Source organism: Macaca nemestrina, chromosome 7 (genome assembly GCF_043159975.1).
Source record: "Macaca nemestrina isolate mMacNem1 chromosome 7, mMacNem.hap1, whole genome shotgun sequence".
Lineage (NCBI taxonomy): Eukaryota > Metazoa > Chordata > Mammalia > Primates > Cercopithecidae > Macaca > Macaca nemestrina.
Genome location: NC_092131.1, coordinates 78,744,833 through 78,889,011, shown reverse-complemented (window position 1 = coordinate 78,889,011; position 144,179 = coordinate 78,744,833). Strand labels below are relative to the sequence as shown.

Below are 144,179 nucleotides of genomic sequence, written 5' to 3'. Positions count from 1 at the left end.
AATTTCTGCAGTCATTTTTTGCTCAAGGCTGGACTTAAAATTGGCAGCCTTCCCTGTCACTCACTATTGCACCAAAGCAACAGTTCTAGATGTGGAATGTGCTGCATCCAGAACTCAGAAATGACTTACTAGGTGCAGTGTTTCCATTTTTGTTACAGGGGATGGAAAATTCAGCAATTCATTTTACTTTGGAGGAGATACCTCAGCGCACCTCTGACAACTCCATCCTTAAATTTCACAGAAGTAGCAGGTCCCTGACACTTCCTAGGGTTTAATCTCCCATCCTCAGAGTAGAAGTGTCTTACCAAAGCCTTAAGCATACTAGTTCACCTCTTGCTCATCCTCTCCAATCAATATAATGTCATTGCTGTAATAGATCTGTGTCATATTCTGTAGAATGTTCATGCTGTTCAATTCTCTTTGGACTATATTATGACAGAAGCAGGAGAAACAATATATCACAGCTACAAAACTGTAAATAAATACTGTTATTTGTTTACATAAATGAAAATTGTTCTGATCTACTTTTCTAAGTAAAATGGAGAAGAATGCATTTGCCAAATCACTGATCACATACTATGTACCTATGACCTTAATAATGTGCTCTAGCAATGATACCACATAAGCTAGTGCACCTGTGACCTAGATTACTACTTGGCTAAATCTGCAGTAGTCTTCAGTCATTATTCAGCATGGTGTTTCTGCAGAGACCAAACTAGTAAAACAAGTAGAGAAATTATAATGACTACTGCAACTACATCTTTTATGTTTTTAATAATGGCACTAAACTCCCTCCAGCCCCTACCATGAGTGCTCTTATCCAAATGACCAAGGACCCAATGTGGGTTGTTCCCACTGCCAAGTATATTAATTCCAATTATATACATTCAGCAATTAGGAAAATGACCACTGAGTGAGTCCTTTGACCCAGTGGCCACATTGTGACCTGGACCTTATCCAGGATTCCATGAAGGTCTGCTTTCTAAACAAGGTGCCAGGACACTTTGGTTGTTTAAGCTCCACCACCTTGCCTCTATATATTTGGGGTTCCATTATTCCATAGATGTTGATGAGCCCAGCTCTTTGACTATCTCTCCTATAGTGAGTCTGGGATAAGTAGGCCAGCCACCACTGAACGTCTTAGTGATCTTGTGCCCAGTTTACTAATTTATTCCATATGACCTGGGTAAATAAGGTATCCTCTGAGCTTTTCTGTGGAACATATTGCTCTGATGGATCCCTTGCTTTAGATAATATAATATATCCATTTCAGCAAGCCCAATTCCCTCACATCCTTTATTCCTTCTTTCACCATCTTCCAGGGAAATGGGATTTCCACTTTGCTGAGTGTTGGACCTAACCTTTTTCAGATTTCTTTTTTTTTTTTTTTTGAGACGGAGTCTCTCTCTGTCGCCCAGGCTGGAGTGCAGTGGCGCGATCTCGGCTCACTGCAAGCTCCGCCTCCCGGGTTTAAGCCATTCTCCTGCCTCAGCCTCCGGAGTAGCTGGGACTACAGGCGCCTACCACCTCGCCTGGCTACTTTTTTGTACTTTTTAGTAGAGAGGGGGTTTCACCATGTTAGCCAGGATGGTCTCGATCTCCTGACCTCGTGATCCGCCCGTCTCGGCCTCCCAAAGTGCTGGGATTACAGGCTTGAGCCACCGCGCCTGGCCCCTTTTCCAGATTTCTAATGGCCACTGTAGGAGGGAGTTTCCCTATTCCCATTGGCTTCCTACTACTCTTAATCCAATATCCCAATAAAGAGTCCCCAAATGAGTGAATTATTCTTCATCCAGTCTTGTATTCTTGCCTCGTTGATCAAGCCTCCTCAAAATCCATTTCCTAATGTACTCTACTGGCTTCTGTTGGCACATGTTAGCAAATTCTTGAAATTCTCTTGGTGTATAGTCTTTTCCCTTCCTTATTAGGCCCAGCACATCTTCTATTGTGCTATGCAGGGATTTAACCCTAGTTAGCATCTTTTCAGTCAAGATGAAAGCAGCTTCCAAGGGCAGTACTTGTTAATTTATGGAAGAAGAGTTTCTCCAGCATTATTCAGCATAGGGAAGTGCTGGCTGTTACTAGTGAAGGGTAACTAGGGAAGGGAAAACCCAGAGGGTAAGTGGATCCTATAGAGTTAACATTATCAAGGGTAGTCAACCAGATACTATCCCATGTTTTTAGATGTTAGATTTTCCCCACAATGGAGCTTGTCTTCAGTCCATGCTCCTAGACCTTTGCGTAACAGATGTGCCTTGGCTGAGTATTCAAATTTTTCTGGACCTCTACAACTCTAACAAATGATATCTTCAGGCTGCTGCTCAGATATATCTGCTTTTCCACTATGGAACATAAAAGCCTGTCTAAAGGGTACCTCAGAGGCCCTTTGGCTTCCACCCTTAGCCATTAACTGTTTGTTTGCTGTCCCCAATCTGTAATTATCTATCTGCAGGGCATCTATAAAACTTAGCAATAACCAGCCAACTCTGTCTTTATAGGCACTGCTTCCAAGTGACCTAAATAATTGCACTTGCTAAAGCATTCCCCTCCAGGAATATTTTCCTGGGGTACCACTAGTGAAACCTTTAGCAGATGAACTGCCACCTTGCACCAGGGACAATTCATGCCCCTCTACTAGCCAGAATAGCATCCTCTTCAACCCAGCTGGTGATGGGTAGCCAGTCTCAAATTTCCATCCCACCACAGCCAATTTTCTCAAACTACTCTCAGAACTGTATGTGCTGGTTCAAGTCCTCCAAGAAGCCAGTGACAAGGCAAAATTAGATACTCAAGAAATACCTTAAAGGAACATGGGAAAGGAACTAGAGGAGGAGGAGTCAGAAAGCTATCAAGCTGTGATGCAGATCTGAGGCTTTTTAAAGAGAATGGGAAGGAAAGACTTGTGGGTGGAAGAGCCTTAGATCACAGGGCAATTGTAAGGAAGTTCAGCAATAGATCATGGGAGTCCTGGAGACAAAGTCATAGTGCTCTCATATCTCCTGAGAATGGGACTGTCTTAGTATCTCTGCCACATTCATCACTGGCTGGGAGCAGCCTATGAGAGATACAGCAACAGAGGTGAATTTCAGAGCTCAGCAGCTGACGCTATGGATCAAAGATACTCCACAATCTGAGATCTAAGATGTTCATTTTCATGGCTGCCCCAGACACTCCATAGTCTGAGGTCTATGATGTGCATTTTCATCGCTGCCACAAATTAGCACTTACTGAGAGCTTAAACATGCCAGTCACCACTCTAAGCATATTTCAGGAATTACCACCTTGATTCTTCACAACGTGGTGAGATTTGTTCTTTAATTATTCTGTTTTCATAGATGAGACAACTGAAGCTAAGTGGCTTGCCCAGCTAGAAAGTGGTAACAATGGATTCAAACCCAGGTTTTCCTGATTGCACAGCTAGATATGTTTAACTACATGGTCCCTGTCCTCAAAGGGCTTAGGACCCACTAGAGAAAAAGACATAGGAACAGAAAATGTAATAAAACATCGTTTTCTTTCATGCTAACAGTTCCAAAGTGTCAGTAAAAAAGATTGTTACAGTTACAAAGTGTCAGTAAGAAAGATTACTTCAATCTGGGGGGTATGAGAAAGTTTTAGCTTATACTAATAAGGAAGACTACACATTTGTGTGGAGAGTAAAGGGATTCCAGGGAAACAGGGAATAATAACACTGAATAAGAAGAAGACATGGAAGAGTATCACAATGCTAGTTCTGGCGTGGACCTTAGCATTTTCGTGTTAAGTCCCAAGCTCCTAGGAGCAGGTCGCTTTTTTCTCCAGAATAGATTTAAACAAATACTGTTAATGTCAAAACAAACAGAAAGGATGTTGATCACAGCATAAAAATGCAGACAAGGAGTAGTCAATGGAAGAGAGAGTGACATCGGAAGCAGCAGCAATAACAGCAGTAGATAGCCCATTGCCATCCTTGGAGGCAAAAGTGAAGCCAGCATTTGTAGAGAATGTTGAAAGAAGGCAAAGTCTTCTGGAGAAACTAACTGAATAATTAATTGTTGGTATTAAAAGACCATGGTGGGAGCCACAAAGACAAATAACTGTCCACAATGTGAAATACACACCCTGTTGCTAAAAGTAAACACCTCATTGAATGTGTTAGGAAGGAGCAGCCCTGAAAAAAGGATTTGGGTGGAACAAAATGGGAATTTTTTATCTTATATTTACAGTCAACCTAATGAGTGCTGAGATTCTGATTCTTAGGTATGAGAATCTTAAATGGCATATGACATGATCCAGCAATCCCACTTCAACAAATTCTTTTTACAGAAATTATATTATGAATACATGAAAATAAACATGTAAAATATGCTGTGAAGTATTGCTTGCAATAGAAAAAAACTGGAGATAACTGAAATACTCATAGATAGTGAATCATTATGCTATTGTATATCAAAATACATCTACCTGGGATAAGTTAATTATGTGCCCAATAAATACTTACTGAGAAATTAACATGGGCCAGCATTGTGCCAAGAGCTAGGGACACAGGAGCAAAGAAGACTGATATGGCCTCTGACCTTGGAAAGCTTGTAGTCTGGAAAACTAGACAACCAAGTAAATGATGACCCATAAAGATAAAGAGGAAAATAGGATATTATATAATATAGAAATAACTGAGATGGAAGGTAAGAGGAGGGGAACTTTAATATTTAATAAAATAGGGTGGTAGAGAATATCCCTTTGAGGTAATATTTTAAGTGAAGCTGAAGGAATAATGTAAAACAGGTATTGGAAAAAGAGCAGAGGAACAATGTTCTAAGCAGAGGAATTTATGAGTAAGAGCCGGGGCAAGATATAAGAGAGAGGGGGCTACCCATAAAGGTCACACCCCAGAGTAGATGAGAGAGCACAGTATCTTGGCTTACAAGGAGGGAGACGGTCCTTTAATAGGAGAGACTTCCTGCATTTTAATATAAGAAGTAAATAAGATAGGTAACAATGGAAATAGGCATAAGTTTATTTGCTGATAAGAACATGAGGAAATTAGTTCCCATCTACCATTTTCTGTTTTTCTTTGTTAATTATAACATGAGTGGATGATGAACGAGTGTAAGTATATGAATAAGGTAGAAAGAAGAAAAACAAGGTATAAAATAATTTTCCTAGAAGTGGGAAAGAGGGCCTATTAAAAAATATATAGCAGCATTTTCAAGGAAGCGTTAAAAAAATATAGATAATTACACACAGCACAAATATACATACTAATTACTCTTTTTGTAATTGATATACTTCATTCTCTTTATTTGGTTTTGCATTTGGCAAAACCTCCAGATTTAACACATGCAGAAAAAAACTGTGGAAATGGCAAAGATAAAACAATTAAAAACATAATGAGGTTTAAACAAGGATATATACATTATGAGCAGCCATGTAAATATAAATACATTAAAATTATTAAAATAAAGTTGCAAATGGAACGACTCATTTTAACATTATTTACTAAATGAAATGAACTAAAATGAATCTTTTCTTAAAATAATTTTTTGGGCCGGGCGCAGTGGCTCACGCCTGTAATCCCTGCACTTTGGGAGGCCGAGGCGGGCGGATCACGAGGTCAGTAGATCGAGACCATCCTGGCTAACACGGTGAAACCCCGTCTCTACTAAAATACAAAAAATTAGCCGGGCGCTGTGGCGGGCGCCTGTAGTCCCAGCTACTCGGGAGGCTGAGGCAGGGGAATGGCGCGAACCCGGGAGGCGGAACTTGCAGTGAGCCGAGATGGTGCCACTGCACTCCAGCCTGGGCGACAGAGTGAAGACTCCGCCTCAAAAAAAAAAAAAAAAAAAAAAAAAAAAAAAAAAATTTGAAAAATTTTACCTTTTAAAGTGTCTTGGGTTTCAGGGAAAAAAACCATATGGGCAGGTAGGAAATTTAAAATAAATGCAAAAGTCTTTGTACAGACTAAATATAGATATACTAGTGTGCCAGGCTTTCGTTGAAATTTCTCTCTGTATAACCTGTAATGCATCCAGTATTTACCTTTTAAAATGTTTATTTCTAAAGAACATATAACTAATTAAAATGCCAATCAACGAGGCATTTGTATTTCTTTTGTCTTCATTTCTGCACACATGTATGACTGAGAACTCAAGAGAAAAGGCCACTTGACTGATGGTTTGGCCATGTCCCCACCCAAAGCTCGTCTTGAATTGTAACTCTTACCATTCCCAGGTATCATGGGAGGGACCTGGTAGGAGATAATTGAATCATGGGGTTAGTTTCCCCCATACTGTTCTCAAGGTAGTGAATAAGTCTCATGAGATATCTGATGGTTTGATAAGGGGAAATCCCTTCCACTTGATTCTTCATTCTCTCTTGCCTGTGGCCATGTAAGTGATCCTTTGCTCTTCTGCCATGATCGTGAGGCATCCCCGGCCACATGGAACTGTGATTCCATTAAACCACTTTCACTTTATATACCCCAGTCTCAGATTTGTCTTTATCAGCAAGAAAATGAACTAATATACTGACTATAAAATAAAGAGAAAAGTCATGAAGTGGACATCAGCATAACACTTTGAACCAAATAAAAACAGAAATTTGAACCAGTGTTAAAATTCTAAAATTCTAAAAACTCTTTTACAGTTTCAAATAGCTTCTCTGGGAGTCATTTTCAAGTGTTAAAGAAGGGCATTAAAATCATCTTAATGCTGGTAGTTTGAAACACTAGTATATATCAGAATTATGTGGATATTTACTGAAAAGGTGAATATGTAGGCTCCACTCTATGACTAAGGAATCAGAATCTCTGGGTAGCCCAGAAATCTGCCTTTTTGTAAAGCTCCCCAGATGGTTTTGAAGTAGGTGACTTCTGACCGTATGTTGAAAAAATATTTCTGGATAAACTTCAAATTATATTTTAGATAGATGATCATAGTGCAAAAATTAAAAAAAAAAAAACCTTTTATTACCCAATCAAAACTTTTGATTCTAGATAATTCTAAGAATTGGTTGTCCAATCAAAGTTTGGTGATATTAATATGTTGTAGAATCATATACATGTCTTGGAAACAAAAATCCTAACCCTTAATCTACATATATAAACGTCCATTTTCAATTAGAGAGTGTCTGTCTTTATACATTGCTATGGTGTGGTAAATCTAAAGATGTTGATTTGTTCATTCCATGGATAGTTTAATATTTAGAATTGTGAAGGACCCAGAAAGAAATGGATTCTTTTGGCACCACGGCAAGTAGCAATGTGGATTGTGAGATTTTAACGGAGATTATTTAACACTCATATGTGATTGTCTTGATTAGTAAACTATGAAAGAAAATATTTTTTTAAAAAATCTACCTGAATGGCTAAAGCTGACATCAGATAAAGTAGCTGATAAAGTAATTGAACCTCCATAGCCAAGAAACACAACTCACCCAGAGATAAGCTGAAAAGAAATTTATTTATGGAGAAGCTGAATCTGTCAGATCTTTATGCCAAAGTGTTTACAGGTTCCAAGGGAACAACTGGAAACACGAGCAAATGACACTATGAGTGACCTGATTTCTGAGGAGAGGTGGGAAGCTTGGAAGATTGTAATCGCCAATCTTTGAGACGTGAAGTGTCTAATAGCCACAAGCCATATGTGGATGCTACACGTGAAATGGGGGCAGTGCAAATGAGACTTTGAACCTTTAATTTTATTTAATTTTCATTAATTTAAATTTAAACAAAAATCTGATATTCTATTCAGCTATTCTAACATTTTTAAGTATGTTTTGGATAACTCAGACATAAGTGTCTTCATTTTGTTCAAGTGTATATATAAATACAGGTCAAGTATACCCAATGACCCAATGAAAATTTAATATCCTAATTGAGAGCCACAGTAAGCAGAAAATATACATTGGATTTTGAAAGCTTGATATAAAAAAGTAAACTATCTCAATAATTTTTTAATATTGATTACACGTTGAAATGCTAATATTTTGAAAAACTTGCCTAAGAATATATTTTATTAAAAATAATTTCACTTGTTTGTTTCCACTTTTTAAAATGTACCTACTAGAATATTTAAATTTACATAGTGTATTAATCCGTTCTCACATTGCTATAAGGAAATATCTGACACAGGGTAATCTATAAAGAAAAGAGGTTTAATCGACTCACAGTTCCACATAACTGGGGAGGCCTCAGGAAACTTACAATGATGGCAGAAGGCAGCACTTCACAGGGCGGCAGGAGAGAGAATGCGTTTCAAGCAAATAAGGAAGCCCCTTATAAAACCATCAGATCTCATGAGAACTCACTCATTATCAGGAGGACAGCATGGGGGAAACTGCCCCCATAATTCAATTATCTCCACCTAGTCCTGCCCTTGACATGTGGGGGTTATTGCAATTCAAAGTGAGATTTGGATGAGGACACAGAGCCAAACCAAGTTACATAGGTAGCATGCATTATATTTTGATTGGATAGGGTTGCTTAGACAACACTGAACAAGTTGTTGCATAGTAAGTTTATATCCAACTTGCCATGTATTTTTGCCATTACGTTGTACATTGAACCAGGACAAACAGAAAATCTTGTGTTTAATAATTATTAATAAATTACACAAGGAAACTGAGGATTTTTATTTGCACACAGAGAGACCTAGAGCAACGGGTACTCTTTCAGAGTCACAGCAAGAGTATATGGGCTTGCTAGCTTTCAGGAACATGGTCTCAAAGAAACGAAGCTACTGTGTTTACCAGCATCTGCTAGTTTGCACCTGTCCCCAGAACATGAAGAGGGAAAACAAAGACAGAAGCAGAAAGAATAAAATAATGGTTCACTTAAAGGGACCTAATAATGTGAGGAGAAATATCAAGATGGACCTCCTGAAAATTGGCCTTCTTTATGATAAGATGCAAATAATTAAATTTCTGACACTAAAGATATTTTAGAAATAAAGCAGATGAATATGATCTTTCAGAAAGCTATGCAAAAAAATACAGAACTCTTTTGTACCCCAAATTTTTATTACTCAACAATTTCAAAATTTCTCTGTAAAATAGAGATATAGTGGCTGGGGTTTTCCATCAAAAATATAGTTCTCACCTGTAATCCCAGCACTTTGCAAGGCCAAAGCGGCAGATCACATGAAGTCAGCCATGGCCAGCATGGTGAAACCCCCTCTCTACCAAAAATACAAAAATTACCCGGACAGGCTGTCAGGCACCTGTAATCCCACCTACTTGGGAGGCTGAGTCAGGAGAATTGCTTGAACCCAGGAGGTGGAAGTTGCAATGAGCCAAAATCACACCACTGCACTCCAACCTGGGTGACAGAGCTAGACTCTGTCTCAAGAACAAGAACAACAACAACAACAACAAACATAGTTCTAAGTTAAGTATCACTTTGTTATCCATGAAAACCAATAAAAGCTTGAAATTTAGACCAGTTAGAAATTTAAGAAAAGTTATGCTTTGGTAGAAAACAATGTGACTTTGTATGATATAAACATTAATTCAAAACATTCAATGCCTTCAATGAAAAAAGTGCTGTGCCAAATACTTTGGAGAATGCAAATATGAGCTACATGGAAGTACTTTCATCTGATAACAAGCTAATGTCTCTTCTCAGGAAATATTCTCTCTAGATTTCATCCACACTCTTCTAACTTTCCTGTCTTCACAACTGTTTCTTGTTCTCATCTTTCCAGGTTCTCATCTTGAAGTGTGTCACTTCTGAAACTCATGTTGAAATTTGATTCTCAATATGGCCGTATTGAGTAGCTGTTTGCATCATGGGGACGTCTTACTGGAGTGAGTGAGTTATCGATCTTCCTGGAATGAATTAGTTCCCATGAGAGTGAGTTGTTATAAAGTGAGCCCAGACTTTCAGGTGTCCCTCATTTCACACATCTGCTTCCCCTTCTACTTTCTGCCCTGAGTTGAAGCAGCACAAAGCTCTCACCAGATGGGCTGCCTGATCTTGGGCTGCTCAGCCTCCGGAATTGTAAGCCAAGTAAATTTCTTATCTTTATTAAGTCACCCAGTCTCAGGTATTCTGCTATAGCAACACAAAATGACTAAGACACTCAAATTTCTAGACCTTCATAAAATACATAAGAAAATAACAGAAGTGTTAAGAAAATGATCCACCAGGGACCCAAATAGAAATGTATATACTAGAAAAATTATAACAAATCTAAGAAACACTTTTATTGTAATAGCTGAAATTATTATGGTAATCATCCTCTCCCTCCTGACCCTTTTCATACTTGCTTCAAATTATTTCATACTTGCTTCATATTCTTGCTTCAAAAAGAAAAGAAGACTCACCTGTCAGAAAGAACTAAAAACATGGATTTAGTACAGCGTCTGGCAGATATTTATTAATTATGGCAACTAAAACAGATGAGCAGTAAAGCTTCAAAATCTGTTTTTTCTATGGCCTAGAATGACAATGAATAGGTCAAATATTACCCTGGTGATTGATCTTTACTGAAGAAGATTAAAGTGGGCATCTTAAAATTTTCTTTGTTTGAATGGTTATCTTCTCTTCAAAAGATTTCAGATTAGTTTACCTACTTCCTTATTTACATGATAAGGTATCATTTTGAAAAGTTGACTGTGATATTTTCATTCATCTTTCTAAAAAAGATAGAAACTAAGGAAAAATATTATACCTTATGACTTATATCCCATAACCATAATCCCAATACTATCTACAGATCAAAAGGAGTATAGAATAAACATGGAATTTCTTAGTATAATATGAGCAAGGGAAGTATATACATGTTACACACACACACACACACACACACACACAATAGGATCTGTTTATATGACATATCATACTCAGAAATCTTAATTTATCACAAGAATTTGGGCTTTAATTCTTCAGTGCCATTGCTGTTCCTGGACTTCTATTCCTGTGGCTCAGCTTCTGACTCAGACCACACTAACTCCTGGGAAATCCAAATGTCATTGAAATTCATCGTCATCTTTGTAATCTTTAATGACACGATTCCTTGTTTTTTATAAGTTTAAATAGATTTAGCATCAATGTACAATGATCCTTCATTCTCTTCTACCTCCAAAATGTAGTAAAATATATGTGGAAATGTAGTAAAATACATCCACAGTGATATAATATATATATACCAGTGACTTTTGGGGTAGTTAAACAAAGGTTAGGATACTTAGTTCAGAAAATCTCAAAGCCTTACATTTGCTAGATTTTCATAATGCAATCTTTGACAATAGTGACTAAAGGATTTTTTTGAAAACTATCAATAGGAAAATTCTGTAGATTAGTAAAATCTCTGGGTTCAATGGTTCTCACTTACTCTATAAAATTTTCCACTTGATGTTTGTAAATGTACTCATAATTTTACTTCTAATAAATTTAATTCAGTACTTATTTTACATCTCCAATTTGCAGAGTATTGTGCTAGGTACTTTGATGAACAGGGAAAACAGAAGCCTTTCCTCTGAGGACTTGTCATCCAAATTGAAAGGCAGGATAGAAATATGTAGTGAGGTTTCCAAGACAAACGCAAGTGGCAATTTTATGGGATGGATTCCCACTCCCTCCTTTCCTCCACATGTTTCATCTTTATTTATATTAGTTAATTTACATGAGGGCTTTCAGTAGTTTTGTCTAAGAAGAAAGGGCAAAGAAAACAGAAAAGTTGTTTTGTGCATAAAGCTTATAGGGAAGATATAATAGGAAGAGAAATTGAAGATACAGCATAGATTTCTAAAAGAAACCATTTTTGAGCCTTTAAAGCAAGTGATATTAAAAATAAAAAACTGAGATAATTTTTCTAAGCTAGATTATATGACACTTGCAACATAAAATAATGGCATAGGCAAGGGAATGCAAATAATATAATTTGACATGGATATGGAGAAATAAGACCATTTTTAACTTCTTTTCTAGAAATCGCAGAAGTTTTGACTTACTAAGAGCTCAAATAATCCATCAGAGGAAACTCCGATGCTTAAAAGAACTGGAGGGAAAAGTACAACACCCATTAAGAGGCCTTCTCATAGCAGTAGTGTCTGTATTGAGGCATCACTCTCAAATGGCTACTGCAGAGAAACCTGAAGAATTTTGGTCATCACTATGCTGCTTGGCATCCCCAAAATAACAAAGTTGCAGGAATGTGCACCAAAGTCCTACAGTGTTATATGCAACGTTGAACTAATGGGCTATTGAAGTCTGCAGATGAAGTCCTGGGATACTCAGACTACAAAGTTCTGAAACAATGATAAACAACTTAGAATGGAATATAGTTAAGTACAGCTAAGTACAAAACTGTGTGGCAGGAAATTCATATATTATAAAATTTCAGAGACAATTGAAGGCTGGAGGAGTCAGTAAAAGTTTTTGAAAGTGTTGAGAATAACATGGGGCATTGAAGAATGATAGCATTTGCTTATATAGTAAAACAGGAGATGTTTCAGATAAGTTAAATATAATTGTTTTAAATTGCAGCTGTGATGCAGTGGTAACAACTTGACCAGATCTGTTAGCCCTTTACTTTTCAAAGAAAACCAATCCAGTAGAACATGTCTTGTCTTTCATTTACTAATTGGTTTGTTTATTCAGCAAATCATTGAGCTCTAACCACAGCACTAAATAAGGAATCTGTATATGTACAAACACATCTGTGCTGTCAAAGAGCTCACAGTCTAGTGGGAGAAGACAAACATAAGAAAAATTACAAGACAAAGGGCTAAATGCAGTGAGAGAGGTCTGTACACAATGCTATGGACCAATTTCCACTATCAATTCCTGTGAAGGACAGAACAAGATAGACATGCTTTAATCATGTGATATTGACAACCCATGCCTTAAGGCGAATGGATTTGGAGAGAGAAGAAATTATGACAAAAAACTGGCAATAATTTATAGCCTGTTGCAAAAAGGTTAACTAGGACAAATGTCCATCTCAGGATTTGGGGAGGGACTCACTGGGAGAGTAAATCAATTAGCAGCAGGAGTCAAAGCCAAAGAGCCTTCATTGGAGGAAAGACCAGATAGGGCATAGGGGGCACTCATAATAAGCCTTGTATATTTTGTAACTCAAGAAAAGGAAGACATAGAAGATGGAGCAGATACAAGTAGAGAAACAAAGATGCCAATAGCACTGAAAAGAAGAAAAACCCTGCCTCAGTTTTCCATAGCCTCATATCCCACTTCTAGTTCGTCTGAGGACCAGCTGTAAATCTGTTTCTGCCCTTGAACCATGCATTTGAATATGGCCCCACAGTAATTTCTCCATTGACTTAAGATTTATATCAAAACTCTTTCGGAGTTACCCAACTTTTGAGAATTTTTAACTGGCTCCATCACCCACACGTAGTGTCCTGACTTTCTGATTTCTCTTTAGATTCCTAATTCCATCCCATTTACCCCACCATTGTCATCTTTTTTTCTTTTTTTTTTTTTTTGTATTTCTTCTCAGTGGCCAATTTTCTTTCCCATTCTAATGCCTGGAAATTTAGCAGATTCTCTTGTTGACTTAATTTCTATTGATCCTTGGGGTTTAAGCTTTCTACTAAGCAGCTTTCCAAGTCATTTCCCAAACAAAGATAGTTTCTCCTCTAAAAGGACTAGTATCAATGACTAACATAAAAATTGTTTGGTGTGCATGTGTGTTCATGTATGTGTGTGTGTTTGTACATTTGAACAAAAAGAAATCAGTAATAATGCATATCAAAGTATTAATGGTTATATCTAAGAAGAAGTTGAGGGCAAATTCTACTTTTTCAAACACAAATATTTTGTTCAAAATATGAATTCTTCATGTAATAAAAATATTTTCAGACACAAATATCTTGTTTAAAATATGAATTCTTCATGTAATAAAAATTATTTTCCAAAATTATTTGTGTAATTGTTATTCTTTATGCGGTGTGTAATAAATTTAACTTTTTTATTGTAATAAAAGATTATATAAATAGAAAGCATAAATACAGAAAAAGACACAGCTTTTGGCCAAAAAAGGAAAGAAAACTTATACAATTATGACAGAGACAAAAAGATATTTTATGTAGTAGTGAAAAACAGCTTTTGAGAAACAAAAAGAAAACTAATAGAATAAAACAGAAAGTTCAGAATCAGACATGTGCACATATGGAAACAGTCCATGATAAAGTTGTACCATGAATCAATAGAGAAACAGATTGTTTAATAGATGTCTTAGCCCATTTTTGCAGAATATCTGAGACCAGATCATTTACAATGAACAGATATTTATTAGCTCATGTTTCTGGAGGCTGTGAAGTCCAACATCAAGTGCAGGCATCTGGCAAGGGTCTTTGTGATATGTCATCCCATGGTAAAGGTAAAACGTCAAGAAAGAACAAGAGTGAGCCGGGCATGGTGGCTCATGCCTGTAATCCCGGCACTTTAGGAGGCCGAGGCAGGCAGATCACCTGAGGTTGGGAGTTCAAGACCAGCCTGGTGAAACCCCGTCTCTACTAAAAATACAAAAATTAGCTGGGTGTGGTGGTGCACATTGGGCATCCCAGCTACTCCAGAGGCAGGAGAATCTCTTAAATGTGGGGAGGCAGAGGTTGCAGTGAGCCAAGATCATGCCACTGTACTCCAGCCTGGGCAACAGAGTGAGACTCCATCCAGGGGGATAGAGAGAGAGAGAGAGAGAGAAGATGGAAGGAAGGAAGGAAGGAAGGAAGGAAGGAAGGAAGGAAGGAAGGAAGGAAGGAAGGAAGGAAGGAAGGAAGGAAGGGGAAAGAAAGAAGGAAAGAAAGAAAGGGAGAGAGAGAAAAAAGAGAAAGAAAGAAAGAAAGAAAGAAAGAAAGAAAGAAAGAAAGAAAGAAAGAAAGAAAGAAAGAAAGAAAGAAAGAGAAAGAAAGAAAGAGAAAGGAAGGAAGGAAGGAAGGAAGGAAGGAAGGAAGGAAGGAAGGAAGGAAGGAAGGAAGGAAGGAAGGAAGGAAGGAAGGGAAAGAAAGAAAAGAAAGAAAAAGAGAAAGAGAGGCCTAGACTTTTATATGGCCACCAATTCCACCTATGAGGGTAGAAACCTCACGGCCTAATCTCTCAAAACTGCCACCTCTTAAAACTAGTACAATAGCAATTAAATATCAACAAGAGTTTTGGAGAGGACAAACTGAAACCAGAGCAGTAGATAATATTATGAAAATAATATTCTCTACCATATGGAGAAATATGTAACTAGAATTCTATATATTAACAAACAAAAATTATCTCTAGATAAAGACAACAGTGAAAGATTAAACTTTAAAAATAATTTTAAATAAAATTTATTTGTGTCATAAGACTTCTTAAACAAAACTTCAAGAGTACAACGTATAAGGGAAAATCAATTAACTGAATATACATATTATAAAGGAGTTCTGTTTAATAAAAACATGACAGACAAATTAATAGGTTGTCTTTGTGTGCGTTCTTGCCATGAAGCAGAATTTGTGTACCTGTAGTTTACTCTGTGAAGTGATTTAAAGGATTGAGTTCCCGGGAAGGGAAAAACGGGAAAGGAGGAAACATTCATACAAGCACATATTATCAGTTAGGTCACTATTATGGCCTTCATCCTGTTGGGACCTTTTGAGGACCTGTGTAGAGTACATTTAAAATTATTTACCCAAGAAAGATGTGATGATTAACTTCATGCTTCAATCTGACAGGATTACAAGGGGCCCAGATATTTTGTCAGACATTTTTCTAGATGTTTCTTACAGTGTTTTTTCTTTATGAGATTAACTTTAAATCTATAGATTAAATAAAGCAGTTTGCCCTCCATAATGTGTGTGGTCTCTACCCAATCACTTGAAGACCTTTATAGAACAAAAAGGCTGAGAGAATTCCCCCGAGTTAGAGGGAATTCCTACTACCTGATAGCCTTCAAACTGAGATACCAGCTTTTTCTTCAAACCTGAACTAAAACATTGGCTGTTTCTGGGTCTCTAGACTGCTGACCTTTGGACTAGAACTGCACCATTGTCTCTCCTAGTTCCTAGGCCTTTGCACTTGGTTTGAAACTATACTATTGGTTCTCTTTGGTGTCCAGCTTACCAAATCACCCTGCAGATTATGGGACTTTTCAGTCTCTATAAGTGTGTGAGCCAATTCCTTATAATGATATATATACTTAATAAAATATATAATGATATATGTTTATAGATATATACATCCTATACACATTCTGTATCCTATGGTTTCAGATTATCTGGAGAACACTGGCTAATACAGATTTTTATGCCAAGAATGGTTCTATAGGAACATGATTTTAGGAATGAGTCTACTGAATTGGTTCTGGAATTTCTGGAATTGGCTTTCTAATCTGATTAGGTTTACATATTATTTCCATCACATGATATGTGATTTGGCAAAAGAGATACATAAAATATTACCATTAGACACTCATAATCAACTATTATAAGCAAGTGTCTGAGCCACTGTGTATATGATAATTTCAAACATTTTTCTCAAACTAACTAGTATAGTGAGATCAGCTGTTAGCTACTAAGGTCACTGGATAATGTGGTAAAAGAAAAAGATGAGCTCAGATATTTGAATTTCTCCTGTAGTAACAGAGCTGAGTTTAGTTAAAACCAAACTCAGAATCTCAGCCCGCAACTGGCTGAAGTACAACGCAAGTAATCTCCCAGACTCACAAGGTGTCTGCTGTTCAAGTAAGGGCAGTGATTGGCAAAAAGTGGGATTCTGAAAGTTGAATGAGGTCCTGTGGGAAGACCCTGATGAAGCTGAAGGCATTGAGCCCCTAAATTGAGGAGTCTTTTTTTTGTCAATGGAAGCAGTCTCCCACCTTGAATGGAAAAGGCCTCTTCACCCCAGTGGAAGCAGCCTCTCTACCTCCAGTAGAAGCAGTCCTTTCACCTCTATCTGAGGAGATTAACCCTGCATTGCCTGAGGAAACTGTGACTTCTCCTAATGCAGTTGCCATGAAAGACAATGCTGAATCTCCTCAGGACCCACCACCATCACCCTTCTAGTTGATATACATCTAACACCTAGACATTTAACTAGACTCAAGTCCCACAGGCTCCTAAAGGTGAGATACAAAGTATGACTCAGAAGGAAGTACACTATTGTTCCAAAAGAACAGAGTTTTGTAATTTAAAGAAACAAGAATCTAGGGAACATTAGTGGAAATGAATACTAAGGATGTGGAATAATGGTGGAAGGAACATAAAGTCGAATCAAGCCAAATTTATTTACATAGGCTGACCAAGCAAAGATTTTGCATTTAATGTTACAGCTCAAGGAGTTAGAAAGGGCGCTAACATTTTATTTCATTGTTTGGCTAATACAGGAAGCACAAGGTGGCCACCAGTGAGAGAGTTAGAAGTGCCAGACCCTCCTTGGTTAAATGTAAAGGAAGAGATTCAAAGGCTTAGGGGGAATGGAATGTTAAGAGTGGATTTGTCATCTAAAAGATCTACCCATGCACTCTAGAAGGGTCAGGAAGACACATCTTTCACCACATCAGTGAGAAATAAATTTGTGAGAGGAGCCCCAGCAACCTTGAAGGGCTTTGTGATTACTCTTTTTTGTAAGCCAGATCTTCCAGTGGGAACTGCAGTTTGTAATGAATTGGGAAACTAAATGCCACGGAAATAATTAGATCCTAGGGTGGGTCAGTGGGAGTAACTTGATCCTTAAGTCAAGTAGCAGTACTCAGTTTCCAAAGGTGAAGCTATGGACTGAATGTTTGGGTCCCCCACAGACATTTATATGTTGATCCTCCATCCCACAATTTGAGGGTATTCGGAGGTGGAGTCTTTGGGAAATAATTAGGTTTTGATGACATCAGAAGGATAAAGTCCCTATGATGACATCAGTGTTCTCATAAGAAGAGAAAGAGACCTAAGCGCTCTCTCTCTCAGATACATGCACAGAGGAAAGGCCATGTGAACATTCAACAAGAAAGGAAAGGAAAAGCAAGGAAAATGACCATCACCGAGAGCCAAATATGCCAGCACCTGATCTTGAACTTCCCAGCCTCCACAACTTTGGTAAATAAATGTCTGATGTTCAAGCCATCTAGTCTATAGTATTTTGTTATACCAGCCCCAACTGATCAAGACATACAAGGTGGGTGTGGTTACTATATTAGAGGTCAGTAGAGCCAAAGTATCAATCAGAATACTTACTCATGCAGACCTATGGCCATTGGCTAGTTGCTCATGGTGTTCCTCGACCTGAAATAGATAAGAATCCTGCTAAACTCTACACTTGATCTGTAAAAGTGGAAAAGTTCTAGGTCAAGTGAACAAAAGTCTAATCTGAATCATAAAACAGTCATGGCCTCTCAATTAATTCCCAGACTTGAGCCAGTTTGTAGACCCAGTACTCTTTGAATGAAGGGGTGGTCAGGTCCCTTGAGGAAAGACCCTGGACACTGCCAAAAAATTATACTGTTAATCTTTCCCTTGGCCATCCTCAAAGGTATCTCTGACCTTATTAACTGTGCACTAGGGAAAAGAAAATAACCAGAATTTTCATTGATTCTGAATTGACACTTATTTCAGGAAACCTAAACATCACTGTGGCCCATAAGTCAGAGTAGCAGCTTATAGAGGTCAGAGTCAATGGAGTTTTAGCTTAGTGGGCCCCATGGGTTTCTAGAACGCATCCTGTGGTTATTTACTCAGTCTGGACTATGTAATTGTAATATATATACAAAACTGTTGGCAGGATTCCCACATTGGTCCCCTAACCTGTTGAGTAAGGGCATTCTGGTGGGAAAGAATAAATGGAAGCTGCTAGAACTGTGTCTACCTTGGCAAATAGGAATAAAAAAATAGTGCATTCCTGGAGAGATTGTAGAGATTAATGCCATCATCCAGGACTTGAAAGGTACAGAGGTGATAATTCCCACCACATTTCTATTTAACTCATCAATTTGATCTGTGCAGAAGACAGATTGATCTTGGAGAACGACTGGATTTTCATAAGCTTAACCAGGTGGTGACTCTAATTGTAGCTGCTGTACCAGATGTGCTTTCACTGCTTGAATAAATTAACACATCCCGTTACCTGGTATGCAGCTATTGATCAGGCAAGTGCTTTTTTCTTCATATCTGTCAAGAAAGATCACCAAAAGCAGTTTGCTTTCAGCTGGCAAGGCCAGAAATACACATTCACTGTCCAAACTCAGTGATATATCAACTATCCAGTCTTATGTCACAATTTAGTTTACAGTGAACTTAATAATCTCTCCTTCCATAACATATTACACTTGTCCATTATATTTACGACATTACGCTGATTTGACCTAGTGAGTAAGAAGCAGCAAATGCTCTAGACTTATTGGCAAGACACTTGCATGTGTTGGAAGGTGAGAAATAAATCCAGCAAAAATTTAGAGGCCTTCTACCTCAGTGAAACTTCTAGAGGTCCAGTGACACACGCGTGTTGAGGCATACCTTTTAAGGTGAGGGATAAACTATTGCATCTTGTCCTTCCTACAACCAAAATAATAAAAATACATAATGGGCTTCTTTGGATTTTGGAGAAAATATATTATTAATATGGATGTGTTACTCCAGCCTATTTGCCAAGTGACTCAAAAGTGCTAGTTGTTGAGGCCCAAAATAAAGTGAAGGCTCTTTAACATGCCCAGGCTGCTGTGCAAACTGCTTTGCCACTTGAGTCATAATATCCAGAAGATACAATGGTATTTGAATTATTAGTGGCAGATAGAAATGCTATTTGGAGTCTTTGGCGGGTCTCTGCAGGTGAATCACAGCTCAGGCTCAGGGGATCTTTGGAGCAAAGTCCTGGCATCCTTTGTGGATAACTACTCTCTCTTTGAAAAACAGCTCTCGGCCTGCTACTGGGCCTTGGTACAGACCAAATGCTTAACTATGAGCCATGAATTAACATATAACCTGAGCTGCCCATTATGACCACCACCAAAAAGTGGACAGCTGCAGCATCCCTAAAGGTTAGTGGTGAAGGGAAATCTGGGACATCCATAAAGCTGAGTAGTGAAGGGAAATCTTCCCAGTGAGCAGAATGCTGATCATTGCACCTGGCTGTTCACTTTGCTTGAAAGGAGAAATAGCCAGACATGCAATTATATATAGACTTATGGGCTGTGGCCAATGTTCTGATTGGAACATTGAAACTTGGAAGAAACATAATTGAAAAATTGGTGCCAAGAAAATTTGGGGCAAGATATATGGATAGACCTTTCTGAATGGGCAAAAGAAATGTGAAGATATTTGTGTCTTAAGTGAACACTCACGAAAACGTGAACTCACTAGAAGGAGATTTTAATAATCAACTGTATAGGTTAACCTGTTCTTTAGATACCAGTCAGCCTCTTCCCCAACAACCCCTATCATTGCCCAATGTGTTCATGAACAAAGTAGACATGATGGCAGGGATAAAGATTAAACATGGGCCCAGCAACATGGACTTCCACTTACCAAGGCTTACCTGGCTTATGGCCACTGCTAAGTAGTTAAATTACCAGCAACTGAGACGAACAATAAGTACACAGTATAATGCCAATCCTCAGGGTGATCATGTAGCTACGAAGCTTTCTTATCTACTATCATGGTATTCCATGTTGCATTGCTTCTGGTCAAGAAACTCACTTCATAGCAAAAGCAGTTTGGCAATGTGCCCATGCTCATGGAATTCACTGGTCTCACCATGTCCCCCACCATCATAAAGCAGCTGAATTGATAGAAAAGTGGAATGGTCTTTCAATGACTCATTAACAGCCCCAGTTAGGTGGTAATATATTGCAGGCTTGGGACAAGGTTCTCCAGGAGATTATATATGCTCAGAAACAGCATCCAATATATGGTGTTGTTTATCCCATAGCCAGGATTCTTGGAGTCCAGGAATCAAGGGGTGGAAATGGGAGTGGCACACCTGAGTATTATCCTTATTGATGCAATAGCAAACATTTGTTCTATCCCTTTAACTGTACATTGTGCTGACCTAGAGATCGTAGTTCCAAAGGGAGGGATGCTACTACTAGATTCCATTGAACTGGAAGTTAAAATGCCAACTGGCCACTTGGGGCTTCTCAGGCCTCCGAAACAAGAGGCAAAGCAGAAGATTACTGTACTGGCTGGGGAGACTGACCTTGACTACCAAGAGGAAATTGGACTGCTACTCCACACTGGGGATAAGAAGGAGTATGTCAGGAATACAGGAGATCTCTTAGGGTATCTCTTTGAATTATCATGCTCTGTGATTAAGCTCAATGGAAAGCTGCAATAACCCAATGCAGGTAGAACTACTAATGGCCCAGACTCTTTTTTTTTTTTTTTTTTTTTTTTTGAGATGGAGTGTCACTCTATCGATCAGGCTGGAGGGCAGTGGCGCAATCTCAGCTCACTGCAAGCTCCGCTTCCCAGGTTCATGCCGTTCTCCTGCCTCAGCCTCCTGAGTAGCTAGGAATACAGGCGCCAGCCACCACACTCGGCTGATTTTTTGTATTTTTAGTAGAGACAGGGTTTCACCGTGTTAGCCAGGATGGTCTCAATCTCCCGACCTTGTGATTCACCCACCTCGGCCTCCCAAAGTGCTCAGATTACAGGCGTGAGCTACTGCACCAGGCCTAATGGCCCAGACTCTTTAGGAATAAAAGTTTGGGCCACTTTACGAGGCAAAAGACCACACTTGGCTGAAATGCTCTCTGAGGTAAAGGGAATACAGAATAGGTCATGGAAGAAGATGGCCAGCCAAGTTGACAAGGGGTGGCCTTGTGCGAGTTAATTTTATGTGTCAATTTGAAAGAGCAATGGGGTGTTCAGATATTTGCTCTAACATTATTCTGGGTGTTTCTGTGAAGGTGTTTTTGGATAAGATTAACATTTAAATTGACAAATTGAGTAAAGCAGATTGCCTTCATAATTTGAGGAGACCTCATCCAATTATTTGAAGGCCTGAATAGAACAAAAAATCTGATTCACCTCTGAGTTGAGAGCATTCTTCCCACATGACAGCCTTTGAGCTGAAACATTGGCTTTTTTCTGCCTTGGGACTGGAACTACACTATCAGCTCTCCTAGGTCTCCAGCTTGATGACTCACCCCATGGATCTTGGGTCTTACCAGCCTACATAATTTCAACAGCTAATTCTCTGGAGAACACAGACTAGTACAGCAAAGAAAAAAGATGTCTTTACCCTCCATCTCTGGCTCCCCATTGGTCAAGATTGGTCCATGAAATGCTAACTCACGCCCACATTCAAGTTCACACATGCATGTGCCCAGTGGATTCCCACAACCATGCCACACAGGGAATTGAAAAATCCTCAAAGCAGAAAGTGAAAAATATAGAGTGAAGTTGAGGTAAGATGCTTTGAGATAGAATTGCATAAACTTGCATGGCTGGTATAAAAAGAAGCCTGCATATACAAACATAGCATATATAAGAGGTAGGCTGAGCAGGTGTGAGGCAGGGCCCATCTACTTCATGTGCCACTCAGATAAACTCATATGCTCCATTAAGTCCAATGCACTACAGAATCCTTCAAGCAGGGCCCTGTCAAGTTTTCTATAAAAGATTTAACACAGAGAGAAGAAAGCTACCATTCCTGCTATGGATTCTAGTCCTTACACCATAATTATTAGTCATCTTCCTGCCCACCACCCATGCTAAAGGAAGTCAAGGCTAAGGCTGCTGCAACTGACCATTTACAGTTCTCACTGAGTGTGGAAGTACCAAGATATGTACAAGTGAATCTTCTGGGTTCGACACTTACTACTCCCTGTCTGCAACCAAAGTGTTCTTTGGTTCTTCCTAGTGTTGAGCATAAATTTCTCCTACAATACCATGACTGCTTTCTTTGCCTGGTGTCAACAGATATTCCTCTATGTAACATAATCTTCCACTTCCTCCACTCTTACATTTGTCCACTGGTGCTGACAGCATATGTTAGTTGGATCTAGCTATTATTTGCAAATGTATGTCATTTCCTCATGGAGAATGTATTGTATGTTTCCCCTCAGGCTATGCTACAACTTGATCCTTGTTAATGGTCTGGGAGCAATGAAACAAAATGGAATCTTGAAAAGAAGAAGCATTACTTTGCAAGAAACTTCCTGCCGGTGAGGTCTCTAATAGGCAGGCCTCCAAGTGATGGGAGGCTATAGAGAAGAAGATGCTTCTGCCATCCTCTATGGTTCAGGAGCATCTGGAAGTTGAGAATTTTCTGACTTGTCCACCCAAATGTTCCCAAATGTTCCCATTTTGGGTTAGATGGTCTCACTCAGTTTCTATTAGGGCCCTGACTTTAACCCAGAAAACCTGCTAGGTCTCTGCATGGCAGCTCTAATACTACTACAGTTTAATCCTGGGCCTGGTTTTCATAACAGTCTGCCTTGTGGATGCACAAAATAAGAATCTAACACTAACATAGAGGTCTTCTTTCAGCCCATGCTTTGAGTTGAGAGTTTGTGAATCTGAGATTGTCATTTTTTTCAGGAACCTAAAATCGTTAATAAAGATTAACTAACTTCACCATCTTTATAATTACCATTTCCCACCTCCCATCATACAAGTGCCACAAGTGCATAAGGCTGTGCTGGGCATTCTCCCTGCACTTTGTTAAAACCAACTGCCAGTGAAAGTATAAGTAACTGGATGCTACCACATCTAATAACTATCACCCTGCATTCTTACTACTAACTATTAGGTCCTTGTTGCTTGCTGATGAGTGATTCAGTTTCAGGATTCTGCTCTGAGAGTCTGCTTTCTTAGGAACCCTATGGCATCATATGTCTTAGCCTAGGTTCCCCTAAAAATACAGATGCAGAAAGAAGGACTTAAAAATAGTTATTTTATTGGGGGAAATAATCTCAGGGAACAGGTATAGTGTCTGAGAAAAGTGAAACAGAGAAAAAGGGAAAATCAATTGAAGGGTGTGTAATCAAGCTAGTTGGTACTTCTCTGATCAACTACCACTTGATGTTTTCCAAGACCTATGAGGAGCCTTGCAGAATGTGCCTCAGAATTGTCCACCCAGGGGCAGAAGAGGAAAGCCTTTATCCAGAGGTTCCTTTTCCCCAGTGGACAAGGGTGTCCTATGGGATGTTTCTCCATGTGCATTTTTGTGTGTGTACAGGAGTGAGTACTGGTCAATTACCTGCAGGTAATCCTATGCAACAGAGATGCCCTAGGAGGGAAAGCAAAAGGCACCAAATGCAGTTGAGGCAAGATGCTCTCAGGTTGCACCTTCACAAATCTGACTGTTGCAATGATGAATGGAAGAAATGTAGCCAAGAGGATGTGAGGCAGGGCACAGACATTATCTGATATAGTGATAACCAGATGGAAGAAGAATTAACATCTTGCAAATGATTGATATCAGAACAATTAAGGAACTCCTGTAAATCAACAACAACAACAACAAAGAAAGAATTCCCATGGAATAGTGGACAAAGTTATGAAAAATCCATTTGCAGAAAGATAAAAAGCATTTGAGGAATGATTCAAAGCATTAAGAGATATGATAAACACTAAGACACAATAAAGTATCACTTAATATCTGGGATTGGTAAAAACGAAAATGCTGAATTTGATAAGGGATGTTGATGAAGTGAGAACGGAGTAACCACCATGCTCCGCTGGTGAGCATGTAGCCTGTTGCAGTCCCTGTGAAGAGTAGCTTACACTACTGAGATGAGTGCCTGTATACCCTAGGAACTGGCAGGTGCACTCCTGAGTTTATATTCCAAAGAATTTTCAGACCAAGTCAAAGAGAAAATGCCAGCAAGGTTCTCTGCAGTTTATTTGTTATTTCCAGTAGTGGGAAAATAAACAGGTAAAGTGTGATTAACACCCTATGCAGTATTATGTAACAGTAGGAAGCAACAGATGAGGTGTACATAAAGTGACATAGAGCATAAAAATAGAGTACTTGGTCACAAAAATATAGAAAATGAGCACAATCTCATTTAGATACATTAAAGTACATGTACACAAACAATATACATTTTTAGAAGAACACAAAATTAGATTCACATAAAATATATAAGAATGACTGCTGAGGAAGAGAATGGGAATTGAGTAGAGGAACAAGAGAACAAGTAATTAAATAATAGAAGTGCATTGCATGTATCGGTAATGATGACAATATGCCATGAGCTAAGGAGTACTACTTACTCAACCTACTGAAAATGAGCCCCAAAAATAAATTTTAAAGTTTTAAATTATAACAGAAATGAATAAGTAAAGTTAGAAAAAGAACATTTTTTTGTGGCAAAAACTCTTCAACATAGAAATTTCGGTAAATGTGATGGAGTCTGAAAAATGATCAAAAGTGTTAAAAGATAATGAACATCAATAAAATGTAGATAACGAACATTGATCATTCAGTATCAAAGTTTGCTAGTGAAAAGACGGAACAATTTTAAGACGGTGGATCGAAGAAAATATTTCAAATGAAAATCTGCTTTATATCGTATTTTCTGCTTCTTTTTTTTTTTTCTTTTTTGAAGTAGATTGGAGGGCAGAAAACATAAAACCAAAGGAGAATAAAAAAGTGAATGTGTTTGGAATTGGTAAGTGTGAATGAAAATTTCTTGGGACTTATTCTTACTTCGTGCATCTTCCACAGTAAGAGGTATCTGCCCCAGCACTCCACCGAGGCTACTCCTCTTTAGGAAGGAACCCTTGCACAGAATTCGCCTCCCCCCCACTTACCAGTTAAATCTATGGCTGAGCTGAAGCTTACTGGCTTGTTCATATTTGACGATATAAATCGAGTTTTAATTACTCTTCAGCAAATATGTTCTTTTAAAAAATTGTATTTGTATTTTAAAGAGAGGTAGAAAAGTCTTGCTCTGAAAAATATGATTCTCTAATGGGAATTTAAGGCCTTCGGGAAAGCAGGTTAGTATGAAGGGAACATGTTTTATTAGAAGGCAGAGAGTGAAGGAGGACTTCTAAAAATTTCATAACACATGAGATGGGCAACTTCTTATTCTACAAGGCTCAGAGGCCTCATCTATTTCACCCCTTTACAGTTACCTATTCCATGTCATCTATTTCCTTTGTCTTATTGCGTGGTTGTATCAGGAATTAGGCAGGCACAAATGAAATAGTATGTAGTATTAGAAGTCAGCCTGAATATCTCAAGTCAATAGAAATAGCATTTAGAGATAAAAGTCCTGTTTTTGTATTTAAGTTAAACTATGTATAAAATGTTTTATCCCCTCTTATGTAGAAAAAGAAATTCCAATCTTTGGCCACATTTCTCATAAAGCTTCATATAAAAGAAGGAAGAAGATTAAAAATAATGGTAGTTGATCTGTTTTCTGATTTTATGGTATTTTGTGTGCTTTACAATGTCTCAAGCTTCCTTTGAATTAATATAGAATATGCAAATGAGAATTTAAAACTATGTGAAATTCAGAGTATAGTCGCACAGTTGCATAAAAATCCCAATTAAATATAATTAGTATCTGCCTTGGTATATCAGGCAATACCAGAAAACAATGTATTTTGAATTCTTATATATTTTATTACTTAAGTATTTATTTTCAAATAAAGAATAAGAATAACGAAGATTTTTAATCCAAAATAACTTAGTCCATGGAAACCATTAGACTAGTGGTTTATATTTCATGTTCTATGTTAATATTTTATTTTATTGCCTTGATTTTTTGAAGTTGTTGTTTGTGACAATATTTGGCTATGACTGCACACATGAAAAGTTTGTCACAGCTTTTCCTCAATCTTCAAATCTTCTCCCTCAAATAAAACACAAGGGGAGAAAAAACTGCTCAATTTGGTTGTCTGGGCTCTCACAACACCACATATATGGTGTTAGTCCCTTAAACCCAGCAAACTGTTGATGCATAAAAAACAATATTCTCCAAGTGCAGAGGGTCAAGTAGTGCAAAGATACTTAAAATGATACAGAAGGCCCATGTCTCTACTACCAAAAGAAAAATTACTGAACTGCTGTTTGCAATGCTCTGTTTTTGTATGTAACTTTTCTTGGCAACAGATGCAATATTTATAGTAAAGTCTATCACTGTTTATTAATGTTATACATTAGAGTTATTTGCTACTCTAAAAAGATATGCTAAAATATGCCAAAGCATTTTCAAATAAAACAAGAAAAATGAACTGATGATTTATTAATTGCATTTCATTGTTTCATAATAGAATGTGATAAACCTTGAATAAAACAATGTAAATATATTGATTCCATTTAGCATAATTGTGCTAAAACCATTTATAATGAAGTCTCCAGAGAGTTCTTTCAACTTCATTTTTCCGAAAATTGTGAGGCTTCTTTTCTCTTTCTTTCCTTCCTTCTGTCATTTTTAAAAATAGTTACTTTCCAGTAATTCATAGACAAGCAGAATAAGAACACAGAAAAAAACCTGAATGTGCATATGTCCATAGTAATGATAAACAACTTGTTGATTGGGATCTTACAATTAAATGTGATTTTAAAAAACATATTGTAGGTATAGTTTATCTTGTATGGTAAATTTGATGCAAGATAAAATTAAGTAAAGGACTAGTCTCAAAGTTTTAATAAAAGATTGTTAAAATAGGTGCATTATTAAACGTACACCAATGATTCTGCTTGCCAAAAGAAGCAATTCCATCTCATTTTATATACTATATTTTTAATGATTGCATAATAATCCTCAGCTCTGAGGAGCTGATATATGTGAGAACACTCAACAACTCTGTAGCTGAGTTAAATATAGGACCTGTGGGTTTTATCTGTGTTAAAGACACATGGAGCAAGAGATGCACATTTGCATAAAAATGTATCTTTTAAAGGCCATACATTTTTTGCACACCTGTTTGTGTTCCTGATAGTTCTGAGACTGTTCAGCAGGTGCACTTCATCCTTAATGAGAAGGACTAGTTTATTTTAATACTAAGAAGAAGAGAGTAGAAACAGTGAGGAGATGGCAAAAGAAGAAATGGACTTAATCGCTTATGAAAATGTCATATTTAAGCAATCAGTATTTCCTATAAGTAGTGAGAAAATGGACTGCTTAATTAATAAGATGGCTAAACAAGAGTAGCCACATGGAAAACAATAAGAGTGAATTGACTCTTTACATCATACCTCAGGCTACATTCCAAAAGGATCTAAGAGTTGAGTGTTAAGAAATAAAATAAAACAAATACTAAAAGAAAACATGGATTGATTGCCCTATAATTTGTGTCTGGGGAAAATTTTCCTAACTGTAATTTTAAATACAGAGGAAAAATGACAGATCTTATTAAATTTTTAAGAATGTTTTACATTTACAGTTTTTGCCCATTCAGTATGATATTGGCTGTGGATTTGTCATCAATAGCTCTTATTATTTTGAGATACATTCCATCAATACCAAATTTATTGAGAATTTTTATCATGAAGAGCTGTTGAATTTTGTCAAAGGCCTTTTCTGCATCTGTTGAGATAATCATGTGGTTTTTGTCTTTGCTTCTGTTTATATGCTGGATTACGTTTATTGATTTGCATATGTTGAACCAGCCTTGCATCCCAGCGATGAAGCCCACTTGATCATAGTGGATAATCTTTTTGATGTGCTGCTGGATTCGGTTTGCCAGTATTTTATTGAGGATTTTTGCATCAATGTACATCAGGGATATTGGTCTAAAATTGTCTTTTTTTGTTGTATCTCTGTCAGGCTTTGGTATCAGGATGATGTTGGTCTCGTAAAATGAGTTAGGGAGGATTCCCTCTTTTTCTATTGATTGGAATAGTTTCAGAAGGAATGGTACCAGCTCCTCCTTGTACCTCTGGTAGAATTCGGCTGTGAAACCATCTGGTCCTGGAGTTTTTTTGGTTGGTAGGTTATTAACTATTGCCTCAATTTCAGAGCCTGCTATTGGTCTATTCAGGGATTCAACTTCTTCCTGGTTTAGTGTTGGGAGAGTGTAAGTGTCCAGGAAATTATCCATTTCTTCTAGGTTTTCTAGTTTATTTGCATAGAGGTGTTTATAGTATTCTCTGATGGTAGTTTGTATTTCTGTGGGGTCGGTGGTGATATCCCCTTTATCATTTTTTATTGCGTCTGTTTGATTCTTCTCTCTTTTCTTCTTTATTAGTCTTGCTAGTGGTCTGTTAATTTTGTTGATCTTTTCAAAAAACCATCTCCTGGATTCATTGACTTTTTGGAGGGTTTTTTGTGTCTCTATCTCCTTCAGTTCTGCTCTGATCTTAGTTATTTCTTGCCTTCTGCTAGCTTTTGAATGTATTTGCTCTTGCTTCCCTAGTTCTTTTAATTGTAATGTTAGTGTGTCAATTTTAGATCTTCCCAGCTTTCTCTTGTGGGCATTTAGTGCTATAAATTTCCCTCTACACCCTGCTTTAAATGTGTCCCAGGCATTCTGGTATGTGGTATCTTTGTTCTCATTGGTTTCAAAGAACATCTTTATTTCTGCCTTCATTTCGTTATGTACCCAGTAGTCATTCAGGAGCAGGTTGTTCAGTTTCCATGTAGTTGAGCGGTTTTGATTGAGTTTCTTAGTCCTGAGTTCCTGTTTGATTGCACTGTGGTCTGAGAAACAGTTTGTTATAATTTCTGTTCTTTCACATTTGCTGAGGAGTGCTTTACTTCCAACTATGTGGTCAATTTTGGAATAAGTGCAATGTGGTGCTGAGAAGAATGTATATTCTGTTGATTTGGGGTGGAGAGTTCTGTAGATGTCTATTAGGTAGGCTTGGTGCAGAGTTGAGTTCAATTCCTGGATATTCTTGTTAACTTTCTGTCTCGTTGATCTGTCTAATGTTGCCAGTGGGGTGTTAAAGTCTCCCATTATTATTGTATGGAACTCTAAGTTTCTTTGTAAGTCTCTAAGGAGTTGCTTTATGAATCTGGGTGCTCCTGTATTGGGTGCATATATATTTAGGATAGTTAGCTCTTCCTGAAGAATTGATCCTTTTACCATTATGTAAAGGCCTTCTTTGTCTCTTTTGATCTTTGATGGTCTAAAGTCTGTTTTATCAGAGACTAGGATTACAACCCCTGCTTTTTTTTGTTTTCCATTTGCTTGGTAGATCTTCCTCCATCCCTTTATTTTGAGCCTATGTGTGTCTCTGCGTGTGAGATGGGTCTCCTGAATACAGCAAACTGATGGGTCTTGACTCTTTATCCAATTTGCCACTCTGTGTCTTTTAATTGGATCATTTAGTCCATTTACATTTAAGGTTAATATTGTTATGTGTGAACTTGATCCTGTCATTATGATATTAGCTGGTTATTTTGCTCGCTAGTTGATGCAGTTTCTTCCTAGCATCGATGGACTTTACATTTTGACATGTTTTTGCAATGGCTGGTACCTGTTGTTCCTTTCCATGTTTAGTGCTTCCTTCAGGATCTCTCGTAGGGCAGGCCTGGTGGTGACAAAATCTCTAAGCATTTGCCTGTCTGTAAAAGATTTTAGTTCTCCTTCACTTATGAAACTTAGTTTGGCTGGATATGAAATTTTGGGTTGAAAATTCTTTTCTTTAACAATGTTGAATATTGGCCCCCACTCTCTTCTGGCTTGTAGAGTTTCTGCCGAGAGATCTGCTGTTAGTCTGATGGGCTTCCCTTTGTGTGTAACCCGACCTTTCTCTCTGGCTGTCCTTAACACTTTTTCCTTCATTTCAACTTTGGTGAATCTGACAATTATGTGTCTTGGAGTTGCTCTTCTCGAGGAGTATCTTTGTGGCATTCTCTGTATTTCCTGAATTTGAATGTTGGTCTGCCTTACTAGGTTAGGGAAGTTCTCCTGGATGATATCCTGCAGAGTGTTTTCCAACTGGGTTCCACTTTCCCCGTCACTTTCAGGCACACCAATCAGACGTAGATTTGGTCTTTTCACACAATCCCGTATTTCTTGGAAGCTTTGTTCATTTCTTTTTACTCTTTATTCTCTACACTTCTCTTCTCACTTCATTTCATTCATTTGATCTTCAATTACTGATACTCTTTCTTCCAGTTGATCAAATTGGTTAAAAATATGGAACGCTTCACAAATTTGCATGTCATTCTTGCGCAGGGGCCATGCTAATCTTCTCTGTATCGTTCCAATTTTAGTATATGTGCTGCTGAAGTGAGCACTCTATATATTATTATGGAGAAATGTCAGGTGAAAAAATATCAAGGTGGAAAACAATGTGTATGGTATGCCACTGTTTATCTAAGAAAGGGAATATATGAATATATACATATTGAAATTCTATAATAATATTTACATTACAATATCATAGAAATATAACATTTACATTATATAATAATAATAAATATATACTATAAAAAAGCATCAAGCTAAATATATAAAATTTCCCTAGAAGAGGAAGGGATAGATAGAGAGGACTGGTTCTGAAACAGTGAACAATATAGTATCAATGTGTGCTCTTAGACCCTTGTCCTTAACTGCAATTTCTGACTAAATAAAAAACCTGGACGTCATAAGGAAATGGTTAATTTCAGGTCTAAGGTATGAAACATAGAAAATAAACCTAGATCACCTTGAATACCAAAAAGCAATTTACTATCAAAGCCTATTCAGATTATCACCAATAGGCTCAGGAAAAATATTAAATGGCTATCACTGGCCAAATGATATCAAATGGATATCATTATCCATAAATATAATGTCTGCCATTAATTGAAATACATGAAATATGTTTACGTCCACCACTTTGTGTTGATTTAAAAAAGGAAGGAAGGAAGGAAGAAAGGAAGGAAGGAAGGAAGGAAGGAAGGAAGGAAGGAAGGAAAGAAGGAAGGAAGGAAGGAAGGAAGGAAGGAAGGGAAATGGGGGAAAAAACTCTTACTGTTCTTTGGAAGACACTAATGAACGAATTCACTTCTCTTTCTTTCTATTTTTATTTTTACTTTTTTTGAGTCTCCCTGTGTCACCCAGGCTGGAGTGCAGTGGCGTGATCTTGGCTCACTGTAACCTCTGCCTCACAGGTTCAAGCTATTCCCTTGCCTCAGCCTCCCAAGTAGCTGAGATTACAGTCGCCTGCCACCACACCCAGCTAATTTTGGTATTTTTGGTAGAAATGGAGTTTCACTGTGTTGGCCAGGCTGGTCTCGAACTCCTGACCTCAGGTGATAAACCCAACTCAGCCTCCCAAACTGCTGGGATTACAGGCGTGAGCCACTGTGTCTGGCCTCAATTCATTTTTTAAAGCTACTAAATAAGGGAAAGGATGAAAGAATTATCCTTCTTTATTTTCACCAAAGAAAGATGTATTTGTTAAATTGCAACATTGAAATTTTGGTTAAAAATCTACAGCTCTTAAAAAAAAAAGAAAGAAAGAAAAGCTGAGAATTAATGACTTAAGCATGCCACTAAAGTTAGAAAAACAAAAATTACAGGTTCTAAATCCTTACAGAATCACCACACTGTCTCCCACAATGGTTGAACTAATTTACACTCCCACTAATAGTGTAAAAGTGTTTCCATTTCTCCACACCCTCTCCAACATCTGTTGTTTCCTGACTTTTTAAAGATTGCCATTCCAACTGGTGTGAGATGGTATCTCATTGTGGTTTTGATTTGCATTTCTCTAATGACCAGTGATGATGAGCTTTTTATCATATGTTTGTTGGCTTCATGAATGTCTTCTTTTGAGAAGTGTTTGTTCATATCCTTCACCCACTTTTTGTTAGGGTGTTTGTTTTTTTCTTGTATATTTGTTTAAGTTCTTTGCAGATTCTGGATATTAGCCCTTTGTCAGATAGATAGGTAGAAAAACTTTCTCCCATTCTGTTGGTTGCCTGTTCACTCTGATGATAATTTCTTATGCTGTGCAGAAGCCTTTTAGTTTACTTATATCCCATTTGTCAATTTTGTCTTTTGTTGCCATTGCTTTTTGTGTTTTAGTCCATTACTGAATATATACCCAAGTGATTATAAATCATTCTACTATAAATACACATGCACACACAGGTTTATTGCAGCACTGTTCACAATAGCAAGGACTTGGAACCAACCCAAATGCCCATCAATGATAGACTGGATAAAGAAAATGTGGAATACTATGCAGCCATAAAAAAGAATGAGTTTAGGTCCTTTGCAGGGACATGGATAAAGCTGGAAACCATCATTCTCAGCAAACTAAGACAAGAATAGAAAACCAAACACCGCATGTTCTCACTCATAAGTGGGAATTGAACAATGAGAACACATGAACACAGGCAGGGGAACATCACACACTGGGGCCTGTCAGGGGGTGGGGCTAGGGGAGGGACAACATTAGGAGAAATACCTAATACAGATGATGGGCTGATGGGTGCGGCAAACCACCATGGCGCATGTATACCTATGTAACAAGCTGCACGTTCTGCACATGTATCCCAGAACTTAAAGTATAATATATATATATAAAAAAAGAAAAATTAAATCCATGGAGAGTTGAAGGAGATAATAAACCTAAACCCCAAAACCTCCAAAAACAAAAACAAAATACATTAGAGATTATCTACACTGCAGGGACAAAACTTTTCAGTAGTAAATATAAAACGAAAGGACTAATAAAATGAAAAGACACACAGGCAGTAAATATTTTATTTTAATGATGTTATATATATAATCAGGCCAGTAGAAAAATATTGAAAATAAATATTATGACATAAAAAAGGAAAAAAGTAGGGAAGTAATGCTTTTTGAATTACATTGATATATTTTATTGAAAAAAGAGAAAAACTTGTACCTATAGATTTTGTTGCAGTAATGAAAAACATTACAGTTAATAATAAGGGGCAATTAAAATTTTAAAGATAACATTTAAAGAGGAGAAAAAAATTTTACTTTAAAGCTATTATCAAATTCCATATAACATTCCAGGTTTAAATGAAATTTTTTCACTTCACAAAAGTAACCTTACACCTAGCACTTCACACTTTATTTCACTATTTAAAATTTTAAACAAAATAAGGACTCCAAGTGTAACCTGGAATGACAGAAATGAAATAACTTGAGCTCTAGGCCTTATCATTATTTATCTTGAACCTGCTGTATAACAGGAACACGTAAACCATTGCAATTGGGAGCACAAATTGTCTGAAATAAGATGTAATAACTCTAAACTCTTATGAATCTACTCTCCAAATGAAGTCATTTAACTAAATCTACATGTGTCACAGGTAGACTGTACAGGTTACCTCATTACCTTCCAGGCCAAAAACAACATTGAATGATGCAAATAGTAAGCACATAGTAATTTGGAATTTTCTGTGTTTTTGAAATTCAACAGTAACCACAGCAATCATTTAGATGGTAGGACCACAAAGTAATTTTTAATAGAGGAGTATTTTATCACTGATATTGTTTAGGATTGCCAGTCCATGATGATAATAAAAAGCACATCAACTTTTAGTCAGTTTTATCTAGTGTTTTATCTTCTGCAAACCATGCTTTTTCTTGTATCCAGGCAAGACCACTCCCACAACCCCATTTACTATATGCTGCTGCTGCAAATAATAATACTTTACAAACTAGTAAAATGGAAAAATAAATTTCACAAAGCGAAGTCACGAATAAATAATATTAGGAATAAAAAAGATAGATACAACTATATATATCTCATAGCAGTTGAAAAGATAACAATACTCTGAACTGCATGACAAAAAATTTGAAAATTTAAATGCAATGAAAAATATCCCAGTAAAATACAGCTTCTGAAAACTAAGAAAGAAAAAGAATGCTTTAATAGGAAATTAAATTAAGTGCTAATTTTTTTCACACTAATCATTCAGGGTTAATGACAATTTATGCCAAATCTTCAAAGTACTAGTCACTCCAGTTCTTCAGCTAACTTTTTCAGAAGATTCAAAAGGAGAAACCTCCCAGGTCATTCCCTGGGATCAGTATAACTTTGAAACCAAACTCATCAGTACAAGAAAAAGTAAAGAATAGTATTATTGGTGAATATAAATGCAAAATATTAACAAACTGAATATAGAAGTGTATAAGGAAATGTATCATGACCAAGTAGAATTTATCTCAATATAAGAGTTATTTGACTATAAGGAAAATATCCCTACATCATATGCAAAAATGTTTTAAGAAAATTTGGCATGTATTTATGATATTTAAAAATATGCTTAGCAAACTAAGAATAAGAGATAACTTCCTTAAAAGGTATTACTATGGTTTGAATATTTATCCCCTCCAAAACTCATATTGAAATTTAATCCCCAGTGTGACAGTATTGAGAGGTGGGGCCTCTAACAGATGACCGGTTCTTTTTTTTAATTCTTAATTTTTGTGGGTACATAGTGTATATATTAGATCATGAGGGCAAAGTCCTCATGAATGGATTAATCCATTTATTGATTATTAATGGGTTAATCAATTAATAAGTTATCACGGGAGTGGCACTGGTGACTTTATAAGAAAAGGAGATACCTGAGCTAGCACATGCAGCCCCTTCACCATGTGCTGATCTGTGCTACCTCAGGACTTTACAGAGTCCCATCAGCAAGAAGGCCCTCACCAGAGGTGGACCCTTGATGTCAGACTTCCCGGTCCCTGTAACTGTAAAATATACATTACTTTATAAAATAAATTACCCAGTTTCTGGTATTCTGTTGTAAGCAAGAAAGAACAGAATAAAACAGCTACCTACAAAAAAACCTATAGAAAATGTCATTTTTTAATACGGAAACTTTGAAAACACACCCTTAAAAATTATATACGAGTCAAAAATGCATGCTATAACCACACTAACAGATCTTAATAGTAAAGTAATCAGATGAGAAATGAAGCTAAGTACCTGAGAATGGAGGAGGTAGAAACAAAACGGCCATTATTGGCAGATGGTATGATTGTCTACATTGAAACCCCCTAAAAAAATAACTATGAATAGATCATTAAAAAATAAGTTTAGCAAAGTGAAAAGATACAAGGTAAATATTCCAAAATCAATTAAAATGTTTTGCATCAGTAATAAAATAATCATAATTAGCTATCATTTATAATAACAAAAATTATATATTAATGAGGACAAAATAACCAAGCATATTTAAATCCTTTGTGGAGAAAAGTATAAAATTTATTGAAATATCTTAATGAAGAACTAATAAATGGAGAGATATGCTATATTTATTGATAGAAAAACTTAATATCATAAAGATACAGATTTTCCATATATATATATTCAATGTAATTCATATAAAAATCTTGACAATATTATTTAAAGAAACTTCACAAGATGATTTAAAATTTGTTGGAAGAGCAAAGCGTCAAGTATAGCCAAAATATTCCTAAACAGGATTAATGTGGAAAATTAACCCACCAAGATTTCAAGAATTACCATAAATTTCAAACATTTAGGATAGTTTGATGTTTAAATAATGGTAAACAAAGAGATCAATGGGGCTAAATAGCCAATGTATAGATACATGCTTAGACACAGAACTTTAATAGATGATAAATGTGAATATGGGATAATGCCCTAAAAGATGCTCAATCAGTTATTTATGTGGGAGAAAAAAATTGAATCCAACCTCACACTACACACACACAAAAACAATTCCAAGTGGAGCAAGGATTTCAATATGAAAAGTGTAATTTTAACATTTTTAGGTTTAAAATATAGGGAAACAGCTTTATAACTTTAGGATATTGGATAACAATGAAAACTAGAAAATCCATAACCATGAAGAATAATACTGATATTTACAACTACGTTGAAAGTTTAAACTTATGTTCATCAAAAGCCATTCCTAACGGAGTTGTAAGATTAGCCACGAAATGAGAGAGAATAATTGCAACACATGTAATTGACAAAAGCAGCATCTAAAATACATACCAGATTTTCGATTCCTCTAAAGCAAAAACAAAAGTAGGAAAGATACATGAACAGGAATTTCAGAGGAGTTGAAATACGTATGGCAAAAACCCATGGAAAATGAAATGCAATGTCATTATTAATCAGTGCCATGTCAATTAAGTCAACAATGAGATACTCTTCAAAAAACCTACTTTCTTAAAAAAACAGCAATTCTGGTAGTCCCAAAAATTGAAGATGTTGTTAATAAGTGGAGACGCTTATATGCTGTTAAGATGGCAAACTACTTTGAGGACAATTTTGTATTATTTTATAAAATTGAACATGTGCACATGATACTGCACAGCAATTCTACTGCTGAAGATAATCTCTGGAAACACTTTGGGACACGTATACCAAAAAACAACTATAAGAATGTCTACAGTCTCACTTGGGAAACAGTAAAACACTGGAAACAACCCAAATGTTCAATGACAGGAGAGGGAATAAATAAATGGCTAAATTAAATTATATATGGCAGGGAAGATAAATTGAACAACCACATGGATAAAACTTTAAAACAGTTTGAATAAACACATTCAATTCCAGATTACTATTATATATTGTATCATTTTGATAAAGCTTAAAAAAGTAAACTATAATAACATTTTTTGGTCTTATACATATAATAAAACTGATTTTTATAAAGCAAGGAAATACTACTTGCATATGAGAAAGGAGGCAGTGAGATAGGATGGACTGGGATTGAGGCCATATTCATCATGTTCTAGATGTTACATTGATGTTCTAGTGTAACACTCAATGTAACATCTAGAAGATCATCTTGTTTTATCTTTGTTTTATTATCATTATGCTTTATAATCTTCATATGTGTAATTCAGTATTACATTGTTCAAATGGTGGAATACAGTTAAGATTATAATATACATATAATTAATAAGAAGAAGAAGAAGAAAGAAATGAGGTTGGAGGGATAATAACATAAATACTCATCATACCTCTGAACACTTATTGTTTCATTAGGAAGGAGGAGAGGCAATGAGTACAACTCAGGAATTCCCTCTTGGTCATAAATTAAACATATGGGAAGGTAAGTTTCAGAGCATTATGATGTCTATTCTTGTTTAGTGTATCACATGAGTTTGTCCTGATTCAAAACTTTTAATAGAAATAGTAGGGGGAAGTTGTCTGTAGAGAAAATAATGTTGTTTAAAATAATAATATTAGTAATGCAACTTTGGAATATGAGAAAAGTAAAATATAAATTTTACTACGGCTCTAGATATAGCTATAATTTACAAGACACACAGAAGACAGCACAACATATTGACACAATGAGGAAGACAAATGAGGCTCTCCAACAAATAAAATACATTGTGAAAAAAGGGAGCGGAGTAACTCATAGTTTAAAATAACATTGAATTGCAACTTACGGAGGAACTCTAATATATGGACCTTATTTGGATCTTCATTCAAAGTGTTGCAAAAACTTACCAGAAAAGAGGAGGAATTTGAATGCTGGATTTTATCGATGATTATTTGATGTACTGTTTGATATATTAGATTGTTTCTTTTGATGTATTAAATCATTACTATTTAATTATTTAACCTGTGATAATGGTGATGTGATTTTTTTTTTTTTCTTTCTTGAGACGGAGTCTCGTTCTGTCTCCCAGGCTGGAGTGCGGTGGCCTGATCTCTGGCTCACTGCAACCTCCGCCTCCTGGGTTCAAGCAATTCTCCCGTCTCAACCTCCCGCGTAGCTGGGATTACAGGCACACGCCACAACGCTTGGCTGATTTTTGTATTTTTAGTAGAGACGGGATTTCACTGTGTTGGCCAGGCTGGTCATGAACTCCTGACCTCAAGTGATCCACTCGCCTCGGTCTCCCAAAGTGTTGGGATTACAGGCATGACCCACCGCCCCGGGCCGGTTCTGTGATTTTTACGAGACCATAGTTTTTGGACATAAATGCTAATATATTTATGGATGAAATTATAAAATGTTGAGTATATGCTTAAAAACAATTTTGAGGCCGGGTGCGGTGGCTCATGCTTATAATCCCAGCACTTTGGGAGGCTGTGGCAGTCGGATCAGCAAGTCAGGAGTTCGAGACCAGCCTGACCAACACAGTGAAACCCCGTCTCTACTAAAAATACAAAAATTAGCTGGGCGCGGTGGTGCATGCCTATAATCCCAGCTGATTGGGAGGCTGAGGCAGGAGAATCGCTTGAACCCGGGAGCTGGAGTTTGCAGTGAGCCGCAATCAATGCACTCCAGCCTGGGCACCTGGGCGACAAAGCTAGACTCCGTCTCAAAAAACGAAAGTAAACATAAAAATATTGAGAAGTAGATAGAAACATAAATGGCACAAATTGGCCCTGTATTTATATCCGTGGAAGTTGGGGATGAGTGCACGGAGATTCTTTATTCTGTTCTCTCAACATGTGGATATGTTGAAATTTTTCATCATAACATGCTAAAATTAAAAGTAAAATATGTATTTGGGTGTATAATATCTATCCCATTCATTTCTCATAACACTGAAGAAAGCAGAGCACTGTTTACTATCTTTTTTTTTTTTTCAGAAGAAAATCCTATAGAATCTAAGAGACTCATAAGTTAGATTTAAACTAAGGCAGAGCTGGGATCACAATTCAGAGGCTACAGATTTTATCCAATATCTGTCTACTACCTCTGAATCCATAGAATTTTATGTTGCTTCTAGGTGAAGTTCCACATCATCTTTATTTATAAGTGAGATAAGCGCTCACAAAATGCATCGCATTCTTAGACATATAAATGGGAGTGTATCATAACCCTGTAAACAAGTTATAAAAATGAACCTACCTCTTTAGGTGTTTGCTTTTATCCCCACAAGAAAAACACTTGTCAAAAATTAAATGAACTTCAGTGTTGTTTGGTTAATAATCTGAATACATAAATAAAGGTTATTATTTCTAAAAGGAGTGTGCTATTTAAATTAATGTAGCAATTTTGGCACCATCTTCTGGTGCTAAGGTGAACCTTGGATTCTGTGTGATTTAATCCACAGGTACAAAAAGGCTCATATCCTAGGGGAGAAGAAAGGAAAAGGAGACCAGGGTAAGACACAACATTTGATGGGGATGGTGGAGTGGGGAGATGGAAACTAAGTGCTCAGTTTTAAACGGCTCAATGTGGTTTCTTTTGTAAAATATAAAGATGGCTTGGTATGAAAACTTATTTCTCTTTATTTGGCAGAAATAAATACCCCATATGTTTACAAAAGTATGTCTATGCAGGACTGAAATTTTTATGTTACCAAAGGTACTAAAAGCCAGATAGCTACAGAAATGTTACAGAAATGTAACAGAAAGCCAGACAGCAAATAAAAATAACTTAAAAACAAAAACAAAATAAAACTGCTAACAGAACATTTGAGACTTTTGTTATTTTCTTTTATACATTAGTTACTTCCTGAAAGCTTGTTTTCTTGTTAGTTTATCCTGGTCTTTCAATATATAGTTTGGAAATATATCCTATTTTGTGGTTAAAACTAATAACTCTACTTTTCATCAACCGAAGCCTAGTTCTGTAAAGCATTTTTAAATTTCAAAGTTAATTGAGCTTCAGAACAAAGTCGTGCATAGAATTCTAATTTGCAGTGGAGAATCTGCATCATGCCTGATGATGTCTCCCTGGAGACAAAGCATCAGGTAGTTTTGTCAATCAAATCAAAGTCATCATGTTCCCATCTAATTTATTATAGTTATTTATATGTTTACTTATGTCTTCAAGGGAGATTTGATTATGAATTATTTACTGTTGTTATTCACTTGTAATGCACCAATCACCACATCGAGACCAATTTAGGAATGATGTCTGCAAATTTCCAGATAAAGAGTACTAGGCAATTTATGTGATAAACTAATGATACTGTGAAAAAAAAGGAAATTGTTTTACATGAAATTCCTGTTATGATTTTTCTGAAATTTTCAAGTTACTCTTAACAAGCCTTTCTTATGGAAAACAAAGAAGGGGGACACATAAAAGAGAGGTAATATGAGTTGGAGGGTCATAAGATCATGACAAGTGCAGAAAATAAATGTGGTTAAGTAAGTGGATGAATTGGATGTATGAGAGGGAAATATTGGAATTAAGAATTTTAAGGCTTTTACTATTCCAGGTGACACCAAATCCAAGGTACTGAAGAGGCTGACTGGAGTCTATAGTGCTAAGAGTTAGTAAGTTGTTCTCTAGAGTTCAAAAGTGTTATATGCATGGACAAGAAGTTCAGATCACTGTGGAGGAAAAATGTGTGAATCATTTGCCAGAATCCTTTCTCATGAACCTGTGCATTTACAAAGGCTGTTTCTTCTGCTTAGAATATCTTTACAACCACCTATTTGCCTGTCACACTCCTATGCCTTTTTTAAGCACCAGCTCAGATCTCAACCAGTCTATGAATCATTGCCTATGAATCATGTCACATTAATTCTTCCAAGCTCTTTGATCTTATAGCATTTCGTTCTCACCTAGATAATAGCATTTAACAGATTAAGTTGTATCTATATTTTTACAAATGCATCTCTCCATTACACCGTGAACTTCTCAATGGTAGCCAGCAGGTCACATTCTCTGTTGTAACCTACATAGCATCCATAGTGCCTGCCATGTAGCCAGTTCATGATATTATGTTTATTGAGTTAAATAATGGATACACACAAAACAGCCACCAAGGGAACATACAGGAAGGCACAATTAATTCTCATGTAAGAGGGCTGGGAGAGTGCCACATAAAAGGAATCAGTCAAACCAGACCTTTACGAGATACAGATTGTCACCAATCACAGAATTAGAAAGGCAATCCAGGCTGAGCAAACCACAGAAGTAAAATCAAGGCATGTGAAAACATCAAATACCTTCAAAACTGGTATGAATTCATCATTTATTAGTGCAGTCAATACATTCATTGATTATCACTCTATCCCAAGCATTGTACTAAGAGAATAAAAATAAAATCATAATACATTATTGTTGCCCTCAAGAAAACATAGTCTTAACAAGGGAAAACAAACATGAAAAGAGAAAAAATTATTCTACAGCATGGAAGTGTTGTGGAAACAGGAACTAAGTAATGGGGTAGCACAAAGAACAAGCAAGAAAATTAGCCAAGCTTGGGGGCTTGGATGAGGTCACTGAAAATATGACATTTCATTGAGTATTTAAAAGTGAGGAAAGGAAAAATAGATCTTAAAAAATAAAGAATAGTATGTGCAAATTTTTTATAATATTTTATTTATAAGTATTACAAATACACATTACGGGGTCCATGTGATATTTGATACAAGAATACAACGTGTGCTGATCAAATAATAGTATTTGGGATAACTCTGGTGCCTTTTCATTCTAGTGCATTTCCCATATTCTAGTGCATATCTCCCATAAAATAAAATTTAATTATGTTGCTTGTTAGTTTAAAGGCTTTTATTGGCCTGCTATTGTTTAGAAAATAACATTTGCAGTTCCTTACTTTGGAACAATTTTTTTTTTAAAGAATCACATTATAGAGGTCTTTTTTTCAGAATTAAGAACTGTAAATGTTATTTTGTAGACAATGGCAGGCCAATAAAATGTTTTAAACTAACAATAGATATAATCAAATTTTATTCTGGGGAGATAGTACTGGCGATTCTGAGGAAAATGCACTAGAATGGAAAGGCACTGGAGGTAGAGACAAGATGAGGTTTGCAACAGTTCAAATGGTAAAGAGAAAGTAGAAATGGATAGAAGAAAGATATCCTGAGATATGACCTGCCAAAAAAGGATTGATCCAGAAAAATAATGTTGAAAGTTTTTTATTTGTGTAGTAAGTAATTAAAGATACTGAAAAGAGCAGAATACGACAAGTTAACAGACATTTTAGGTAGATGTTTCTTGTGGCAATGCAAATACTAGATTAGAAACACAAGAGACTAGAGTCCTAGGGATCTGTTAGAAACTTATTACAAAAGCCTAGGGAAGAGATGTTAAGGACTCACTGGAATTATGGAAGAGAAAATAGAAATAAATCAAAGGAAGAGTGAGAGAGCTGATATATGAAAAGTACGAGAGACGAAAAATATATGAAAAGTACAAGAGATGGCTCATTCATGTACTTATTTATTCATTCGACAAATAGTTTTTCAATTATCATGCACCAAGCAATTTGCTTGGTACTGAGAATTCAGGGGTGAACAAAATAAACATCCCTGCCCAGAGCATATGGCTTAGTGTAAAGAGAGATAATTTAAGAAAGTAATTATAAGAAGAGATGCTGAATGCTATATTATGAAAGTAAAGGATTCTATAAAAATGCATATCCATAGCACTTAGTGTGGTCTAGAGGGCTAGGGGATGATGACGTTGAGGTTGAAATCGAAAGAATGAGTAGGATTAGCCAGGCCAAATCATCCAGGGGAAGGAAATTTTGGAAAAGAGGAACAGCATGTGGGAGGGGGATTATTGTAGTGAATGACTGAGTTTAAGGCTGAGCAAAGGTAAGAAAATGGAGAATGCAAAAAAAAGCAACCCATTCAAGAAGTCTGACTGTTGAAAGAGATGGATTTTACATGAAATAACAACAGAATTGTGGTTTCCACTTTTTAAATTGTGTTACAATTTACATACAAGAAAATACACAGGTTTTAAGTGTACAGTTCAAATAGTTTTTAAAACAAGACGGTCAAGTAACCGCCAGCTCATCCAAGGTATAAAACATTTTCATGATCCTGAAAAGCTCCCTGACGCTTCTTTCAGGTCAATGCCCCAAGGAAACTGCTCTTCTAATTTCCATCATTATTGCTTCGGCTTGCTAGCTCTAGAATTTTATGTGAACGGAAGCGTACGGCACATTTTCTTTTCTATCTGGCTTCTTTCATGTAACATAATATTCTTGAGATGTATCCATTGGTGGTGTGTAGCTGTAGTCTGCTGCTTCCTATTGCTGAGTAGGGTTCCACTGCATGAATACGCCATATGTTGTTAGTCATCTGCTGGTGACTATCTATCTATCATATGTAAACAAGTCTTCGTTTGACCCTATCTTTTTATTTTTCTAGGACTGACTAATGGATTATAGCCTAAGTATACACTTGAGAAATAATCTATACAGCAAATCCCTGTGACATGAATTTACTTATATAACAAACCTTCACATGTACCCTTGAACCTAAAAGTTTTAAAAAAAGAAAGAAAATACCACTGTTTCTCAATGTTACTGTATCATTTATCTTTCCCCCCAGCAGTTCACATGAGTTCCAGTTGCTCCACATCCATTCTAGCAGTTGATATTTTCCACCTTTTTTAACTTTAGTATTTCTAGAGTAAGTTGTGAGGTTTCAGTTTATAATTTCCTGATGACTAATAAAATTACACATTATTTCATGGACCTGTTAGTTGATTGTGAAGTGTTTATCTAAGAGTTTTTGAGTTTTAAAAGAGATAAGGTGAAAATATTTATTTATTTATTTAATTTTCAGAGACAGAGTTTTGCTGTGTTACCGAGGCTGGTCTCGAACTTCTGGGCTCAAGTGATCCTCCCACCTCATACTCCTGAGTAGCTGGAATTACAGGCGTGGACCACCATGCATAGCTAAGGAGAGAATATTTTGATGCACAAAGCCACGAATCGGGTGGGAGGGAGAAGTTGAAAATACAAAAGAATAATAAAATTAAGAAAACAAGTTACTTTTGAGAAGCAGATAGTGTATTCAAAGTTTGTTACTTCTATTACAAATATTGGATCACTGATATATTTACTTTTCCAATCTTGTTGAAAGAGACTGAGAAACATTCTGACTTTACTACTGATAGAACTGATTTGAGAATGTCAAGAAAATCTTGGATGATAACTTACAATTATCCAAAAATCACTTGTTCAGCTACAGATTGATCTCTTCTGATTTTGAAATTGCATGAGATCTTGTATCTGATCCCTAAAGATACTGTTCTGTATTTAGTAGGAGCCATTGTGATGACACGAATTCAGAGTAATACATAGATGAAAATAGTACAAATGAGATTAGCCATATTATATAAATAAAATCAAATAAAGTAACTCTTCAAGAAAGTTTGTTTTTAAAAAGTTTAAGAGAGAGATATATATAGATATATAGATATGTATATAAAGTTTGAAATATATATATATTTGATGTTTAGTAAAACTATATTTAAGAAGACATTTATCAAAAGCTGGCAAAAGAATTAGCTGTACTGTGAAAATAAGAGAATAAAAATGTTGATCGTTGAGTTTAACCATAATCTAACACCAGTATTTTGCCATTTCAAAATCAACTGGTTTATAGTAAATGTTTAAAATAAGGAGTCTTCTTTATGTAGAGACTTATGAAATAAGACTTTGAATTTTTAATTTCTATGGATGGTTTTAACGACAATACACTTTTTATGTAAAATCATCCGTAAATGGTAGTAGGCAAAACAGTAGAGAAGGATTTTTTTGGTTAGAGTTTACCTTCCTTGACATGTTGATTTGCCTCAATCACTTGCCCACAACCACATCATAGAATCAATACTCAAGTGTTAGTTGTGGTGTCATTTTCAACTCGATGCAGTGGACCACAGAAAAGTAAAGTTTCTTAAGTACAAAGTTCAGCGTCTTTCTCATTCCCTCCTTCTGTTGCAAAGATTATTCCCAAAATCAAATGAATAAAGAAGAGAATTATAGTCTGTATTTTAGGATTGTTAAAGGTTTTTCTGTTTCTGACAGTTTGGCTTTCTTTTGTCATTTTCTCACTTAAATGTTGTAAACTCAGAAAGTGCTAAGCTAAGATTCTTTATGTAGTGTTACACATGCCGTAAGACAATATTATTTTACCATGTCAAAGTTGTTTGCACCATTTGGAGCACATCTATCATCAAAACTCAATTAAATGGAGTCTTTCTATCTTCAACTAAAACAAACTGTTTACTTAGATTTGCTCAGTGTTTACTTCGCAAGAGGTAGAAGACCCAAATAGCACAGTAACATAGGTGTCTGGGGATATACCAGGGGTCAAAAAATTTAACCCAAAGAAGGAAGCCTTCTTTTCTGGTTGCAACAAGAGACTTTCTTTTTCTTTTGCCAAGTAAATGGCAGCATTATAATGTTATTCATACCTCACTGGTGTCCTAACAATTCCTCTATTCAAACTGAAAAGAGATATATTCTCTTTGTTGCAAAGTATTAAATTTGTCCCTTGAGATTAGTGTGTAGGCAGTTTTAAAGGATGAAACAGGATTAGATAAGGTTTCTTTACTGAGAAAGAGTTCTGAAACAGTACAGCAGAAAACCCTCTTGTATTACCTGTATTGAAAAAAATCCTTTGTTTTAACACTTCAAATCACAAGTCAAATTTATTATATTATTAGTTGACAAAATGTTTCTTTGTGGGGTTTTGTGAAAGGTAGACAAGTTACAAATAGAAAAGGAAATGACACTTGCCTTAATTGTATTTGAAATTTTATATATTTGAAATCTATCTATGGCATTTATAATTTAATTATGTTTTAAGAGATGATATTAAAAAGCTTACAGTAATTATAGTTATCTGCTTAAAGATTCAGAATGTTTCTGCCTCTCTTGATGCTATTTGGAAAGGATGAAAATCATATTGTATATCTAATGAACAGAGCCAACATTTGTTAAGTTTAAAAGCGTCAAAATTATGTCAAGGGCAGTTCTGGAAAACACATCAGTGGTTCATTTGTGTTCCACTTACCTGTTTATAGTTAATAATGTTGTTCATCACAGGAAGAAATGAATGAATATCATCAAGTTTTCAAGTGAAATGGCAGTATTTGTTTTCTTCAGAAAGAAGAAAAATTACTTGTGATAATATATTGCTTCTCTAGTTACATAATTTTAATGTTATAGGCCCTTTCTAATTACTAGTAAAGCTACTGTGGGATTTCATGGTTAAGTATTTGTGTTGGTCTTTTTTTTTAATTTTACATGGAAGGGCAGAGACTGAGTAAGGCTTTCTAGACTGCAGTAGTTACTTCTCTTTAGATGTTCACATTATTCTACATTAGTGCTTTTGCTGAATGTTATTAACCACAGGGAAAATTTTTTGTCAAAAAAGAAAGATTTGCAATGAGATCCCCCAATTTTTTTGGTGAACTCAATGTGAAAAATATATATTAAATTAAGATTGAACATAATGTTTTGCCATGTGTGCAGATTTTTAAAGCCTAAAAGAAAACAAAATTAGGTATATAAGATTTCTGCCAATAAAGCTTTAAAAAAAAAAGTCCCTTTGTGTCTTGATGGAACCTTGTTATATACAAACCAGGGAACCTTCTGCATACACTTCTCTTTTTCACATTGCTGTTAGATTATCAATCTTCTCATGGCACCACTCTGCTTCCATCAACCCCTGTTCACAAACTCTCTTGGTTTCCTCCTGTCTCCAGAAGAAAATCCAGACTCTGACTTGATATTCAAAGCCTTCCAAAGTCCTTCTCTAAGCCTCCCACCATCACCTTTCTGAGTTAATTGTATACCAGGCTTATTAACACGCCCAACCTAGATTCCCTCTAAACTGTACTCTTAGAGAGTCCTATAAGTATCACTATGGCTTGGAGCTTTCATGGCATCACTCATATTGTTCTAGTTCCCTGTCTATCCTTTCAGTTTTTGCTTTGTCTATTTTGCCTTTCACCTGCTGTTACCTTAGGAGAGTAAATATTTGCTAGTACGTTTCTGATAGACATCCCTGTGTTGGTCCACAATACAAAGACATCCTGATGTAATACCCCTTGCCTGCATGGAAAGTTTTAAGTCGTTTTTAGAAGGCTTTGTTATTTGGCAAGCCAATAAACTTACCATGTTTTCAGGTTTCAGCATGCTCAGTGACTGGAATGTCTTTAATGTTTCTCCTGATTTCCACTTATTCCTTCTAGTTCTAAATAAAAATAAAAGTGCTAATGTTTTACACATATAACTGACATTAAAAAGTTTTAAGTGTGCATTAGTTATACAAAAACAAACATCTGGATGTTTGCAAACAGTCAATCTTGAATTAAATGTTTTTTACTATTTTCATCCTGATGTTCAAGGTCATAAAAATAGATACCTGAGGTCTGATGGTATTATAAAACTAAAACTAAAACAAATTCTATCCGTATCTTACATTTTTATGGGTGTTTGAAGCATATACATGCATCATCTTTAAATCACATTTTCCCCTTATGTCCCATTTTGAATATTCTCTATTTAAGTTGGATTTTATTTCTGTGAAACGGGCTCTTTGCAAATAATTTGAGAAGTTTTGGGAAAAAATAATTAACACAAATAATGGGGGAAAATGAACAAATATTGGATGGTATTAAAATGAGAAATGAAAGATTTGAATAAATTAATACCATTGTTGAAAAGTGGTAGTTTTTTCCTACTTTCATGCTCACATCACAACATTCACTATGAGGAAGACCTAGGCATGGAGCTGGCAAGTGGGATTGTTTAGTCATCATTTATGGTGATGCTGGTGTCGCTTACTTTGAATTTACTGAACTTCAAAAACCATGGGAGCCATGCAAGGTAAGGTCCTAGCTTATTGGCACTTTCAAAAGTCACTTATATTTGACTTATATATTTCCACCCAGTTCTACATTTGAAGAGAAAAGAATGCTCAAATTATGTGACAAAAACTATCTTTTTTTTACCACCTCAGGGCATTGGAAATCAAATATACAGTTTCCCCTACTTCAGTCATTGCCTATGAACCATAACAAAGTAAGCTTACTGGTGAAAAAACTTGTACCCCTAAGTTTTGTCCGAGTTCAGAGCCTGTTTTTGTGAATGAAGACTATAAACCAGGTAGGTTCACTTCTTTGTTTGTCCTTTGTCTCTCATCAAACACTTGAAATCCTCTTTCACTAGATGGATTTGACTAATGGATTATTACATTTTGTATAACACATATTTTATGTAGTTCAACATGGTTTAATTATTCAAAGAGACTTTTGGTCAGATCAAAGATGATTCTTGCAGTCATGCTACATGAAATTTGTGCATAAAATCAGAGTTGACCCATCAAGGTTGATTTAGAAGTTTCGCAGCAGATTTTTTTTTTTATTTTTATTTTTTTCTGAGACAGAGTCTCACTCTGTTGCCCAGGCTGGAGTGCAGTGGCCCGATCTCTGCTCACTGCAAGCTCCGCCTCCCGGGTTCACGCCATTCTCCTGCCTCAGCCTCCCGAGTAGACGGGACTACAGGCGCCCACCACTACACCCAGCTAAGTTTTGTATTTTTTAGTAGAGATAGGTTTTCATCGTGTTAGCCAGGATGGTCTCGATCTCCTGACCTCGTGATCTGCCCTCCTCGGCCTCCCAAAGTGCCGGGATTACAGCAGCAGTTTTTAAAGCAACAAATTGAGAATCTAATGTCCAGAGAAGATGGCCAAATATGGCCACTAAAGTACCTTTCTATCATTCAGAGTCTTTTAAAAGTAGTCACTATTGATTTTTAATCATAATAACAGCATCATTTATTGGGTGTTTCCAATGTGCCATGCATTGTGCTCTCTATACTACAAACTTATTTCATCGCCTCAGTGATACAATAAGTAGGCATTCTTATCCTCACTTTGTAAGTAAATAAACAAAGGCTCAGAAAACTCAAGTTATGAATACAAATTTACACTGAGAGTGTCAGAATTGACACTCTCAGTGTAAATTTGAGAGTTGAAGCCAGGTGTTTCTGAGTTAAAACCCAAATTCTTTACTGCTGTAATCTCTGCTTAAAAATACTAATGCTAATACTAGTTTTAAAAATAATAGCTGATATAGATTGAAGATTTTCTATGTATTATCAGACATTAAATACTACATGTAATGTATCATTCAATCTTCATAACAACTATTTGAGGCTAGGTACTATTATCTCCATTTTCTTTGGAGGATAAGAACCTATAAAAGTAATGCAATGTCCTCAAGTTTACTTGGTTACAAAGAGGCAAGAAGAAGGTTTTAGCCTAAGGAGACTGGCTTCATCCACTTCTCTATGTTGCCTCTCAAGACTTCCTTATTCCTGTGAATACATTGCTGTTCTCTAAGTGTATTAGTCAGGAAAAGACCATTGATGTGTCGTAACAAATGAATCCAGAATTTCAGTACCTTACAACAGCAGAATGTGATTTTTTACTCATCCTTTGTCCATTGTAGCTGTGGCTATATTCCAAATGTGCATTACACGACGAGACTGATGGGGCAGCCTCTATCCAGACATGGTCTCGTAGCAAAGCGGGTAAAAAAGACACAGTCACTCATATACTGACTTTCAAACTTCTGCCTGGAGGTTTCATGGCCATTCCTGAGTCCAGCTGTGTGCAGACAGATAATTCTGTCATGGTGGTTGGCTCCACAGTGACAGAAATCAGACTATTTCCGGAATGGGTGTGCTGGTGTCTGGCACAGTGCTGCCACAATGTGAATATCCATGCATAAGGTGACAGGATACAACTGGGATTTTTTGAGTTTGTGCCTCTTCAGAAAAACTCAGCTCTTTGATTATTAGGGAAAGATACACAAGGCAGTAGTGCAGGTTTCAAGAATTAAACAAACCAACAAACCTGATGAGCTAGTATAATATTCTTTACTAGTATATGAGGTGCACAGTTTGTAGTTTAATACTTTCATCTGCTTAGGAAAGGAGACATATTTATAGGAATGTGTTGATTGAGGAGAATACATATTATTGTATCCTGCTAAGCAGTATATTTAAAACACCTTAGGTGCTTTCAGAAACACACCTATGAGAATACATGCCTACTGGCATTTCTTAGACTAGGAAAAAAGAATGAAAATAATCTACATACCCAGTGGTAGAATATGGGTTAAATGAATTACATGTCCATTAATGGAATTCTATATAGCAATGAAAATAATATTTAATGATATAGAAACTATTCATTATATGTTAGAAAAATCTCTTTATAAAACAATATTATTTTATAATTTTATATAATATGAATATATATATACTGAGATGGAGTCTCACTCTGTCACCCAGTCTGGAGTGCAATGGCATGATCTCGGCTCACTGCAACCTCTGCCTCCCAGGTTCAAGCGATTCTCCTGCCTCAGCCTCCCGAGCAGCTGGGACTACAGGCGCCTGCCACCACTATGCCCAGTTAATTTTTGTATTTTTACTAGAGACGGGGTTTCACTGTGTTGGTCAGCCAGGATGGTCTCGATCTCTCGACCTCATGATCCACCCGCCTTGGCCTCCCAAAGTGCTGGGATTACAGGCATGAGCCGCTGCGCCCGGCCCATAATATGAATATATATATTTATATAAAAGACATATATTAGAAAATTCACTAAAATATTAAAAGTTATCTCTATGATAATTTGTGGAGTTTTGCTTTGTTTTATTTTATTTTATTTTGTGTAAGAACTTGGGGGAAAGGGGACCTTGTCAAGAGTATTCCCAATACTTCGGATTTATTTTTAACGCAGCAAAACTTAAATTTGCTGATTATGCACCTTGGTTCTATAGTATAATTAATGTTTATTTACTGAATGTTAAGCCAGAGAACTTCATAACTCATACATCGTTGGAAAACTACTCTAGAAAACTTTAATAATGCAGATATTTAAAAAGACTAAATTATTAGAAAACTAAAGTATGGGATCTTTTTAAGATTGTGGCCTTTAACTACAGTAATTTGATCTAGGTTTAGGCTAGAAGACATCTTTAGAAACTATTTTAAAGAATGGATAAAAATTATTTGTAATTACCATATCATTGTTTGTTTATGTAGAGGCTGCCAAAGTATTTAGGAGTGCTTGGGAACAGTTTCTTGTCTTAAAAATATTTATTTTATAGTTTTATTTACATTTACTAGCCTGGCAAAACCTTTCATCATAGATCTATGGGAGACACTGATTTTCATGTAATTGAAAAAATATAAGCAAAGCTGTTATTTTGCATCACACAGACAAAAGAAAAAATACTCAGTTGCTTTTTAGAATCTAAACATTATAAACAGAAACCAATTTAAGATATGCTGCTTATATGTACAGAACAAGTCTTTCTGTATTCCTTGGTAAAATAGTTGCAGAAATGAAGATATATATATCTTGATATAGAGATGAATATATAGAGATATATCCTATAGATATATCTATATAGTATTTTATATGTATAGTTATATGCAGTTATAGATGTATGATTGTAAATATATGTAAACATGTGTAAGCATTCATGTAAAAATATATATATATTTATATATATACACATAGTTTTTTTCTTTCCTTATGGTTAAGCATTAGAGACATTAGTTTAGAGAAGAGTAAAATACAGGTTGCGTAGTGCTCTGAATACCACTTATCCTGGGTAAATACAGGTAGACCAAATAACTCTGCTGGCATTTGTGGACAATGCCACCGAGGAATATCAGCCTCTAAAAGCCTTGACTAAGGTCAGAAAAGTTACTCACTGTTAGAATGCAAAATTTACAAAATATCAAAAATTGGTTGCAGTATTACATGTTGACAACTTTATTTGTATATTGGAGATAAAAGCGGTGGGAGTTCTTCCTATAAGCAACACTATATTCTAAGCTCATTGAGCCCACGATGTCTGTCTCTCACATAGTGATGCTATCTATAAGAGTATGCTGTCACATTACTTTGTAAAATTTACTGATATATACAAAACAAAGAGAGTGCTTTTAATAATCCTGAATGTCATGCTTCCACATTTCAACAGAGACCTTAAAGATGAAGGTAGGCCTCAATTCTGATTCAATGTACAAAAGACCTTTTAAATTTCTGTTGAGAATAATTAAAGTAATACTTAAAGCATTCAGATTAACTCAGAGTTTTGTTTCAGCTTCTATTTTGGTTGCAAAAGTATGTCAGTTCTAAGTGTACCAAACTCATATGTGTTTGCTAACTTGGTTCAATGGATGATGCTGCCTAGAATGATCACTTTGAATTGAAATATGCTTAAGCACACTTGAAGTTTTAAAACAGCAGTGTTTTTTGGGCAAGGTGAACACATGATAACAGTCATTGCATAGTTGTAAATTTCTTAAGTTAATAGTTGCATGTTACAAACAGTATCAAGTACAAGCCAAACTTTTTATCTTTTTGCATTAAACATGAACTGGGTTACTGTATAATTTCAACATATGACATCCCATTTCAAAAATTATTTTCCATAGGCAGTTATTTATACTTTTAGGCATTTTAATTTCTTGAATTAAAGGACGCAATGTAGGTAAAGATATTCCTATATTTTCAAGTTCTCTTTTGATTGGTAAGGGACAGTGCAGGCCCATCTGTTTTGCAGCAAAGAAAGCCCCAAACCATCTGTGTAGAACCACATGCCAGCTAAAACACAGAGATATGCACAGTTTTTTTGTTATGAAAAATTTTGCAGTATTTTTTTCTGTATTAGTGTGAATAAATTAGCAACAACTAAATTAAAGAAATCTTTAGAGAACATATTAACTTTCTAGTGCCTACGGTAAATTATATTCATTTAGAAATTATTAAAGTCGCATTGTCCCCATATGAATTTTTCCTTACTGTTTCTGAATTTGATACTGAAAATTCACCATCATCTACAAAGTAAATAGCTTCGTGGTTGGTAATGTAAGTTCATTGTTATGAAGCTGTTTTTGACTGGGCAATACATTGGCTTTCAAATAGCAAATAGTTGTAGTTTTTAAAATTCAGCTATAGCTAGTAGCACAGTAAGATGAATAATGTTGTTATCATTAATATATATATTAAAATACTTGCACAATATGGGCAGGCTCTAGTGCATGAGAATGTTTTATGACATATTTTGAAGAAATTTTTGTTTTCCCATTTTCCAGTGAAGTAAGTAACTCTGAGAAACTATTTTTTAGATTCTACTAGAGTAATTGATAATATAAATTAATTGCTGGTTCTTCAGAAGTCAGTAAGAATGTTGAAGAATAGGTGAAATATTAATTGTAATTTATAATTCTTCCATTCTGAAGAATTAAATTAACATTTTAAAATACTTTTAGATTTAAAATGTTTCCTACAATATTTAATAATAGGCTTTTGCCTAAACCAGGTTGGCTATCCAGGCCGTTTTTCTCAAAATCAGAAAAACACATCTCTGAAAGCATCACAAATATCACATTTTCTGATTTTTCTAGCCAGTCTTTTATCTTCATCCTCCTTTAGTTTATAGGTGATTGATGTTTGATGAGTTAGAAAATAACAAATAACAGACATATGTGAATGCATATCAGCTCTTTAAGGCTTCGTAAGTATTGACGAAATATGTCACTCTTTGAGGGAGACCTTTTCTATTATGTTTTACATTGGTATTGAAAATGCTTATTATCTGTTTGAAAAACATTAAAAGCTTTAAATTCAAGCAGCTCATTTTTCATTTTGTTAATTGCATAACATACTAATGTCGCACTAGGTTGTTTTTTTCAGTGGTATAATGATGCAACAATATTTACATACCAACTCTGGTTTTCCTTTAATGGTTTCTATAACAAGATCATAATTTCCTTTAGCGTAATCACTGGCAGATTTATTTGGCGTCCCATCTTCGCTCCGCTCTGGCTTTGGGGGCCTGGGAGAGAGCGCATACTACTTTCTCTCCCTTTTACCCTTAAGTACAGTCTGCTCAAGTGCGGTTGCTGCAGGTCTGAGTTATACTCTCACCAAACATCCATGTTTAAAAGCTTTTAGGATAGAGTATTAGTAGAAATTAAACGGTTCCTTTAAATTCTGCCCAAAAGCTTTCATAAATTGGTTTACCCACATAATTTTACTGCACAGTAGAGATGTGAATATGTGAAAGTGGGCGTTTGGAGGAAAACTTCATTAAACTAATTTCAACAGATTCATAGGAGAGGTGATGTTATGAAAAAGAACATTATGATATTAAGATGTTTCTCTGATACACTTATTGTTAATTTAAATGTTGGTGATAAAAACCCTGATTTCAACCCAGACCTCTATCATATTACCTGAGAAGTCCTTGTGACCTGTCCTCCACCTACCATGATCAAGAAAGGCTTTATATTGCTGGGACACATGCCACGCAGGACTGTAAGTTTATACTGTGGATATTTTATTTTCCCACATGTAACAATCATAAGGTGTTAGAATTTGTCTGGTTACTTTGCTTAACAAGCCTTGGGAGCAGAGGAAAGCATTGTAATATGACATTCCAAATTTAGCCCCATTTGTCCTGCATAGAGAAATAAATTCAAAAAACAAAAAACAATTTCAAGCTGTCTCCTGAATTGAGCTGATTTCAGAGAAAAATACCATTAATCGGAGTACTGCAGATTGGTGTGTCTCGTTCTTTGGATGACACTGTATGAGATAACTTTACAAACCTCTCATTATGTTTCAGAGATAGTTTGTTAAATGTCTAGATTCTTTTCAGTCAAGGAGCAAGTGACCTGTTTTAAACCACAGTAACAGCAGAGTTTTGAAAAGAAAAACTCTTCACACATGACGGAGCTGGGCAAAGCTGTGATTTTCTGCTTGGCTGGAACACAGTCTATGATTCGGTTATAAGGTTAATCAATCTGAACTAAAATGTAAAGGGATATGGATAAAAGATACACATAAAATGGAATCCTTAATGTCTCAGAGGAACATGTATTTATATGTCCTCACAGTGGAGACTCAAGCCAATTTCAAACCTACCATGAGATCTCTAATGGCTATCTTAAGTGTTAATTCACTTTGCTGTGAAAGATTCCCTTTGAGGAAACATTAGGAATATGCACCAAAAACTATGGCATAGTTTTGAAAGATATCCTTAGCAAATTAAAAGCTGACATAATTACTCATTGCAAGCAATAAATGAAATACATTTCATATTTTATTAAAATGTTCTTAAAATAATTGAAACCCAAAGCAGAGTTTATTTCAGTTAACTTGTGACTGAAAATAAATATTTAACATATTTAGCATTCTGCAATTAAGATATATAATTTTAGTGATATGCAATTAGTTTTTTTTCTTAAACAAAACTATTCTGCACATAGTGTGGGTCAAAGCTTTACTTTACTTTACTCTCCAAAGGGCCCATTTGTTTCTGAGAGATTTTCTTTTTTCTGCATTTAATCTGCTCAAAAAAATATCAAACTTAACTGCTCCAATACCTGCACAGTCAAGACTTTCTACTATTTTATAATGTATGCCTGCTTATTAAAGTCTTCAAGACATCCTAGACTTAGACAAACAGTGTCCAAATGTACCATATTTAGCTTCTATCTCAAAATCTCCCGAGCTGTCAATTTAGGTGTTAAAGAGACCATTTGTAAAGCTTGGCTGGGAATTGCCATTATTGACTGGAATGTGTGTTTATCATTACATTCAATGATGAAAGTGGAACATGTAGCATATGAATAAATGTCAGCAGATGTTTCTTTTAAATGGCCTGATTTCAACCTCCTGTTGTTTGTCTTGAATACAAATATTAAAAAAGGGAAAAAAGGCAGAATTTTTTATGACATAAGTGCAAGGGTAGTTAGATTTTTTGAAAAACAACAAAAATAATGGCTGGAATATCAGACTGAGAGAGTAAAGTAAAATTAAGAGTTGGTAGTGCTTGGCTACTCTTATGAGCTTCTAAATAGGTCTAGCAAAAGGAGAGATTTTCAGTATTTGGTTACAGCAAAATGTAATCTCATAGATCTTTGTGTTTAACAGCTGCTTTTTTTTAAATCACTGAATTTGATTACTGCGTGGAGGGCATTTAACTTGGATCAGGGTCTTAAAAGTCTTTAGCTTTTATTTAGAGACATTGAGTGAAGACACTCAGTAGCAAATGGACACTGTTTTCTTCCTAACTCTTACTTTGAAAGATAGGCATTGAACACAGAAAGCATATTTTCCATATTACAGTGAGAAAAACACAACTTAAATTCAGTGGTATACTAACAAAATAGACATTTTAGATGGAAAGACACAGAATCATCCTTTGTTCATTTCTACGACAGCTTTTTGTGAATGTAATGCATTTCATGTAATTCCTGTGGTGCTTTTGGGGCTGTAAATATTTGGGTGTCATTTGAAGAGGTGTAAAGTGACTAGAGACAAATTCTGGGTGGGCTTTAAGAGCAGGAAATGTAACTTTAAAAATCAGGCACTCATATTAACATAAATTTCCAACATGATTGGTGTAAAAATACTCCAGAGAAGATTTTCAAATATAATATATCTTTATAATAAAATTGTTCAGAATTTGTCACCATTTCCACTTTATTTAAATGATAATAATTTGTACTTCAGATTGTAAGGAGCACTACAGGCTAATGCTTATGTCTGTCAAAAACAGAACTTTGAAAGCCACTGAAGTTATGAGCAAAGCATGTTCCAGGCTTCAAAAAGGGCAATGACTTGGGGCCGGCTTTTTATCCCTGGCTTTCATTTTGGTAGCAGGATTGTTTGTAGCCACTGTTAGTTGTGGGCACAGATATTGCATACACAATCAGACATTTTCTCTTAATTTTTAGAGTGTAAATGCCTAATTGCTTGTGCAATTACAGGAAGCACAAATTTTCTGTCTGTAAAATAGAAGGCTGGGGTTGAATGTAAATTAAATCATTAGTTTAATTTTCTGACCTGTATATGAACAAATGGTATATGTTTCTCTGATATGTGATATTTCTGTAGTATTGATCAAAATCTACTCTTGAAAATGGGATATGCTTTCATGTAATGTTTAATTACCCCTAAGACAGAGAACATTTTGACAGTCATGCTAATCAAATGTCAAGTGTAATATTTAACAATCAAGCCTTTAATTTTTAGAAAGAAATAAAGTACTCTGTTTACTGAGCGTTTCTAGTGGAATAATGCAGTAGTTATTTTGATAACCCCTCTGAAATTTAATATTGAACCTTTAGTTGGCACATATACAACTATTAATCTTTGCAGGTCAGAGCAGCAAAAAATATACTTACCTGCCTTTCTGTCACTTAGACTGAAAACATGCCCCAGCCATTGCTCCATTCCCATCAGATACTTTCAGTACCAAACTCCCATCTTTCATTGCTATGTACATTTTACACATTCCTTCAGTTCAGCACTTTACATAATCTCTTCCAATCACAAATACAAATTGTAGTCCCCCCTCTAAAGAAACACTACTCTCAGTCAGGTAGAGTCACATTCTTTCACATTCTTCTCTTTTTTTCTTTCCCTTTTTACCCAGTCCTCGTTTGTTCCTTCCTGATCTGGGCACACACACATACCTCCACAATAACATGTCTATGACACCTGTTCCAGGGCTCATCCCCATCTACAAAAATACTTGGCATACGAAACATGAAATGCCTATTAATTAACTCTGCTTGACTTAACTGTGCTTAACTATGATCGAAATTATTCTCTAAGGCTCTATTAGGATGAAAAGGAATTATTAACTAGCTAAAGAGTCCTTCGGATGATTAGAACATGAAAGGACCTGAGAAATGCTGGAATTTAGTTATACCTCGTTTGTCACAATAGCGAATGGGACACTAAGCAGGCAAAGGGCCTGTGCCGTGTTCTGCAGAGAAGGATCAAGAATCCCTTCAGTCACTCTTCCTCTACCCGTGTGCAGAGCATGACTTTACCTCCCAGGCTCTTCAACACATTCTAGGCCAAAGAAACATCACTTAACCTTTCTAAACCTCTGTTTGCTGTCCCATGTGTATCGTGCTTGGCCACAAAAGTGGGAGAGGCACAGCAGGCATTCCAGCACAACGCGTTATAGTGGGAGACATGAAATGGGAGTTCATTAGAATTGAACTGAATTAATATTGACGGACAAAAACGACATTTAATCCACAAAAAGAAAAAAAATCATTGTTAATAGCAATTATCTTTTTGTAATCATACATCTCATATTTCAGGATAAGCTCAAAAAAATAGGTGCTCTATGATGACAGGCTGCCATCAACTCCCTGAGCTGTTTTTAACTGCCAACAACAACTAATGACACTTTAGGACTTTAAATAAGCCAAAAAGGCCAGAAAAATGGTACCTTCTTTAGGGAAACAGATTCAGTAGCAAATTTGAAGATATGATGATGTATATTCCTCTTACACAAAGAAGAACGGCCAGTTAAGACATAAGGATCACCATATTCTTAAAATTAGGTTTCTCACTGAAGCTAGAAGTGTTCAGCATGTTGTCCAGAATGATTTTTAGGAAATAATAATTGGGCAGGGGCACTGAAATAGATCATCTTAAGCAAATTTCACCTTCCAGGAATTCACAGACTTTGTAATATCACTTTGTGACTCTACATGATTGGGGGTATGGGAGGAGGGCATAGCACACAGCAGTTTTCAAATATATTGGACTATATTTTCTTAGAGTATCTCCTAAGTGCTATTGTTCTAGGAAGAACTTTGGACCTGATTTAACTTAATGTTCTAATACTGTAATTGATTATGAAATGTTAGAGTACCCTACTAGCAGGTGCTACTTAAAACTAGGAAAGAGAAAGGGGCTCTGACCACTTAGGCAAGAACTCTTTGCACTCTTCCATGGCAATTTCTGTGGTCCTCATGGTTCTCACACTAACGTTATTTATTAGGTTTTTCAATTCTTTTCTTCATTTAGGATGCTGTTAGAAATGGTTCACACTTTCTAATCATTTAGGCTTCAGGTCTTCAGAGTTGTTAAGTCAAATAAATATATAGGAGAAGCTGGAGAGGAAAAGAGTTTAAGGTGATCAAAAGGGAAGTCTACCAAGGGTAGGCAATCTTCTACATGGCGTGGTTAGGTAGCATGAAACACCACTGGCTCCAAAAGCTGTCATTACCCGGGGTACCAGCAATTCTCATCATACAGGGCAGAGGGTAGGGGCAGAGAATAGCTGGGAAAAGAGCCATAATTTATTAGCAACTTCTGTGTACAAGGCACTGAGCTGAACACTTTCACAAATATTATTTCATTTATTGCCCCAAACACTTTGGAAGGTGGGTAGTGTCATCCTCATTTTCCAGGAGACAAAATAGAGGCATCAGTACTAGGAAGCACTAGTCAAAGTATGTGTTTCTTCTCAGAGTTAACCCTCTGGGAAGATTAGGGAAGAAAAGCTGAGATAATAGGTACCAAAGAACTGGGGAAGTTGAAGGATAGAGGCTAAAAATGCACAGCCTTATATAAAGCTTATTATAATTACTGAAACCAGGTAGCAGCAAGAGTCCTTTAATCCTTCAGTGAATTATCACTGATATTAAAGACAGTATTTTAATATTTAGAGATGCTCAATTTTTAAGCAAATAAAAGAACAGATGCTGAGAGTTTCCAAGTATCCTGAAGTCTTAGCCTTGGCCTACTCAGGAACCGATACGTCCGAGATCATAAAGAGAATTCTTGATGTCTCTGTAGGTACTTTAACTTCACCCTCAAATCCAGCCCTTACAGGGAGCCTCAGTTCACTGCACTCCTGTCTTTTGTTGGGAAGGTTTCTTTGTTGCTGATCTAAACCACCAATTAAGAGCATGAAGAGTTTCTGTGGGAAGTGGATTCCAGAGGCTTCTTTTCTCTCTCAGTAACTCAACCTTTTGGTCTTCAGATATCCCTAAAAACAATGTTTTCTATATTGTTATATATGCTTACAAAAGTTTTTATCAGAAACAGAAATTTATTTTGCTTAAAGATATTTCCAAGTGATTCATCATAAAAAAGAAAAAAAATTACTCACACATGCATATTGCTTTAGAAAACCATTTAAAGTATCATTATCACATCATTTATGTCTAAATCTTTATGATTTATGAGATCACAAAATACAAAGTTCATGTTTTCTACTCTATTAAAATGTCTAAAAAAGAAAAAGAAATCCACCTAATTCTGTTAAACCCTGTAAAATAAAACTGTCAACATATATATTAAAATTCTACTCTTCCAATAGTTACTATCTGACTCGTTATCTTTATATACTAACATTGTCACAGTTAAATTACTCTCTATCAAATATAGGAACAGAATGATACAACATGGGATGAGCCAGATACGATCAGATAACTTTTAATCTATGCAATTGTGAATCTCATATTAATGAGAGGATCCACATCAGAAATTAGTAACAGGAGGTATCTTACAGATGGATGGTGATAAAAAATTCCAATTTAAAATGAAAGTAGCAGCAATGCAAATTAGTGCAAAGTGGAACTTTTGTTCACAAAAAAATTAAGGTCAAATTGCACAGATTTAGAATTAAGTGTGTTAATTCCAGACATTGTCAGTAGTCAGTTTCTTTAAGAACCTTAGTCATTTATCTTTCCGAGATTAATATTAAAATTGTCTTAGACAAATGCCATACCCTAATTGGTACTTTTCAAGTCCCTCCCCCTTGACCTGTGTACTTACATACCCTTTCAACTGTTTCCAAATGAGAAGCTACAATCTAAAAGCCTATTTTTAAAGAGAAAACATTTGGAAAATAAAGTTCAATGCCTGAAGAGCTGAAATATTCCGTGTGAATACCAGCCTGGACAGAAGATTTTCGCTGAGGAAATGAGAGTTTTGAAGCATTTGGGACCAAGGAAAAGAATATTTCCTCTTAAACATTTCCAGCTTAAAATATGTGGTGAGGAAACTGGAATTTTCAAAACTGGAAAAAAAAAAGAGAAAACATTTTGGCTGATAAGATGCTCCTGAATAAAATATTATCTGAAACAAATGTTTAAGTCAGAAAACACCTGCCAATGTAGATGTGCCCTTCAATAAATATGGTGTCTCCATCCTCGCTTAACATGTTTCTTAGCAATAAAATGTTGGCATTAAATTTAAACATAAGTGCAGTATAAAAGAGGCATATAGCTATATCTTATGGACGTGGTGTTATAACAGCTAGACCAGGGATTTTCAATGTTTTGAAGTTACAACAGTTTTATATTAACACCACTTAGAGAATATAATTAAGTAGTAAGGTGTTTAATGACGTAGATAAGAGAATAATAATATAACCAGAGTGATATCAGTCTGTTACTGATAATTTATATAAAAGTAATAATCTGAATATAAGGCTTACGATAGGATAGTAAAGTTTGCGGATAAAAGCCACCAATAATATAATAATATTTTCATTTTTCTTTTTATAGTTTGTTTTCTGGATTATGTGAAACACCTTCAAAATTGTTTTTATATACATGTGGCAATGTATGTATATTTTGTTTTCTAATGCATCCTTGCACATCATTGAGACAAATATCTTTATAGAATGGAGGTGATAAAATAATTTAGAGATTTGAATGAAAATGTCTTATTCTTCCAGGGACTTACAGATAATATCCCTCCTAAAAGCATACTATTAAATAAAAAACCTATAATTTCCAATAAAAATATCCAATGGATATTACACTTGCAAACTATGAAACCTGGCAGACACTCATACATACAATGCTAATTTGAAGGAAAATGTAAAATTTCCTGAAACTGGGAAATTGCAATTGTCAAAATAAAGAAAACCAGATGCTACCTTGGTTGGAAGAAAAGTTTCAAAGTACAAGAATGGCTTAATTACTATGACAGTTGTTCTACCATATCCCTCAGGTTGGAATTGGTTTGGGGAGGGGGGAGATCTTTAGAATCTACTAAATCTATATATTTATAACCAGAAAAGTGTAATATGCAGACTCACTTAAATGCTTAATGTAAAAAAGCAATGTTTTTCCTTTGAAAATATGTATTTAACATAACATGAAGATTATTTTATTCAAGACCTATCATAATGAAATATTTGATTGAAATAGGTTTAAAGCTTTCCACTTGAAATATGCATCTTATTAAATATCAGTTTATCAGATCAACTATTTGATAATATGCACCGGAACTCATCATGCAAGATGAGTTCAGGAATATAACTGCCTTTGGTGGGAAAAAAAATGAGACATACCTGAGGTAAGATTACGTGAGAGAATGAGAAGATGGGAAGGAGCGGGAAACATGGAATTAAGCCTTTCTGAGAATCAAGGTACTAAAATATAGAGGAAAAGCCAATCATGATTTTTAATCAAGTATCCAAAATGGGTCTTTGGTGCAAACAGTGGTAGTGTCATGTCAAAAACAAATAGGTGCTGAACATAGCAGTTCCAAAACTATTTCATTTAACACAGAGTTTACTCAATTTCTGCTTCTTGAGTAAGAAATTCCAGGATACACTTCACTTGCAAAATATTTTTGATTCAGTATGTATAATGATTATTTTAATTTTATATCAATTCTTACCACATCATTGAAAGCTAAGATGCTAAGAACTCATTCGAACAACATTCATTGTTCATTATATAACCAAGAGCATCTAATTATTGAGACTCTTTTTTAAAGCATCCATATGAGCTTGTACCCCAATAACCAAATATATTATCATGATGTTCTGAGTTTTTTTTTCTCCTATGTTGTTATCATTTGGTATAGTTTACATATTTTTCCCGCCCAAATCTAATGTTGAATTGTAATTCCAATACTGGAGGTGCAGCCTGGTGGGAGGTGATCAGATCATAGGGATGGATTTTTCATGAATGGTTTAGAACCATCCTCTTGGTGCTATACTCACAATAGTGAATAAGTTCTCATGAGATCTGGTTGTTTAAAATTGTGTGGCACCTCCTTCTCTCATGTGAAATGTTTGCTCCTGCTTCACCTTCTGCCATGAGTGAAAGCTTCCTGAGGCCTCCCCGGAAGCAGATGCTGGTGCCATGTCTCCTATACAGCCTGTAGAACCGTGAGCCAATTAAACCTCTTTTTTATGAATTACCTAGTCTTGGGTATTTATTTATAGTAAGGCAAGAATGGCCTAATACATCACTTTATAACTAAAGTATTATGTACTAAAGTTCTAACAATTTCTCAAAACATAGCCAAGCTTAAAGTATATAATACATATACTTTAAGAGATATTGGCAGGTTATTTGAATTCAGACACACAATTTGCATACTCTAGAAAGTATACAGCCGGGCGCGGTGGCGCACACCTGTAATCCCAGCACTTTGGAAGGCCAAGACAGGCGGATCACTGAGGTCAGGAGTTCGAGACCAGCCTGGCCAATGTGGTGAAACCCTGTCTCTACTAAAAATATTAAAAAATTGGTGAGTGTGATGGCACGCACCTGTAATACCAGCTACTCAGGAGACTGAGGCAGGAGAATCACTTGAACCCAGGAGGCAGAGTTTGCAGTGAGTTGAGATTGCGAGCAAAAGAAGGAAAAAGAAAGAAAGAAAGAAAGAAAGAAAGAAAGAAAGAAAGAAAGAAAGAAAGAAAGAAAGAAAGAAAGAAAGAAAGAAAGAAAGAAAGAAAGAAAGAAAGGAGTAGAAAGAAAGAAAGAGAAAGAGAAGAGCAGGGGAGGGGAGAGGAGGGGAGGGCATGGGAGGGGAAGGGAAGGGAAGGGAAGGGAAGAGAGAAGAAAACAAATAAAGAGAAAGAAAGAAAGAATACTCATAAGGTTATACACTGTAACTCCTTGTAATACCAGAGTATATACAGTTTTAAGTGATTTATTTTCAAACAATTTAACATGTAAAATATCACTGAACATTATCTAATATAATTATTTTCCAAAGAAAATATTCATAGGAAGTGACTTCCACTTCCAAATATCATGGAGCAGCTTATAGTAGATCAAAAATAATAAAATAGACTTTTTTAAAAACCTGAAATAAATAAACTTATTTATTTTACAATATATATTAGTAGATAATTATTTTTCCAAAGTTAATAGATTTGAAACTGGATGTTCATTAACAAAATAATAATAATAAGCTGTAGCTAAAAGCAATTAGGAAAAGCTGGACAATATGCAAAGACACAAGATGAAGGCATAGGAGAGTTTCTGAAATAGTCAAGACTTCGGAGCAAACTTGTGGAGAAAAAGGAGCTTACCATGGCAATCCCAATTTTTTTTAAAGTATTTTTTCCCCTTTATGGCATCTGCCAATTCTTGGCTTAGAGCAAGAAGATGGAAACGCAGATGAAGGCCAGCTGTTAATAGGCAGAGGAGTTTTAGGCAATCTCAAGAGACTAAGAAGTAAAATATTGGAGTTTTGTGATATCAAAAGAGAGAGAAATTTGAGGGACATAGAATCCAAAGAAAAAGAATCAGGATTTGTACCACTCCACTCTTCAAGGAATTTACTAATTAAGCTGCATTGAACAATAGGCTAAGAGACATTCAGAAAAATATATATATAAAGCAGGACAGAATACTGGCATTCTCATGATCCTGTGAGGACTCTCAACTAGGATATCTAGAAAGCTATACCCTTGGAAAGAGGAATACTAAGTCTTACAAAGGCAGAAAACCATCTACAGTCAGCTCAATTCATCATTAGGTTAATATGTTCCATTCTTTTGCTCCCCGTCAGAGAAGGGAATGAATCTTCTCTGGAATGAGATAACAGATTGGTTCTTACAATCAAACAGAATGTCTATGTTTCAATGAAAAAAAAAAAAAAGACAGTACAATCTTGTTGAAGAAGGAGTCTCAAGAAGGAGTCTCAAAAGAACAAGCAGACAATAGAAAGAAACCCATACATGACACAAATATTAAAGATAACAGACACATAATTTAAGATAAATTAATCGACAGCTTCAAGAAATGAAACATGACAGAGAAATTTACCACAAAACTGAAACCTAAACAAAAGCAAATAAAACATATATATCTAAAAACATAGTTACTTAAATGCATATGTTAAAAGATAAGCTTAACAGTAGTTTGGAAAGAGCTAAAATAGGGATTACAACACTGGAAGATAAGTCAGTAGAAAATACTGAGACTGAAGCATGTAGAGTAAAATGAATAGAAAGTACAGAAAAGAGCGTAAGACATGTGGATCATGATAAAAAGATCTAATATTTATGCAACTTGAGTGCTGGAAAGAGAGCAGAGGGAGAATGTGGCAAATGTAATATTGCAGAGAATTTTACCAAGAATTCTTCAATGCTGAAGAAAAACTGCAAGGACAAATTCAGAATATCCTGTGTACCTGAAATAGAATAAATATAAAGAAAACTATACAAAGAAAATCACAACGAGGGACTTCAGCATAAAACTAGCAAAACGTATAGACAAGGAGAAAAATCTTAAGAGTGCCCGGAAGGCGAAATTATCATTTCTCTCAAAGAAGTGGAAAAGACAATGGAAACCAGGAGGTAATGCCTTATCTTTAAAGTGCTTAAAGGGGGGAAAAACCCTACTAAAGCAGAATTTTAGACTCAGATAATATGTCTTCCAAAAATGAAAGAAGAATATAAAAACTAAGATTACTCATTAGCAGTAGACACAGATTAAAGAAAATAGTAAAGTATTTCTTTGAGGAAAATGAAAAAGAAGCCAGAAGCAAATAGATAAATGCACGGAGAGGTAAAGAGCAATGGAAATGGTAACTATGCATGTACATCTGAAAAAACATAACATCTACAAAAAGAAATAAATTACTTTGTGGTTTAAAATACAGCTAGAATTAGTCAGGCACAGTAACTCATACCTGTAATCCCAGCACTTTGGGAGGCCGAGGCAGGTAGATCACCTGAGGTAAGGAGTTCGAGACCAGCCTGCCCAACATGGCAAAACTCCATCTCCACTAAAAATACAAAAATTAACCGAGCATAGTGGCATATGCACCTGTAGCCCCAGCGACTTAGGAGACTGAGGCAGAATTGCTTGAACCCAGGAGGCAGAGGTTGCAGTGAGCTGAGATCGTGCCACTGCATTCCAGCTTGGGTGACAGAGCGATACACCGTCTCAATAAAATAAATAAATAAAAATTAAAATTAAAAATACAGCTAGAATTAAAATGCATGACAATATGAATACAAAAATCAAGAAATGGGTAAATAAAATAAAGTGTTTTATGGGTTTTGTATTTTCCGGAAGTTAGTAAGAGTGCAAATTTAAGACAGATGCTCTGGGCTGGGCATGGTAGCATATGCCTGTAGTTCCAGCTACTTGGGAGGCTGAGGTTGGAGGATCACTTGAGACCAAAAGTTTGATACCAGCCTGGGCAACATAGCAAGATCCCATTTCTAAAAAAAAAAAAAAATAGCTGGGCATGGTGGCTCGAAACTGTAATGCCAGCTACTCAGGAGGCTAAGGTAGGAGGATCACTTGAACCCAAGAGTATGATCATGCCACTGCACTTCAACCTGGCTGACAGAGACCCTGTCTCAAGAAGAAATAACAAACAAACAAAAACCAAAAAAACCACACAAACACAAATAAAATAGATTCTCTTAAATAAGAGTGTGAGTTGCAATCTCTTGGGAAATCAATAAAAATCTGTGAAGTGTAATTACTAAACTAGCCAAATATAAGAGTGGATTAATGGAAATAGTTAATTAGTGCAAAACAAAGAAACAACAGAAACAAAATAAGTAAACACAATAGAAAATTAATTTTAGTATGGTAAACATAAATTCAAATGTATCAGCAGTTACATTAAATATAAATGGACTAAATACAACATGGTTAAAACGAAGATGTGAGATTATTTTTTAAACCCAACTTTATGCTATTAAAACACACACGCACAAATCCATATACCCTTAAATACCACAGAGAGGGTGAAAGTGAAGGATGGAAAAACAACTCAAAAATATGAATCAAAATAAGACTGATGTTACTACAATGATATCAAACAAGGTAAATATTCAGGCAACCTAATTTTATTAGAGATAAAGAGAGCATATTTAAATGATAAAAGGGTTAGGACAAGAGAAAAATACAGCAGTTTAAAATTTATACGTCTACCTATCTAATAACATTGCTTTAAATATACGAAACAAAAGAAATTGACAGAAATAGAAAATGCACAAATCAGCAATCATAGTGGAAAATTTTAACATATTTCCCTAAGTAATAATAAAAGTGGACAAAAATCAGTAAGGATACAGATGATTTTAGCAAGAAAATCAACATTCATGATGTAACTGACTTATTATGACATTGTGTTTAAAGGTGATAGGTATTCTTTCAAGTGCATGTGGAATGTATTGTATGCTAAAACAGATCATGTTTTATTCAATGTTGTTATAGGTTCAACACATTTCTGAGAATTAAAATCATAGTGCATTCTCTGATCTTATTGCTGTTGATTAGAAACTGAATTTTTTAAGTAGAAAATCCACAGATGTTTGAAAATTGATCAATGCACTTCTGGAAATAGAATAAAATTTCCTAATAATATATGTAGATATTAATAGGTATCTACATAAAACCCATAATTAGTATCATACATAAACACAGAAGCTTTTCTCCATGAAGTTGGAAAAAGACAAAGATGTCCATTAATGCCTCTTCTGTTGAACATCTAGCCAGAGTTAAGCAAGGAAAATAACTGGAAGATACAAAGATTAGAAAAAAAGAAAAAATGACATTATTGGCAGATGATGTAACTCTATATGTATAAAATTCAAAGGCTTCTACAGTAAACCAATTAATACTTATAAGCAAATTTAGCAAGGGAATTGAAGGAATAGTCAATATTTTAAAAATCAATTTTACTTTTATATACACTAACAGACAATTAGAAAATGAAATTATAAAATATACGTACAATTTGCAACAGCATCCAAAGAAAGCAAATACAAGAAAAAATATCTAATAAAATATGCATAAGATCTGCACATGTAAAACCAAAAACTATTACTGAGAGAAATTAAAGACTATAAAAACTACAAATGAAAGGATTTACCATGTTTCTGAACAGAATACAATGTTGAAAAGATAGCATTTCTTTCAAAAATGATATATAGATTCAATCAAAATTCTAGCAGATATTTTTAAATATGGAAATCCACAAGATAATTTTAAAATCCATATGGAAATATAAAGGGATAAGAATAACCAAGATCATCTTGGAGAAGAACAAATTCAACAGAGATACATTACCGGAAATCAAGACTTAATACAATATATAGTAATTAAGACAGTATATACAGAGAGAAAGGAGACAGTGTATACGAGGAGAACCTAAAGACAAATCTGCACAAATATGTAGTCACTTGCTTTATGACAAAAGTGAAACTGCACTGAAATATTGAAAGAATTTTCTTCTCAATAAATACTGCTGAGCAAATTGGTTATACGTAAAGAAAAAATATATAAAGGACCTTACCTTTCGGCATACACAAAAATCAATTCAGGTGCTTTGTAGACATAAAAACAAATGGTAAAAATACATTTCCAAAAAATAAGAATATATTGTTATGCTCTTGGATAAGAAAAGCTATCTTTAACAGTACACAAAATGCACTAACCATTAAGGAAGACCACATTAAAATTAGGAGATTATATTCATCCAAAGACATCATTAAGAAAGTGAAAAAGGCAAACCATAGACTGGAAAGAGATGTTTGCAAGGCACATGTTTCAAAAGGACACGTATCCAGAATATACCAACTATTACACCACCAGAAGAAAAAAGACAACTCAAAAAAGAAATGAGCAACAGAGTTGATCAGATATTTCACAAAAGGTAATAACCATGGCCAATAAATGTAGGTAAAATGGTCAAATTTTATTAGTTGTCAAAGAGGTGCAAATTAGAATTACAGTGAGATATCACTATATATCCACCAAAATGGATAAAATTAAGGAGAACGACAACACCAATCCCTGGTGAGGATATAGAGCAACATCAGACATTGCTGGTACAAGCATTAAATAGTACAACTGCTTCAGAAAATTACTTGATCAAATCTACCACAGTTGAACAAACATACACCTTATTACACATCATTTCCACTCCTAGGTATATATTCAACAGAAATGTGTACTTGTGTGCCCAAATCACATACAAGAAGATTAACAGTAGCCAACAATTAAAGACAACCTATGTCTGTCAAAAGTCGGGATTAATGAATTTTAGTATATTTATGTGATGAAATGTCCTACAGCAATGAAAATGAGTGAACTGCAATTACACAACCCAATATAGGTACAACAAAGTGCATATGATATGTTACTACTTATATAAAGGTCAGCAACATGAAACTAATTGCAAGATAAAAGAATCAAGATTGCAATTTCTTTTGGAGGGGGTAATGACAAAATGTGACAAAGGGGAGGTCCTTATATGCTAATAATGTTCTATTCCTTGAACTTACTGAGTATTACACAAGTATGTTCACTTTTTTAAAGTAATAATATGTACACTTTCATTTGTGCATTTTTAATGTCTATTTCTTTTTTTATTTTATTTTTATTTTTATTTTTTTTTGAGACGGAGTCTGACTCTGTCACCCAGGCTGGAGTGCAATGGCATGATCTCGGCTCACTGCAACCTCTGCCTCCTGGATTCAAGTGATTCTCCTGCCTCAGCCTCCCTAGTAGCTAGGACTACATGCACGCACCACCATGCCCTACTAATTTTTGTATTTTAGTACAGACGGGTTTTCACCATGTTGGCCAGGATGGTCTTGATCTCTTGACCTCGTGATTCACCCACCCCAGCTTCCCAAAGTGTTGGGATTACAGATGTGAGCCACCGTGCCCGGCCTTTAATGTTTTATTTCAACAAAAATTTACTTAACACAAAACAAACTGCAGGGCTGATGAAAATAGAGTTCAGAAGAAAAGTTTTACCAGTAAAGATATTGTCCCATAGTTTAAAGTTCTATATTGGCTCCATGGAGGCTTTAGTCTTCAATTTTACTTATGGTAAAGGGAGGTTAAGGACATCAGTTCATATATACCACTACAATAATAACTTCAAGTGAAGGCACTATAAACCACAACAGAATGCTTATATGTCTTAATTTTTATATGGTTGTACTTTTTTCCCCTTAAATCTCTAAGTTATTTTATTGAGAACAGTCATGTGTCATCTAGTGACAGACATACGATCAGAGAACTGCATCATTAGGCAATTTCGTTGTTACGGGAACATCAGAGTGTGTACTCACAGAAACCTAGATGGTATAGCCTATGACTCACCTGGGCTATATGCCAGAGAGTGTTGCTCCTAAAAACTGTACAGCATGTTTCTGTACTGGATACCACAGGCAACTGTAACATAGTAGTAAGTATGTGTGTATCTAAACATAGGAAAGGTACAGTAAACATCTGATATTATAATCTTTTGGGACTACTGTCATATATGTGGTCCATCATTGGCTGAAATGTCTTTATGTGATGCATAACTGTAATTGTCTTTTATTGTGTCCTTGCCACATGCTTATGAAGTGAATAGAAAAAGATATTATCCATCTCACAAGGCAAGACAGAATGAACCAAAACCACCACCAAAACCCATTTGGATTTTTACTAAAAAGAGGGCGATTGATTGATTCTGCACTTGTTTTATGGCCTTACCAACTCAAACATATAATTTCTGCTTTGACCTACTCTACTAAACACAGACTCATCTAGTCATGCTCAGAGACTACTTTCTAGCATCTCCTTCAGTGAAGAATTCCAGGAATATTTGTTTGAAACACAAAATGCTTTAGACAGCTGTCCACATTTCTCTCCAGAGCTGTTTTTTAAGGCTCCTTCATTTCTCCTAATTACATCAGGTGGAAAGCCCGAATGACATGCTAAGAAGCATTCCACACCTTACATACTTACATCCGTAGCTTTACTCTCTCTCACTAGGAGAGTAACTATTTTTTTTTTCTAAAGAGAGAGGATACGTCCTGCTTCATGATGCAGAATTCTTACAGCTACATCAGTGATAAAGAGAAGTGAACTACTTGTTCTTAAGGAACTGAAGATCGTTATATTCATACTGGACTGCCATGCAATGTGTGCAAAACTAGTAACAATTACTCAAAAATCTAAGGATATCCTGATGATAGCAACCTCATCCTCCCCAGAACAGAAGAGCTGGGGCATTTCTGAAATGATTAATGGGACCAGTTTGCCTTATCTCAAGAGACTGATGTATTCTCTCTGATTATGCTACAGTAGACTAAGAATTGACTTCTCTAAAGAGTAGTTGGTTCTAGGAGTGATCCACATCTATGACTCTATCTTATAAAATTATACAGACTTTCTTAAAAAGGCTTATAATTCCTTGACTTCAATAAGGGGAATTCGTATTTTCTAACGTATCTATGAACTACATCATTAATACAATCATCTATTTCTCCCCAATTTTAGGCATCAAAATTGGGGGGGAATAGAACAAGATCGTGCTCTATTAAATCTAAATCTAACTTAAATCACATTTCCATTGAGGAAATGAGATTCAGTTCAATGTAATGGCTGTCATGAAATCTAGGCTGGGAAGTGGAATCAAACTTACTTTTCCTAATTTTAAGTCCAATGTGTTCATCCTAGTATTTTCTATATTGTATGATATTAACAAGAATACCAGTTGTGAGACAGGAATTACAAATGAGATCAAGCAAGCTCAGAGCTTCATTTTGACCACTTGGTCTTCTTGGTTTGTTTTACTTCTATACCTCCCTACCATTCGTGCTGCATATCCCCTGAGAAAATCTCCTTAAGACTAGTGTTACTGATATTCTAAGAAAAGCGTAATCTTCTGCTATACTTTCAGAATTGAATCCAAATTTCACAGCCGATGATCATGGTGAACTAATTTCTCTCATTCTCTCATCTTTGCTTATCATGGTTGTCCATCTAGTTTTGGCTCTACCAACTATTTTACTCAACTGGAGGAAATATTTACACACACACACACACACACATACTTGCACCTTTCTGGGATATGACTAGTTGATTAAAGGGAAGTATTCAAAGATATTAGATGTGTTTAATTAGGATTCCACATGTGCCTATTATTTTAAGATGAGAAATAAAATGCTCTGTGAGAAGCCTTATCTAAAATTTGAATGGAATTTCCACGTCATTCTGTTCTTGGTTATTATGAGAGTTCAATGTTGTGGAAATTATTACAAATTCTGTTTTGCCACTATAAAGGATGAGACCTTGAAATGAATGAATAAATCTTCCAGATTTTAAGTTCTTAGACCTTCAACTTTTACTCACAAAATCTATTACTGTAAATAATAAATATGAACAATCAAACAGCACTATAGTCTTTCATCCCAGAATTTATTTCAAGCATGTCTTTAATAATAGAAATACCTTTATATACTCAAAATACTTTTTGAAGGAATCTCATAACCAACCTGAAGAAGGAATGAATTATTTATTAGTATCTTGCCCCCTAAAATTTTAAAAATGACCCTTGAAAGATATTTCCAAGTCAACCAAGACCAATATATGAGAAATAACTAGGGGTAAATTGATTTTTGTCACCCAAATTCTTTTTGCACTTAAAGTAACTTCTCACTCACCTACATATCAGGGTTTCCTCATGCTGTGGATCTTGAATATTGATTTTCCTATAAAAATTTTAAAGAAATGATGTTCTGAATTATAAGAAATATAAACTCTTTAGGTATTTGAAATTGAAAAGAGTTGAGAAGAGTTGCTTTTAGAAAGAGCAAAGAGGACAAGTGAAAAATTTAAAAATGGAATGAATGGAATTTAAAAATGCAAATGAGTGAATCATATTTTTCAGAGAAGCCAGATGTCCACTTACTTCCATGTTACAAATCAGTCTAAAGGCTTATTTGTAAGGAAAGGTTTACACAATAAAAACAAAATGATGTATTTAGAAAAACAGTCTATTGATCCATCTGGTTTCAATGTCTATATAAGAAAGAAGGAAAAAGATGGCATTTTGGTTAACGTTACCTCAATTATCAAGATTAGAGTTACTGAATCTTCCTTCAAGAAGATCGTGAATAGACACTACTTTGTATGCAAAATTTCTTTGTGTGTACTTCATAAACATTTTCTGTAAAGAACGACCACAGAGTTTATAAAGAATTATATTTCCACAAAGGTTTAAGAACCACTGCTCCTCTAGCCCAAATATCTACATTGTGAGATCCCATTGTTTGCACCTTTTTAAAGATAGATACTACCTAAAGACACAAGTATAGTGTTTTCTAAGAAGTCAAACATCCTGCAAGTAAACCTTTTTTTTTTTTTTTTTTGTAGTAGTTCAATTTGGTGAGTGGATCAGAAATTAATACCCTTTGGAAATAGGCAAAAGGAGTAGAAATGACAAAGTACTTAATTACAGATTATTGTTATAATCATTTATCCTCATAAATGATCATATAAAAAACCACATACACCAGGCAGAAATAAATCTTAAAATTATTATGAAACTTTAAAATAGTTTGTAAAACTTTAAAATAGTTTTACAATAATATGGCTAAAGACTTTGGCATTTGCATTAACAAATACCCAAATCAATTACCCATATTTGTTCCAGTTCAGCCAAATAAATAAATACATACATAAGCAGAATAGAGATATTTGCTGCTAACTATGCAAACATCATTTCAAGTCACTGAATTACAGAATTTAACAGTGTCACATCACTCGAAAATTTGTGAATGGGAGCAGCATAAGAGAAAAAAGAAAGTATGCATCCCCATCGTTCTTCAAACAATTCAAAGTTGGCCAAAATATGGACTACAGATTCTATTACTTGTATTTTTTATTTGAACTTTCTATCAGAAATTTCTACTTCAAATTTCTTAATGTATTATCATTATCATGATTCCACTATTCTATTTTTTAAAAGGTTTACATAGCAGAGAAGAAATGGAGAATTATCAATTACTGAGAAAATGTGGGTTGAAGACAGCCAACACTTATTAGTAAGGCTCCTTCACACCCACACCCATATAATCCACCAGGGACTGTTATCTCATCAAAATTAAGTATATTTTCCAGCTCATTTGACAAGATTTAGTTCAACTTTTTGCTTTATATGAATAGACTTTGTCTAACTAAATAAAAATTTTAAATAAGGGGGCTAGATAATGATCCTTGTCTAATGTAGTATTCCTAAAATTTTTCTTTTTTTGAGTTGAGATATTAGAGCAGTCCTTTTTTGCCATCTGTACTTATATATAATTTATTAGAATCAAGAAAACATAATAAACATAATAAATGACCAGTCTGGATAGTGTTTCATTTCTAAAGCTTCAGAATGGTTATGGAAGCTAAGTAAAAGAAGAAACTCACTTTTTACTTAATTAGTAACTAGGGCAGTCATTTCATACAAGAAACAGGAGCTCAGTAAATTCTTCTCTCAATGGGGTGATAATATATATTCATACTGTATACAAGAAACAGTGATCTTGTTGGTAAGGATACAATCTAATTAGATCAGGAAATAAACTCGAAGCCTTATTTGGACCTATTATTTTCTGAAATCACCAAACCATGTAATACGACTTAAGTCTACTGAATCAGCATCTTCAGTATAACAAGATTGAGGGGATTTGTATAGATTAAATATCAGAAGGACTCATCTAGATAAGTGATTCCCCAAGTGTGATTCTCAACCAACAGCATCAGCATCATCTATGGGTCTGTAAAAAATGAAAATTAATCTGTCCTACCCCAGGCCTACTGCTTTAACAAGTTCTTCAGGTAGTTCTTAAACACATTATAGTTTGAGAATCACTGACCTAGATCATTAAATTCTGATTTTGTTTCCAATATTTTCTGTGTACTTAGCTCTCCTGCTACCTGCTTCTGTTTCACACCTGCTAGAAAAAGAATCCTTCTAACACATTGTATAATGGGGAAAAAAAGTTTGAATATTTAACTATTCTTGGAAAGCCCTAGAATTACCAACTATTTAAAATAATTTGAGTATAGATTTCTCTGTTTGGGCTTATTAATATTCCATTATCTTTCCTGTTATCTCAGAAAAATCTCATAATAATTTACATATATTTACTTTACTTTTTCATACACATACACACGGAGATATATTATTTTTTAATGGAGGTATTGAATGAGTGGAAAGTAGTCATGATATTAACCATACACCTACATTTAGTACTTATTGTTTTTCCCGTCCTTTCCTATGTAATGTAAAAGAGACAAGAAAGCAAACCAATACTAAAACAAAATGGTAGAAGCAGAGCTTTACAATAATGTATATTTTTGAAACCATGGAAAGTGTTAAAGCCAAAGACCTTCTAAAAAACATTAATTGACTTTGAACCTTCCTGTGGCAATCTTCAGTCTACTGACAAGAGTTTGAAGTGGTCCCATCCGTCAATCTAGTTCAGCGATCACCTCCTGTATGGAGTCTTCTAGCCTCTCTGAGGCAAGTTAAGAGCAACTCCTCCAACTTCCCATAAAAATGTTGGCACATTTTTATTATAGCATTGCTGTGTTGTGTTGTTGCCTTTGTTTTATATCCTCATTCACCAGATGATCAGTATTTTGAAGTTTTGAAACTTTATCTTACTGGTTTCTGAATTACTGACAGACGGGATAGACATGCCCCTTAATCAATACTCAGTATTGTTTTTGAGTGAGCAAATGAGGAAATGAATGAAACCGTCATAGTAAATATAATACATCCTCTTGGAGAATAAGAGCTCAAATAATACTGGAAAAAATCAGGTATCAGCAATAATCTTGCATCACTTGTTATGTTAACAGTGTTAGAATATCGTTTGTCTTGTACCCATGCAGGCACTTTTGACAACTACAGCTGTGACACAGAATCATCCAATACTAGTATCCCAAAAGACCTGAAATATAATCAAATGGATGCTATGAATTTCTGCTAGTGAAGCAATACAAAGCCCTAACTAAATGACTTGCTTAAATTTGTATAGCATGTTATTGAAAAAACAGATAAATAACCTATTTGTTTTCCCATTGCCCAACACTGCCTCTTAAAAGATCGTGAAATAATTTAACTTACCAATTATGTGCCTTTCACACTTAAATAACTATGAAAATTATGTTGTATTTCACCTGATGTTTTATATCTGTAAATAAAAAATTATCCTGCTCCATCATTACTATCCTGCTCCATCTTACCATTTGGAACAGACTTGTTCCTTGTCTATTTTAGGGCATCTTTGAGAAATTTCAAGGCCCCATTTCACTTTATAAAGCCCCTTCCTCCCGCAGTACCCATGCTTAAATCCCCTTAGTGTTAAAGAAATTGTGCACACATGCCAAGAAGGGAACAGACAACACTGCCTGGGAGGAGGATTTCCTTTCCATGCTTTGGTCTTAGGCAAGCTTGTATAATGTTGGGTGACCTTTTGCTCCAGAACACTCAGCCTATTGTACAATGGCTTCCTTTTCTTGGATATAGAATGAAGATCAGGCTTCAAATCTTTGAGGTGGAGCATCAGAAATTTACCATATGAAAAATCCCGAAGATCTCTGGAGCCAGAGAATCAACATCGTTAACAGTGCCATGTCTTACCCAACAATTACCTCCTTCCACATTTTAGCTTTCCAAACATATTTTAGTTGCAGAAGGCTAGTCAAGTGTCGTGTTTGAAGAAATGCAGATAAATAGGAAAACAAGAAAAAGAGAAATGTGGCCATGGTAAAGAAACTAATGAATACAAACTCGTCCTTATGCATATAATCAGTCATTAATTTGATTATACACTTACTCTTTTTTGCTTCTTAGACTTTCTTAGTGATAATGCTTACATAATTATTTTGTACAGGTGATAAAACTAGTTCAAGAAACAGTATCCCCGGGACTGGAAAAATATTTCAGGTTAAATATATTCAAAGTGTTTCTCATTGAGCCAAAGGCAATGCAGTGTGTGTGTGTGTGTGTGTGTGTATGTGTGTGTGTGTGCCTAAAAACCTCGCGCTAGAAACTAAAAGCATGATTTTGAGATATTGAAAGGCAACCTATATTATTACTGTCTGTCTTTCTCCAGCTACACATACTGCAAAATGATTGCATAGATGTAATCTCAAAGTCATAATAATTCCTTAACCACGTGGAAGGAGATATTTTTTAAATGAATATTGAAAGATGCCCTAAACTTCAGTGACAGCAAACATTGATTTATAGCAAATTCCCCAGCAAAACAAGTCTGAAACAAACAGATTAATTTTAGAACTTAATTGGTTCAGATATCTAATTCTTTCAGATCATGGAAAATATAATTTCTAAAATAAGAGATCTCGAATATATGACCTTGTAGGTCTTTAACTCCATAAAATGTGTTAATGAGTATTCAGGTTCTTACCTAAAATGAAACAGTGACACTGGAATATGAAGAAAACAAGTATCTGCAATATTGTGAATGACATTTTCCCTGCAATATCAGGCTTTTTTTTGTCGGGGGGTGGGGGGCATTTAAATACTGATATTCATTTATTTTTGCTGATACAAAAATGCTGTTAACCATACCTATGTTCAATTAGAAGGAAAAAAACAAAGAAGTTTAATAGCTGGCTAAAAAACTCTATGTGCTAAATTCAGTTCAGGCTTAATTTGTGAACAGAAATCTGTTAATGTATATTTGGTTCAGGATATATGATATAGTCACCAATGACGAATGGCTTGGGATATAAGGAGGAGCATAAACCAGCTGTGAATTTTTAAACTAAAACATAGAAAATTAAATGTATTTTCACCTATTATTTTATGATAATATTGTAATCTGTTTTAACAACAGCACATGCTATTCTATTATTTCGTAAATTCTCAATCCCCTCCATCAAAAAAATTAGATGTCAGAAGTTCTCACACAGTCAAAACCCTCCACCATGAAATTTATAATCGCGAACTCAGCCCAGAAACACATCTAAATTCTGTTCAAATAAAATACCTCCTCCCTTAAATGTTCTCACATATCAAATCGCTGTATTCATCCCTATGTATTATTCGTACCATAAAAAAATACCCATGTGCTTTAGAAAAAGGCTTTTACTCTTGCAAAATTATTGAGATGTCTATCTGAAAAATCAATGGCAGTTTTGGTGACATAATTACTCTAATTCTCAAAAGCCAGGCATTCATAAATGTGGAGCTATGTCTTTTTCTGGTGGTAAAGTTCAGGATTTACTAATTGGTACAATCAGAGAGTGCTGGTTTCAAGGCTGCTGCAGCAGTATACTTACCTAAATTGAAGTGCAAGTTAAATCCATAGTGAGAAGCACTCACTTACTCGTAAGAACTGATAAATTATACTGCCGAGTAATCAGTTTGCATAGGCAGTTGTTCATAGAAGTGTCTCTGCTCCATCAATGCACTAAAAAGCCATGTAGGGTCTCAGTTCTTCACCCTCCAAAGGACAAGTCACAAAACAAATCACAGAGAAGGGAGTCAGAAAATACAGAAGCCCCATCTTCAGCCCATATACCACTTATAACAGTGAAATTAGAATTATATGAGTAAAATGGAAGAGCACTGAAATAAAGACTTTTCATTTGAGACTAAAGAAATATAGAGACATAATGAAAATAAAGGCTGAAAGCCAGTGTTAGTATTCCGACTTCAAAGTTCATGAAGTAGTCTGTAAATAGCACGTATTTTTTAACAGGCACATCCTATAGCTTTCAAAAATAATACTATATAGAGGTCATGTTGCATTTATTTAGTTATTGCTTACAGCAGAATAGACATCTGCCATTTGTTTATTTTGCCACCTATAACTAGGAGCCTATGGTAACCCCACCCCCACTGTATGTGTATTATTAAGAATTCTGTAAGGATACCATTGCTGTATTTATATATGTACAACTTGAGGTGCACAGAAAAAGCAAGTAATCAGGAACTTCAATTTGGTGTCTTAAGAATTGTCCTGTATTCTTATTATCCTGCGATTGTGCTCAGAGCTAGAGAATTTAAAGTGAAAAAAAAAAAAAAAAAAAAGACCTAATACTAGCAATCACCATTTTTCCTGTAATCAAGTCCATACTTCTTTTCATGTTCTTTCACTGGATTGCTTTTCTCTGTTTATTGTTGTTGCTAAACAAGGTGAGAGTTTAGGCGACATTTTTCAATGATGACTTCTTTTGCAATAACAAAATTCTTAAATGTAGTCTCTCTTTTCCTCCTGCTATGTGCTATCAAATTCATCTTTGTATGGGAGGCACAAACTAAAACGAGTAAATTGCCTTTAGTAGGTAGTACTCTTTTCCTGACACTAGGAAGTAAATTGTCAAAGAGTTACACAGGGTTTTAGCTGCATGATTCCCATTGACTTTAATGGGAGTTGCAAGGAAAACACCCCATGTGAAGCTTAGAAAAGTAGGGGTTAGTTTTCTTTATGGTCTCCACTGTATTTTGTACTCTCTAGCCTCGAACATTCTCTCTTCACTCACCTCTGTTCTCCCCTTTCTTTGTAGCTTATTCCTCAAATAATATAAACCTTAGGCCTTTTCACTTAACCATCCACTTGTATAGCTAGTCAACACACTCCATCCCAGCACCATTTCCAAAGCATCACAATTAAACACCTCATTATCCAACCTGCCGACCCCCAGCCATTCACCGTTGTCCAGTTTATGTGGATAGACAGGGAAAACATTTTTGTGGAATATTGTTACAGTATTAGCTTGACAATTTTTGAAACACATACTGGATTTCAAATAATATCAAAATTGCCTAAATTATATTCTTTCTTACTTCTAAAACAATGCCTATTAATATTACTACTCTCATTATTATTTAACTTTTAAGTACTTTTAGGATTTCCTGAAAGTTTGCAGAGAGCACAACTAAATAAGATTCTTGGAAATACACCAGGAATGGCCAGGCAGTTAATATAGCGACTTAAGCAGCAGTTAGCTAACGTGCTTCATAGGACAACCAGTGAACAACATAATAGATACCATGATGTTAGCTCCTGGCAGAATGGGTACAAGATTCCATCATGTCTGGGGAATGAAGGACACCCTTGTCTGTGTAATGGAGACAGCAATACCACAATTGGCTGATGTCACTCTTATATAATACATTGTAACACACACACACACGCACACACGCACACACACACCCCTATGGGATTGTTCTAATTCTCCAGCAAGTTTTGATTGTGGAGAAAGCCAAACTAGAGTAGATTTGAGCTAGATTTTTATGAGTGTTTGCTTCTGTATAGAATGCACAAAAGGCCCAATCTTCGTGCCTACCACTTTTTTCATTACTGTGGCATTAATTACAAAGTAAGATGCCAAGTAATTGGCAAGGGGAACACTACTTGCTTATTTATCAGATACCTTTATCCTATGCTCCTGGCTTCTTTCCTTTACTGCACTTTTATAATAGATTACCAGGATAGCAATGTAAAGAGTAAAAGGTCTTTCCTTTGCAAATTTTTAACTCAACTTACCTTGTATTATTTGTCTTACTTCAAATTAGACCAATAAGAAAAGATTTGCACCCAGCAGCATATTATTAATCAAACACCATATACAATCATGTAAAGTCTAAAACAAAGCAAAGAGTACGGTCTGCCTAAAGCAAATGGTTTAATACCACCAAAAATCTTCCCAGTTCATTCTGCACGTATGGATTTATTATTCCTATGAAATACTGTGGAAGCGTGCCATAAAATACCAGACACATCAAGCAAACATCCTGAAATTCTCTCAACAGTCGGGGTACCTAAAAAAATACAAGGACATATTTTTCTCAATTTTTCATCTCATTTGTCCCCAGTTATTATCAATTACTTCTGTTCTACCTCTATGTTGATCATGACAAAAGATATGTTTTTCATAAAATAACACATTTGGACATAATAACGAGAACCTTGGTTCCCATCTTCCCGTTGCCGAATAGCACGTCTCGTGCTGTACAGGCGCAGTTGGCTGTCCAAGGACCCTGATGCCAAATTGCGGAGGATATTCTTGTCGCAGTGACAAATTGCTTGCTGGTGGGCTGTGCAGAGTGTTATTCTGGCAGCATCGGAGTTGTCTACGTGTCTGTCACTTGGTTAGGCTGCTTCAATGCTAGGTGATTCCACCCCACTCCCCACCCCCTTTTCTTTTTTCAACGCATTTTTCAGACTTACCTTTGCTTCTCAGTGAATGGGGACTTTAACATTCACTTGACAAAGAGCTTATGAAAATGCCTCCCAAGTTCTCCGTACAGGTATCTGTAGGGTGAGAGAAGGATTTTTTCACAGTGCCATACTTGTTTTCCATACAAACCTACAGGCTGCCATTATAGCCACCCACATTCCGGTTGGCAACGCACTTATGCAGCGAGCGCCTTAATGAATCCAGACAAAACTGCACAGCATTCCTGACACACAGGAAAATCATGCATTTTCATGATATTTCAGGGTAATTTATTTCTTTAGTGTGTAAAATATTGATGGTCAATATTATTTGATAACATTTCAGCAAAGAGATTATTCTGCTTTTGATCTGACACTTATTTTTTAAACTAAAAAGATGTGTTTTACAAGTTCCTTATATTAAGTATGTTTGTTCAGAGATGATCTGCTAGAATAAAAAAAGCAGAAATGTAAATGAGTAGTCAACATTCTGTAAACAAATTAGCTTGTAAACATGCTGTAGACAATCCCAACAGTGTCTGTTGACTACCTACGAAGGTATATAATTTAATGCCTTCAGATAATTTATGGGTAAAGTCTAGCCAGCTGATATTTTGAGATAAATAATAAATAACACTCCTATTTCATTACTGAGTTTATAATTAAGTATTAATGTAAAGGCATTTGTAAAACTATAACTACAGGAGATACAGTATTTTAAAATTGTTTTATGAAACTGAAAAGAATAATTGCAATGAACACAAAAGATGTAGGAGGCCCTTTTTAATTCTATGGAATGACAGAAGATTTTCTCCATAAAACACATCCTCCAGCAGTGTTGTATTATTTAAGACTTGAGGATGTATAAAAGAAGCTAATGGATTTTTTCACAAAAGATAATATACAATGGAATAATTCTTAAAGGAAATGAATTGGCTTTTAATCTTGTGGAAAAAAAATGTTTGTTTTTGCTCCTCTCATATACAAATGTATTTGTTGGTTTTATTGTTCAAACTGTAGCCCTGAATTAAGTGGATTGTAAAGTTCTCCTAAATACTTTAGATTTGTTTTCAAAGAAATATTTGCAATTTTTATACATATATACATGCATATATGTGTGTGTGTGTGTGTGTGTGTGTGTGTGTGTGTGTGTGTATCCCAAAGATTTCACTTACACTAATTAGAAGAAATAATAAGAAAGCCCTAAGTAGTGGAACTTGGAGAGAGTCTAAAAGATATTTTAAGAGTTCCATTTGCAGGATACACAGGTAAAGTTTTCAGCCCAACATGATGTTTAAATTAGTTTGTTTTCATCATAACTACTGACGGGACTTAAGTTAGCCCTCTAAACTGCATGGGTATTTCCAAACTAAACTTATTAAATTATCTTTTCCCAACATTTTTTTGTGTTTTGTGTTTTCTCTAAAACCTGGCAGCACAAATTTTCTAGCTTTCATCACTTAGGAGCATCTAGTGTGAAGCTATTGATCCTAAAATTGCTAGGGTTTTCTAAGAAGGCTCCTTGTTGGTTCTGCACTGTTGTCACTGAAGTGGTTAAAGCTTTGTTTGTTTGTTTTGTTCTGAATGGCTCTTAATGGATTAAGCTTTAGGCTTTCACCAAAGCAGTAACTGATTGTTAAAGTACCAAGGAATAAACTAACCACAGGGTGTGTGTGTGTGTGTGTATGTGTGTGTGCACATGAGTGCTTGTGTATGTGTGCTTGTGTGTGTGTGTGTGCATGCACTGGTAGAGTAAAGTAAATTATGATCTTTAAGTTCTGAAACTAAGCTAGTATAAACATATGTTAAATAAAATATTTCTTACTCTATATCTTTAACATATCTATCCTCTACAAATTGCCAGAATTATGTTAATCAATCCCTACAATGGATTAACTCTATCTAATCAAGAATAATTGAATTAAACTGTATAATAACCCACAGCTATTGAAATGGATAACATGAGATTTAGCTGCAAGATCACATTTACCTATGAAATTAACATGCCATTGTGTTTTCATCCTAAAACTGTTTTTCATAATTTTACCAATAATATTCAAAGTGGTGATTTCAAGTTATATAAACCTTTAAAGCTCTCACTACAACATTAAGGAATATATATGCACTTGTCTTCATAATATTATGCTGTGGTTCTGGACTCATATAATTAGGTTTTGGCTTAAGTGTGATATTAAGTAGAAGATTAATGACTTGACAAGTAAAGAAACACCCTTATCTGGAGAAACAGATGGAAATGCATGAATTTATATGACTATTTAACACAGTGCTGGCTCCTCTATAAGAGGAGGACTTTATTCAAGGTCTCAGTACCAATCCATGGTGACTCCAACAGCTAAATACTCAAATTTTTTAAAAAAAATGTTATTCCATTACACAACTCTCTTAATGGGTATGATGGACAAAACACTAGACAGTTTTCAAGTCACCCCTCCTGTTGTCCAGGAACGGCATGCACTGCCATTCTTGAGTATCCCCTAGGCACTGGTAATGGATGGTGACTACCTCTGACAGAGAATGGCTAACTGCTCTTGGATTTGCTGGAGAGTAGTTGCATTTCTTTTATTCCAAAGGGAAAGTTACGAAAGTCAAGAAGAAACAGATTAAAATAAAAATGGCCTCTGCTTCAGCTTTATATTACCTGATTTCTTAGCCAAAAGCCACAAGGTGACAGTCCCTTGGTAAATTTTCAACATGGATGATCCAAAGAGATGCAGCACAGCATTAGGCCCCTCTCGATGCCATTTTTGAAATGTTGTATTTAGGGAGAACAGTTGTCCCTCAGTATCCACCAGGGATTGGTTCCAGAACCCCTGCCTTTATTGAAATCTGTGGATGCTCAAGTTTCTTATATAGAGTAGCGCAGTGTTTGCATATAACCTATGGATATCCTCCTGTACACTTTAAATCATATCTGGATTATTTATAATACCTAATACAATGCAAATGCTATACAAATCATTGTTATACCGTATTCTTTGTATTATTTTTATAGTTGTGTTGTTATTTCTTATTGAGTTTTTCCCTGAATATTTTCCGTCTGGGGTTGGTTGAATCCTTGGATGCTGAATACATGGACACAGAGAGCAAATTGTAACTCTTGTTAAAATTAAGTTACTTTAAACATGGGAATTAAAGTGAATATTGTGCCATTGTATTTTGATCTTAAAACTACTTTTCATAGTTTTACCGATAATATTCAAAATGGTGATTCCAAGTTATATAAACCTTTAAAGCTCTCACTAGAACATTAAGGAATATATATGCACTTGTCTTCATAATATTATGCTGTGGTTCTGGACTCATACAACTAGGTTTTCACTTAAAGTGATAATAAGTAGAAGATTAATGACATGGATATTGTGTTTCATACTTGCATATGTAAGTACAAATGAACACCTTGTTTTATGTCTTAGGGTATTAGCTCAATTCACTAAATTTTATAAATAAAAGAACAGCAAAAATTTATCTTCCTCATAAATCCTGCACACAAAAGATATGAAGTCTTAGAGGGACTTTCTAATTTCCATCTCATACTTGTAATAAATGCAATGAATTGAATTGAAAGGGAGGGTATATTAAGGGAATGCATAAGATTCAAATGAGGGTGCATTTAGCATGTAGAGGGAATGATCGATTCTACTATATGCCTGTGCAGTCTTTGTAATTTTCAAAATTCCATTCAATGTGCTGAGGTTCTGATGACAGAACTAACTGCCACTATAACTTTAGAGCCTACCATTAAGAGAAGGGATTTCAATGAATGCAATAAAAAAGAAGGCGATTTTTCCCCTTGCATGTAATATTCTAAAATTAAGGTGGGGAAAGTGTTATAAAACCTAGATTAATAGCTTTAGTCAATGACTAATTTGCTAATTGTGTGACACCCAAAAAGCCAAACATAGTTAATATTTGTATTAAAAAGATTATGCATTTGTAAAAAGCAAGGTGACTGTGTCATAATCCTTTCCTGAGGCATTGTACCAAAATAAAGAGGGCAGGGGGTGGCTACTAAGGAGAGTTCTTTCCCTCGTCCCTCTTTTTTTTTTTTTTCCTTTGTAAGATCTGAGATACCTCTAATTGACCCACTGTACCTTGATCCTAACACCTTTTCAAAAGCAAAACAAATAAGCTGTATGTGCAAACGCTTAGGGCCTCTTTTTGGTTGTGCCATTTTTTTAATTGTATATTCCAGTATTCCCTGATTTCACTTTCCTATTATTGTTGTATTGTCCCTGATCACATGATCCCCATCCTGGTCCATATTCTCTTACACTAACATGCCTCAAGTCTCCTCTGCTCTTGTCACTCCTTTGTCAAAGAGAAAGGGGAGAGGCACTAAGGAAGGACATGGCCCAGGACACACCCTGATCTTTTCTGTTTACACCACCACCTGCAAAAGAGGAGCAAACTTGACACAGAGTGAAAAGCTTTGGCCTCTCCTATAGACTGGGATAAACAAGGCAGAAATAGTGTTTGTTAACCAGGCTGAACTATTATAAAGATTATACACAACATAGTAGCTCTAGAAACTCTCAGGAATGTGGGCCATAACAGGTTAACTGAATGGGAACTCACTAAATCAGGTGAAATGTTTTGACCCCCAGACATCCAAAGGCTCAAGTTTAAATAATTGAATTAAGACTTGAAAAAAATTATGAGTATGAAAGACTACTTAGCATACTGGCAATACTCCACTTAAGAACAGAAACATGTTTACATTTTGGAGATAAAGTTCAAAACCTTCCAGAACTGATCATCAAAGAATTGGTTTCAATAGTGCTTGGGCTTTGGATACCACAGTAGTAACAAGATGAAGCGTAATTTTAAAGTATTTTCTTAAAATACGTCTCCCCAAGTTTTCATTAAATTCTTACTCAGAGTAGATGTACATGTTTGGAAGTAAAACATAAAAGAATTCTATTATAAGTTAAAGACCAAGAGTGTCGTCCAAAGCTAATATACTGACTGGTCCCTCTTTACATGGTTTATCTCCTGTAGAAGACATTGGGTAAAGATGAAATGGGTTATAAAATGCATTTAGTTTGGGGACCATAGAAATGATCTACACCTATAGATAGGCTCAAGTAGCTCGAAAAAGTAACATTTGCAATAAGACCCTTCTCTTTTTTGGATGGTAAAATACAGAGAAAGGAATTTCAGAGGAGATATTCATTTGTATGCCTATTGCCAGAAGTCTTTGCCTTTTCATTTAACTCTCAACGTTTTGAATAAAAATGCTTACTTTTCTCGAAGAGGTTGTAAGGACTTGCCCCTTTATATCTATGTGTGCAGAATATTTGAAGTGCTAGAAATATATTAGCATTTCCAAATGTCATTAGTAATATTGCCACTTTGCATTTGTCAGTGTGTGGATGTACATATACCACATATCGAATGATTGCAATCTATAATTATGTTTGATGAAGAGCGCACTTTATTGTATTAATGTTCATGGGGGTATTTTTTATTATAAGTATATAAATGGATAGGTAGGTAGACAGGCAGATATATAAGATAGATAGATAGATAGATAGATAGATAGATAGATAGATAGATAGATAGATAGATAGATAGATAGATAGATAGACAGACAGACAGACAGATAGATAGATAGATAGAAAGAAAGAACTTTGGTAGAATGAGTTTTGGCATGGAATTATTTTTGGTCCTCCGATAACTGCTTCAGGCCTTATTTTCCTCTAGATAAATGACATATAATGATTGTTATCTATTTTTAAGGAATTGCAAATCAAAGAAATCAGTTTTTCGTAGTGGATTCAAATACCAACTTGCAGCATACACTGATGGTCAAAATGTCCTCAAAAACATCCTAATAAGCAGAAAAAATGTCAAGGAATATGATACAAATTTCTTGTGGTCTTAATATTTCAGACCTCAGGTTCTGAATTCCTTCAGAAGAAAATTTCAATCATTCTTGTATCTTAAATGTCCACATCTCTTCCAATGGTACCAAGAGTCTTTGTTCGGGCCCCTGGATGCTCGGCAGCATGGGTGTTGACTGACTCTGTTCTCAAAAGAGAAATTGTATCCAGCCTAGGTTTCACTGCTACCAATTCTGTTACTTTTTCCTTGAAGAGTCAAAATTTCTAACTCTACTTTTGGAAGACTCCAGTTTATTCAGATGTGTAACACAAGCACACACATAAACTCATTTAAAAAATTTCAAAACTACGTAAATACTACGCATCTCCCAACACGACTCATCCACCCTACCTTACATGCACTGCCTCCCCCATTTCTTTTCAGAATGAACGTTACAAAAAGAATAAGAAAAATTTGTTTTCAAATAAAACAAAAAGTGTAATTGTCATAGATGGCAACGCGACGAGTGAAGCTGAACAGTGGCAGTGGTCAGTGGATTCCTTTTTGCTTGATCATTTTGCATTCGCAAAAAAAAACAGAGTTAGAATATAGAGAAACTAACAGAGCATCCTATTTGACGCACCTACTGTGTGTCAGGTGCCAGACATAATTAAATAAGTGAAGAATTTTACAGTCTGAGAAAAGTAAATTTTTTGGTAAGTGCTTTCTCTATAAATTGCCTTAACCCATTTAAAGTGAAGACATCTCCAATAAAAGAACGTTAGGCAGTTTGTACTATTTGACTTTGATAATGTACTTAGAAAAGAATGCCTGGCACATAGTGGAAACTTAAATATTTGTTGAATGAGTGAATGGTTGTAAGTACTTTTCAAAGACAAAATAAATCATCTGCCACTTCTAATGCATTTGGAAAGACATCAATAAATAGCTATTGTAAGGAAGATTGCAGATGCTAGTTAAGATAATCTAACCGTGTAGTAGTTTATTTATTCTACTATAGAATTTTTGTTCAGAACCCCTGGGGGGAAACTTTTGTTGTGATTACTTCTAGGCTGGCAGTCTGTGACTCTACTCCAGAACAAGATCTCAAACCAAGCCCATGTCCCTTCTTTATGTCCCTGCCATTTAACTATCCAGTTGTTAACACATTTTAAATTTTGACAGGTTATTTCACTTCCAAAATGATACTAAGAGTCACACATGTCAGAACTCTACTTGATAAGTTGTGTTCATTTCCAATGTGGTATGTGAGCACTGAATCCTTACTCTTTAAATCCTGCAAAGTGTATCAATAATTATGCCAAATCCATCCAACAGTTGATTGAGGTGTTTTCAGTTTGATATGGGTGTCAAAATGCGAACATTAACTTTATTCAGATCTTTGCCTGATGTGTTGAATGGGGGAAAAATCCATTCATACACCACGGATTCATCCTTAATACTGGAAATTAGAGAGAGAAAAGAATCTCAGATTCCATGCACATTTTCTTTGTGGTTACAGAGGTGACTTTGCCACCTGGCATGAGTTCATCCTCATTATGCCCTATTATATCTGTCAGAAGTAAAAGTTTTAAGAAGGATATAAATTTGTACAAATCTCACGTGATGCTGACAAAGAAATCATTTTTGTGACTCTAATTTGGTATCTATTTTGGAAAGATTAATTATCCCTCAATAATAAAGTAAACGTTAAAAGGATATCCCCCACAGTCTCCTCTTCTTCAGGCCTTTCCTGATTTAATCTTATATGTTCATGCTATATCATGAGTGGCTGAGCTCCAATCAGAGAAAATTCAGTGATGGAAGCTCTTTACTTGGGCTTCCCACTATTTATGTGTGGTATTCCCAATTTGTAGCTGTATTTGCGCTGGAGCAGACAGAAATAACCAATGAAAAAAATAGGAGCAATACAGTTTTATATTTAAAGTAATGTCATGAGACACCAAGATAGTTAGTAATCCAGGAACGCTGAAATTATGTTTTTTAACTATAAAGTATAAATTTAGTGAAAAAGACTAATTTTTAATAAATAATAGACAAATATTAGAATGAAAAACATCACTTTATAAATTTACTAAGGGAGAACTTTCGGTGAGGTTATCATAATTTTATTTTATAATCATAAAACTTTTCAGGAAATAGGTTACCAATTTGATACTGTAGATAAATTAACCCCAGTCATATACATATTTTTTAAAATGCGAATTTTTGGCAATACAATTGAGAAGCATTATTTTGTAATTGCATATCTTTCTGTGTCTGGAATTCATCCCCTGTAAAGTCCTCTGGCCATGGGTGGCAGTGGCCTTCGATCAAAATCTAAACGTAAGTTCAACATCATCTTTTAATTTTGTGGTCTTGAGCTTTTGACCCAAAGAGGGGTTGGGGTTTCACTAGGGCAGGACTAAATGGAGCAAACACTTGTCTTTGGAGCCCAAGCACTGACCTTAAAGATGTAAAATGAATTGCCTGCTCCCAAGGTTATTGTTATAATCAGGTATGTGAAAATGAGCAGTAAGGATGTGAAGGAGAGAACGGAAGAGAGAGAGAGAGAGAGAACATTTCTTGGTTTGCTATAAGTATTTAGTACATATTTTATACTTTTTAATTTTATTTTTTAACCACATTCTGCTTTAAAAACTGTACATGGAAGAGTCAGGCTTCTGACTTTTAATGAATTGCTGTGAAATTTGGTTACATACATTACTCCAACCCTGTGAGGGGGGGGACAATTATAGTTCATTATATGCATCTCAAGTTGTTTATTCATTATGATGCACAAGGATAGTTTAAGGACTTGTTTCTGCCAAGAGCTCCCCCCACCAAATAATTTCACAACAGAGTAAAAACACATGGACTTTATATAAAGTAAAAATAGAAGTGATATAAGGGTTGTATTTTTATAGCTGTATTTGAGTACATTTCAAATGAATGTTTGTTAAACAGGGGGAAAAATCAGACTGGCATTGTCGTGATTCTAAGCGAATTAGGTGAGGCAGGAACAGGAAGAATCTGAGTAGCTTGCATTTAATTAGCACTTACTGGTACAAAATAAATTAGACAGATTTGTCTTGTTTTATGAGCAAGATCCTGTTTTTCTATTTCATTTTCTTTGTGCTTTTGGTAAGGACGGATCTGGCGCTTTGGATACTAAATAGGCAACTAATTCAATTGGTGCTTTCTCCGAGGGTCTGCTTGCAAACCGGTGCCAGACTCACTGGTCCTTTGTGTACTGCCCGCCCTGCATGTGTCTGGGCTCCCCTGGCCAGTCCGTTTTTTTGTCTCTGATGGTTAATAAGCTTTGAGCCTAGTAGTCAAATGTGGTGGGAACGGGGACAAGACGAGGGTCCTTAGTGAAGGTGTTTGTTGTTAAATAGAACAATTCAGCTGTCTCTTTAGAAAACTTGACAAAAGGAAATGCTCCCTGCTGAAAATTTTCTTAGCCTGTTGCACAAAAGATGAAGTTTGTTTAAGAAATTGCTGCTAAAGAAAGCGTCAACCCATTAAGGTAATTATATGGAACCTGTGCCGTATAACAGCTTAATTGATGTTAATGTTTGTCTAATTGGTGATTGGGAGAGTGCAAAGGACTAAAGGTCTTCCGAGCACTTTCAGTCACGGCTCTGAAAGGGGCTCTTCTGGTTTTCACAGTTATAACAATGCCTGCGCGTCTTTCTCAGATTACGCCTTGTTTTCAGCCCCTTACAGCATTCTGCTCCACTACTTAAAGCGTAAAATAAGGGTGAAGAGCCATTGTCTAATGCAGCCTTTTTCAAAGAGTGTTTCTGACAGGGATTGTTCTAGGAATCAGGCAGGAGAGAAGGGAGTGTGAGAGGTGAAAGCCACTATCACCCACTTGTGTCACCTCCCCAATGAGCAGCAAGAGCCGCCTAATTGCTGCATCTGGTTTTTTTTTTTCCTCCAAGCCTCCATTCTCTTAAACAAGATCCTTACACCGATGCCACATGTTCCTGTGGAATCTATCAAACAAAACAAAACAAAAAAACACCCCAACCTGGCTGACATTTTTTAAATTGGCATAAAAAGAACCGTTAGGAAAACATATATAACAATTAAATGCACGTGCAAAAATATATGAACTTTTCTGTTTCCTAAGATTTCACACATTGTATGGACACACTTACAAACAGAATTAGATAAAAGAATACATTGTGGGTACCTAAACACATGTATGTGACTTTTCTGTGTAAAGATACACGCATGGTTATTACATGGATACTTACACATGCAGACACAAATGTATAGATTTGGAAACCTTGCTTTTGTTTCCATATGAGAAAGCCATTTAAATGTGTCATCCATCTTTGTGTTTTTTTTTTTTTTAAAGTCATAGTAAACACCGTTGATCCAGGTTATAAAACTCAACTGCTTAAATATTTTACATTCCTAGATAAACTGATTGAAGAGCCAAGATTTGTCTTAAAAAAAAAATTCTCAGCTTACACACTCATTCATTCGCGCGTGCAGACACACACACACAATGCATTTAACATACCCACCCCCCGCCCCGCACCATCCTGCAAAGTTATAGTTCTCAGGCTTTTGAATTTTTATGTTTTACATTCCTATATTTAACAGATTGATATTTTCCTGTTTGTTCTCTTTAAGATTTCTTTTCTACATACAGAGTGTATTCATGTGCTATCCTAATGAGGAAATGACGAGTTTTTATCAACCTTATTAAACATACACCCAGAAGATATCCATTTGAATAAGGGGCCAATTACTAAGTGTGTCTTCAGTTAGAAAGAACTTAGCTTTTACCTTGTACTTTGGCTCTCCATGTCTCTAATTAATTGAATCTTGAAATCGTTGGACTTTCAGCTTAAGAGAAGACTGAAGAAGGGAACTTAACAACACTGCCTATTCCTTTATGTCTAGAACGGGCTGAAAAAAAAAAAAAAAAAAAAAACACCTGTAATGCTAAAAGACTCAGGCTTTTGTCTGTTTCTAATATTACTTTTCTGCCTAATTGCCATCACTGCCACGTACATTAGGCCCTTTTTCAGCAGGGTTAAAACAGGGCCAGTGATGAATGGAAAACTGATTGTACTGCTGTCAAACTTGAATGTGAGGCTTATTCTAGAGATAGAAGTATGAGGAAAAGGACAGAGAATTGCACTTCATTAAAGCTCTACCAAGCTGATTGGAGTGGAGGAGGTAATTGAGATTTAAAGTGGCATTCCCATCACACTGTCCCTTTTTCAACTTAACAACTGTCATTCAAGCCACATAGGGCAACAATTGGCCAGATTTCCCAGCTCTTCTGAGTAATAAAACAGACACTCACCTTCTGGCTATTCGTTTTACTTACTTTGTTCTAATTTCCAATTCATGTGTCATTAGTGAACGAAGATTGACAAGAAATAGCTTTGACCTCACAGATTTGACCTTCAACCCCAAAGACCCAACTCCAGTCTGAACATAGGTTGGAATATGCTAAGAAACACCTTTCCTTTGCACAAGAATGAATGGCAGTTTTTTCATCATTGTACCACCCCCTGCTTGCCACTACATTTAGACTATGAGACATGTCAACTGCCTGTCACAATTACAATAGACACAGCAAACCAGAATTTTCCCCAAATCCAAGGGGAACTTCCTGAACAAAGAGTAAATTTTATTGCACAGATTTTGGAGACCTCCAATTTGTAGAGCCATAATGAATGCATCCCACAGACAAATAGGTAGTTGTTAATTATCCCAGCAATTTCTTTTTTTAATGTGCTAACAACACAGCACGCTAAGCCTTCATATCCTACACTGTTACCTGATGATCTCATCACATTTGCAACGATGGTAGTCTGGGAAGAAGGCATTATTATAGCAAGTATGCATGACAATAAGTTACATGATTATAATCCCTTATTTTCATGATTTAATAAAAAGGAAGTGTGATATTTTGGAAACAAATGGATTTAGCTACACCTTTACTAAACCAGTTGAAGTAGTTTACCTATAGAATCACTTTACGATAAACATAATCTTTGTATTTTCCTTGACTGAGTATCCTAAAGCTTACATATACCAATTTTGTGTCATCAAAGCACGCCGTGGATAAAAAATGTTGAAGGGCAAGACCTATGACCTGAATAATAACCCTCAATGAATTTAAAAGTAATTTATGCCTTTCACACAGTTTTGAATAGCAACTGGGTCCTGGAAATCTATTATGGCAAGGAAGTTGTTATGGTTTTTTCACATTAAGTGACAAACATTTGGATGATTCTTGTGTTACATCCCCCTCGACCCCTAAAAAGAATAGTGAAATACATCACTTTATCGTGTCAAGTGTTCAAAAACTTGACTCCATTTCCTTCATGATAAAACATTGGGAAACACTATCAGGTTGCTGCTTTGGCTTTATTTTAATGAATTGTGAAGTCATTTTCATTTTACCTGTAAAATTCATTCTTCTGCAGGTATTTTTTCCTTTTCAATCATGGATTTACCCACTTTAATGGATGTCACAGTCATTTGTTTTTCCCTTGCAATATTCTTCTCTTGTAACATGGATTCGCATCACTCATTGTGCTTCACTGTATTTTCTGAATTTCTTGCTTGTGTTACTTAAAAAGGAGTATACAATAAATTTCCTTACAGCAGGAGGCATTAACTTTCATGAGAAATCACAATTGTTACCACATCATCCGTAAGTACTCTCAAAGCTACCACTTTCAGAAAATTTAAATAAAAGTCAAAGAACTGATTTTTTAAATGGTGATTACCATATAAATCAAAAGAATCATTTCAGAATAGGACAAACTTCCAGGGTATGACATGGTAAGAGTTTACTAATAACGATAAAAATGCAGGGATAAATGGAGTATTCTTTATTAGATCTGTGTCACAATTATGTTTGAAACATGTTTTCAGGGTAATGACAATAACAAGTGCCATCATTTTGCCCCAATGCATGTACCTTCTCTGTTACATAGTGCTCTTCCAGCCAAACAATAAAGAAAGCTCTTTGTATTTAGAATTTTGCTTTCTTGCGAGTAAATTTTTATGTCCTTATAGTTTAGAGAAGGTCAGAATTTACAGTTTTATCCCAGCAGCACATTAGTGATCATCAAAAGAAATAAATCTCTAACTGTTGGTAGCTTCTACAGAAATGTCTTTTATCCTACACCTGTGACAATTGCCCTGTGTTAGTGAAGCCAACAGGGTCAGGCCACAGGTCAAGGGTCAGGGCACTGTCAAGGGGAAGTTATTCTTCATTCTACTAAATCTTATCATTTTTATCTAATGTAATATCCACCTGTCACAGAACGTAGGCGATTGTCTTGTCTAAGTGCTGCGCTTTCCACTTCAAACAGAGTACATTTTATTACTTTTTTATAATTACCATTTTTTTATTTTCAAAATTTTATCTTCCAAATAAACACACTGAACTGATAAGCCATCTCCAAGACTTAATATTTTTATACTAAAATCACAACAAGAAGTGATACTAAAAACAGGGTTCAGGTATTAGTGTCGGTTTGATTGATTTAATGGTTATATTATGAATTGAGTTGAAAAAAAGAGTTAACTAAACAAATAATGAAATGAGTAGCAATGGATAAATAAAGAATAGCAGAATAACTTGACGACTTTATGTGTGCCTAAGTGAGTGTATTCCTACACGATGGCATGCTCACCGCAGATATTATGGGCTAGCACAACATCCTGCTAGCAAGTAGGTTTCTAACATATAATAAAACACATTCCGAGAAATATTTTCATAACGGACTTCAGTTAAGTATACACAGTTGAATCTGCTCTTGCTATACTTGCATATAATAAAATTCGACTTCTAATGCAGTATAGTGAAAGACTCAGTTACTCAGTGTAATGCAGTATGCAAATTGCAATTCCCCTTGTCATGAGATTCGACTCACAAGAAAAATTTGTGTTAGCATCTTCCAAAGGAAAAAAAAATGATATCTCAAAGCTTTAGAAAGCAGGTTACAAGTGACTAAGTGTGGCCATTTAGTCCTTCTCTCTCATTGCAAGGAAAATAAATCACAAATAAGTTTCATGCTATCCTTCGTATCCAGAAAAATATAAACCAAATTTCATATCTTTTCTTTCTGGCAATTCCCATAAGAATAACAGTGCAATGAAGAATTATAGATGGGACTCAAGGAGCCGTATGCTTTAGCCTCAAAGCTGCTATTAGCCTGCTGAGTAGCATGAGCCTCAGTTTCCCCAGCGGTCAAACGGGAGTAAGAGTGTTATTCTCAACTCTATGGATTTTTAATGGCTTAACAGTATCTTTTCCCATCATGTTTAAGAGATAGAAATCTTTCTTTTGTGCTCCTTACAAAGAGTTTTATCTTAGTTCCTAGTAAAAGCTATCTTAGTTCCTAATAAAAGCATACATGTTTCACCCACACGGTCTTAATCTTGAGGACAGGAATTTATCTTCTTCATTTTTTTTACCTAATTACTTAGCAAAGTGTCTGTTGAATTAATAAATGAGGAAATAATTCTTCGGGTAACTACATACCCTGATTTATACTTATTTTGACTTTATGCCTTTATGCCTGTTTGTTTACTAATAGGCCTATTTCACTTTCAAACATATCCCAGTTTGGTTGACAAATGATATGGTATTCTTCATTTCCTTAATGGAAGAATAAACTACTTATATCACCAGTTTATTTGAGATCAATTAATGTCACTCGGATTTCTCTTTTCTTTACAAAATAACTCTAATTTGTCTGCGTATCTTTGTAACCTGTTTGTTTTAAAGTTTAGATATTAATTGAGTGAACAACTGAAGCATATATTTGGGCTTCTACACTTATTGCTATATTCAAATATATCCAATATTTAAATCACTCTGCTTCAAAGACAACTTTGAGTTCCTTACAAATTTAAGGTTATAGAGTTCTAATAAATATAGTCCTATTTTTAAATGGATCCCCCAGACTGCATCTAAAGGTCTCACATTTTAATAAGCATTATCTTAGGTAATCAACCCTCTGTGTTATTTGTCATAATTATACATAAAACTATCTATTAATGTATCTCCTGAAAGAAATAACCTTCTACTAGCAAGCAGGAATAAACAATATGTTTCAATAGATCTTGTCTTAGAAAATACTAACTCTGTAAACAAGACACACTTGCGAGGGCAAGGATGGAATCATATGTTTTGTCTTTATGATAATAACTGTTGTTAGGAATGACACCTTAAAACATAAAGCATATAGTTCAAAAATTGATATATTTGGGCCCTGTGTCTGTATATAGCTATATATTAGGAACATGACAATTTGTGATGCCAGCATGAACAATGATTTTCCTAAGAAGACATTTCCAAATTCACCCACCTTTTTGTCCAGTCTTGACATGTTTTTCAAACAACCCACTCGCTTATTTAAACATTCTATATACTGATACATCAAAAGCTCTGATAAAGGCCTTGATGTAAAAGCAAACCAAAATAGAGGGGAAAAAAATACATGGTTGTTTTGCAAAATAGAACTCTTAGCTTATAAAGAAAATACCATTTTCAACATTTAATATTTCCAATTGAAATACAGACATTTATTGTAGGCTTTTTAGGAACCTGTAATACTGCTACTGGTTCCATGTAGTCAACGTGCGTAACTCAATTTTTGACTTTTGAGGTAATATGGAAGCAAATATTCTCAGAAACCCACAGAGACATTGTGCAGATTTGGACACTAGAAGAGCCAGCTACCTTCTGTTTTATTTTAGCTTTGTTGTTTCATCTTCGTCATATCATATCCAAGTAAAATTGGAGGAAAATGTCAGAAGAAGTTTACAGGTGAGTCATGGCAATCACTTCTGACCAGCCACCAGTTGAATCACCAAACTACAGTAATTGTTCTTAATAAGCTTATCACCAGCCAAATGGAAAGGGGAAAATGATAGTGGACCCTACAAATGTTCAATAACTTCGAAATCTTTAACATAATTACATTTTTAACCTTGGTTCAGCTCAAAAATAATACTGGTTGAGATAAGTAAAGATAGACAAGTAAAAACAGTATTGATGGCACTTCCTAGATTTCTCAAGACGTCATGAGTTCTTTTATCTTTCTGACTTGTAATCAAACCTGAATTCAGTTGTTTCCAAAAAGTTAGGAAAGCTAATAACTGAAAAATAAAATAAAAAGGAAAAATTGTGCCTGTTTCTATGCCTGAGTTATGTACATTTAAGGAAAAAAGTAGAATCTTTTCAATACAAGTACCTGAATAATTTATGTGAAAAGCAAATATATTCCTTGAAATGACCTATAAAGAATGCTCTCCGTCTCTACATTAAATATCTAGTAAACCCTCTTTCCTCAATGTGAAGAATTACGGAAATCCACCAAAATAGCCTTAATTAAATACATGGAGATAAGCCTCAAAATCAATTCAGCTGAGCATGAAAGTCACAAAGGTAGAAACTTGATGACTTTAACTTAAATATTCTTTAAAGAATTAATTGAGAAGCATTCTAGTAGAGGCGGGAAATGTCTGAAATGGAGTCTGTTGTGATCTCTCATCAACTTTGATTCCTCTAAGTTTGTTGATTCAGATGCTCTGATGCCTTTTACTATTAAGATTCTTAGTTGTGAAACATTTTTTGCTTTATATGTCTTCAGAATCCAGGTTGCTTTTTAGTGAAATTATTTATTTTGAGATAATTGTGTAGTCACATGCAATTGTAAGAAATAATACAGAAAGATTCTATCCCCAGTTTTCTCCAATGATAACATTCTGCAGAACTACAGTACAATAGCACAACCAGGATGTTGACATTGACAGTATTAAGATACAGAATATTTCTATCACCACAAGGATCCCTCATGCTGCCAAATATAACCACATCCACTTCCTCCCACCTCTACCCTCTCCTTATATTGTCAAATATTAATGTATTCTCTATTTTGTAATTTTGCCATTTCAATAATGTTATATAAACAAAATCATAAAGTATGTTACTTTTTAGGATTTTTTCATCCAGCAAAATTATGTGGAGAGTCATTCAGGTTGTGGCATGTATTCGTATTTCCTTCCTTTTTATTGATGAGTAATATCCCATGGTATGGATGTTCTGCTGTTTGTTTAATCAATCACCTGTTAAAGGATGTCTGTATAATTTCCAGGGTAGGAAGATGATAAATACAACTGCTGTCAATATTTATGCACAAGTTTTTGTATGAACATAAGTCTTCATTTCTCTGAGATAAATGCCCAGGAGTGTAATCGACAGTTAATGTGGTAGTTGCATGCTTAGTTCTTTAACTGCCAAACTGTTTTCCACAGTGTCTGTACCATTTTATATTCCCACCAGCAATATATGAATTATCCAGTTTCTCTGACGCCTTGTTAACATTTGGTCTTGTCACTCTTTTATATTTTAGTCATTCTGAAAAGCTTATATGATATCTTGTATTTTTTTATATTAATAAACTTTATTTCTTAGAGAAGTTTTAGGTTCACAGAGAATATGAGAAGAAAGTACAGAGAATTTCCAAATATCCCCTGTCCCCACACATGTACAACCGCCACCACTATTGATATTCTACACCACAGTGATATATTTGTTACAGTCAATGAACCTACATTGACACATCATTATCACCCAGAGTCCATAGTTTACATTAGGGTTTACTCTTGGTATTGAGAAAAGGTATAGTAACAAAAGTATAACATGCATTCACCATTGGTGTTGTACAAAGGTATGGTAACACAAATATAATGACATGCATTATCATACTTTATAATTTCACTGCCCTAAAAATCCTCTGTGCTCTATTTATTCTTTCTCCCCACCTCCTAACCCTTGTCAGCCACTGATCTTTATACTGTCTCCATAGTTATGATTTCTCCAGAATGTCTTATAATTGGAATCACACAGTATATAACTCTTTCAAGTTGGCTACTTTTGCTTACTAATATGCATTTAGGTTTCCTCTATGTCTTGTCTGGCCTTGACAGCCCATTTCTTTTTAGTGCTGAGTAATATTCCACTCTCTGGATGTACCACTAGTTATTTATTCATTCACCTACTGAGAGATATGGTTGCTTCCAAGTTCTGACAATTATTGATAAAGCTGCTATAAAAAATGCAAGTACAGATTTGTGTGTGGACATAGTTTTTTTATTCATTTGGGTAAATACCAAGGAACACAATTTCTGTATCATATGTTAAGAGTATGTTTAGTTTCCTAAGAGACTGTCAGTCTTCCAAAGTGACTAAATTATTTTGCACTCCTATCAGCAATGAATTAGAATTCTAATTGCTCTACATCCTCGTCAGCATTTGGTGTTGTCACTGATTTGAATTTTGGCCATTTCAATATGTTTATAGTGATATCTCATTATTTTAATTTGTAATTTTCTATGACACATATTGAACATCTTGTCATATGCTATCTGTATATCTTATTTGTTAAGAGTTTGTTCAGGCTGCAGTCTTTTGCCCTTTTCTTTTCTTTCTTTTTTTTTTTTTTTTTTTCTAGTTTCACTCTTGTTGCCCAAGCTGGAGTGCAGTGGCATGATCTCAGTTCACTACACACCTCTGTCTCTGGGTTCAAGCAATTCTCCTGCCTCAGCCTCCCGAGTAGCTGGGAGTACAGATGCATGCCACCATGCCCAGCTATTTTTGTATTTTAGTAGAGATGGGGTTTCACCATGTTGGCCAGGCTGGTCTTGGACTCCTGACCTCAGGTGAGCCACCCGTCTCGGCCTCCTAAAATGCTGGGATTACAGGCGTGAGCCACTGTGCCCATTTTGCCCATTTTTAAATCAGATTGTTCATTTTCTTGTTGTTAAGTTTTAAGATTCCCTTGTATATTTTGTGTTTTTGTTTGTTTGTTTTCCTCCCTTTGTTTTTATTTATTTGTTTGTTTCTTTGCTTTGATATGGAGTCTCATTCTGTTGACTAGGCTGGAATGCAGTGGTGCAGTCTCAGCTCACTGCAACCTCTGCCTTCCAGGTTCAAGTGATTCTCCTGCCTCAGCCTTCCGAGTGGCTGGGACCACGGGCGGTGCCACCAGGCCGGGCTCGTGTTTTGTATTTTTAGTAGAGACGAAGTTTCACCATGTTGGCCAGGTTGGTCTAGAACCCCTGACCTCAAGTGATTCACCCACCTTGGCCTCCCAAAATGCTGGGATTATAGGCATGAGCCACCGTGCCCGGCCTCCTTTGTATATTCTGAATAACAGTCCTGTATCAAATGTATATTTTGCAAATATTTTTTCCCATTTTGGGGCTTGGCTTCTTACTCTTGTCATTGTGGGTTTACTTTGCAATTCCCTAATGGTTAATGATGTTGAACATCTCTGCATATCTTTATTTGTCATATGTGTGTCCTTTTCAGTGAAATATCTTCCATATCTTTCTATCATTTTTTCAGTGGATTTTTTGTTGTATTTTATTTAGTTTATTGCTGACTTTTAAGAGTTATTTACATATTCTAGATAATGAATATCTGGTTTGCAAATATTTTCTCACAATCTGTACCTTGTATTTTCATCTACTTAAAGAGTCTTTCATAGGTAAAATTTATAATTTTGAAGAAGAAACATTTATTCATTTTTAGCTTTATAGATTTTGCTTTAGGTGTCAAGCCTGACAACTCTTTGTCTTAAGCCTACATCCTGAATACTTTCTCCTATGTTTTATTTTAAACATCGTGTAGTTTTATGTGCTACATTAAAGTCCATGATCTATTTTGAGCTAATTGTTATATAAAAGGCATGAGACTCAGCTCAAGGTTTATTTTTTTGCCCTATGGATGTTCAATTGCCCTAGCATCATTTATTGAAAAGGCTATCTTTCCTCCATTAACTTGCTCTTGCACCCTTCTCAAAAATTGCTTGGGCATATTTGTATGTGTCTATTTCTGAGTTCCCTATTCTGGTCTATTGATCGATGTGACTGTCCCTCCACCAACACCACACAGGCTTGGATTATTGTGGCATTATAAGAAGAAGAATATGAGAATAAGAATTATATTTTTATTCTTATTTTCAAAATTGCTTTACCTTGTCTAGTTTTTTTTTTTTTTTACTTTCCATATATACTTATAAAAGTATTATTTATATCTACAAAAACTGTTGCTGGAATATTGATAGGAATTGGATTAAACCTGCATATTAGTTTGAGGAGAATTGACATCTATACTGCTTTGATTTTTCCAATGCACAAACACAGTACCTCCCACTGTTTGTTGAGATTTTCTTGATTTCTGCTGTCAATGTTTTGCAGTCTTCTTCATACAAGTTTTGTGTTTTATTAGATTTACACTTAATCACTTTATTTTGAGTGAATTTACATGGTACTGTATTTTTAATTTTGATGTCCACATATTCATTAGTAGCATTTAGAAATACAATTGTTTGTTGTATATTTAACTTACACTCAACATGCTGAACTTAATTATCAGGTTTATAAGACGGTTTTTTGGTAGCTTCTTTGGAATTTTCTAGGTAGACAATCATGCCACTGGCCAATGGGGCAGTCTTATTTCTTTATTTCTGATCTGTGTTTTAATTTTTTAAAATTATACATCTAGAACATCTAGTACTTTGTGAAATAAGAGTGGCGAGAGCAGACATCCTTGTTTCACAACTTTGGGAGAAAGCATTCAGTGTTCAACCATTAAGTATAAGGTTAACTGAAGGTATTTTGTAGATGCTATTTATCGAGTCTGGGAAGTTCAGCCTCATTTCCAGAATTCTTAGAGTTTTCATCACAAATGGATATTAAATTTTGTCAAATCCTTCTTAAGAACCAATTGCCAAGATCATGTGATTTTTCCTCTTTACCTCTTAATATGGTAAAGATTATATTGATTGACTTTTGGATATTGAACTAGCTTTGCATCACTGGGATAAACCCCACTTAGTCATAGTGTATAACTTCTTTTATACGATGCTGAATTTCATTTGCTGATACAGTCATATGTCACTTAGTGACAGACATATTCTGAAAAATGTGTCATTAGGTGATTTTGTTGTGCAAATATCATAGAACATATTTACACAACGAGATAATCAAGTCTACTACACATCTAGGCTATATGGTATAGCCTATTGCTCCTAGGTCACAAACCTGTACAGCATGTCACTGTACTGAATACTGTAGGCAGTTATAGCACATTGCTAAGTATTGGTGTATTGAAACATAGAAAAGGTAAAGTAAAAATCTGATACTATTTCTTATGGGATTACTTATGGGATTACCATCACATATGCAGTCTGCGTTGACTGAAACATCGCTGTGCATCACATAACTGTATTTTATTAAGGAATGTTGCATTTATATTCATGAGGGATATTGGTGTCTAGTTTTCCACTTTTGTACTGGGGATACTAGCTTCAAAAATGAATTGAGAAGTATTCTCTTCTCTTTTATTTTCTGGAAGAAATTGTATAGTAGTGGTGTTAACAATTCTTTAAACATTTGGTAGAATTCTCCCGTGAAACCATCTGGGCTTGAAAATTGCTTTATCAATTACAAATCTGATTTCCTTGTTACAGGGTTATTTTCATTTTGAATTTCATGTTTGATAAGTTATGGTAGTTTGCATTTTTTGAGGAATTAGTTCATTTCATCTAAATTGTCAAGCCTATATGTATAGAATTTTTGTATTGTTCCCTGGTTATTCATTTGACGTCCACAGAATCTGTAGTGATGTTCCCATCTCATTCCTGATATTGGCAATTTGTGTTGTCTCTCTTTTTTTCTTTGACTTATTAGAGGTTTCAACTTTGTTAACCTTTGCAAACAACGAATTCTTTATTTCATGAATAGTTCTCTACTGTTTTTCCTTCATTTTCATTTTATTTCCACTCTTTATTAAATAATTTCCTTTCTTCTTTCTTCCACTTGCTTTGAGTTTGTTTTTATTTCCACTGTTATATTCCTGGATGAAAGGTTGGAGTGCTTCATTACTAACACCACAGGGATGGGAAGAAAAGGATGGAAAGATCTGGCTAGGAGCCAGTGTATTAGTCCATTTTCATGCTGCTAATAAAGACATACCTGAGACTGGGTAATTTATAAAGAAAAAGAGGTGTAATGGACTCAGTTCCACATGGCTGGGGGGGACTCACAATCATGGCAGAAGGTGAAAAGCATGTCTTGCATGGTGGGAAGTCAGAGAGAATGAGAACCAAGTGAAAGGGGTTTCCCCTTATAAGATCATCAGATCTCATGAGACTTACTCACTATCATGAGAACATCACAAGAAGGACCCCACACCATAATTCAATTACTTCCCACTGGGTCGCTCCCACAAGCCATGGGAATTATGGAAGCTACAATTCAAGGTAAGATTTGTGTGGGGACACACCCAAACCATATCTGGGAGACTGCCCTCGTACCTCATTAAGGCACGGTAGGCTTTCCAAGTGATCTCTACTGACATCATAGGGCAGGAGTACAGAACAGGTTAAGGGAGAGAGTTCGTTACTGCTTGAGGGGAAGAAGGGAATTAAAGTCTTAGTTCCCTACTCAGCCTTTTCTGATATCATTTTGGCAAGGAATTTGAGGTGCATCATTGCAGCCTAGAGTGGGTGGAGGTCTAGCTCAGCCTTTGTTGGTATGAGTAGGGTGGGACCACAGTTTTTTCTGCTGTGTTTTGGCTGATGTAAAGCAGTTATTGTCTATAGCTTCCAGTCGTGTTAGACTGACCCTTCCTGAGCAAGAACAGACTTTTATTGGAGTTTTTTCTATCTGCACCCACTGGTATTTCCAGTTTACCAACTTCTTCAGTTCCAAATATGAGATACGTGAAACAAAAAGGAAAATTAGAGAACTGGCCTTTAGTCCTAAAGCCTCTAGTCAGCATGCCTTTTTCAATTCAGTTTTCAGAGTCATCTTATGTTTATTTTATATATAAAATGTCCAAGGTTTTCAGTCTTACTCAGGGAAAAGTGTATCTTCCTAAAAGGGGAAATCGATCAACATTAATTTTATAATTTATAATGATGTTGGTTATGTATTATGTTAGTGAAGTTCCACTCAGTGTATAATAGAAATTGTTCCTCAATAGAAAATTTAGGTCGGCCGGGCGCGGTGGCTCATGCCCCTAATCCTAGCACTTTCAAAGGCCGAAACGGGTGGATCACCTGAGGTCAGGAGTTCAAGACCAACCTGGTGAAAATGGTGAAATCCCGTCTCTACTAAAAATATAAAAATAGCTGGGTGTGGTGGTGTGCATCTGTAGTCTCAGCTACTCAGGAGGCTGAGGCACAAGACTTGCTTGAACCCGGGAGGAGGAGGCTGCAGTGAGCCAAGATCGCACCACTGTACTCCAGCGTGGGGGACAGAGTGAGACTCTGTCAAAATAAATAAATAAATAAATAAAGAATAAAGAAAATTTAGGTCAATTTAGTTTGGGAGTAATTGGATAAGCAAAAATAAACCTATGTTGATAAACTGACCTTAACATTATCTTTTTCCTTCTGAAAGCTAGAAAATGTGCCATTACACAGTTCCAGTTCTGAACGACCTAAAAACAATGAAATATCTTGAATTGAGGGCTCATAGAGTTTCAGAAGAATAGTAAAATTTTCTAAAGAGTTTTAGGAAGTAGAGTGCAATTGTCAACATTTTTTGTATTTTACCTGAAGAAATATTTATTATTATTATTATTATTATTATTGAGACAGAGTTTTGCTTTTGTTGCCCAGGCTGGAGTGCAGTGGTGTGATCTCAGCTCACTGAAACCTCTGCCTCCCAAGTTCAAGTGATTCTCCTGCCTCAGTCTCCTGAGTAGCTGGAATTACAGGCACTTGCCACCGTGCCTGGCTAATTTTTGTATTTTTAGTAGATAGGGGGTTTCACCATGTTGGCCAGGCTGGTCTCAAACTCCTGACCTCAGGTGATCCGCCTGCCTCAGCCTCCCAAAGTGCTGGGATTGCAAGCATGAGCCACCGTGCCCTGCCATTATTTAGTGAGATTTGGTTTATTTTATTAAGAAGACTACAATTTCTTCATTGTTAAGTGATATTAAGAACTGGGGCCAGGCTGGTGATTCATGCCTGTAATCCCAACACATTGGGAGACCGCGGCCTGTGGATCACCTGAGGTCAGGAGTTCAAGACCAGCCTGGCCAACATGGTGAAACCCCGTCTCTACTAAAAATACAAAACGGAGCCGGGTGTGGTGGTGCGTGCCTGTAGTCCCAGCTATTTGGGAGGCTGAGACAGAAGAATCACTTGAACCCAGGAGGTTGAGGTTGCAGGGAGCTGAGCCTGGGCAACAGACCAAGACTCCATCTAAAAAAAAAAAAAACCTGTTTACATTGGCTGAGGTATGGAAAAAGCATTTCTATGCATTCTTTCCAATTGGTGGAGTTCTGCTAAATACCTGTAGTAATGTCTTAATGAACTCAGCAGCTTAGACCTAAAAGATCTCTCAATGAAGGGAGAATAATTATTTTACATTTATTTAATTTATTTTTAGACAAAGTCTTGTCCTGTCACCCAGGCTAGAGTGTAGTGGAGTTCTCCTGCCTCAGCTTCCTGAGTAGCTGGGATTACAGGTGCTGCCACCACATCCAGCTAATTTTTGTATTTTCAGTAGAGACTGGGTTTCACTGTGTTGGCCAGACTGGCTCAAAGGTTGGTCTCAAATCTCCTGAGCTCATGTGATTCACCTGCCTCGGCCTCCCAACGTGCTGAGATTACAGGCATAAGCCGCAGCACCTGGCCCTATTTTACATTTAAATAACATAGATGGTTGTCAGATTTAGCAAACAAACAAATAAAGAAAAAAAAGTACAACATACCAGTTAAATTTAAATTTCAGATGAATGACAAATAGTTTCCTATAAGAATGCCCGAAATGTTGCAGGGACATACTTATACTAAAAATTATTTGCTGTTTATCTGAGATTCAAATTTAACTGGATGTCATTTAACCTGTATGTCATCTAACATTCCCTATAGTGTAAACATAACTTTTATTTTTATTTACTTATTTGTTTATTTAATTTCAGCTTTTATTGTAGAAACGGGGGTACATGTGCAGGTTTGTTACATAGGAATGTTGCATGATGTACAGATACCATCACCTAGGTCATAAGCATAGTACCTTACAGTTTTCTTTTTCTTTTTCCTTTTTTTTTCTTTTGAGATGGAGTCTCACACTGTTGCCCAGGCTGGAGTGCAGTGGTGCGATCTCAGCTCACTGAAACCTCTGTCTCCCAGGTTCAAGCGATTCTCCTGCCTCAGCCTCCCGAGTAGCTGGGATTACAGGCACACACCACCATGCCTGGTTAATTCTTTGTGTTTCCAGTAGAGACAGGATTTCACGATGTTGGTCAGGCTGGTCTCGAACTCCTGACCTCGTTATCTGCCCACCTCAGCCTCCCAAAGTGCTGGGATTATAGGCATGAGCCGCTGTGCCCAGCCTACCCTACAGTTTTCAACACACGCCCTGCTCCCTCCCTCCCAACCCCTCTAGTAGTCCACAGCAGCTATTGTTCCCATATTTATGTCCATGTGTACTCAATGTTTAGCTCCACTTATAAGTGAGAAGATGTGGTATTTATTTTTCTGCTCCTGCATTAATTCGGTTGGATTATAGCCTGCAACTGCATCCATGTTGCTGCAAAGGACATGATTCATTCTTTTTATGGCTCTGTAGTATTCCATGGTATGTATGTACCACATTTTCTTTATCCAGTCTACTACTGATGGGCACCTCAGTTGATTCCATGCCTTTGCTATTGAAAACAGCACAGGGATGAACATATGAGTACATGTGTCTTTTTAGTAGAATGATTTCTTTTCCTCTGGGTATATACCCAGTAATGGGATTGCTGAGTCTGATGGTAGCTCTGTTACAAGTTCTTTCAGAAATCTCCAGGCTGTTTTCCAGAGTGGCTGGACTAATTTAAATTCCCTCCAGCAGTGTATAAGTGTTCCCCTCTTGCCACAACCTTGCCAGCTTTTTTATTTTTTTAATATTAGCCATTCTGACGAGTGTGAGATGTTATCTCGTTGTGGTTTTGATTTGCATTTCTCTGATGATTAGTGAGGTTGAGCATTTTTTCATGTTTGTTAGCCACTTCTATGTCTTCTTTTAAGAAATATATGTTAGTGTCCTTTTCCTGTTTTTTAATTGGGTTATTTGGTTTTTGCTTGTTGATTTGTGTAAGTTCCCAGTGGATTCTGAATATTAGACCTTTATCGGATACATAGTTTGTTAATATATTCTCCCATTCTATAGGTTGTCTGTTTACTCTGTTAATAGGTTCTTTTGCTGTGCAGAAGCTCTTTAATTTACTTAGGTCCCACTTGTCCATTTCTGCTTTTGTTACAATTGCTTCTGGGGACTTAACCAAAAATTATTTGCCAAGGCCAATGTCAAGAAGAGGATTTCCTAGGTTGTCTTTTAGGACTTTTAGTTTGAGGTCTTACCTTTAAAACATTGATCCATTTTTAGATACTTTTTGTATATGGTGAAAGGTAGGGGTCTAGCTTCAATCTCCTGCATATAGTTAGGCAGTTATCCCAGCACTATATTTATTGAATAGGGAATCCTTTTGCCATTGCTGGTTTTCATCAGCCTTGTCAAAAATCAGATGGTTGTAGGTGTGCAGGTTTATTTCTGAGTTTTCTATTCTGTTCCATTGGTGTATGTGTCTTTTTTTCCACCAGCACCATGCTGTTTTGATTACTGTAGTTTTATAGCACGGTTTGAAATAGAATAGTGTGATGTCTCCAGCTTTGTTCCTTTTGCTTAGGATTTTTTTTTTTTTTTTGATATTTGGGCTCTTTTTCAGTTCCATGTGATTTTTAGAATAGTTTTTCCTAATTCTGTAAAGCATGATATGGAAGTACACAGTTTTCCAAGATTAAGTCAGAAAGAGATTGAAACCCTGAATAAACAAATATCGATTTCTGAAACTGGATCAGTAATAAGAGAGCTACCAATCAAAAACAAACAAACAAAAAACCGTAGACCACATAAAGTCACAGCTGAATTTTAACAGACATATGAGAAGAACTGATAGCAATTCTATAGAAACTAGAGGAGGAGGCATCTGTACATGTTTCTTGAGAATTGAAACAAGACAAAGATGCCCATTCTTGCCACTCCTATTCAATATAATACTGGAAGTCCTAGCCAGAGCAATCAGGCAAGAGTAAAAAATAAAGATTATTCAAATAAGAAAAAGAAAAATAAGTCAAACTATCTCTTTTCACTGATAATGTGTTTCTATACCTAGAAAACCCTAAAGACTCCAACAAAATGCCCCCACAACTGATAACTTTAGCAAAGTTTCAGGATACAGGATCAATGAACAAAAATTAGTAGCATTCCGCAGTGGCTCATGTCTATAATCCCAGCACTTTGGGAGGCCGAGGCAGGCAGATCACGAGATCAAGAGATCGAGACCATCTTGGCCAACATGGTGAAACCCCAATTTTACTAAAAATACAAAAATTAGCTGGGTATGGTGATGCGCTCCTGTAGTCCCAGCTACTCAGGAAGCTGAGGCAGGAGAATTGCTTGAACCCAGGAGGCAGAGGTTGCAGTGAGCAGAGATCACACCATTGCACTCCAGCCTGGCAACAGAGTGAGACTCCATCTCAAAAAATAAAAATAAAAAAAAATTGTAGCATTCTTATACACCAACAAAATCCCAGCTGAGAGTAAAATCAGGGACACAATCCCTCTTACAATAGCAACAAAGAAAATGGAATACCTAAGAATACAGCTAATCAAGGAGGTTTGGCTCTGTGTCCCCACCCAAATCTCATCTCAAATTGTAAGCTACCAATCAAAAACAAACAAATGAAAATCTCTAGACCAGATAGAGTCACAGCTGAATTTTAACAGACATATGAGAAAAATTGATAGCAATCCTACAGAAACTAGAGGAGGAGGCATCTTTACATGTTTCTTGAGAATTGAAACAAGACAAGGATCCCCACATATCGAGGGAGGGAGGTGATTGGATCATGGCAGTGGTTTCCCCATGCTGTTCTCATGATAGTGAGTGAGTTCTCATAAGATTTGATGGTTTTATAGGTGTTTGACAGTTCCTCCTTCACAGGCTCACACTCCCTTCTGTGGCCTTGTTGAAGAAGGTGCTTACTCCCTTTTGTCTTCTGCCATGCTTGTAGGGATCCTGAGGCCTCCAAGCCATGCTTCCTGTTAAGCCTGCAGAACTGTAAGTCAATTAAACCTCTTTCCTTAATAATTACCTAGTCTCAGGTAGTATTCTTTATAGCAGTGTGAGAATGGACTAATACAGATGTGAAAAATCTCTACAAGAAGAACTACAAAACACTACTGAAAGAAATCAGAGACGACAGAAATAAATGAAAAAACATTCCATGCTCATGGATTGAAAGACTCAATATTATAAAAACAGTCATACCACCCAAAGTAATTTACAAATCCAATGCTATTCCTATAAAGTCTTATATTTTTAAAATGTTAAAAGAAAAATATAGCCCACTATGTAACTGTTAGATTTATGTATACATTATTAGAAATATTTTCAAGGGATCAAATAAAATGTGTCGCTTGTAAAGAAATTGCTCTTAAGTTAATCATGAAATTTAACACAAAAACAATGAATTATGCTCCAAAAATAGTAATGCAGAATGAAAGTAATTAATTTATTAGGAAGTAAAATTGATGAATATATTTTATATGTTATCTTTTCTTTCTGCGTATAAGAAATAATAAGTAGGAGAGAGGGAGGGAGAGAGAGAGATTGAATTGATGGAAGGTGTGGGGGAATATGGGGAAGATTTTGTAAAATCTGGTTTCATATGGGAAAACAAACTGTGCTTGAGCACTTAATAAGGGGAAAAAATGCCTTTGAATCCCCATACACAACAATACTGGAGGAAAAGGAAGAATAAATGATGAATAATGCCAAATTCCAGGCAATGCACGAGGTAGAGAGCCACTTACAGTTTAGTGGCCAAATACTTATTTTCCTTTAAGTCACTAATATAGAAACACTTTTAAGCATTATTTTAACCAATAACAAATTACTGTTGTCTTTAATAACTATCATTGGAACAGTAATTTATATATACATATATGCATTAAACTGTACATTAAAGGAAACTTTCAATGTTTTATATCTGAAATAAGAAAAAATGAATCAAGGGTCAGTTAAAATTTTGTTAGATTCAAATGCCTTCTTACCTTTGACCTGAGTTATTTTGCTTTGCACAAGAAATCTCCTTCTACCGCATGGCCCAGGGTATGTCCGTAGATTAAAGTAGTATCCTGCACCCTGGTAACCTAACTTATCTAAGTGCAGTTTTATCTACACTTGACTAAAATGATAATGTTTCTTAAGTAAACCTCTTCCCACTATCAATCAAATCAAGACAAAATCCCAACCCTGTCTTTCCTAGGACACTTCACAGTATTCCAACCTACCCTGGAGCCTTAGCTCCAGCTACTTCCCCACTTGCAACCCATGAGGCAATCGAGTTGAAATTACTCACAAACTTCTGAAGCCTGTTACTTTCCTATCCCTCTGTTGTTGTTCTTGACAGAATCATCACTTGGACCTTTCTCCCAGATACTACTTTTTCTTATAGAAATTTTCACTTTTGTTTTATGGCATAAATTGAATTTCTTTTTATCACATGGATTATTTCCTAATCAATAATCCCAGTTGTTCTCCTTCCCTACTTTTATTTCTCACTTTATTCCTTAAGGTTGTTTAACATATTTGCACTGATTCATCACTGCTTGGTTATTTGGCCTCCCCAGTATAGCCAAATAACCACTTGATAGAAGTGGTCTATGATTTGTTCATCCATCTTCGGGACCCTCAGTATGACTTCGATAGTACCTTGGAATCTAATGGTTCCATAAAGATTTGTTTAATCATATTAGTGAAATCCCAGAGTTTTATGGTTTCTGATTAATGACTTACATTTTGGGTGATAATTTACTTCCACATTCATATGTTGTCAGGCTTGTCACTTGCCAGAATGAAGTAAGTGAACTACTGAAACATGACTTCAGTGATTAGAGTCAACAACTTGTATTAATGAATAATCAAAATGGCCAATTAGAATAAAACAGGCTAGAAGTGGTTTGGTAATTTTAGGTGCCTCAACTCCAGCTGAATGCTTATGAAACAATCAACTTCTCAGAATCAGAAAGCAGGATTTAAAGGACTCAACATTCTGTATGACTTTTGAAAGTGGAAAAGAAATAATTATAGTTCACTTTATAGTTTTTTTTTCTGGTTTAGTGGAAACTAGGATAGCTGAGAAATAAAGTCTCAATTTGAGAGATTTTAAAGGTTTTTATCTTTGCTACTAGAAAGGAAGGAAATGTATTTCTTTAAAATGAAAACTTAGCTGTAGAAGAAAACAAGAAAAATTGCAAAAGGCAGGGAAATTACAGAATCTACAATTTTGGGTGTTCATTATTTTCCACTATCCCAATTCAATAACCCTGAAATTAGGTGACAATAAGAGGTGCTTTCTGTGACAAGTATGTCAGTTCTTATTAGATTTCCAATAGTCATTTAGATTTGGCATGGCCCCAAAATGCCTCAAAACGCTATACCTTTTTTTATTTCCAAAGTCATATAAATGAACTTTTTATATAGTAGGTGATATCTGTGTCTCCTCCAACAGACCCTGTCTTTACATCTTTTTACATATCTTTACATCTTTATCTGCATTGATGAAGAATAAGGTTGATTATTAGTCTGATAGAGAAAGACAATCTAATTCAGAAGAATCATCCTGTTTATCAGAGAAACTATTCTCGTAGAATCTCAAAATGCCCCTCTCACCTGGACATTTTAAAAGCCCGATCCTTCCTTCAAAGTCCAGTTTAACTCCCATACTCTTCAAAAAGACATTTCTCACCTTTTCACTCCTTGGTGATGACCCCCTAACTTGAACACCTGCTATATGATATTTGTCATTTAACATGACCTGGTAGATTTTATTACTTTTTCTGGTGGTCTGGTCTTTCTAATCATAAATAAGGTCCTTACACTCAGGGACTTTTAGCATAGTGCTCCAAGCATAATGGGACACTGTCAATATATCCATAGATGTTAGTGGTTTTAATACAGATTATACCAAAGTCCATGGAACTCCTGCTTATTCCCTTTCACCGTATCAAATGGGGAGACAGTAGGCAGTCTTAAATTTCTGCTGAATGAATAAATAATTTTTCAAACAATATAGACATTTGTGAATTCTAAATATAAATACAAGATAACCAGACTCAGATGTCAGTAACCTAACCTATCATTTTTCTAAGTGCACTCCTTCGAACAGTAGTCTCAAAAATGTTTTCATTGTAAATGTATATTTGAGAAATACAGTGTAGCATACCATCTAACCATTTGCAATGCACATTTTCATATTAAAAGTCCTCAGAAATCCAAGTGTGAACACATTTTAAACCCAGCATTTAACTCATAATTTCCTAAATGTATTGAACCATGTAACCTTACCATCATGTCTTAAAATTACTGTTACTTGAATCATACTTTGGGAAACAAATTGAAGTGGCCCTTTGGAACAGAATCTAACACTTATCTTCAGCAGAAGTGGGTGGTGGATGGGAAGCTGCTCAGCTAAAGATGTGGAGGCATTTTCTCACAGAACATATCAATCTATTGTCATCTTCCTATACTCTCTGGTAGTACTCGACCTGCAGCATTAATTTCATAGTTGTTTTTTAAATAATTAAAAGCTAGGCACACTGCTATTCTCATGAAAGCATGTTTTATTTATATTTTATATATTATATACATATTTAAAAGTGATGCTGTGAGCAAGATGGCTTGTTTCTCAAGGCTAATGTAAGTAAAAAGGCTAAGTGTAGGCTGGCACAAGTTGGAAGAGTTGTTATGAAACAATATTAAAGTCATTTTGTCACCAAAAATATAGTTAAGTTTCTGAATGTATTTTCCTATCATCTAATATTTAAGGAAAAATAAAAATATCCCTCCTATATTCAAATATCCAGAATTTATATATTTTATACCAAATCACATGAGATCTTTGTCTCCTACGTAATTTTTAAAAATAATTGTTGTAAGTCACACACCATAAAGCCAAGGACATAAGTATAATCGTTGTGAGGGGCCAAGGGCTTTTGCCCAGTGTTAATCAAGAAGCTTGTAGTCCTGTTTGCTCTTGGCAACTATGTTGGAACCCTGAGGGAAGCCACCCTGAGAATGAAGTAAGCATGAGAACCGAAGAGGGAAGATACAAAAATAACAGGATTTTTGCCCTAATAAAATTTTGACTGAAGTCTTTCCTACTTTTGGATTTATATTACAGAAGATAATGCATCTTCTTTAAGATTTAGTTAGTGTTTTCTGCCACTTACAAAATAAAAATAAACAAAAAATAATTGGTACAGTATCTGGTCCTAAGAGGGGCACCACGTAAATAACAATAATACAGAATGAACTGAATACAGTGAAGACATGTCCTACATCCCAGGCTGTGAGGCTGTCCATCATTGTAATGTGCTTAGGCAATACTTGCTTCAGATGTTGCCTGGCTCCAGCCAGGTGCTCAGATTATGTTCTCACTGAGGCTGTAGCTCTAGGATACTTACTAGGGAAATTCAGGATTTTTAAAATAGGTGTACATCAGTGAGGATGCCAGAAGGAAACAGATGACACACTCAGCTGAAATTCTGAGAATTTAATGGAGATATGTTTTACATAAGTATGGACAGGATTAATGGAACCAACTGAGGATCTGAAACACATAGGTGTTGACAAGAATGGGAAGCCGTTAGCCTCTTTGGGCTGTAGGGCTGAAGGGAAGAAACAGTGTTACCGTAGGGCAGAGAAAGTGAAAGCTATGGAGGAACACAACTATTGTGGGAACTGCAGCAAACCTGATTCAGAGAAGGGGTAGAAACACTCCGTCTTCTCCCTCCTCCCATGCTTCAATCCCCAAGAGATTAATCCTCCTGATCAAATCACAACTGTTTCTTTTTTATTGATCCATAATAGATTTACATATTTTCAGGGTACATGTGATAACTTAATGCATGCATATAATTTGTAAAGATCAAATTTGTATAACTGGGATATCCATCACCTTAAATAATTGTGTTTATACTAGAAACTTTCAAATTTTTCTCTTCTAGTTATTTTGAGCTATACAATGGACTATTGTAAATCATAATCACTCAGACTAATTTATCAAACACTAGCTGTTATTTTTTCTGTCATAGTCCTTATGTGTACTCCAGCAAGATCTACAAAATGAAAAAAAAGTTGGGGATATAAGTGGCTTGTTTGAAGGCATTTTGGATGACTTTGATCTAAGATTCCTATGTGATAGGTGTGTTGTTATCATTTTTGATTTTCCCTTAAATAAGATTCTAGGTCTGATTATCAGGACAAAATCTTAATGAGTTCTCTTATGGGCTTGTCTCATTGGATTGTCAAATACATACTTGTCACAACTCTGCCGGCCAGATGATGAGGAAACAGAAGTGACATCAGAATGTTGTGTGGTACATTGAGAAAGGTCAGGATTTAAAATTACTTTGAGGGCACTTCAGAACACTATCCCTAGAAGCTAGGGACATGGGACAAAGAACATAGGCAGAGTGTTAGTCTGTAGCAACCAAGGCAGTAAGCTTCTGTGTGTGTAGAACTTCATTCTGCCTTCCTACCTGTCTCCATCCCAGGTTCAGACAGAAACTTAAACCCCTGTGTGGATCAATAATGGTGATCCAGAATGAAGACTAGACCCCAACCTAAGCATATGGAAAAAAAGACCCTACTCATTTCGAACTTTTGAGCTAAATTTTCACCAAAAGAGTCTAAGAAATAAAAATAGAAAAAAGAGTAACTGGTGGAAAGAAATGGAGAGAAAGTAAAAGGATACATAAAGCAAGATGTTGGTACAAATTAAAATGTGGTAGCAGGAATAAGTGTAAAATTACCACAGACAGATATTTGTGCTTTGTAAACTGTAATAGACTAAATAAATGTGAGTTATTTAAAAATACTATATGTCAATTTTCCTTCTAATGATTATTTTCATTATATGTCTGATAGTACATGTCTCCTTGCTATTGCTGTTGGTTAAATAAAATCAAATTTTAAAGTGGGGTTATATGAACTCAGAGAATTAAATCCAAATTTTTCTAATATAAAGGGTATCCAGAAAACATAAAAATTTTAAATTGTTCTCTGAACATCTAGGCCTATTGTTAAAAATAGAGCTGTGGAAGCTTGAATGCAAAATTTAAATTCCTGAATTTGAGATAGCCAAGTGACTCCTTAAAGAGATTGTCAAATTTTCACCACTTACTAGGTGTGTGACATTGGGAAAGCACTTTCTCTGACCTCACTTTTTGTATCCATAAAATAGAGATAACATTTTCCTGTACTTACTATGGATGTTACAAAGCTAAATGAATGAATACATATAAGGCATGTAGAACAATGCCTGACTCAGGTCTCAATAACTGGTACTGATTGTATTCTATGGAAGATTCTCATTGCAAAACAATCACCTCTCAATCATCTGCTCAAATAATGAAGAAACTGCATTGTTAATACTATTAAGAATATTTTGTATAACTATTAAATAGGTTTCTGTGTTAACAGTTATACCTAAAATGTGAGTGTAAGATTCTGAAATTCCATTACAAAACTGAAAATAAAACCACACTGGGAAATCTGGTTCAGCAGAATTTGACATTTTCCCCGACTTCTCTCATGCCCCAAACCATTTCCCTTTCAAACTCATGTAAAACTTAATCAGTTGCATGTGAAATTAGATTCTTCTTCTAAATATGGTTCTTTAAACTTCACTGGGGTGGAGAAATCATTTAAATAATTTGATTTGCCCTGCATTCCCCCTCTAGATTCAGCTGTTTTTAAAATCTATTTTACACACTGTCAATAAGAACTGGAAAGCATGATGCCTTCCTGATTTATTGAATGAGGATCCTTGAATCATCTGTCTATGCACAGAACTTCAACTCAATGAGCAGATATGCTCTTTTTAACAAAACCAAAACATGTTTTCAGCATAGTCCCTGCTTTACAGAAGCCACAACTTTATTCCCTCCAGCACTATTTCTACTCCCCTATGGTTAAGGTCTGTCACGTTATGTTATAATTGTCTCTTTACTTCCGTGCCTCCTCCATTAGACTATAGGTTCTATGAAAGTTTTATTCATTTCTCATTCACATTGCTAAATATTTCCTTTATATGACATTAGTAAATTATATCTATATTATATATATAAATGAATACATGACCATTTTACACATAATTAAAGTGAGACATGAAATGTATTTGAGAATAAAATTCATATTCCTGACCTTAAAACTGCCAGATGTTTTGGATTATCCTCAGAGACTTGAGGAGGAAGGGCTTTTAAAACAATTTTACAAAATACATGAAGAAATTTCTTACAAAATATTTTTATATGCACGTAACCAAGGGTTAATATAAAACACATATAATGCTAGCATTCACTAGAGGCTCATTTCTCTGTAGCTGCCACGTGCCTAGCCTACATCTCTTAAAATCAAATCCATCCATTTTCTAAGTTTCCTTTTTTTTCCTATGGCTAAGATTACAATCTATCATTTAGAGAGAATGTGACACCTAGATAAAAGCAAGTATATAAAAAGGAATCGAAACTGATGCAGAAGGAAAAAAGTACAAATAGGCTGCAATTCTGTTAGTTAAAATGACATGGTTGGAAGCTGAGAAGATGGCACAGAAAAAAAAAAAAAGAAAAACTTTTTAGGTCATTTTTATCAAGTGACTTGTAGTTGTAGGAATGTGAAAACATGTCAAAAATAATCATATTTTCCAAGTTCATTGTTCTAAAATCCTTCCTCCTTCCTCTCTGATAATCAATATATTTGTTAAAATACTCATGCTTTAGTTTGAAATCAATTTTATATTTGTTTTAAAGATAATAATATCCAAGCACCTCCTACTATGTGAAATGTTTAATCACAAACCAGTCAGTCTTTGTATTATCCTCAAGTCATAATTATCATGTACTTTTAGTACATGGAGTACCTATTGCTTTGCACAGATATACCGAGCAAAAGCATACTTATATGGCAATTGACAAACTAATCTCAAAGTGGTCCTCACTACTGAATGCTAAACGTTTCTCTTCTTGTTTCATGTGTGTGATGAAATAAAGCACAAGGGAATCAGCAGATGCGAGTTCTCATCCCGGTTCCATCACTGGCATCATCAAGTCCCCTTCTCTGGACCACAGTTTTCTCATCTGAAAAATAAAAGAACTTGGACTAGCTTTTTTTTAATGTTCTTTTCTTCATACTTATATAATTCTTCCTGTTAAGGTCTTATTTTAAAAATAAGAAATGAAAAGGCTACATCTATGATAAATGCCTTAATGGATATTTTAGAATATTTTATTAGTTGCAGTTATTTCTGCAATTATTATAGCAAATACAGTAGAATAAGATAGCCTCTTAATATTAGTAATGTGTTCGACTATGTTAAATAAAAAATCATTGGGCTAATCTTATTGTACCATTTGTGAAGGAAAAAAAAAAATAGTACGGTTTAGTTTTCCCTGTACTGGAGCTTGTCCTTCATTTTTGAAGAGAGATGTTTCTTAACTCTCAGCAGCATACGTGCTTGTATAACTTAACAGATGACAAGGGCAGTTCCCCCGCAATTCTGTGCATTTTTAGCAGTGCAAAATTTTAGTTGGTGGAAATTCTAGGTATGAAAGTTGTTATTTTGTCTTTAGGACACCTTAACAATAAAAAGAAAGAATGAACCAAAAGTCAGGCAGGCTTTCAACTAAACCATTAATGTGTGCTGTTGGCTAGAATTATACTTAACCCGGGGAAACTTTATTTACTAATTCCTTAGCATTTGCTTTTATTGCCTTCAGGTTTCTAATAGTATATTTATTGATGTGTGCCTCATATATTTGGGGGACTTCTTAAAAGAAGGTTTTGTATCAATGTGTAAGCTGGCCATTTAAAACTGAGATGGTTATGATTTTCATGCAATTTTAAAATCATAACTATGAATCATAATTGCAAAACACAAGACAGTATATGCTGCAAAAATATAAATGTGTTTAGTAGCTCAAAAGGAATAAAAGTTTCAAACCATACAACAGATGAAAAATACATTGTGAAGAAGGAAGGAAGAAAGAAAGGGAGAGGGAGACATGGAGGGAGGGAGGAAGTGGGGAATAGGGAAGGAAGGAGGGAAAGAGGAAGGCATCATATCTTAGGCATATGCTAGGCACTGAATAAATGTCAGTTAATCTTTCCCTGCTAGTTTGAAGTATATGAAATTAGTGATATTATTTTTATCTGCAAAAATCCCCACAATTTTCATATGGTTCAATTTAGCATATTCAAAATTATTTTTTCAAGATTTGTCTCTGTATCAGACTAGTGGTGAAAGAGTCAAGCGCAAGGCAATGTCCTCTGGAATAGACAATGCTGACAGGTCAGGCCTTCTCAGATGGCCAGTCCTAGCTGGCTCAATTCACCAACCAGCTAGGGCATCTTCTCTGCTAAGGACCAGAAGCAAATGAGTAGCTGTTTTTCACAAGGTGTATAATTGTTCACCGCAAAAGGGATGCCCTTACTTTAAAACCCTTGCCATCTGTGTTGCGATTTGTCCTTTGGGGCATATAAAACCTATATGCCGTGCTTCCGCCACTGATATATCTAATACCATGGGATTTACCAGAACATATAGACAAAGTGGCAAGCCTCCAAAATTTAGAACTGATGCAGAGCCTATTACTGAGCCCCAAATAGCAGCATTTTATGACATCAATATGTAGGTTAAAATAACACTCAAATGTGTGGACTATGATGCTTCTAGTTCCAGAGAGGCTCACCTAGCATTGTGCATGCTTTTACCTGATAGATAACGTAAAGTGTAATAATTTGGCCTTTATTTTGGATAAATTCCAAAATGATGCCAAATGTTGGTTGCATTCCCCATAAGTTCAGTTGTGCATGGTTTATAACATTTGAAGGAGTTCTTTAGGATTTAGAGGAGAAAAAAATCTGATCATTTCAGAAACTAAATAAAACTTTTAGTACATAAATATATTTTATAACTCTTTATAATTAGTTATAAAATGTCTAAATTAACAGTTAAGTAAATACATGTACATATTTATATTTATACCTAATTATAAATTTTATATAAAATATAAATGTGTAATGAATTACATTTGTGCTTAAAGAAATTGTTATATGTATATAAGTAATGTATTAATGTATATAATATGATATTATGTATATAATTAACTTAGACACATGTTTTTACTTTTATTTTCAAATTGTCTACCTTAATCTATAATAATTGAGAATATTTAAGCAAAGAGATAGAAAATATAATTAAATATAATTTTTACATTAAATGAGAGTCACAAAAAATTGAATTAGAAGCTCTTTTGAACTCAAAAATATTTTTAAAAAAGCATAAAGACAAACCACAAGTTTCTACTATAATAAACCAAAAAAAAAAGAAAAAAAACACATGTTGTCCCTCCAGAGAATTACACAGCTTTGTAAGAAAATTATATGCAAGATCATAGTCTTTGTCCTCATTTTTTGTCCCCCTTTATTTTTACACCCAAGGCAAGAATCATACCCCTAGACTAATGAGCTGGCACACCCTTCCTTCCTTCCTTCCTTTCTTCCTTCCTTCCTTCCTTCCTTCCTTCCTTCCTCCCTCTCTCCCTCTCTTTTTGTCTTCCTTTCTTTCTTTCTCTCTTTCTTTCTCTCTCTCTCTTTCTTTCTCTTTCTTTACATTTCTTTCTTTCCTTCCTTCCTTCCTTCCTTCCTTCCTTCCTTCTTTCTTTCTGAGTCTCAGTTGCCCAGGCTAGAGTGCAGTGACACAATCTCAGCTCACGGCCACCTCCACCTCCCAAGTTCGAGCAATTTTCCTGCATCAGCCTCCGGAGTAGCTGGTATGCACCACCACACCCAGCTAATATTTGTATTTTCAGTAGAGATGAGAGTTTCACCATGTTGGCCAGGCTGGTCTCAAACTCCTGACCTCAGGTGATCCACCTACCTCGGTCTCCCAAAGCATTGAGATTACAGGTATGAGCCACTGTGCCTGTCCTACCTTCTTTCTTTTCATTCCCAAATCATGTGGTCCAGTTCTTGCGCCCTACGCTGACATTTCCTGTTAGCAGTAAAGGACCTCAGATTCCCTCTATGCACTCACAGAGATCTTTCATTACAATATGAGCACTTTCTTACTAGTGTGTTTTTCTTTATCCTCTTCACCGTGTGCATTTCCTGACATTCTGCTTTCTCTTTTATATGCTGTTGTTAGCGTAGATTCTCAATGTTCTTAATGTTTCTTTTCTGTTCGGCCATATTTTAAGCCGTTTCCTTAGCATTTTAGACTCTCCATTGAGGTCTCCAAATGACTACAAAACCAATGATCTTCCTGGTCAACAATAACTTTATTGTTCACTTATGTTTTTGTCTTGTTGACCACCTTGCCTAGATCCCCAGATGCTATAAACTTACCGGTTTAATTTCAGCCAGTTATGATGCTAATTGTAGTCAATTCACAAAGTAGTCTCTGAAAACTTCCCATTAGCAGGCTACCCTGTTCCAACCAATGAATCTTTATGTGTCTATATAGTTTGCCTTTACAAAGCAGAAAGTCTTCTTTTCTTCACACCGTTGTGATTTGAGAAAGAAAGAAATCATTTCTGAGAGAAGGAAAGTGAGGCCGACTGTCCCCTGGAGAAAAAAGTCCTTTTCCAATGGTGTTTTCTTCTATCTCTTTTAAAATTTCTTGATGATTTCCAGACTCATAGAGAAAGCTTTTGTAGCCAGCTGTGGCAGTATGTATCTGTCCTGGATTGAAGTAACTCCTTGCACAATAAAGGCAGCCTGACCACTGAGAGATACGTTCAATACTTTCCCAATTCTCCAGCTCCTCTGTCATTCCATCTCTACTTCTCAAATATAGCTACTGCAGTACGTAAAGTAATGGTTCCAGAATTCACACACAGTTTGTTGTAGCTCATGGTAAAAAATGAAGAAATGAACTATGTAAATAAATTCTTTAAAATCAAAACTGTTAAAAGACCAAAGGATAATTCGATCATTCAGTAGGAAGTGGTTGTCCGACCAAATCAAATTCATATATAAATCTGTGATTACAAATCAAGAGATCTATCAATGTCAAATAAAATATGTAGAGAGAAATCTCTAAATTTAACATTTTACTTGGGATAGATGAATCATAATTCAGGGCATACACACAGACCAGGTGGTCTTCGGTATGTCCAAAGAACAAACAGGAGCTTGGAAGTTTTATAAAAAGGAGAGTTCTGTTTGGTGAGTGACCATGTTGGGTAAAACCACTCTTAAAGTTGTAGCAGGTTGTTTCAGAAGCCATTAGGTAAAACTGTTTCAGGTTACAGCATGCAGTTCTAGCAACCAGGCTTGCAGAAAATTACACTCTTGGAGCAATGTTAAGGGCCGTGAATGCTTTCCCCCGCTGGCTTCTCAACTCCTTTTTATTTGAGTATGATAAGACTTGAGTCTCCAACTCATATGATCAATTTTCACAGATCCTTGAATTTTAAAAAGCAGGATTATAAATATGGACATCTATTCATGTAAATGACTTGACTACTTTTTGGGGGATTTAGATGTGACTATAATTTTATAGTATATGAAGCCAATTAACTTAGTATCTTAATTCATATAAGTTCTAGTTAATGTCCCTTCAGCTTCCATGAAGTTAGTCAACAATCATTTTTGGAACACCTACCATATGTCAGGCTTCCAGACTCTAGATTCAAGGATTATAAAGATGTACAATACATGATATTTGTTTGCACAGAAACTTAATCTTTCTGAGAAACTAAATGCATCTTATAACATACACTTTCAGAATACCATACTGATAGAATATGCACAAAGGCTACTAAAGCATTCCTCAAGACAGTACCAGCTTTTCCTGATGAATCCAGAAATGCTCCATAGATCGTGTACACTGCCACAGCACATACTAGAATAACATAATAGTTCTTTTCCAGAAAACTAGGATCAAAATGCAACCATTTGAACTGCTTGCATGAATTGCCCTGTTTTAAAAGTAAACTAATCTTGGTTTAATAGTGAGTTCCTAATGAAGTTGAAGTGAAGGTAGAGCACCAGTGTCAGTGATGAAATGTTATCCAAATGTATATTTAGGTACTATATCTCAATGGGATCCTTTCCCCTAAAGTTTTTAAAATGCTTGTTCTTAATCCTATAGGAAGCTAGTAGTATTTCATTTGTAGCCATAACACGGTTGCAGAATTCCAAAAGGACTATTTTGTTCCATTTATTATAGTAAAAAGAAATCCTTGCTGAATACAAAACATTGCTGTTTTGATTATGTGAACTGATTGTGTGTAATTTTGCCACTTCTTTTTATGTCATCATGTCCATTGAATCCCTTTTAAAGGAAAATCATTTTCTAGACTAAAATGTTATCATAAGAGCAGCTCTACTTTTGCTGACATGATTTTGATTAGGAAATTTAGATCTTCACGCTATATGAATACATTAGAAGAGGATTACTCTGATCGAGACTTCACAAGAGAGCTAAAATATACCACAAATAAATAATCAAGCATCTTGTATGAATTTAAAAATAAATCATGTATCATAAAAGTAAAAATGGTCAGTTTAGGCTCAGAAAGAACACAGATAGGATTGCTAATTTGCAGCAGAGTGAATTCAATAACATGGGTTCTTAATTAGATGGCAGAAACAGTAAGGTGACAGGACTGAGAACAGGTAAATCATCCAGGAATAGCAATGCACCGAGCGCAGAGCCAGCTGGTGTGGTGCTGCCTCAGTGTCAGAGATCTGTGCTGCATCCTGAAATGGGGACTGTTCAGACAGTCTGTTGCACAGCTGTTCTTACTCAGAAACAAACAGCCAGGTCTGTTAGTGGTATCACTCTGCAGGTACTACAATGACAGCAAAGTTTCTAGGAAGAACTGGATGTCTCAGGCAGATGAAAAAATAAAATGAGCTTTATTAGAAACACCAAAAAGAAGAGGGATTTAAAACATCTCTTCCTTTCTTTTCTTAATCTAGTGCATCATGTTATTAATTGATTTATTTCGTCAAAGCTATATTCATATCATCAGATTTGGAGTTCTTAAGAATTTGGGCCAGGGAGAATCAGCAAAAAGTTGTTGGCACTATTTTTTCATGTTGAATTTGATGACACGTGAATTCTAAGATATTTTTAAGTGACATCATATCAATATGTGTAAATACATTGCTAAAAATTGTTTAAGAAGGAAAAGAAGAAAGGCCTTTACAATACTTGTCTTTATTAATGCTTTTTAAATTTTTAAATTTATTTTAATTGATACATAATAATTGTACACATTTATGGAGTACAGTGTGATGTTTTGATATATACATGCAATGTGTAACAATCAAATTAGGGTAATTAGCATATCTATCACAGACAATTATCGTTTATTTGTAGGGAGAATATCTACAATCCTCTCTCCTAGCTATTTTGAAACATGCAACATATTACTATCAACTATAGTCAATCTACTGTGCAATGGAACACTAGAACTTATTTCTCCTATCTAACTGTAACTTAGTATCCATTGACCACTCACTCATCCCACTCTCCCCACTACCCCTCCCAGCTACTAGTAACCACTATTCTGTTTCCTACTTCTAGGAAGTCAACTTTTTAGATACTACATGTAGGTGAGATCGTGCACTATTTGTCTATATATGACTGACTTATTTCATTGAACATAATGTCCTCCACGCTCACCCATGTAGCTGCAAATGACAAGATTTCATCCTTTTTTGTGACTGAAAAGTATTAGTTTGGTGCAAAAGTAATTGCAGTTTTTGCCATTACTCTCAATGGCAAAAACCTCAATTACTTTTGCACCAAGCTAATATTTCATTGTGTAAATAAAACACATTTTCTTTATCCACTCATCTGTTAATGCACAATTATTTATGGTCTTAAATAATATTTTATTTGTTGAGAACCTCCCCCAATAAAAATAAAAAATTGGAAAATTCACTAAAATGAGAGATAAAATGTTTAAATAGGTTCAAAAGATAGAAAATCAATACACGTGATTTAATTAACCTGAAGAAAGCATGCTTTGGTCAAAAGGGAAGAAAATTACTTTGGGAAATGGTACTCAGATCCAGTTGCTAAGAGCACACTACCTCACAAAGAAGTGAGAACCCCCTGTAAGCTGCTATTGAGTCTTGAGGGGATTGGACAGTGGAAGTTGAGCACTGCTTCCAAGAACTCCTGAACTAAAAATGGGGTCTGGACAGTCCAACAGAGGTAGCCACAAATCCAGGACACTTGCTATGACCCTTCCCATTGATAGTTTTGGCTTTGGTTTGTCTGGTTTTGTTTTTTGTTTATTTTCTGTGTTTGTGGGGAGGAGGGAGCTGTTTACCTGTTTGTCTGCTTGTGCGTTTGTTGTATATAAAAAAAGAAGCACTTCAACTTGGTAAATTATCGTCATTTCAGTTTCAGCAATTTTGTTTTAGAAAAACTATCTTGATGAAACAGAAGAAAATCGCCACCTTTAACACATCTCAAAAATAATCCTTTACTGAGTGTTTTCTGTCAATGACGGATAACTCAATAATTTTTATGTAAGAACCAGCCAATCTCCATTAGGAAGTAAGAGCTGATTACTCTATCAATTTCTTGCCTTGTTGAATTGGCAGAGGCTTAAAAGAGGATGTGTCCTTGATGATATTTGCCTCCAAACAGTAAAGGGTAACAATTCATGAGAGAGATTCTAACCAAAGCCAATACAAACATGTAAAGTAGTTTAAGTCTACCTTCATGGTCCCATCAGTTTTATTTTTTAACCTTCTTATCCCTACTTATTATTAGTTTTCTATGTTGCAAATCTCCTAGATACTGTCTATAACTATTTATTCAAAAAATGTAATAATTACTGGCTAGATATTGAAAATACACAAATGGAAAAATGATTTTGCTTGCTTTCCAGGACCAAAAAACTCCAAATGGACAGACAATTATGTAAATAACTAAGTGATAATACAATAAGCATGACAATGGGAAAATGAACATATTCAATACAATAATGAAGATAGGCATTATGGTAGAATGGATAATAAGCAATAGAATGGGAGAATGAATATTCTGTGAGTACAGAGGAGGGAAGAAGTCAAAGAAGTCAATGGAAGAGACACTATTTACTGTTGACCTTAGGTGATGGGTCAAAATTTGCCACAAATGTAAAGGATGAACCACAGAGATGATTCCTTTGTCAGCACAGCAGTAAAAAAAAAAAAAATTAAAAAAAACTTAATTTGCATGCCTTTGTGGGAAAAGGACATATGCTCTCAATTCACATGATTCCTTTTTGTGCTTTACCAGACACCTACAAAATACTTAAATTTTCAACTCCCAGAATAGAATAAGCAAAATCATGGCACTGGTAGAATAGACAGTGCCTAGGAGATTGGCAAAACATGTTATTAATAATAATTAATAATAATTGCTAACACTTATGAGTCCTTAGCATGTACCACTTCTTCTAAGTACTTTACAAGTATTATTTAAACTAATCTTTATTACTAACCCATGAAAAATAGGATTATTGTCATTATTTTAGAAGAGGAAACTGAGAGAGAAGGACGTGGTGTCTCACCCCATGTCAAGTGGTAGAGTCAAGATCTGAAGCCAGTGATTCCAGAGAATAAGCTCCCAAACACGAGCACATACTAAAAATAAAATAAAATTAAATTAAATTAAAAAGACAGAATGAGGTCACTCCAATAACTTTGAACTTTATTCTGTAGTATTCTGTAATAATGGGTAGCCATTGAAGGTTTTTAAGAAGAAACATGGCTGCTCCAACATGTGATTAAGAAAGATAACACGGAGGATGGACGAGAGTGGAGTGGAGACTTTAGTCAGGGGGAATAATAAGGAAATAATAGTGATAATCTAGACAGAGAGATGATGAAAGAGTAACCAAAGCAATGATGCATTGACAGGGATGTAAGAAAACTTTATTTATTTATTTATTTATTTATTCATTCATTCATTCATTCATTTATTATTTGTTTGTTTGTTTGTTTGAGATGGAGTCTCGCTCTTGTCATCCAGGCTGGAGTACAGTGGCTCAATCTCGGCACACTGCAAAGTCCGCCTCCAGGGTTCAAGCTATTCTCCTGCCTCAGCCTCCCGAGTAGCTAGGATTACAGGCGTGCACCCCTACGCCTGGCTAATTTTGTAGTTTTAGTAGAAACGGGGTTATTTCACCATGTTGGCCAGGCTGGTCTCAGACTCCTGACCTCAGGTGATCCCCCCGCCTCGGCCTCCCAAAGTGATGAGATTACAGGTGTAAGCCACTGTGCCTGGCCAAGAAACTTTTTAGAAATAGAATTCACAGGATTCCTTCCCATTCACTCTTACTCCTGCCTCCCTCCCAGCCAACTAGGACTAGATACTTTTGTCTGCTGTGCCTCTCTCCCCTGAAACCTACAGGCTTATGTTGCTCCTCCTATGCCCCTCTAGGCTCAGACTTTTCCTAAATGGGCCTCTTTCAAAACGATAGTTAACAAAAGTAGTTTTGATATACATTAACCATTTGTTAAAGAGAAAGGGTCAACTTCAGCCTCAGTTCCCTCTCTTGGTGGCAATGCCCATGTGAGAGGTGAGTTTAAGGTAGAATAATTCTGAACTCTCATATAAAACAGAGTGGGAAACCTAAAGAATAGGTGAAATTTAATAGACTTCTCAAGGTCTACCATATAAACTAACCATCACTTACATAAACTTATCTGCAGAGTCATAGTCTGAACACATGTAATTTCAAAAATTAATTCTAAGGGGTAAGAAGAGGTCCTAGAATGATATATAAATTTGGTTCATTTCGCCTATTTTGTTTTTATTTTTGAAATATTATATATGTATGTATGAATGAATATGTTATTTTTATATTAGTTATAAAAGACAAGTATCATGAACATCAGTATTCATTACTCCAGCCCCGTATTTTAAAAACAGAACGTTATTTATTCACTACTATTTAGCCATCCTTTTGTCTGGTTCCAAGCTAGGCAAACTAAACTGCCTGCACTCTACAACTAAGAAAACTTCGTATCTGGAAACTCTATAGATCTGCCAATGGTTTAGTTGCAGAAAAGACCTAGGAACTTACTAGAAAAGAACTCATCATCTTTTAGAAGTCAGTGAATAACTCAAGAGAGATCCAAGGGTTTTAGGCCAGTATTTGAGAGATATGTGCCAGATTGTCCAAGTTTTAGGACAAAAATCTAAAATACCTGCTTGAATGAAAGATGTCTAAGACACTAATGACACAGGATGGCATTGGTGAAATAATCAATATTGGTACCTTAGCATCCACAAAAATGTAAAAACTGGCCAATGTAGTTGCACAGATGTCTTTGTGGATGTTCTGGTAAAAGTCAGGTTCACAGCCATCTGAAATGTTAAACAGTGGCTTCACAACAACTCTAGGTAAATTCCGCAGCCTCTACAGAGGTCTCATCTAGTGCTGACATTCACCTTAAAAAAGATGAATCTCACATTCCCTAGGGAACTACTCATGTTTTTAAAGGCACAGATTGGGACTCAGAGGACTGACTGTAATATGTCTCCACATGATGAGTCTTCCTCTCCAGGCAATTCAAAGGAAATCCCTGATTTAATTATTTTTTAATTTTTTTATTTTTAATATATTTCCCCTATATATCCCATGACACAGACATTAAGCGAAGATTTGTAGCAAATAGGTTGCAGTTCTATCTGGAACAACAGAGAATTTGTAAATAACTCCTTTTCCAAGGGCAGGTGCCTAGGTTTGGATATGTCAACCTAAATGGAAAATTCTTCTCCATGTTTATGTATAAGGACATCTAGAAATCCTGTTTTCTCTGTATCACTGAGAAAAAGAAAGATGAATTCAACTTAGATTTTCGTAATGGTGTAGGTCTTCAGCATCACAGAGATGAGATGGATCCCCACTACTTACTCTCATCCTTAAGAATGAATACTTTTGCACCAGGAAGCCATAGTTGTTTTTTATCCACTGAAATCCTCCCTCTAACTGTCTAAGGGCCCGTTTGTTCTCAGGGTTGGAGAGTGGAAAGTGTGAAGTGATGAGGAGGCTTTCAAATTCCATTAGCAACATTTTTTCTGTCTGGAGATATCTTGAAACTCTGTCTCAGATACGAATACTGTTCAACCTAGAACCTCATTTACCCATGAAAAGAGATAACCAAGAATTGGCAGGCATTTGAGGAAAACCACCAGCAACAGAGAAAGTAAACTTAATACAGAAAAGAGCTAAACCCCACTGCAAATAAAACAGTGCTAATGGAGGGAACTGATAACTTTAAAATAATTGAAACAATGTCTCCAAGAGAAACATTGAAGGGGGTAACAGATCTATGTTTTAAAATCCAGATAGGCTCACTATTATACTATCATAAATAATTCTGAGACTAATATAAGTAAGATACCAAAATACATAAATACTGTTTTTTAAAAAGGGGAACAAATAACTAAGCCTGCAAGGAATAGACTATGACTATTTATGTAAATTCCTAAAGAGTATGAAAAACAACTTTCCAAACTCATCCTATGATATTTTGTGATCCTGATATCAAAACTAAGAGTAACACACACAAAGCAACCTCTAGACCTATACTATTTATAAATGTTTTTAAACAAAATGCCAGCACATATCTAAAAGCATTATACAAAATAATGGTACATCATTAAAAAGTAGTTTTTACTCCAAAAGTTAAATGATGCTTCAAACTTAAAAAAACTTATTAATGTGAAATTTATAAGTAGAAGGATAAAAGTCAAATGATATACACTATATACAGAAATTTATGTCGTAAAATTCCACAGGCAATTCCGATTTTTAAAAAATGAGTAAGTTAGAAATATAAGGAATCTTCCTGTAAACAATGGGTTGTTTATAAAACAGCTGTCAAAAAGATATATAATAGAAAAATTAGAGACTATTTCGTATCAGTCAGGATCCAGTCAGAAATGCTCATTATCACTGTTACAATGTAATAGTATTCTAGCCTGGCCAGACTAGAAGAATAAACAAAATGTATAGATATTGAAAAGTTATAGAAAAAAATCAAGTGAAAAGTGATAAGAGTGGTGGACTTCAGATGCACAAAGGTATGTTATCTGTAGACATTTTTAAAACAGGAGCAGGGCCAACTAAAACTCGGTCTGTTTTTATTATTCCCATGTGTAAGCAATTCTAAAACACTATCAATAATGAAATTCACAGAATTTCTTCTACAAAAAAGAAATGGGCAGTATTATAATTTCTGGAATTTTTCAAGAAATAGAATTTTTGTAAATCACTGACAATTTTATCCTTATATTTAAGAGTTTTCATATTTATACATCTGTAGCTTCATGTGAAAAAATTTTAATTAAAAGTAAGAAAAATGTTCTTTCTACTGGGAGTAAAGATGGATTAATTAATCTGACTAGTAAAGATTAATTTTTCCAAAGTCCTTGAAAAATGTATAGAAGTTAAAATTTGGAAATAAAAATTATGAAGTTATTATTACTGAAAGAGAACATTATAAATATAAATTCCCCTTTTCAAAAGACACAATAGTGTAATTAAAAGTGCTAATCTATAACATTTTTCCTTTTATGTACTGTAATACTTGTATTATTATTCTTACATGTGTATATTTTTTGAGACAGAGTCTCGCTGTGTCGCCCAGGCTCTGGAGTGCAACGGCACGATCTCGGCTCACTGCAACCTCTGCCTCCTGGGTTCAAGCAATTCTCCTGCCTCAGCCTCCCTAGTAGCTGGGACTATAGGCGTGTGCCACCATGCCCAGCTAATTTTTTGAATTTTTAGTAGAAACAGGATTTCACTGTGTTAGCCAGGATGGTCTTGATCTCCTGATCTTGTGATCCGCCCGCCTCGGCCTCCCAAAGTGCTGGGATTACAGGCATAAGCCACTGCACTTGGCCTATTTTTAATATTAATTTTTAAGTGGCATTATATACATATGAAATTTAAATAAAGAGAATTACTAATCTATCTGCATTTCTTTTCTGGGGATTATTATTACTCGCTTCCTTTCATGATTATTGCTGGAAACAATTTTGTCACATAGAGGATGGAGTGCTCAAAAATGATCCATTCTAGATGTCAAATCCGTGAGGTATGCCATGGTGTCAACTTAGAAAACTTTAGACTGTCAGCAGAAAAATCTCTTGAAAATTCTGAGAGAGGTTGGCAATGTGGGACCATGTTGGCTTTCCCGTCCTCAGCAAACAATAAAACACTAAAATATCAAATTAAAAAATTAATACTAAATAGGTATTACACTATAGAACTTTAATAAAATGATAGAAAATTCAATAAGTATTGGATCGAAAAGTTCAATATTTTAAAGGTCTCCATGTATTAAGATTCTCCAGAAAAAAAATAGGAGAATTCAGAACCAGGAGGATATATGTGTATAGAGAAATCCCCTTTTATATACTAGAGGAATTGGCTCATGATTATGAACACTCAGAAGTCCCATAATATGCTGTCTACAAGCTGGAGAACCCAGGAAGCTGGTGGCATAGCTCAGTTCATGTCTGAAGGCCTGTGAACCAGAGAAGCCAATACTGCAACTCTCAGTCCAAGGCTAAAGACTTACACTATTGGCCGAAAATCCTAGGGATTCCGGAGTCCAAAGGTGCAAGTGCTGGAATCTAAAGGTAGAAGAAACTGGAATTCTGACATCCAAAGTCAGAAGAAGAAGAGTGCCCTAACTTCAGAAAAGAGAGAGTGAGAGGGTTTGCCTTTCCTCTGTCTTTCTGTTCTATCTAGGCTCTCAACCAGTCAGATGCTGTTTGCCTACATTACGTGAGAGCAGATCTTTTCTACTCAATCCACTGATTCAGATGCCAGTCTCTTCCAGAAACTGCCTCACAAACATACCCAGAAATATTCATTTATCAGTTATCAGGGTATCCCTTAACCCAGCCAATTGACACATCAAGTCAACCATCACATCCCAACTCCAAATAACGATAAAGTCAGTGCAAAGATTCAGGCCAAAAGTCACAGAATTTGGAAGTGGAAATGACCTTAAAGATCCAGTTGAATCTATTCAATTTACAGACAAGTCTAGCACAGTAAGGGCAGTACTATTTATGCCTACTCTGAGATAGAAGACAACCAGGTTATGCACACATATGTTTACTGCAGCACTATTCACAATAGCAAAGACTTGGAATCAACCCAAATGTCCATCAGTGACAGACTGGATTAAGAAAATGTGGCACATATACACCATGGAATACTATGCAGCCATAAAAAAAGGATGAGTTCGTGTCCTTTGCAGGGACATGGATGCAACTGGAAGCCATCATTCTCAGCAAATTATCCCAAGAACAGAAAACCAAATACCGCATGTTTTCACTCATCGGTGGGAATTGAACAATGAGATCACTTGGACACAGGAAGGGGATCATCACACACCGGGTCCTATTGTGGGTTGGGGGGGAGGAGGGATAGCTTTAGGAGATATACCTAATGTAAATGACGAGTTAATGGGAGCAGCACACCAACATGGCACATGTATACATATGTAACAAACCTGCACATTGTGCACACGTACCCTAGAACTTAAAGTATAATTAAAAAAAAAAAAAGAAGACAACCAGGTTAGAGCTTTGATTTCCACATCAGTGTGATATGGAGGCTTTCATATTATAGAAACACCAAGATGTAACCTTCCTGGAGAATGAAGACACCTGGACCAATTTTTTGTTTTGTTTTGTCTTTGAGGCAGAGTCTTGCTTTGTTGCCCAGGCTGGGGTGCTGTGGCATGATCTCTGCTCACTGTGACCTCTGTCTCCCAAGTTCAAGTGATTTTCCTGACACAGCCTTCTGTAATCCCTTCAGTAGCTGGGATTACAGGTGCCCACCACCACACCTAGCTAATTTTTGTGTTTTTAGTACAGATGGGGTGTTGCTATGTTGGCCAGGCTGGTCTCAAACTCCTGACCTCAGGGGATCCCCTCGCCTTGGCCTCCCAAAGTGCTGGGATTACAGGTGTGAGCCACCACACCGGGCCGACCTGTACCAATTTTATGACATAATCCCCGCCATTGTGATTCTTGGCTTGAAACACTGATACAATTACACAGGGACTATAATCAGAGGCACATTCATGAACACTCAATACTTTGTTTTTCAGACTCTCCAGAACCACTTGCAGGAAAATAACTCACTGATTAAGGCCTTTTATGAAACAATATTACTTGAAACTTGTATTGATCCTGACCTAAGGATCTCTAATTATTAATAACCGTTCTCTGGCAACACATATATGCATATAATAACCTCACTAAATTTTTAGCAAAAGAAATCATTTTTGAAGAAATACATTCTGTGGGTTGGGTAATCTCTCGTTAAAGAAATTAAAATCTTAAAATTTCCTGTTCTTGGTTGTGGCGGTCATGATTACCTTCTGATCACATTTACCAACATTTAATTATAGGGTAAAAATTCACTGAAGGTTATATAAAAATGAGTACTTTAATATCACAAGAAAATTGTAGGGAGACAAATTATTAATTCACAGAGATTTTATAGATTAATAAGAGCATTATTGTAATGTATGCAGGAGATTTTGTATATATGCATTTTGCCCTGGAACCTCTTGTTTTACCCAAACATCTCAGTGTTTCCCATCTCAGTGTCTGAGGACTAGTGACACCTTTCCCTTTCTCAAAGCCCACTTCTTGATACTAAATTATTTCTGTAACTTATATTTCCTTTCTCTCATGGTGTCCATTGCAGCCCAGTGGCCAAATGTGGCAAGTCAGTAAACACCAGCTTCCCTGTGAATGTCCAGAAAATTTGGGGTATAAAGATTTTAAAATAAGAAAAGAATTTAAAATAGGTAGGTTTAAGGAATAGTTAGTTCCGATTTTAAAGCCTCTTTCCTCTATTTACTCTTAATATTCTGGGTTACCACTGGAGACTTCTATTTCTAGCCAGCCAGATTTTATTTCTCTGGGCCCTGCTTTCTTAAGCTGCTGTCAATTTCATACTTGCTGATGGAAATGAAGCTCTTTGGGGGTATGATTTACGAAAACCTTCTCTGGTTTCATTTTGTTTCCCAAACTCATACTCAGGGCAGCTTTCTAAATTTTCTCTTTTCCATCTTTGAATGCCACAAAATTCTATTCTGCTTGCAAAACTTCTTTTCCTGTTTCTAAAGTCATACCTATTTGATATTTACTATGTTTCCCCCTTTTTTTTTCTCATCAGATCCTGGCTATGGAGGAGGATTCCATTTACCCCTTTCTTATCTTTTGCTCTACAATGTACAACTGATGTTTTATAATAAAAACATGGAGTCACGCTAACTCCCACATGCCCTACCATTCACTTTCCCCAAGCCAGTAACAAAGCAGGCGACTCAGCTAATATAATATTTAGACTAACAGTGAAGAAAAAGATCTTTCTCCCTTCTGTACTCTGAATAAATAAATTAGTCTGACCAAATGAAGAAATGTGGTGTAACATGATTTATTTGGGTCGGAGCTGACACTGGTAAGACAAAGCCTTCTTATCCGCTTACAGTAACTTAAGCAGAGGTCAACAGCCACATCCTCTGATTTGTAAGCCATTGCCTGAACATTGTGGGGAAGAACTTGACCAATTTTCAACAGGATTCCAAACATATACTAATATGTCTTATAGACTAACAGGGGTGAAAACAGAGGCCAGACGACAGACAGAAACAATGAGTGCTCTAAGAGAAAAAGTGTCATGAGTAAGGCTCAACACTGGTGTTGCCAGGCAAATTCAGCACCACATCTATGGGATGGAGTTTCAGGTACAGAGCATTGGTGCAGTAAAACTGAAAGCTCAGTGTTATTCTGGACCTATTCTCACTAACGTGGGACCACTAGCCTCACCAAAATCTGGACCTAGAAAGGAAGATGTTCCCCTGCTGGATAGAAAGTGACTGAGACTTTACTACCAAAGATCAGATATGTAGGGGCAGCTGGAAGCTGCCCTAAGTGGCCTCTGAGACACTTTGGAAAACAGTAAATCAGGAGAGGTCCATCATTACCATGTCAAAGTGAGAGAGATGGGAGGCAAGCTAAGAAATAAGGCACAGCTGGAGAAGAGAGAGGCAATAATATGGTTTGGCTCTGTGTCCCTACCCACATCTCACCTTGAATTGTAATAATCCCCACGTTTTGGAGGAGGGATCCAGTGGGAGATGATGGAATCATAGGGGAGGGTCTTTCCTGTGATATTCTCATGAAAGTGAGTAAGTCTCATGAGATCTGATGGTTTTACAAAGGGGAGTTCCCTTACACAAGCTCTCTTGCCTACCACCATGTAAGATGTTCCTTTGCTCTTCCTTTGCCTTCCACCATGATTGCAAGGCCTCCCCAACCATGTGGAACTGTGAGTCCATTAAACTTCTGTCCTTTAGAAATTACCCAGTCTCAGGTATTTCTTTCTTTCTTTTTTTTTTTTTTTTTTTTAATACTTTAAGTTCTGGGATACCTGTGCAGAACATGCAGGTTTGTTACATAGGTATATATGTGCCATGGTGGTTTGCTGCACCCATCAACCCATCATCTACATTAGGTATTTCTCCTAATGCTGTCCCTCCCCCTGACCCCCATCCCTTGACAGGCCCCAGTGTGCGATGTTCCCTTCCCTGTGTCCATGTGTTCTCATTGTTCAATTCCCACTTACGAGTGAGAACATGCAGTGTTTGGTTTTCTATTCTTGTCTTAGTTTGCTGAGAATGATGGTTTCCAGCTTCATCCATGTCTCAGCAAAGGACATGAACTCTTCCTTTTTTATGGCTGCATAGTATTCCATGGTGTATATGTGCCACATTTTCTTAGCAGCATGAGAGTGAACTAATACAGATGCATAGGCAGAAACTGGGGATGAAATGCTGAGTCTTCTCACCTCCTTTGGAAATGCCTACAGAGATCCCAAAAGAAAGAGGATGAGGAAGGATTGTTCTGTTTAGCAGTTGAATCATGGTGCCTGGGAACAAATAACTAAAGTGCTTTCACCTAGGACCCATTAGCTGTGGGATGTAGTGTAACAACAGACAGATAGAAACATCAAAGTAAAAACTGGGGGCAATGTAAACCCAGGGGGAAAGACATAAAAATGTTCTCCCTGGCCAGGCGCAGTGGCTCACACCTGTAATCCCAGCACTCTGGGAGGCCGAGGCGGGTGGATCACGAGTTCAGGAGAGCGAGACCATCCTGGCTAATACAGTGAAACCCCGTCTCTGACAAAAAATACAAAAAATTAGCCGGGCATAGTGGTGGGTGCCTGTAGTCCCAGCTACTCGAGAGGCTGAGGCAGGAGAGTGGCGTGAACCTGGGAGGCGGAGCTTGCAATGAGCCAAGATCGTGCCGCTGCGCTCTCCAGCCTGCTTGGGTGACAAAGCAAGACTATGTCTCCAAAAAAAAAAAAAAAAAAAAAAAAAGAGTTCTCCCTGAAAAATATATTTTTGTGAAGAAATAAACTATTTTTCAACAAATATTGGAATTCACAATAACTGAATGAAGTCTTTTATTAGCAGGATGAGAAGTTTAAGGTGGCGAATTAACAGGGGTTGAAGGTGGGAATGAAGCAAATCCAACAATTAGAAATCCCTTTCGATTAAAAACTAATATTAAAGATGCAAATTACACCAGAGCTAAAGCTAATCATACTTCAATATGCATTAATATATCCAAACTAATAGATTGACTGTGGAGAAGAGTCTGAAGTGTTACTTCTGGAGAAAGGAGTACTTCGTTGAAGAAACTGGCAGCATAGAGCTCCAGGGAAAGATACAGTAAGTTCCCAGTTAACAGAGAGTAGGAGGCGACATGGTTCTCTCAGAAAGATGAAGAAATGTAGGGAGAGCATCTAAGACAAAATTCAGGTTCCCATGGACCACTGCACCTGGATTCCTAGAGTAAACTGCTTGTATGTTATGAAAGATCATTTTGATGCCGGAATTGATTTTCTGCTAAAGGTTGATAATGGCAAAGACTAGAGAAAGAATCACATTATGTATAGAAAGCATGTATACAGAAATCAATAAATAATTTTGCCTAAGAAATCAATAAACAATTTTTCATTGTTTTTCTTGTGGAACCCTTTCCCCACAAAGACTAGCAACATTTTATCTTTTTCTTTTAGGTATTTATTAAAGAAACTCGATGTGAATTTAAATAAATCATATATGGCTATTAGTGAAGGAATTAATTCCCTTTAAATAAACTATTTGTTCTTTTTAAAGGAAAACAAAAGACAGAGATATAGATGCAGAAATTCCTAACTCAAAAAAATTAAGCCAATTTTTTTTTTGGTTCATTAGTGTTCCTCTTTTGTCAGCTTTCAGTATCTTTACACCTTCTGTAATGCTCAATTCTATTCATGTACACTCTATTGTTCTCCTTGTTTCAACTACTGGCAAAATCACAAAACAGAAGACAAAGGAAGTCATAATATTCTATCAGTTCAAATCGAAGGACCATGCATTTAGGAAAGATTCAAGTCTGCTTTTGCAAGATGATCCCGGAACACAAAAACATGATGAATACATCAAAAATATTTCTCACATACTGCCTGCCATAAAAAGACTGTTTGAATTAAACATCATTATTGCTCTGTTGTCAACATGTTAATATAGAGAGATACGCCACACACATGCCTGAGTTCTATCACAATCTATAAATTACTGGTATATTTGCTATTGCTATCTTTTTAATATTTTATATTTTCCAGAGCACACTAACTGAGACTTTGGAACCTATTTTTGTCAGAGTTTGTTTTTCCTCAAATTGTGAGAGATGAATTCTGAGTGATCTTTTGAACCCCTCAAACATTTTAAAATTTATTGCTCATTCATGACAACGTCTAGGACAAGGCTGTCGCTGAGATGGTATTTTGTCATATAAATGTAAACAAAACTAAGGAGTCTTTGCTTTTATTTCACAGAGCTCATTGTGATGTAAAAAAAAAAGACCATCTTCATTTCATATAACTATTGATTTTTCAATAATTTGGAGTTAGCCTACCTGGTTTGTGGATTATAAAAATTTTAGAAACACAAAGGATGTCAAAGTTATCTTATTGAAAACCTTGCTTTTTTTCTGTGAGGAATCAGTGGTCACAAAATTTTAAACAGCTTGCCCAGGGTCACACAACCAAAAAATGGGCAAGAGGGACCTAGAATCCACATTTCTGCTGCATCATTCAGTCCCTCCTAATGTGTTTGACTTCTCATGTTATGGCCAGCTATGCTTACTGGAAATTTTACTGTAAAAAGAACTTAAGAAGAGCAAGAAATTCAACTTACGTCAAACCTTACTCTAGTTCCAGAAAAAGATAATAATTGTCTTGGGGAATAATCTATGATTTTGTTTATTGGTTTTCATTAAGCTCCTATTAGAGTTTTTATACTTTAGAACTTACTACCTTTTTTTTTTTTTTTTTTTTTTTTTTTTTTTTTTTTTTTGAGACAGAGTCTAACTCTGTCGTCCAGGCTGAGAGCGCTCTGTCGTGGAGCGCTCTCAGCTCACTGCAACCTCCACCTCCCAGGCTCAAGCGATTGTCCTGCCTCAGCCTCTCACATAGCTGGTACCACAGGCACATGCCACCACGCCTGGCTGATTTTTTGTATTTTTAGTAGAGAAGGGGTTTCACCGTGTTAGCCAGGATGGTCTCGGTCTCCTGACTTTGTGATCCACCTGCCTCAGCCTCCCAAAGTGCTGGGACTACAGGTGAGAACTTCACTAACTTCTCAGTGAACATGAATTGAATAATTCAGACCATAGGCTTTCTAAATGTGTCAGAATAAATGTGAAAATTAAAGGATCCAGGCATAAGGTGTATAACCAGTTATGCTGTTGACAATTACATGGTCAGATCATCATGTTCCAGCTTGCAAATCAAGTGTTTCAGTGTGCCATAAGATAGCAGGAAAAAAATGTGATTCTATGATCTGCCATCCATCTGGAAGTTTTATCTGATAAAAAAATTAATTTCTGAGAGAATAATTAATATCCATGTTTTCCACAAAACTTGCTGTGCTAGCCACGGTCTTCTCCATATAGAAATAACTGAAATATCATGACTGAGATACAAACACAATAAAAAATAATAATTTGATTGTTATGGGTAGCCAAATATAAGTGTTTTGATTGAAACAAATTTAGGCATGTCGGGTAAATTATTTGGATAAACATTTTGCCAAGTGATAGAAATAAAAATTAATGGCCAAAGAATAAATATTTCTGTTAAAAATGAAAATAAATACTGAAATTTTAAAAATCCTGAATTTAAAGACAAATAGACTTCCTAATCCTAGGTATGAAGAGTAGAAAGGACGTGTTATTATGAACTCTCTAGATATTAGATATGAAGAAATGAAAATCTATTCAATACGTATTGAGCAATTACTATGTTCAAGACACTCTTCAAGGCAGTGGGCAGGCTTTTACCAGACAGGGAAACAGACAAAATCCCGGTTTTCAGGTAGGTTAACATTCTGTTGGTGGAAGACAGTATATACAAATGAAGAAATGCCTTGTATGATGTTCCTATTCTGTTGTTGTTGTTGTTATTGTTGTTGTTGTTGTTGTTATTCACCAAGTTTCAAGTTTCCACTTCTAAACCAAAGAGTTTGAGGCAAGTAAACAGTAAAAAAAGAAAAAAATCAACATTTCTTTTTATATTTTCCATCTTTTTCTGCCAACAAGTTTTCCAGTAATCATCTATAAAAATTTTGATTCCATCTCTCTAAATATGAATGTCTCTTTAGGGATATGTTTTTCATTTGGACGGATCTATTTTACAATTAAGTAAACTAACATACATTGATAATCCATGAACATGGCAGATCATGTTCCAGGCACTTTCGTAGGTAATAGGAATATACACCTCAAAAACTGTTGTGGAGTAAAGACAAATAATCAAATAAAATCATCTTTACTTCCTGAAAGCACCAACATACCTGTCCTGGGAAAACAATAATAATAATAATTCCTAAATAATTTTAACAATTTCATTTTTAATAACACATGCATTGTGTCCAATTCATACAACAACTTTACATTATATGCTATTTTTCCTATTTCATAGATGAGGAATTAGGTTGATTCAGGTTAAATATTTTCCAAGACTGCACAGGTGGTAAATAACAAAATCGGGAATATTTCTTCAGCGTGCCTTATTCTAATACCTTCACTCCTTCTACCACCTTCTCTACCATACCTTACTGTCTCCAAGCATTTAAGCACTTCTTTATATTTGCTCACATTCCAAGTAAATGGTAGAGATCGCTTTGTGTAGAGTTCTTTTATGGCACTGCCCCCACAAAACATGAAAATGGAGACCCCAAAATGACTTGCCTCTCTGTGAAATGATGTGCCCTATTGTGTAGGAGTGTGCTTTTACTCCTAAGAAACGAGATGCATGCAAATCATTTCCATGTTGTAGGCAGGCTTGTGAGCAATATGTAAATAAGCGAGAGAAAAAATATCCACATTAATAAACAGCCCCTCGGATATATGAAACCCATCTGCAACATTAGGTAAAGAGTTTGTATACTGTGTAGTCAGACGGGATGTCCATATTGCATTCCTCAGTGTCTGTAAGGGAAAACAGAATGATGGTTCAGGTAGGGCGGTGCCATATGGCTGAATCCATGAAAATATCACAGAGTTATTTTTTTTCAGCAACTGTGATCAGTCCATGTAAGCAAGGATCAAGTCTCTGCAAATAGAATTATGACACTCCAAGTTTCATCCTGTTTCCAAGGTCTCTTTCTCACACATCCTGCTGAGATTAACCTATAATATTTCTCTGCACGTGGATTGAGTCCTCCTAAAATAGGGGATGGCAACCAAAGGGAAATTGAAAGTAGAAGAGACACAAGCAACAGAAATGGCCCAAAGTGAGAATCACAGATTGACAATACAACATGTGCCAGTGAGTCCATGGCTGACATTATCAAGTAAGATGACTCAGAGGAAAAAAAAATCCACCAAAGGAACTGTTAACTAACACCAAACAGGAAATGACTGATTAAAGACAGAAAAGAAATGCAAAGCCAGGATCCAACTCCAGTCTGATATCTTTAGCTGTGCCCTGGGATGACCGAACGGTAACATGAAAAAGCACCTACACTTGCCTGATAGCTACTGCCACTCTCTTGGAGAAGTGGGATGATAGCAAGAAAATAATGGGCCTGCTGTCATTTCTCTTTCTCTCCTCTTTCTCTACAGTTTTTAAAAATTCTTCTCCTAATTTGATATTGAGGGTTCAGTTTTGTTATGCTAACTAAAAAAATAAGAATTGAGGATGACAAGATACCAATAGAATTCATCAAATTTAGCTGTGATGTTTTTCGGGGCTTCTGTTCGCCTCACCCTCGCTTATAATCCTCAAATTCTAGATGAAATAGACTGCTTCTTTTGCTGCCATTAGCATCTGCTTTGGGAAAAATGACTTTAAAGGCTTTAATAATATTTTTGCTGATTATATCACACAACCCAAAAACTCAAATCAATTTTGGCTAGGTTCACATGCAAATTTCAACTTTGACCCACAAGTGAATTTTACTTCTATTCAAAACATTAAGCATATTCACACTTAGCAGCACACAACTCCTGGTGTAAACCTTAAAATGTATTTTAATCAATATTCTTTTTGGAACCTCAAGCTCAGTCACTGCCTGCCGACTAGGACACAGAGAGAATGAATAGAGCTACAAACTCCGACGACCTCAGCCAGGGACAGCAAGTGGTTATGTACCAAAGTTCTCTTCAGAAGGCTCTCTTCAGAACAGTCCACTAAATTTCTCTCCCAATCCCCTCTGCTTTGCCTGTCATTCAAAATGCAAGCTTCACTAGCTTTTTCTTCTCTTCTGTGCTTTCGCTTTCTTCATGCTTCGCTCTTCCTGCTCTCTGAGTCATTTGCCAAATGAACTACCTCTATCTCCTTACCTGAAATCTGGCTCTCTCCTAAGAATAGCTCTTCTCTTCCTTATCTACATCTTCTAGCTCTGCAGTTGGGGAAGAGAGATGGAGAGATTGATTAGTATTCCATTGTCCTGGTTTTCCCTTTCAGCCCATTACCTTCTTAACTCCTCTCAAATCTGTTTTCCTTGCAGGCTTTTGTCCTCTGATATATGTTAACCCTCCTTGCTGTTGTCATGCACATTGTCTTAATTTCATTCTATTTAACTCCCAGTGGTTTCCCTCCATGTCTTTAGAACCTGGAAATGTGTCTTGCTCTTCACACCAAGTTCAACCTTCATCCTAACCAGCTTCAATTTCCAAGCAAATCCCCAGCCTTACGGTGATTCGACTTTTTAAATTTATCAGTTTTCACTTCTTTACTTCAAACCTCCTCCACAAGGTTTTTCATCTCCTGAAAACTTTCTACCTTTAAACTATGAAAACCCATTATCCCCTAATCTGACCACAGCCTGCTGTGGATCTGTCCAGCTCATTCATTGTTTTATCCCCACTATTTTTAGACATCCTCAACCTCCCCGTCCCACCTCCCTTGGTTGTTCTCCCAGTCTTCAACCCTTTGCTATTATCATTGGGCAGTGATGGAGAAAATGTCACATATTTGCCCTTGTTTGCCTACTAGAAATGTATAGTCTGGAGCTTATCAACACTGCCTGACCCTTCTTCCCATAGTTAGCTTCTTCTCTTCAGCGGCTTCTTCAAAGCTTGACTACTCTCCTCAATCTCTTCAGAATTACCTAGTGGCATTACCTCTTTCCTCAGAAAGATTGAGCAAAAAGGTCCATGAAGAAGAAATTGTTAGACTTTGTACTTTCCCTACAGTTGCTTGTTCCCCTTGATTGTTGTGTAGAGATCCAAAGTTTCCATGTGTCCAGTGCGATGGGAAGATTTGCTGAGAGACAGAGCCAGCAGACAGTTGAGGAATCCTAGGACTGGGATGATGGCACACAGAGTTGGTTACTGTTCCAACCAGAAACCTGAGAACAACAAGACTGCATCGCAGAAAAATCAGCTGGGCCAAACACCTAAGCAGCGTTCCATTCAAACTTCAGACATGTCATCATTGAAGAAACACTGTATTCCATTAGTGCCAAAGGATAGTCTCAATAAATCACATCTGGGGAAAATGCCAGTGCAGAACCAACTCAGAGCCAGATCAGACCCTGGTGACAGTTGCATAAGCACCCTGGAACTAAGAACTGGTCCCAGAGAAGATATAATAAGACAGGCCCAGAACAGAAAATTTAAACCTCCACATGGTGGCATTTTTAAATCACATTAACTAAGTTTAAGGTTACTTTATTGGAGTGATTTAACCTAAAACTGACTATTACATAAGATTTTCTGTTGTAAATTGGAAATGGGGGTTTACAATAGAGGTACTGTTGAATTATGAGAAAATAAAGTTATAACTTGTATGCACAAATATATGTGTCATGTTAATTAAAAAACTTATAGAACTGCCTGTGTCCAAATGTGTAACACATCTATCATTTAGCAAACAAATCCCACTTCTAAAAATATTCCCTGAGAAGAAGCTAATCAACTTTACAAAAAGAGATGCGTGTGTTAGGTTGTTCTTCACAGCATCCTTTATAATAAGAAAAACATGAGGAAAAACAAGATATCTATGAAAGACAAGTTATTTATTCAACCATAATTCATATATGCTATATTATGCAATGCAGTAATTAAAAATAATGATGTAGATCTATATATTTATGTCCATAGAAAGATGTCACCACATAACACTGGTGGAAAACAGAGGTGAAATTACAATGCCTTCTCATGTATTAAGCAATCCACAAAATCCAACTGGTCCCAGTCTAGGATTAATTCTTTATTGTGGCCAAGATATATTTATCAGCATCCTTCCTAACAGTGTCATTGTGACCCTTATCAGATAATCCTGCATTTCTTCACGTTTACCAGCAGCAAGAATTCATCCTGCCAGAAATAGAGCAAGGGATGAAAAAACCACTCGGTCTGAGAGCACGTTTTTCAACACCTAAGATGGCCCTACCTATAATCACACAATCCAAGATCATGATTCTCACATCCCATCCTTGACCAGTGATACCCCTGTGGGTTTTTTGGGGGTTGATTTTTTTTGACATGTTTCCTTTCCATTTTAAATACTCCACTTGGATGGTCTTACTCACAATATGTTTTAAGTAGACATCCCCAGAAATAGACCCGAGATGAGAATTTGTGTTCCAGTGATTCATTAGAGAAGTTCTTCCCAAGGAGACTAGTAAAGGAATGAAGAAGCAGGACAGGGAATGGGAAAAAATTAAGCAAAGGTGCAATTTTGGGTAAAGTCCTGGAGGGCAAAATACAATTCACACTTTGCACCTGACAAGAGGCAAGAGAGCTGAGCTCATACTCCTGTACTTGCTGATCCTTGTCTAATGTCTGCTTCTAGGATTGGAATAACCAGATGCTTCCAGCTCTCTGTACCTGCAGATGAAGCAGCCACCATACCCAAGGGCAGCCCTCCACACCACTAGATCCAAAACCATGACGGAGTGGGGTGGAGGAGCTGGATAGAAAACAAAGGGCAAAAGGAATCGCAAGGGATTTGTGTTAAAAATATCAGTGCCCTCTATAACCCCCATAACTTCAACCAGCATGACAAATTCCAAATTTGTATAATTACCACAGACCTTGCCCTTGAAC

At 35.8% G+C, this 144,179-nt stretch overlaps 2 long non-coding RNA genes and 1 other non-coding gene across 5 annotated transcripts; 1 reads left to right on the top strand and 2 right to left on the bottom strand.

Moving 5' to 3' along the window:
- Nucleotides 1-30,939: 30,939 nt before the first annotated feature.
- On the bottom strand, nt 30,940-31,046 carry LOC112425973 (U6 spliceosomal RNA). Its single transcript, XR_003017206.2, has one exon. It is a non-coding gene; the product is annotated as a U6 spliceosomal RNA (small nuclear RNA).
- A 26,850-nt stretch (nt 31,047-57,896) lies between these two features.
- On the bottom strand, nt 57,897-92,299 carry LOC105477912 (uncharacterized). 3 transcript variants are annotated; one of them, XR_003017179.2, is made up of 4 exons: nt 92,173-92,299; nt 81,535-81,618; nt 78,638-78,801; nt 57,897-60,303 (listed from the first exon to the last, which is right to left on the bottom strand). It is a non-coding gene; the product is annotated as an uncharacterized lncRNA (long non-coding RNA). The 3 variants fall into 3 exon arrangements; XR_011625971.1 differs by lacking the exon at nt 92,173-92,299 and having other exon boundaries at nt 81,535-81,692; XR_985006.3 differs by lacking the exons at nt 57,897-60,303; nt 92,173-92,299 and adding an exon at nt 68,237-76,278 and having other exon boundaries at nt 81,535-81,692.
- On the top strand, nt 90,559-133,841 carry LOC112425953 (uncharacterized). The gene is made up of 2 exons (XR_003017180.2): nt 90,559-90,895; nt 133,744-133,841. It is a non-coding gene; the product is annotated as an uncharacterized lncRNA (long non-coding RNA).
- Nucleotides 133,842-144,179: the final 10,338 nt, after the last annotated feature.